At 41.9% G+C, this 144,179-nt stretch overlaps 1 protein-coding gene across 4 annotated transcripts; it reads left to right on the forward strand.

Moving 5' to 3' along the window:
• Positions 1–21,356: 21,356 nt before the first annotated feature.
• PDE4B (phosphodiesterase 4B) lies at positions 21,357–83,663 on the forward strand. 4 transcript variants are annotated; one of them, XM_087865977.1, is made up of 11 exons: positions 21,357–21,375; positions 43,838–43,981; positions 64,996–65,089; positions 71,191–71,369; positions 72,618–72,716; positions 72,862–73,026; positions 75,097–75,196; positions 77,096–77,250; positions 77,358–77,480; positions 78,192–78,374; positions 81,358–83,663. In XM_087865977.1, the coding sequence occupies exons 1-11, from the start codon at positions 21,367–21,369 to the stop codon at positions 81,721–81,723; spliced, it is 1,617 nt and encodes a 538-aa protein (XP_087722103.1). In that variant the 5' UTR covers positions 21,357–21,366; the 3' UTR covers positions 81,724–83,663. The 4 variants fall into 4 exon arrangements, with proteins under 4 accessions (XP_087722103.1, XP_087722101.1, XP_087722102.1 ...); XM_087865975.1 differs by lacking the exon at positions 21,357–21,375 and adding an exon at positions 41,987–42,228 and having other exon boundaries at positions 43,869–43,981; XM_087865976.1 differs by lacking the exon at positions 21,357–21,375 and adding an exon at positions 43,453–43,605 and having other exon boundaries at positions 43,869–43,981.
• Positions 83,664–144,179: the final 60,516 nt, after the last annotated feature.

Here is a 144,179-nt window from a genome sequence, read left to right on the forward strand (position 1 = left end):
GACGTTAAACGTAAGTGTACCATATGGCCCACCACTTCCACTCTTTGATGTCTGTACAAGAAAACTAAAGGCATATATCCAACACAAAGTCTTGAATGCAGGTCTCCTTAGCAACATTATTTATAATAACCAAGAAGTGAAACAACCTAATTAGGTCCATCACCTGGAGAATGGATAGACAAAAGAAACTCTATCCATACAACGAAATACTATTCAGCAGTGAAAAGGAACAAACTGAGATGACATGCTACATATGATACGGACAAACCTCAAACTATTCTTCTCAGTGAAAGAAGTCAGACATGAGATACCAGACATGGTATGATACCATCAGTTGCATTTTATTTACATGAAATATCCAGGAAAAACAAAGAGGTAAAGACAAAAAGTGGGGAAGGAGCAGGAGACAGGATTAATTGTAAAGATGCATGAGGGCTGAGAAAAACATTTTTAAGCTGATCTATGGTAATGGTTGCACAACTTAGTAAATCTACTAAAAATTACTGAATTCTACACTTGAAAAGGTAAAGTGTATTTATGTAAAATAAGCCTCAATAAAGTTATTTTAAAAACAAAAACAACTCTATGAAGTAGGGTCTGTTCTTATTCACACTTTACAAAGATACTGACTTTCCCAAAGCCTCCATTAAAAAGTGGTGGAGGGGCGCCTGGGTGGTTCGGTCAGTTAAGCGTCTGACTCTTGACTTCAGCTGAGATCATGATCTTAGGGTTGTGAGATTGAGCCACATGTCAGGCTCTGTGTTAGGCATGGAGCCTGCTTGGGATTCTCTCTCTCGCTCTCCCTCTACCCCTCCCCACAGCATGCGTGCTCTCTCTTCCTCCCTTCCTCTTTCTCTCTCTCAAAAAAAAAAAGTGGAGTGATAGATGTGTTAACTAACCTTACTGTGGTAATCATTTCACAATATATCCATGTATCAAATCATCACGTTGTATACCTTAAACTTACACAATGTTATATGTCAATTATAGCTCAATAAAGCTGGGTGGGGGAAGATAGTAGAGCTAGGACTGAAAACTCTTTCTGCCTGATTTTGAGCCCATGCCCTTGGCTACTGTCCATACTGTCCCCTTCCTTATGTTACAAAGTGGTTGTGACAAATAAGCAAAGGATACATATTTGATCACAGTATGCACAGAGCAGGCGTGTGACTGACTCTCAGTAAATCTTAGCTGATGCTGATTTTGGCAGCTGTTGGCCAGATGGTTTGAGTTGGAGTAAAAGCTATACAGCAATCCAGGCAGGAGGCACCAGGATCGTCAGGAGGAAAGAACAGAAGATGTAGAAAAGGAAGCCCAGCTAGGGTTATGCTCTTACTCTTGACATATTTTAACTTCTCCAAACAACCCATGTGGGACGCTTGGCTCTATTATGAGAGAAGACAAAGAACAGAAGTCTTTCTTTCCTTCAGCAAACAGCTGACACACGTTCCCATCATAAATTTTGTAATTCAGGATGTAAAACCAAATCCAACAACCCAACCCAGCCAGAAGGTTAAATAAATAAGTGTTAAATAAATAAGTGTAGGGGTTTTTTCTCCTCTGCCCATGAGTCTCCATGGAAGATGCCACGTGCTTCTGTGAATTGAAGTCTGCTCCTCAGTTTTCTCTCTGTGTCAATTTGGGGCAACAGCCTACTCAGGGTTATGAATCAAACTTTGAGGAGTTGAGATTTTTTGTGTGTTTTATTTTCCATTTTCCCATCATAAGCACCATCGTTGATGGTAATTTGGAATCACAGGTGAGACATCGCTCTTAACATCTCATCTTTTCTGAAATGCTGGGAAAGCTCAAAAGGCAGAAACAGAGCCTACAGCCTTGGCAAATGCAGGACTAGGTGACTTAATGGGGTTTTTCCTGAGTTACTCTCTATGACTGATACTTTGTAACCCAGATGTGCCTGCCACATGGCGAAACTTTATTATTAATAAATCCACTCTCCTCCAAAACAAACAAGACAGCGTGGCAAACAGCAGTGTTTGCTCTGTATACATCTGGGTTGGGTTTTCATCATTTCCTAGGACCAAGGCCCTGGTGCTTCCCATTGCACTAGTGAAAAAAATGTGGGAATTCAGTTTGCCTATTTTGGCAACATAAACACAAGACAATTTGTGGTCACAAGGTAGGACTCCCCGTTCCAGAGGGCTTGGTGGCAGCGGATGGGGCTGTGAGGTTCCCTAGGGAGGACAATATTGAATCTGGAAGTGCAGAAGACCTAGGCCATGTGGTGAGGAGAAAATTCAGAACACCTCCTGGTTTTATGGCATTCACTCTTTGAGTCACAGTCCCCAGAGAGCCAGGAAAAGCTAGTGTATGTCTGACATGGTAATTAAGTGTTCAAGTTTGAAGAAGCTTGAAGAAATCTTACACATAGAAAAACTTAGGACTTCCAGCTTTGTTCCTGTACTGTAAGAACTCAACCAGTCACAACTCACTCAAGATGCCTTTATTGGATGCTATGTGTATAGCACCATGGCAAACACTGTGAGCAGTATTAAGTTAATATTAAGTCCTCAAAGAGATTGCAGTGAGCGAGGATGGAGATGATACTTATATGTGAAACATTTAAGCAGTTAAATAACACTAAGTGATGAGTGGTGCCCTCCTCCTCAGGGAAGCCTTTCAGAGCTGCCCCAACTCTACCACCTGTTCTTTGAGGAGTCATCTTGGGACCCAAGAATTTGATTGAATTCTATGAGAATAGGAGCATGGAAATGTCACAAGTCTTGGATTTAAGGGTTAAGAAACCGTTAAATCTAAATCCCACGCTGTCCACATATCAGCTGAATTGTAAACTTGCTGAGGACAAGTCTGTTCAGACATCGTGATTGTGTATCTCAGAACTTTGCATAGTGCCTGTCATGTAGAAAGCACACTGTAAGTATTTGGTGTCAAATACCTGAATTAACTGTATGCCCTAGCAAGGTTAACCTGAGTCCCGAGTTCTTCGTGGAAAGGAGTAGTTGTACCTACCTGATACAGAGTTGAGAGGTAGCCTAGAATGATGATTGAGAATGGAGACTCTGGAGCTTCATGCCTGGGCCCAAATTCTGGCCTGCCATTTATTAGTTCTATGGTTTCAGGTAAATAACTTGTCTTTGCCTCAGTTTCCCAAAGTATCATAATATTATCTATCCATTAGGTTTGTTATGAGGATTAAATGAATGAATATTTGTATAGTTCTAAAACTAGGGCCTGGTACATAGTATGTGTTATGAAAACATTTGCTAAATAAAAATAAATAGAAAATGGGTTTGTAGTGAGAACAAGTGAGTGCTAATGATATTATAATTATAATACAATGAGTCCTAAATAATATAAAATACTTAACTTACCAAAGATGCCAAATAAATGTTAATGTCATAGAACTTTATGTTTGATCCTCATTTCCTGAGCCAGTGCTTGGTTCATAAAAAATGCACAAAATGGAATATAAAGTGAGTACTGTAGGTTTTCCAGAGGATCATGAAGACCTGTGGGCTAGAAATATGGGGAGGGGGTTCATCAAGGACAGAGAGTTAAAGTTGGATCTTGGTTAAGAATTAAATAAGGGTAAGGAGTTCACAGAGGAGGCATATAATTTGCATAAGCCGGAGGAAGGAAAGATCCAGTCACAGTCACAAGATGCTCCATTATCAACAGGACTTGGCACCACTCTCTGGGGGAATAATTTGTCATGGTCCAGCTCTTTGAGTGAGTTGGCCGAAGCTCTGTTTCAGTTCTATGGTTTCAACTGCTTAGATTAATATTTGAATGACTGCTTATTTATTCACTCATTTATTGAGCAAGTATTATGTAGATTCCACTATGTATCAGGCATTTTGTTAGGTCATGGTGAGTAAAATAGAAATGGACCTTTTTTCTTTTGGGTCAGGAGGGAGATACCAACTATAAACATGAAGATAAGCAAGTTTGGATAAGGCTTTGAAGAATATTTAGAGGGTGCAGCGGTAGAAAATAATGGGAGGGAAAGGAAGTTGTTGAGATGGGAAAATGAGAAAATGTCTCTCCAGGGAGGTGACATTTCACCTGAAGCCAGAAAGCTGAGAAGGAAAAAGGGGGTTATTCCAGGCAGAGAAGCAGAATGTTTAAAACAGAATGTATTGAACTTGGTGTATTTGAGGAAGGCCAGTGTGGCTAAAGTGAGATGAACTGCGGGGGGAGAACAGTACCAAATGGGGTCGGAGAGGGGCAGGGGCCAGATCCTGTAGGGCCTTGTAGGCTCTAGGAAAGAGTTAAGGTGATATTAAAGCAAATTAGGAACCCCCCCAAAAATGGGAAAAATGGAGGCGGAAATGTTACATACTTTTTAAGGCTCACTCAGACATCAATGTGGATAATAAATTGGATTGAAAAAATGGAAATGAAGGGAACATTGAAGCAGACCAGGTAAGAAATGATGCTTGTTTCGTTTATGATGGTAGAGAAGCAGGGATGGAGAGAAGTGGACATCAGATATATATGTTGGATATGGAATAGACAAAACTTGCTAATGGATTAAATGGCAAGGGGTGAAGGTAGAAACATTCAGAGAAAGAAGAGTTAAGAATGAAATCCAGGCTTCTGGCTTGAGCCACTGCATGGTTCCGGGTGCCACTGACTAAGATGGATAAGATTAGAAGAGGAAATTTTGGCAGGTGGGGGGGGGGAAGAAATCAAGGGTTTGGTCTGAGCTATTAATTTTGAGTGCTATTTTGAATCCTAGAGGAGGTATGATGTAGGCATAAAACAGGTTAGGCTAGAGATCTGAACTTGGAGTTTTGAGCACATACATTTTGAGTAAACCTATAGGCATGAATGGTAATGTAGAGGGAGAATACAAGCCTAGGCCCATGTCCAAAGTGACAGCATTTAAATATTCAATAGAGAAGGACAGGATTGGGGAAAAGATTGAAATGGAATAGCTAGAGAGTTAAGAGGAAACCCTGGAGTGTGGAACCTGAGAGAGGGCACTGGGTTGAGAAGAATGGCCATCAGCTGTGTTGGAGTAAGTTGAGGATTCAAAGTGACTACCAGTTTTGACAACAGAATTCACTAATGATCTTGAGAAGAGCAGATTTATAGGACTTACAAGGATAGAAGCCAGATTCAGAGTAGGTTGAACACTTGAGGATAGTAAAGCATACTTCTATGTTGATGAAAAAAATCCAGAAAGAAGGAGAAGTTACTGATAAAGAGAGAGGGGAAATAATCAAAGGAATAATTCTAGAGGAAGTAAAGGACACTAGGATCCAGAAAGCAGATTGAGGGCTTGGCGTTTGTCAGGAGCAGGGACACCTTTTTAGGTGAAAGAGGGAAGAAGAAGGAAATGGATTTAGGCACAGGTTATAATAATCATTATCATAGGTAGTATTTACTGAGAGCTTACTATGTGCCAAGTAATGCTCTAAGTAATTTTCATTTATTAACTCATTTAATCCTTATAACAATCTTATAAGATAGGTTTGTACACATAATCAATCAAAACTGAGAGAGTTCTTTCTCATCTGATGATTTAAATTGTGGACGGGGAGGGATATTTGACAATGGAGAAGATAAAACAGAGTGTCACAGAAAGTTCTCAGTGGGACTTCCAGGCAGTATTGAGACTTTCTTTGAGATTTGAAATCATGAATAAAAAGGGAATCTAACACAAAATCCAAATGGGTCTTCTACAGCATTCAGCAATCATACTCTAGTAGCCTGCCTTGATACTTAATTTGGAAGCAGGAGTAATTTCCAATGCCAAGGGTAATAAAATATACTAGTATCCCCTCCTAGCATCCTAGCCCTTGATAAATGTTTCTGAAGTTTCTTTGGAGGCGTGGCCACAAGGAGTCTTCCTCCTACCCTGCTACCCCCTAACCCCCAGCTCAGAGGGAGAAATCATGGCCTCCACAAAAGAATGATATATAGAATGAACTACCATCGCCCATCAGAATGATGACAGAAATTGACTGGCCAAGTTTGAGCTTTATATGTATCAGAGGTCCAGGCTCAATTCTCTGTCCTGATATATCTCACAGCTTGCCAGGTTTCTGTCAAAGGCATCTCCTCTGTCCAAGAAATCACCATTAGCTTTTCCCATTGCCGAGATCTCATGAATGGACGAGGGGTTCAAAACATTTACTGGACACGGAAAGCTTTAGATTGACAACAAGCAGCAATAGCTAACATTTTATTAAGCTCTTATTCTTTGACCAGGCTCTGGGCTAAGTGCCTTATTTATTCAATATCTCCCTTAATCCTTAAAACAACACAGTGAGGTAGATACTCTTATAAGGTTTATATTACACATAAGAAAACTGAACTTTAAGAAGATTAAATAATTTTTCTAAGATTGGGAAGTTAACAAGTGGAGAAGCCAAGAGTTGATTCCAGAAGTCTAACTCCAGAATCCAGGCTCTTTTAACAAGCACATTACAGGGGTGCCTGGGTAGCGCAGTCGTTAGGTGTCTGCCTTCGGCTCACAGCGTGATCCCGGCGTTCCAGGATCGAGTCCCACATCGGGCTTCTCCACTGGGAGCCTGCTTCTTCCTCTCCCACTCCCCTGCTGTGTTCCCTCTCTTGCTGGCTGTCTCGCACATAAATAAATTTAAAAATCTTAAAAAAAAAAAAAACAAGCACATTACAATACCAAATCAGTAAGCATCCATGCCTGATCAAACTATTGCCCATATCAGTAAGTTATATTGTATGTTGCTACCGTCCTATAAATTTTACTCAGAAAACACACAAGCTTTGTTCTCAACTAGATTGAGACTGGTTTCTACTCCCCCATATTCTCAAAGGACTAATTCACTGGAAGTGACTACAGAACTTATGGATTTTATTCAGATTTCCTCTTTTCAGAGCAACAAGCCTGTTAAAGAGATGAGCTTGCGGTTGTTGGTTTTTGCAAGTCTGTTGACCTACGTTAAGACAATTTTCCCTGAAGTCAAACGTGTTGACACATGTGACACAGCATAAGCTGAGCTCCTTGGACCCTAAGCCCTGGCGATGACCTGATCTTTTCCCACCATGTAATTATGAATTGAGATTTGATCTTTACCACAAATTCCCAGATAATTGAGGTCAGTAAGAAAAGTTTAGTCTCAGTATCTGGGCATCTCAACTGTCCAGGTTATTTGTGGATCTACTGATAATAAGCTATCATTACAATAATGACAAAAGCCAGAAGCTGGTTAAATGCTTAATCTATGCCAACTAAGTGCTTCATGGACCTATTTCACATATAACGAATTCTTAGGCAGACACTATCATTAACCCTATTTTGAAGATAAAGAAAATGAGATGGAAAGAGATTAAGCAACTAGCCCAAAGTCACATAGCTACTAAAAGGCAAAATGAGGATTTAGAGGGATACTAGAGTCCTTGAAAACCAAGTCATCATCTGGAGGTAGATAACCATGGATACGAATCATAGCTTTACCACTTACCAGTTTGAAAAATGAAGTGAATGGTCTTGCATGGTTATTGCAGGAATGACAGAAAAATGCACATAAAGCACCAAGTGCATGCCTGCCAGGATTCAGACACTCAGTAAATAATAGCTATGGTTAGTAAATAGAATGAGTTGGAAATTTAACAAGTATCCCATAATTTTGATCCCTGTAATCAGTGAACATTTATAATTCAAACATCTGCCCTATATAAAATACACTCTTCTCTCCTTATTAAGTGACTAAATTACTCAGCTAATCAACTCTACATCCCCCTTCCTCCTGCTTTCTTAGAGGTGATCTGTGCCTGAGACTCTCTCAGATACTTTAATGCTACATAATTTAAAAAGTGAAATAAGTATTTCTTTTGTCCTTTTGTCCTTTCTAATGAATTCAAGATATTTTTCCAGTGGCTTTAGCTATACATGTTAGCAATGGTCCAGAACTCCCCCGGGGGTAAGATGAAAAACAAGGCCAGCCAGAGTATCCTGGTGACCCAGCAGCCCTGCCATAATAACCTATTTGGGGATGACATGGTAATCTGGTTCATGGCATTTGGCTTCGTGGTTCTGATTATGACATATGATGATTCAAGTTTACTCATATACACACCAGAACTTCATAAAATGACCTTTTCCAAGGTCCTTGAGGTTCAGCAGGGAGGGAGGGAAGACACTGAGTTGCTCTAAACAAAGCAATATTTGTTTTCACACCACTTGCTTAGACAAGTGTCCCCTCACGTGCAGCAGCTATTTGCTATGGGGCTCTTGGCAGAGTGACTAAAATGTGACCAAAATTAAGGACAAATTCTGCAGTCCCCTGGAAAATCACACTCCCCAGGAAATGTTAGCCACGAGATTGTAGCACAGCGAATTATTTCTTGTCCTTCACTTCCTTGCTCACTCTTTTCCTGTATGGCCATTTTAAAAATGGTTGAATAGACTATTTATCAGGACTTGCTATGTGCTTTGTACATATGGTACCAGGTCTATGGAGAACAGAGCCCGGGGTAAAATTATTTACCATCTTTGGGATTCCTTCTCCTGGTCTGTAAAATGAAGAGTTGGACTGCATTAGTAAGTCCCAAGTTTTATACATAGCTTAATAAAGCAAATTCAATGTTACATTTCATTTAAAAAATATATAAGAAAAATACTTTCAGGAACCACAGAAAATAGAGATTGACAAACATTTCTTAGCCAGTAGAGATATAAGAAGCATAGACTCCCAACCAAAGGGCCATTTGAATCTGCATGAGGACCAGGCATGTGATATTTTTTATGTTCTCAACCTCATAAAATTGATTGAGAAACTCTGGACCAGATAATCTCTAAGGTTGTTTTCAAGTTCAAGAAGTCTATGATTCTACAAGAGTTTGTCCCACTAAGAATTGGTGCTTTTATAGCTCAGAGAAGAGAGATGTAGTCTTAGAGAAGTGTAAATAATTAGGTGTTAAGAGGTGATCTGTCATTTCCAACGTTGACTTCTGATTGTTGGTTTGTAGACAAATATGTGATTAATTCTACTGATATTGACCAATAGTCTAATTAATTTAGGCCCAAAGTCAATTTTTGCCTTGTTTTTATCAACTCCACTATCTTAATGGCCTAAATTAACCAGATAACTTAGTTAAGAGATATTTATTAAACTATTTCTGTTAAACTTTGACTCTTGTGCTTTGCAATCAGTTAAGTAATAAATTTAAAGGAAACAGCAATATCTTAAGTTCTTTCCTTTTAAAGCCATGTTTTATATGGATTTTCTTTATATATGAGCTTTGTCTATGAATTCAGAATGATCAGACAAAAGAGAAGAGAAATAAGATTAAACACCATAAAGGAAAACATCAAAGAGCAGAGAAACTGGCAAGAAATTGGGAGACATTGACTGGACTTAGGGGGAAAAAAAGTGAGGAATAAAATCCAAAAAGAATTTTTAGGGAAAATCCCTGTGTAAAGGAAAAGAAGAGAGAGATACTACATAGGGTGTGTTTCATGACTCATATGCATTGGCTCTGTACCTGGATGATTCATTTGGTGGAAAACATAGCTGGGAAAGAGAATTTTTCACTGGCCCCAAACTTTTTTAGTCATTTGAAGCTTCATTTTGTGTGCATATTTTGTCTCACTTCTGCAAAATGGAAATACTAATTGCTTTTCAGAAATAGCCCTGGTCATTGGAGTTTATCTGTATAGCCACTTGAAATTTAGAATTAGATCATGGACTTTGGAATATGGAAAGTCTTTAAGAAACTGGGACAGGTTTGTTCCAAGTGACCTCTCTTTTCTCCTGACAGGAATAGATAGATAGTAGGTCCCCCAAGGGAGCCCTGTTAAGTCCGAAGGGGACAATCTGCCCGTTGGAAGGTACAGACTAGATCAGTGCTTTTCAGACTTTTTGGATCATGACTCATAGTAAGACATACATTAAACATCAAGACTCAGTCCCAACACACGTATATGTTTTATGAAACAATACCTTACTACATATGTTATACTTGATATTTTCTATTCTATTCTATTCTTTCGTGGTTAAGTAAATACTGGCCAAGATCCATTAAATAGATTCTGTAACTCACTATTAGATTTCTAGGTGTGCTCCCCAATTTCTATCCTGTCTGCAACCTTCCCTAAACACACACATCGCTAAAATACACTATAGCCAGTTTTTAGGAGCCTCTCCCTCACACTCCACCCTCATGCTGAAATGCTCGCATTTTCTTGAACACCATGCTGTCTCTCACATCCTTGCACATGTCATTCTCCTTCTCTACTCAAAGCACTTTACCATTTTCTCACTCCACCTCCCCTTTCTTCATCAAGCTCACTCCTGCTAAGACTCAATGCAGAGGTCAACATTCCTTCCCTTCAGGCTATACTGACCTGTTTTCTGTATTCTCCTGAGCATCCTGGGCTTATCTTTATCTCAGCCTTATCATGCTGTGTTATGGTGATCCAGTTATATGTTCTTCTTCCCCACTAGACTTGCCTTATTTATATCCCTAAGAAGTGGTCTAAGGTTTGACACCATATCCGATGAATACATTTTGGTTGAATGAGAGCCTGCCTATTGTTAGGCAGTTCGTACTCAGTAGCCACATCCTTGTAAGTTATAGTCTGTTTACTGCAAATAAGAAACTATTGTTTTTTATTGAAAATACTCACCTTAGTTGCAGTAGATGTGTTGATGCTCATTAGAACCCAATTTCTTTTTTTTTTTAAGATTTTATTTATTTATTTGACAGAGAGAGAGAGAACAAGCAGGGGGAGCAGCAGGCAAAGGGAGAGGGAGAAGCAGGCTCCCCGCTGAGCAGGGAGCCTGACGTGGGACTCGATCCCAGGACCCTGGGATCATGACCTGAGCTGAAGGCAGACGTTTAACTGACTGAGCCACCCAGGCACCCCTAGAACCCAATTTCTGTTGCTTACGGAAGATAGTATAGCAAAGTAGGTAAAAGTTTGGGCTTTGAAGCTGCACAGAGCTGAATTTGAATTCTGGCACATGAGTTACTAGCTCTGTAACTGTAGGGAAGTTACTCAATTCTTTAAAATCTCAGTTTCCTCATCTGCAAAATAGGAATAATAACATCTATGGCCATTGTTAGGATTGTGTAGATGTTAAATAATGGAATGTAAGCTCCATGACGGTAGGAATACTTGTCACTTTGGTTCATTGTCATGAATTTATGAGTGCCTGGCACATACTTGTATCAATGAATATTTTGTTGATAATAGGTCCTCAATACTTTATAGCAGCTCTAATTCATGTGAATTTCTCATCAAGTTTTGTACAGGATTCCTTAGAATACACATGATGTGCATAATAATTTCTTATAAATTCTTTAATCAGAAGTTAGGCTCCTACCCATGAGGTGATACTTCCAAGACCCTGACATTCAATGACTCAAGATGCGCGTAGAAACATTGGTCTTCCTAAAGAAGGTTGTATTTCATGCTGTTAGGATAGAATTTTTAGCCTTTTCAAAGTTGATTTCATGGAGGTTCTTTAGTTCTCTTTTTGAGTTGCCACGTATATGGCTGTTTGATTCTTGCTTTGTTCCTTATCTCTCTCTTCTAGTTCCATGAGCCATATCATCATTCACTACGTGTTCAGTAGACTCATGCAGATTCTGATTCAGGGTCTTGAGGAAAATGACTGCATTTCTCAGTGTTCCTAGACTTGTTTCCCTCCCTTCCTCTACAGAGATTTTGTGTGAGATCCATAAAGATGGAAAATCCATTATTACCTAATGTCCTTCACTGTTTCCCATATCATGAATGGATGTTTGTATTCCAAGGTCTCATCTTAGGCCTTTCCCATTTTCAGTACTTTTATAAGTCACTTCTTGTGCCACATAATAAAGGTATTGTTTTAAGTTTTTCCGAATGTCATCAGCTTACAGACATCTCTCATTTCTACCAGGAAGAAAAACAAAGAAACAAATTTTAAAAAGCAATTCTCAAACTCTTCCACAAACCAGGACAAATAAAGTGATGGCATTGCTTATTTTTATAATCCATCCAAATGAAAAGAATGAAAAGAATTCTCATGAGCACATACTCACCTAGCCTTCACTTCTTCATGCATTTATTCAAAATCCACTTGATTATAATATTTGCCACAGAATCTTTTAAGTAGTTGTGTTAAATGATCCAGATTATAGCTGTTGTGTTTGCTTGCCTTATATTTCACATGGTAAGAACAGGGTTGTCCTATTATTCCCTACTCTATATAAAGGTCTTCCAAAAGCTGTTTTACTCATTTGTGAATGAATTTAGGTATCATTTCAAAGTGTATTCCTTATCATAAATTCCTCAGATATATACTAAGAAACCATGTATTAAAAAGAATGGTACATCCTGTGATATTATGCTAATTTAATATCTTACTAAATTCATCAACAGAATGATACATTAAAACATTTTTGTTCTCACATTGATTTTTGTTCTCAAACTTATGATTACGCCTATCACTATAGTCATATCAGGCTGGTGAGGCTCTTCATTAAAATTTTGGAAATAGGAGGACAACTATATTTTGGGGGAAAGAGAATACACTTTGGTAAGTGGAATTAAAAGAAGGAGAAGCTGGGGCGCCTGGGTGGCACAACGGTTAAGCATCTGCCTTCGGCTCAGGGCGTGATCCCGGCGTTATGGGATCGAGCCCCACATCGAGCCCCACATCGTGCTCCTCCGCTATGAGCCTGCTTCTTCCTCTCCCACTCCCCCTGCTTGTGTTCCCTCTCTCGCTGGCTGTCTCTATCTCTGTCGAATAAATAAAATCTTAAAAAAAAAAAAAGAAAGAAAGAGAAGCTTGCCTGACTAGGCAATAGGTCTCACTTAGTGGGTTCAGCGACGAGGGACAAAGGAGACCACAGAAGGGCAGAGCTTTCAGGAGAAACAAAGATGGTTAACATTTACGGGGCACCTACTATGTGCTAAGTGCTTCCCAGTCTTTTACATCCACACTGAAACTATGGGGAAGCTTATTGCATATGTTTGAAAGATAAGTAAACTACTGCCCATAGAAACAAAATTTTTTTAGTCACCTGTCCAAAGTCACTCAGCTCTAGGAGGCAGAGTTCAGACATGAACCCATGTCTTTAAAAACTCGTGCTCTCTCAGTTGACTACACAGTCCCAGGATACTCCAACCTCTATGCAGCCATTCAGGTGCATGTTGCACTTGACATCATCTAGATTTCCACCTTAAAAGCATTCCCAGACAAACTGAGGAGAGGTTCCACGCAGTGGAATTGAGACATCATTTTCTCCATCTTGTACCCTGAGGCCATCGCTATAGCCTGAAATGTCTTTTATATGGATCTGAAAACATACAGTGAAGCAGAAAGCACTGTGTTCATGGTAGCCATTCCTATAGTACTTCTAAATAATAATAAATTTGATTGCAGAATGAAAATATTACAAGGAAAATAGCATACTATGATATAAACTCATAAAGGCGTGAATATTAAAATCCAACTGAATGCATCTTGGGGCCATTTGCTCTATTGCACAAACACAGGCATCCAGAGGGATGTTTCTCTACAGGGTTCTTGCTTCTATCTCCATGTGAAAAGACTTTCAAGGGTCCTGTTTCATTCTCAGAGTTGAAAGGTTTATCCTGCAGTTAGCAGAGTGGCTGGTTGAAGCCAATATTTTTCTTGAGTAAATTTATTTTCTGGTGATTTTAGTTCCCCTCATGATGAGACTTCCTGAGATACGGAATATTATCAGTTTAGTTCTGGGAGCCTGGTCAGCACTCAGATTGCATTACTGGCTGCAGCCTGGGACATCGCTTCTGGCTGGACTCACTTTTCCTTCCCGCCCAGCTGCCTGAAAACTTTAGTATGGTGGAGAGGAGACTGTAGCACCATCTCCCAGCTAAGAGATCAGCTAAGTCACTGCATTTTATTGATTGTGAGCTACTTATTTATTCTACCCTCTCATTTCATAGGTGAGGGGCAGATTTGGAATGACTTCCTTATGCTCACAGTGCTGATGATAGAGTATGGGCTCAAATCACATCCCCTGGTTTGAGTCCAGAACTCCTTCCATTCCCCAGCCACTCACTTATTAATACATTCATCAAACATTTATTGGATGCCTACAGCGTGTGAGTAGCTGTGAGTTCAAAGGTGAATTATGACTTGGACCCTGCATTCAAGGCCTTTTACCCTGCTTGGTGTTTTTTATTTCCCAGAGGGTCTGAGTTCTACTCAGAAAGTGACTCATTGCCAGGGCAATCTCTCTACCTTGGATGGATTGGACAATCACATTTGGTCATGTACAACTCCATTTCTAGTATCCAAATATATTCTTCATAAATGGCCTATTCTTTGGTCTTCTAACTTTCTGACAGGGGTGCCTCAACCAAACATGGCATTATTGATAAACAGTATTTAAATGGGTGAACTCTGAAGATCAAGCTAGTAATACTACCAGTAGGCTCCATCTTCTCCCTAGTAAAAGAGAGTCAGTACAGACACATATGCTTGAGTGTATATGTGTGCATATGTGTGCATATATGTGCATGGGGTATGGTTCTCTGAAACAGAAGAAGAGTGTTTGTTTGCTCATGAATGGACCACAGTAGAAACTACGAATATATTCTTGCCCTTACACAGCTGCAACACTCATCAGTCTACCACTATTGATTGAATAAGCAGAATTTTTGTCAATTGGTAATTTTTAAGAATTTAAGAACACTCTCTTCCCTTTATTTTAAGAACCTATCGTAGAACTTCTCCATTTGACTGGCCAGTATTTCCTGAGGGCTTGCTGCGTTCCCAGCCCCGTAAGCCCTTTGGGCTATGGGAGACTGAGTCAGAGGTCCTGATCCTCAAGCCACTTTCACATTCTTCTTGGGGCTGTCATTCTTTATCCAGTTGATCCTGAGGTAGAACTCATAATGTTATCTCTGTGTCACAGAGAAGGAAGCTGAATCCCAGAGAGGTTTAGTGATGTGCCAAGACCCTCAACACTAGTGACTAATAAAACTGGGACTGGATCCCCATTCTTCTTGCCACTAGGACAGTGCTCTTTTTGGTTTTTGTCCTGTTTTGTTTTGTTTTGTGTTGTTTTCATCTATACCAGTTTGCCCGCCCTTTTTAAAAAAAGCAAAAACCAAAGCAGAGATTAGAGAAATTCTTGCAAACTTGTGTGACCTCATGATACAAGTATGAAATAAAAATGGTAAACTTCATTTTAAATACTACCTGAAACTTGGTCACAAATCTCTTCTGTAATTCTTTCTTCCCCTGGGCATAACCAAGTTCCTTTCCCAAATGACAGGTTTGGTTTTTCCGTGCATGTGAGTTGTTACAAGGACCTTTTCCTTGCAGGAATTGCTGCTGAACTTCTCCTAATGACTTTGTGATGGGAGAAATACAAGAAACATGTTCACTAGACTTTTACAACTGTGGAGAAAGCTCCTGCTGAAGCTTGGAGCTTGCTGTTCACGCAGCTGATCAACTTTGCTGGAAGGTGGCCATTAGCCTCCTGAACCACAGAGGCTTGCACTAGTCAGTTACAGTAAGCCTAGAAGCAGAGAGGGATTAGAACACAGCTTCACCCAGTGAAAATGGGGAAAACTACACTGCTTGCAGATCCTACTGCGCTGTTTCTATACTGGTTGCTAGAGGATTTAAGAAGGACCAGAAAAGAAGGGACCCAGGGGCTTTGGAGAAAGGAGGTGATAGAAACAAAACAGACCCTGTGTAGCACCACTCCCTAGTTGGGTGACATTCATGAGACCTTCCCCTGCACCAGTTTCCACATTTGTCAAATGAGCAAGAAAAACAAAAAGAATTACAGCTTGCTCAGTTTGCTAAGTTTCCCTGATGGTCATCCTCCTGTTATCTGTGACCACAGCGTGGGCCCTCATGTTGTGTGGTGTGGGAGAATCTAAAAACTGTTTTTTGGCTGCTGATCACCTTATTTGATTTATTGTCAGCAGATGACATTCAAATGAGCTTGCATTTGCTGAGCAAATCTGGATGGGCAGTGGAAGGTGGAAACAGGGAGTGGCCTGGGTGGCGGCAGGAATTAGAATAATAATCCCTTGCATTTTAGAGATTGCAGAGCACTTTCCCACACATTGTGCCATTGGATCCCTGCAAAGTCCTGAGAGGGCAGGTGGTATTTTTAGCCCCATTTGACAAATCAGAAAATTGATATGCTAAAAGGTGAAGTAATGGCCAGAATTCACAAAAAAAATGCTAGTGGTAATATAAAAAGTAGAATAAAAGCCAAGCCCTTGCTTCCTTTTGCAACACACCAGAGAGTGATTAGAATCTACCATAAGGCATTTTAGCTATACTCAGATAATCGGCAACTGATTGTAGCATACTGTTAACACAGGACTCCGACATCATTTTCCTTCTGGGCCTTTAGAACTTCTTTGCCTTCACCTCCCCTCCCCAGCCTCCTCTTCACCCAGTAATTCCTTCATTTTATCAGTCAGATGCCACATTCTTCAAGAAGTCCCCAAGACTGTGTTAGGTGACCAAGACTGTGTTAGGTGACCTCCCAACGATCACCATTCTCTCCTTACCACTGTGATTTAATTGCCTGTATCGAAATATAACTCTACCTAGACACTAAGATTAGTTATTCATAAATCATTCAGTAGTGGTTATTTCTTCACCATTATAACCCCAACCCCTAGCACGATAAACTGTCTAGATAAATATTTCTTGAATAAATGCTGCATGATCTGCTGTAGCCAAGAGGGCATTTTGCTTCCACATTACCGTCAGCACTAGTCAGAGGAGATTGAAAGCTCTTTTAAAACCATCTAGGACAGTACTGTTTCCAGAAGAAGGCTCTTAGGAAATGAAACTCCAGCCATTTGCCTAAAATGTTAGGTCATTCCCAGAAGAGGTAGAGTTGAAAGAGGACAAGAAGTGTGATAAGGATGGAGGTTAGTGTTCGTGTAGCTATATGGGGAAAGAGGTAAGAGCAGATATTTTTGGAGTTACTGGAAAACTTAGCCATGACACCCGGACTGCTCATGTGTCTGGTGCTATTGCTGGGAACCAAGCTTCACGCCATTCCTCTATCAGATACCAGTTTCCAGAAAGAGACTTGAACTTGCTATGGGGTTATTTATAACTGTATCTTACTAGTTTGTGCCAGGTTAAAATACCCTACTATACCACTGATGTATATTATCAGAACCACATATACATAGAATATGATAAATATGGTAGATGAAGAGCAAGGCTTAGGACTCACAAGTCGTCCATGAAACCCAGCACTTAACCTAGTACCTAAATATACAAAATCCGTTGAAGTATTCAGGAATTAACGAATATATGAATGTAATCATCATAAAAAATCAATTAGTCCAACCTTGGCAGTGAGGCCATTTCTGCAGTGGCAGAATCTTAAAGAACATGCAGAGCTTGACAAGGGAGTAGCATTACAGGCACTGGACTGAACTTTTAGCAAAAGCAGTCATAGGCAGTAGTAAACAGATGGGCAGCATTCTAGTAAAACATTATTTGCAAAAATAGGCAGCCGATTGTGTTTGGTACACCATAGTTTCCTGACCCAGGTGTAAATTAATAGCTACTCAGTCTCATTTTTACGATTTCATTTCCTTCTGAAAAATCTCTCCTTTGTTCTCTGTTGCCTACAGACTGAAGCACAAACTCCTGATCTGGGTGGTGCTTTCATACCCCCCTGATACTTTTTCTTCTTTGTGCTCAACTCACATTGTTCTGTACCAGTGACACCACTCCTAATGCTTTCTACTTAACCAAATTCTACCCATTCTTCATAGTAGATATTCCCAAATGGGGATAGAGGGGACATATCAGAGTCATCTGGGAAGCCTTTGACATTAACAGTGCTCATCTCCCACCCTAAATTCTGATAATGGGTGGTAGGGAGGTGGGGGTAGGGACAGGTATAGCTTGAAAATGTTGCTAAGCTTATTCAGACAATTCACAATTCCCACTCTCCCCTCAAACCACTGCTTTATAGCACTACTAAAATCCCACTTCCTCCAAGAAGACTTCCCATACTCCACTCTCTTTCTTTGGACTCCCTTAGCCCCTCATTGGTCAAAAAATTCATTTTTAGCACTTATGATATTTTTTGGCTATTTAAGTGTTTCACGTGCCCCGGCATTGCTCTAGGTTCTGGGGATACAGTAATGAACAGGACAGTAAAGGGCCTTCCCTCTGCAGATTACATTCTAGTGACAAGAGAGACAGAAAATAAACACGTGCCCATGAGAGTGAAGAAGATCATTTCAGATAATGAAAACAAAACAAGCTAATGGGATAAGGAGTGACTGGAGAGGGTAGATGGAAGGATACAAAGGTGCTACTTTATTTAGGAGAGTCAGGAAGGGCTTAGGGAATCTATCACTGAGCTAAAATCTGAGTGCAGAGACCCAGGGGAAGATAATTATAAGCCAAGGGGATAACACATTTACCTTTCTTTTCTCTGAAAATGTCATTGAACATAGCATGCTGTAGTAGAAAGCCTAGGAGATGATTAAGAACAGTTCTCTCATTTAGGATTGCCAGATAAAATATGGATGTTCTTTTCAAATGTGAATTTCAGATAAATAACAACTATTTCTACTTTTAGGGCTAATTATAGTATAAGAACTAAAAATATATATGTTATTTATCCGAAATTTAAATTTAACTGGATTCTTTGTTTGTTTCTTGCCAAATCTGACAACTCTACATTTTACTCATAGGAAAAAGTGACCCAGGGCGATTTGTGTCTAACATCATCCAACTTCTTGGAGCTGAGCTAGAATAAAATCTGAATCTAAAGCAGAAGCAATTCAATTTCGTGTTGATATTTTAGAAAATTTTATATTGCTTTCTAATTGTTTCACTGGGTAGTAATTTGTCTCCTTGACAACTCCTCAAAGGCATGTTCTCCGTGAATATTTATTTATTTATTTATTTATTTATTTATTTATTTATTGTCATACACTAAGTACATTAATATTTAATTCATTCTTGTGTCCCCCTACAATTGCAGGACTGCAATAGAAGTACTATTCTGGGTACAAAAGGGACATGGCCTCTGTCATCCAGATAATAGGGAAAATGTGAATCCCTAAGTCATTTTAAGTCAGCTTAGAACATGACAATGGGTCCCTGCAGCAGAATGCGATGGCACTGGTATTTCTAGCAGGGAGAGATGGCCTCCACTGTGGGAATCAAGGAAGCCTTCAAGTGGAAGTTAACATCTGACTTGGGTTTTGATTGTGGTAAGGATTTCAGCGAAGGGGATAGGGCATCATCCAGGCACAGAAAACAGCACATGCTAGGATTGGGTGGTGAAAATAATAGGACTTGTCTGGGGAGCGAGTCCATCTCTGTGGTCGCAGCACAGAAGAAGAGGAGAAGAGTGTGTGACGTTGGACCTGGGTTATGTAGAACTGTGAATACCGAATGACGGTATTCAGATGCATTTGATAGGTCATGGAAGTCATGACCAAAAACTTAAAGAAGTTTTTGAGTTGGCACTCAATGTAAGAAGAGGTACAGATGAAGAAACTCAGTCGTTCAGTGGTGCAAAACATGGAGAACCATGAGAAAGTGACTGTAAATGCCCTGGCTAGTTAAGTGAGGGCCGGACTCTAATGGACAATGAGAAAAAAGAGGAACTGGATGCAATGGATATTTCTGCAGTAGAACCCACTGAGCCTGCTAACTGGTGGATTATAGAAATTGAGAAAAGATGGAGGCATGAAGAGAAAGCTGGGATTTGAAGTTTAGATGAGTAAGAGAATGGTGGTACCATTCATAAAAATATGGAGGTCTGGGTAAAGGGTGGATGGTAGGTCAGAAGAAGATAATGGCTTTATCTTTTTAAACACAGCATTATGGAATTTCATAGCTACAAAAAGTCATGATTATGCCCAATCCCTTTGCATGAAGGGGTGCAGGTGATGGAGTTCAACTTGGCCTTTATCTTGTCAGTGAGGTAGGAAATTGTATCTAGGGTAAAAGTGAGAAGACAGAAGTGGGAATGTTCACCTGTGGGGAATCTGTATCGAGATGATAAAACTGCACTTAGGGCCCTGCTGGGGTTAGAGTCAGGCATGTGGGGTGGATGTAATGAACTTCGCCTTGGTGCTTTCAACTATGGCAGCAGAAGAGAAAATATGGGCAGTGGGGTTTCCTAGGAGTTCCCAGGTGGTGGTTGAGTGTCGCCGTTTTATGTATCACTGTTGATGGGATTTGTGTTGGATAGAGTCAAGCAGACTAGGGGATATGGGGAGGAATTAAGGGCAAAAGTCACGTTTACATTTATGAGATTCATCCCTCTTGTCCGTGGCGATTGAATGATTGATTTGACCACCACACAACCTTGCAAATACATAGCTACCCCCTTCTCTAGTGGAAAGAGAGTCTGATTATGGGAGGTGGTTAAACAAAGGGTTATTGACATTTCTTTTCTATATGCTTCCCTTGGGTAGAGAATGGGGGGGCTTGATGGATATGTTTCTGATATATACAAAACTCTGTTAAAATTGCATTTAGACACAGTTTGTAGAAGATTTGCTAACAAGGTCTTCATGATCTACTCTATAGCACTACATACACCCTGTGTGTAGAAAAGAGGTTGCAACATGTTCTATGTAGTTTTCGTATACCCTGTCAACTCAGTCAAGAGGGTGAGGTTCAATGAACATACTGGTATTTTGAAAGAAGAAAATTGTAACATTATGAGGGTTTGAAACTTTAGCATTCACTGAACTATTCTTAGTTATTTGGAAATGATACACACTTAGTCCTGGAAAAAGATGTAAGGGAATACTAACTGCCATTTGGTCATATCTCTCCGGAAGGCCCCCTGTTAACCACTGTGCAATCCAAATATAAATAACTGGGTACACTTTAAGACGTAAGACATAATGTTCTGAAAAATGATGTACCAGAATGGTCAGAAATGTAGACAAGTATGTGATTGGTATGGCAAGTGGGTTTAAGAAACCTCCAAATTACTCAACCTCCCTTGAGACTCAGTTTCTTCTTCTATAAAATAGAGATAATGCTCCTTCTAACTCTCCAGCATCTATGAGAATCAGATGACGGGACATATGAAAGCGCACTTTGCAAATCGTAAGGTAAGTATGATATGATGCTTAGTGGGTGTATGTCCTTTTCAGTCGCTCATTGCAGGTGAAAGTGAAGGAAGACTACCCAGACTGGAAGCCTCAGAAGTGTACAAAGTGTAGCAGGAGGATGAAGAGCTGTGCCTTTGAAGTCGGACCATGAGGGTAGAACATACTAGGGCTATATGGCTTCAGGCAAGGTATTTAACCCTCTTGAGACACAGATTCATCTGTAGAGTAGAGATAAGAACACTCCGTACATTTACCAAGAGAAATAGATAGTTGTAAGAAAGCGCTCCTCGTGGCACCTTGTGCATAGAAGACTCCCCATGAATGGTGTTTGTTACTGGAATTCTGTAACGACAACAGCAGTTGTAATAGTATCAAAGCCTCCAGCAGCCACTTAGTGCTGCTGATGTGCAAGCTATCTGACAAACATGGACCTCTTGGGTACCTGTTTTATGGTTTCGTTGTTTAGGGGAACCCTTGCCAGGCTGAGAACAGAGAGCAGGCCTGGGACCCTGGCAGCTCGAGTCAGGCGGCCACTGGGCACTTATAAGACTCCGTGCCAAAGGCATCTCAGGTAGGAGGGCTTCTGAGGAGGTGAACTATTCTCTCCCTTCCCACCCCACTCTCCCAGCTAAGCCCTTTCCCTGTACTTCTTGATGAGTCTTAGAATAATAGAACATCAGAGCTAAAAGAGACCCCAGGACATCATCTCTTCCAACACTTGCTTTTCACAGCTGAAGACATGGAGCTCAGAGAAGCTGAGGAGCTTGTCTAGGGTGAAGTGATGATAAACCTGGAATGAGAACCCAAATCTTTTACTCTCAGTTCAGAACTTGCCCTTGGGAGGTGGTTTCACCCTCATTGTCTCAGTGCGAGTGCAGGATTATCTCCTTGAGAGTTGGGCTTGAATCTGCACGGAATTCCCTGGACAATGCTTTGCACCTAATAATTACCCTGAAAAATATTTTTAAATGGAATCAAATTTCTGGAATACTTAATTTCTCATATTCAGTTTTTAGAACTGGAGATCAACTTGGAGATCATCTTTAAATGACCTGGTTCGTTTCTCTATGCTTCAGTACATTCAAATGCACACTTCCGGCGGCAAGCTTCCTTCTCGAATTCTGCCGGACAGCCGATCCGTCTGTCCCCGGCTCTCTCGCTATCCCAGTGCAGAGCTCTGTGCCAGTGCTTTTGTTGACATAACACAGGATAGTGACTAAGAGTGAGATCTGGAATCAGCAGAGAATGAAGATCCTGGCTGCAACTTACAAGATACTCAGTGACTCTAACCCTACGTTTCCTTGTCTGTAAAACGGGGAAGATGATACGTACGTCCTAAGGTGTTCAACATTAACAGTGTGCAAAGTCCTTAGTACGGGGCCTGGCGCATGGAGCACTGAGTCAGTGCCTTAGATTGTATCTGCATTTGCGCCTTGGTGTGTCTGCTTGCCCCCGCTAAACCCCGATCTTTTTCAGGTGCAGAAACTTGTCTTGGTTAGTTTTGTTTCTGTGGGGCCTTGGATGGTGTTGTCTGGTACATGATAGATACTCAGTGTTTCCAGAAGGGAGGAAGAAAGAGAAAGGAAGGAAGAAGGGAGGGAGGAACCCTTGTGGGATGTGGCTGAGCTCCAACCGAAGAAACCAAAAACCTGGCTTCAGGCCCCACTTCCCAGTTGCTAGCTGTGGAGTGTTCAACTAGTCACTCAACGTGTGTGAAACTCATCCGCTTTATCAGCAAAGCGGGTTTCCTAGCATCTTCACCGCATCCTTAGGAGGATAATTTGAGGCAATGTACGTGAGAATGTTTTGTAAATTAAAATGGACTTGCTGAATTTGTTACGAGAATCATCATCGTTATGACAAGATCCACCTTCTCTGTCTTCTTGAATTTACTTAATAATTAGTTAGCCACTGTGCAGCGATGCCTGTCTGTGGAGTAGAAGGCACTGTGTCAGCCGCTGTGACAAGGTCCCTGCCTTCAAGATGTTTACAGCATGGAAGGGAGGTTAGGACCCGTGGCTTCGACCTGCCTCCGTGAGTGCCCAGCGGCTGTGGCTTCCGAAGTGACCCCTAACAGCACACACATGCCAGGCTTGCCCAAGCTCGTCTTTGGAATGCTGCCTCCTTTGTGAAATGTCACCAGCGTCATGTTCTCATTTCCCTCATAACACACATTTTAAAGCAGCAAGCTGTATTCCCCATGACGTAAATGGTACAGTGGCACAGCAGCAGGGCAGAGGGGGGCATGATGCCAACGGAACAGAAAGTCAGGGGCTGATTCCCGGCAGCCACTTCCCCACTCTGAGCACCGCATACGGGACGCTCTGGGACTTCCGTCTTCACTCCCACGCCCAGACCATCTCTTTCCTTAGGTATAAATCCCCAAGTGTGTAGGTCTGAGAGCCCCTGGAGAAACACAAATAAAGAGAAATTTTGTTTCAGTGCCTCTTATACTCCATCAGGGAGCCATAAAGCCTTTTCAGTGTAAAAGTAGCTCCTTATTATAGACACTCCCTGAAAGCATTGCCTCATTTCCCCAAATCCAAATGCAGATTTTTTTTTTCACCTACTCCTTTCATCTAAATGAAGCATTTAAGTGGATAGGAAACCTGCCTTCTTAACTCTGGAGGCTCTGCTTTCTCCAGAGTGTTTAGAAGGTTTAGCTCACGTGGGTATTGTATTAGTTTTCTATTGCTCTTGTAACAAATTGCACAAACTTTGTGGCTTGAAGCAACACAAATCAGGGTCTTGGCAAGGCCGTTCCTTTCTGGAGATTCTAAAGGAAAATCCATTTTCTTGCCTTTTCCAGCTTCTAGAGGCTGCCTGCATTCCTTGGCTCTTGGCCCTAGTCCATATTCAAAGCCAGCAATGGCTGGTTGAATCTTTCTCACATTCCATCACTCTGACACTGACACATCTGCTTCCCTCTTCCACAAAGACTTTTATACACTGGGTCTTCGGTGATAATCCAAAGCAATCTCCTTATTTTAAGGTTAGCTCATAAGCAACCTTATTCTCATCTGCTACCTTAATTCTCCTTTGCCATGTGAGATAATATATTCACAGGTTGCAAGGATTAGCACAGACTTCTCTTTGAGAGACCATTGCTCTGTGTACCACAAGTATTGAGAGTGACGTCAAGATCTCTGGATGTCTCTGTAGCAGTGTTTGGCAAACAGGGTCCGTGGCCAGCCACTTGTTTTTGCAAATAAAGTTTTATTGGAACCCAGCCATGTGCATTTGTTTATGTATTGTCTGTGGCTGCTTTCATGCTTAAATGACAGAGCCAAATATTCACACAGAGACCATATGGGCCACAAACTTGAAAGGATTTCTGTCTGGCCTTTTTAAAAAGTTCACTGACTATTCTCTGTAGCACCGCATCTATCTCTGATTGTGAGCATACCTCCACAGAACATCGCTCGGGGAACTTCTGGATAGCTTCTTCATGTTCCACTCCCTACCCCACCCCCAACACTTGTACTTTGTAAAGTTCTAGCAGTGCTTTGCCTGCCTCTCCTGCTCTTCCCCTCAATGCCAGAAAACTACTGAATCTTCATAGTAACTCCAAGCACTGTACTGTATTCTCTCTTTACTTTGATACATGCTGGTCCCTTTGCTTAGAGTGCATTTACCTTCTTTCTCTGTCTCCTGCCAGGCAAGCTCCTACTCATCCTTTAAAATCCTCCCAAGGCATAATTTCCTCCAAGAAGCCTTCCCCAGCACCCCTACCCAAGGAGAAGTAATTACTCCTATTCTCAAAACAGTCTCTCAGACTATAAGTACCTTGGTGGCAATGACGGCTGTATTTACCCTTCTTGGTATCCTAGCATAGGGGCTGATGTATTATGTATTCAATAAATATTAGTCTAATTGAATAGTACTTTAAATATTGCCGGTCAGAGATGAGGCACAATATAGTGGCAATAACAACAAGTTCTATAAAAATTCAGAATTGGTGTCTGCTGTTACATGGAGGCTGTATGATCTTGCAGATGTCAATTCTCTTCTCCTGGCCTTGGTCTCAATGCCTATGAACCAAGGAGTCGGGTCTCTGAGACCCCTCCAGCTCTAATGGTTCTCTCCATTATGGAAAATTTGGCCTGGTTCCTTGCTGATGCTGAGGATAGAGAAATCTCCTGCATTAGGTTTGTGCCCTGCAGAGCTGGAAATCACCCAAGGTATATATCACTCATGGCATTGCTTTGACTGTGTGGCAACTGGGAACTGAGGAAATGGGGGAGGAGGCAGTGGAGGAAAATAAGGAGTTGGTGAGCTAATCTGGGGGAATTATGAATTTGTTATTGACCTTTCTCCTGGAACCAATTAGAAGATAGACACATGCCTTCAAGAGCCATGTCCAAGTAGTATGTGCTCACAATCCCTAGCCTATGATCCTTGTGGCAATCCATGCCCGGAGCTCTGACCACTCACTAGAGACCCACCCCAAATCCTTGTAACCGTATGGGAATCACACCAAACTCAATGTGGTCCATGTTTCTCCCTCCCTCTCCTCCAAATCCCTCACATCTGTCCGTGGTTCTCTTCTTATGTCCCACTATAGGACTAGAAACCTTGGTGACAGTTTTGGACACCTTCCTCTCCCTAGTCCTCTATATACCATCTCTTACGAAGAGACATCTTTTTTTTCTTCCAGGCATTACTTAGTATTTAACTCTTTTCTTCTATCCTATTGTCACCCTCTATTCTAGCCTGCATTGTTTTTAACTTAAGTCCCTGCCCTAGGGTCTTCCTGGGGTCCCTAACTCTAGCTACTTCCCATTGAGAACCATCTGACATAGTCCTGCTGGCCTACTTGTCCTCAATCGCAACTTCCCTCATGTGTATCCTCTGTTTAAGAGTCTTCAGTAGTCCAGATTCTTCTGCTTCGCTTCATAATTAGACCCATTCTGACTCTCTAACCATTTTTCTTCAACACCCTCTGCTCAGTAAGACTTGTCTCCCCACTGCTTTGCATTTCAGTATGGATTCCATGTCTTTCCTTCTTTGGTTACCTTTACCTGGCTCTTAATTAAGTTCAGTGCTCTTCCACAAACATTTATTAAGCACCTGTTCTGTTCATAGCACAGCACACCTTTGCGGCTCCCAGTTCTTTTCCAGTGGTCTGATGCTCAGTCCAGGGCACCCTTGCCATTTTCATTCTGTGTCCGTGCATCCCTGCCCCCCTCCCAGACTACACATTCCTTGAGGATGGCAATGACTGTGTCTTGTACTTCTGTGTACTCCCCACCGGGGCCCGCCATTAAGTCCAGATGCCCAGGCCACCTTTCCAGCCTCATTTCCCATCTCCCTTCCCACCTGTTCTGTCTTCTATACATTAATGATAATGCAGTCCACCTCACAAGGTTCTTTTGCAGATTAGAGATATTTTTTTCACGCCGACTCTCAGTTAATTATTGCTGTGATTAACAAGCTCTGTCTTATCCATCCTTCCCATAGTTCTCCGGGTTTTGGTGTGCAGGCTCTTGAGCATTTGGAGTTAGAGAAAGTAACAAAAGAGATTTTATCACTACTAGACATAGAATTGCTTTTGCCTCCACATCCTGATTGGGACATTCCACACTCGACCCCATCGATGATGGAGGTTATTGCATTTTATTTTGCCTGTATATAAGGCAAGCATTTATTAAGTGCCTGCTGTTTGCTGGGTACTGTTCAGGGCTTGCCATTAGCAAATTTCAGTGGCCTTTTTTGTAGATGAGTCATTTTGGCTTCCTCATCTCAGACCCAGCCCTCCCTCCCTAAGAGGAAGTGCGGTATGGAAACTGCAATTCAAAGTTTTCACTGAGGGCTTGGTCCGGAGCCTTGGCCATGTAAAACTCACTCGCTCTCCACCCTCTCCAGTTCTCCTGAGGCCGCCAGGTGCCAGCTGGGGCCTTCTGTCTGCTGGCTGCCTGGGTTATTCAGTTTCAGAAAAATAATTTCTAATCCAAACTACAACCATTTGAAATTCATTCAAAGTGTAGCAGTAATTCATTCATTCAGTAAATTCAGTCAGTGAATAAATTCAATTCAGTAAGCATTCGCTAAATTAAAGCAATCGCTCACCTGGACTGACTTAATCTCAAAATGCCTACATTGTATGGTTCCACAGTGAGCTTTGTGGTATAAGCTGTGTTTTAAAAGATCACGATTCCCTTGTTTACTCCTATTTCAAATAATACAAAGTCTCATAATTCAAGGACACTTTTTAAACTAGATGACATGGCAGTGTGTGGTGAGTGCTAGAACCGCCGCCATACAAAAACAAAACAAAACAAATTAAATAACAACACACCTTGGCTAGAGAAACAACTTTTTGAAAAATCACTATGGGAACCTATTATCTAGATTACGCCAGTTTTAAGGCTGCTCTGAGTCTGTGTTAAATTGATAGATGTGCGAAGCTGAAGCAAAGAGGCCAGAACGTCAGAAGTGACACATAAAACATTTACAGCCCTTCTCTGTATGTGTGTGTTCAGGGGGAGATTGATTTAGGCCAATATTTTTTACCTCGCCTGCACATTTTTGTTGGCGGGATTTCCCTGGTAAATATTGGTTTAAACCAAACACTGAAATCTTGAATCACGGTTAAACAGACACTGCATTATACTGCGTTAGACACTGCATGCGAAAGGGAGAAGCAGAGAAAGAGTGAGCACAGCTTATAGCTACCATCTTTCAAAGACAGAAAGGGAAAGTTAGAATTAACTGAAATTCTTCAGAGCTCGAGATGCCAAGAAAACCATTGCTGAAATACAAAATTCTGTTTTTCTACTGTCTGGAGTTGAGTTCAGTTAAGTGACGTAGTTTACAAACCAGGGGAAATGAGGGCAAGAGCGGAAGTACTGCTAAATCAGGAGAGATTGGCCAAAGGAAGCCAAGCTGTCTGTGCCATACGGGCTTGACTTCTTCTATATCCTCAATTTTTGTTCGCTGCTGTGTCAAGTTGGGTTGCCATGAAACTTGGGACCTGATTTTATATTTCGATGCTTTCTAGTTAGAAGTTCTGAATCTGTCACAGAAAACGACCGCTTGTCTACCTGCAAACAAGGCTGCAAAAATCATACTATTAACCTTTCTTACCACACACACACATGCACAAACCCCACCCCAAGGGAGTTGCTTGACTTTATTCATTCTGTGTCTACATTCACATCCAGAACTCCATAAATCGCCTGGAGAGCCTCTAAGTCTTGGTCTATGTTCCTTCCTTCCACCCCCACCACACCTGCACTCCCTACATTCCCACCCATCTCATTTTGGACACAGCCCAGGGCTGCTCAGGTGTTTCTAAGAATGTCTTCAGGAGGACCAGCTGTTCTATCTCTGAAATCTATGATTATCTCTGTTGAATTAAGTCATTGCAGCCCGCATTTGGGGGTAGATGATGATCAGATTTGAAAGAAGCAGGGACCCTGCTGAAATGAATGGTCAGCTCTACTGGAGACTGCCTGAGGGGAATACTGTTTTTATGTGGTTCCTTTGGTTTTGTTTGATTTTGTTCGGTCTCTCTTCTCTTTCTTTTCTTCCTTTTCTTTTCTTTCTTGTCTTTCTTTTCTGTCTTGTCTTTCTCTTTCTTTCTTTCTTTCTTTCTTTCTTTCTTTCTTTCTTTCTTTCTTCCTCCTTTCCTCCCTTCCTCCCTACCTCCCCTCCTTCCTCCCTTTTCTAAAAAATGTTTTTCATCAAATCCCAGGAGAGTTTGAGGTGGCAGAACTTGTAGGAAAAAAAAATTACTGAAAATGAAATACTCATCACACCTGGCTGAGGATGGGGGTCATCTGGACCAATTTTTTTTTTCTTATGTTCAGTTAGCCACCGTATAGTACATCATTAGTTTTTGATGTACTGTTCAAAGAATTCTAAATAGGACAAACTTCCAGAGGCCACCCTCGAGAGAGACTGTGTCAGTTCTAAAAGGTTTAGCCTGGGAATCACCCCCAGGAGACCAACATAATGATCGAGTATCAACTTTAGATTCAGACTTGGTTAAAAACTGAGTTCCAGCATGTATGTAGTATAACTTTGGGCAGACCTCAGTTTGCTCACCTATAAAATAGGAATAATAACTACTTAACGGGGTTGTTGCAAAAATTAAATGAGATAATATATAAAGTCTCTCGGATTAAAATAAAATGAAGCCCATCCGAATGTCTCCTTGGGATTTAGTAAACAGAGGCAGCCACGGAGGCATTCCTAATGGCACTGGAAGTAGACTGCCTAACTTTGAATTCTGGCTCTACTAAATCTGTGACCCTGGGAAAGTTACTGAATTTCTATGTTTCTCGTCTGTAAAATAAAATGATCTATTATATATAAAATAATACTCAGGTCACAAAATTCTGATGAAGATAAAATTAGTTCATGAATGTAAAGTGCCTAGAAAGTGTGACTGGTACTCAATGAATATTAACTATGATCATTATCGTTATTACTATGCCTTTTAAGACAAGCATCTGTGGGGTTATGAATGTTGGGGTGTTCAAGTCCTGGCTACAGGCTATGACCTAAAACAGTGCTGTCCAACAAAAATAAAATGCAAGCCCCATAGATAGTTCTAAATTTTATACTAAACATATAAAAAGAAACAGATGCAATTAGATTTAATAATGTACTTTACTTAATATCTAAAATATTGTAATTTCAACATTAACCAAATATGAAAATTTATTGAGCTATTTTGCATCATTTTTTTCCACCCAAAGTCCATGAACTCCAGTGTGTATATTACCCATGCACACTGACTAGCCACATCATATCACATCAGACTAGCCAAGTCTTAGTGCTCGGTAGCCACACATGACTGGTAACTTCCATGTTGGACAAGGCAGAAATTCCAGATTCTAAAGCAAGTCCCTTTGCCTTGATGAGCCTCAGTGATTTCATTTGTAAACGTGGAGATGACTTTCATGGCTTTGTTTGCAGAAGAAAATGAGCAAACTTGAAAGTGCTTTGTCAACTAGAAAAGGCTATATGGAGTAGGCTTTCTGCTCTCTGCAACTCTTGACTGTCAAATGCAATACCGTTCTCACATGGTGAAGTTCCCAAAGTCCTGTGATCTGAGACGTCACCCAGGAGAGCACCAGGTGAGTGGAGCTTTTCTACAGGTAGTTGAAAGAGATTTGGCTAATAATATCTTGAGAGGCAGGAAAATTTCTAGCCCTCTTTTATTCCCCACCTACCATGTTTATTCCTAATGGCAAAAACCTTTGCTTCTACTCTTCTACTCTCTATTCTTGAAATTCCTTTGACAACTTTCATTCTACAGGCAAAAATAAAGTTAAGGTATAAATGACCCTTCCACTCCCTCTGATAACACCCTAGTTTGGGACCCCATTTCTTCTTAAGTCCTAACTTTTCCTGCAAGTAATAATCCCTGATATTAATAATTTATCTAGTGCTTATTCTTTACTCCATCCTATAATCCTTACAATTTACTGCTATCAGATCAATAATTCATTTTCATATAAGCATCATTGTAATAGCAAGAACATTGAACTTGGAGTCAGAAAGCCTTGATTCAATCTCTAGGTTCTACTTTTACCACTTATGGGATTTGGAATGAGACACTAAAACTCCCTGGACATCGGTCTCTTCCTCCATAAAATAGAGACAATAATACATCTCTCATAAAGTATGGTGAAGATTGAAAGAGAGTATACATATGAAAGAAATCTATAACTGCAAAGCATTGCACAACTCTAAAACAGTGTAAAGTATTTATAAACCACTTCTGTGTGCCATTCTTCTGTTGAACAATTTTCAATAACTCTTCATTGCCTGATAAGTCAAGTCAGTTACCTTAGTCTAGCATAAAAAGTTCTTCAAAATTGCCCTGATCACCCTACTTTTGCAAATTTATTCCGCTCTACTCCCTTACTAAGACCCAGTGTTCTAACCAAATAGAACTGTTGTGTTCGATCGCCCCAAACAGAACAAAATGGTGTGGCATGTTTCTACTTTTATACCTTTATTCATGCTGTTCATTGCCTCACCTCATTTTTTTCATCTCTCAAAATTCCATCCATTCTTCTTTACCTGGCCTCCAAATCTCTCTTGATCTCCCTTTCCCCTATGTCTTTAAGATATATCTCTGCTGCTTCTGAACTTTCTTGTATCTTTCTTATGACAGTTGTCAAAATATTTGGGATTCTAGTATTGCTTGATGTACAGAGACCTTCAGTAAGGGGCCTGAATATAGCTCTTCAGTGAGAGTCAAATAACAAGTTCTACGTGTGATTTTGCCGAAGTCTCCTTAAATGTCCCTCATATTAAAATTAGCCAGCCTAGCGGCACCTAGCTGATTCAGTTTGTAGAGCATGTGACTCTTGGTCTCGGGGTCATGAGTTCAAGCACCATGTTGGGCTTGGAGCCTACTTAAAAAAAAAAAAAAACAACTTAACCAACCTAGAAATGTAATCAAGATATGAATGCAAAAGAAACATAGAGCCCACTAATTATGGTAACTTTGAATAAATCAGCAAAAAAGAAGGTAGTTTATTTGATAACTAATAAAAAAGAGTACCAAGAACGAGAATTCCTGACATTGTTTCTCCAATACTGTTCAGTAGCAGCGGCCCCATTCCTCTTGGTTAATTGAGATTCCATCTATTGATATGTTGGGCAAGTCAGCAGGGCAAACAATATTTTTTCAGCTTCTACTAGACAATAGATGCTGTGCTGCATAAATGATCAGGCAAAAAGTTATGTTCCCTTCTCTCAAGAGGGTTATCTAATGGGTGTGATAAACCAAGAGAAAGAATTTAAATGAAATGTGGTCAGTCGGACGTAAAGGGAAGGGAGCTTAATCCAACCTTAAAAAACTTAGAAAACTTTGTAAAGAGACAACGCTAGACTGAATCCTAAAAGAGATGTAAAAATTAGCCAGGTGAATAAAGCTGGGAAGGGTACTTCAGATAGAGCAGAAAAAACTACAATCTGCTTCAGCGGTGGAGTTGAGTATATCAGGCTTGAGGAAAGCGGCGTAATCATCCCACTAACCCCTCCGCTCTGATTTCATGCTTGCCCAGCAATCTTATGAATAGAAATTGGTCTCCCATGTCAAGGAATGTGGAATGACTAGATGACATGAAAAACTCCCCATAAATTATTACTGTCTGTAAATTGATTGTTTGGTCTCTTCTCAGTGTGTTCTTGTGAATTGGACTAATATAAACAGAATGAAGTCAAATCACACTGACAAAAATCACATTCTGGACCTGAAAAGCCAAAGTGACTGGGAGTTTTGGTCACCAGCCAAATACCACCCTCCTAGGGGCCATTTGATTTCGACTCCTGAGCATCTCAAGCCCATTTACCTGTCTCCATCTCCATTGCTCTGTAATTCTAGCCACACCAGCTCCTGCACAGGTTACTGCAATAAAATACATAATAATGCTACTAGCAACTGGCATGCAGACTTTACTAGGTGCTGGGTACTATGCTACGTGTTTTGATGTGGATACTTCTTTTACTCTGCATACAACCTGGTGGGAAAGATATACAATGCTGTGGGAAAGATGAGGAAATTAAGACTTAAAAGAAATGAAGTAACTTGTCCAGGTTCACACTGCTAATAAAACAAATGGTAGAGCCAGAAATCAAACTCCTATTTGTCTTCCGCCAGACCCTAGGCTTTTAAATGCAATTTAGCTGGCCTCCTTCCTACCTTCAGATTTATTCTCCAAATTGCAGGTAGAGTGATCTTTTTAAAATGCAAATTTGACTAGGCCACTCATTGAATAAAGCTCCATAGAAGGTTTCCCATTACTTTCAGAACAAGGTCCAAAGTCCTCTCCATGGCCTTCCTTGGCTCTGTATGACCTGATCTAAACTTCTCGTACTAGTCTTTTCTGTCTGTGTTCCTGCCACAGGTACTGCTCTCTGTTCCATGAGCATACCCTGCTATTATCCCTGCCTAGAATGCTGCCTTTTCTCTTTGCACCCAAGTCTTGTGGATTTGTTTTGTTTTGTTTTTTTAAGATTTTATTTATTTATTTATTTATTTATTTATTTATTTATTTATTATTTATTTATGAGAGAGAGAGTGGGAGAGCACACTCGTGAGAGAGAGAGACCGCGCTAGGGAAATGGGCAGAGGAAGGGACTCTCAAGCAGACTCCTTGCCTACGCAGGGCTCAGTCCCACGACCCCGAGATCACAACCTGAGCCAAAACCAAGAGTCGAACATTCAACCCCAATTCTTATTCCTTTGAATCTCATAACCTCTCCTGAACTCTCTCTGTCACATCCCTGCTCCTCAAAGTTTTGGGTCCCTTGTTATCCCTGTGGCAAATTCCTAAGACAACTGCACTTGTTACTGGCTCCTTTCCCAATTTTAATTAAATAAGTTCTTGTTTAAGCGTTTATTTCTGCTAGAATATAGCCTTCAAATAAGCAAAAACAATGTCTATAAAATTTACCACTGTATCCTTAGAGTTTCCTGCTGAGCCTAAGACATAATAGGCTCAAAAAATATATTAATTAATATGGTGTGTATATATGTTGGTGTGTGTGTATATGTATGTATATATATAGGTATACATATATAATAGTGTATATATAGTGTATATGTGTGTGTATATATATTACATATACATATATGTCTATTACACAGTCATAAAAAAGGATGAAATGCCGTTTGCTGTGGCATCAATGGACCTAGAGGGGATTATGTTAAGTGAAATAAGTCAGACTGAGAAAAGCAAATACCATATGATTTCACTCATATGTGGGATCTAAAAGAACAAATGAATAAGCAAACAAAAAAAACCCAGAATCACACCTGTAAATTTAGGGAATAAAATGATGGTTGCAGGAGGTGGCAAGGAGGAGGGGCAAAATGAGTGAAGGGGAGTGGGAGACACAGGCCTCCAGTTACGGAATGAATAAGTCACAGGAATAAAAGACACAGCATAGGGAATGTGGTTGATGACATGGTAACCGTGTTGTGTGCTGACAGCTGATAGCTGCACGTGTCGTGAGCATAGCATAACTTTTGGGAAGTTGAACCACTATGTTGTGCACCTGAAACTAATTGTGTGTCAAATATACTCAAAACATTTTTTAAAAATCGGCTCATTATTTATTGGGTCATATTCAACAAACAACAAATAATCAGTATTTCTCTGGTATTTATAATACACCAGGTACTGCCCTAAGCATTTTACATGTATTTACTAATTAAATACTCCAATCTATTATATAGTTACTGTTTTTTTCTCATTACATGGGTGAGGAAACGGAGACATAGAGAAGTTAAGTTAACTTCTTTAGTGTTAGTTAACTGTAAGTGGTGGTATTGGAATGTGAGCCCAGGAGTCTGGTTCTAGAGACTAAGCTTTTAACCACTATTGCGTATTCTTCATAAATATTTCTTGCATAGAGTTAACGTATTAGAAAAATATTTGGATAGCAGCTTACCTCCATCTCTGATCCCCTTCTTGGGTCGCTGCGCTTTAACGCTAACGCAGGTGGACAATGAAGTTCCTTGAGTTAATGCTTAGATGAGTACAGATGCCCCTCAGTAAGTAAAGACCTTCTGAAGAGCTGGTTTCTGTAAGGCGAAGGACATTGGAAGAGGGGTAGGTGGGACAGAAGGGAATAGAGCTTGAAGCTGGCACATCAAAACCATAGTTTTACCCTGTCTAAGCCCACCTGGGTGAAAGAAAAAGTTGGACCATGTGTTTATAACAGGCCCCATTGTTTAGTAAAAATTACCATGGAATTTAGAATCAGAGAAGTTAGGTTCTCTCCCTCAGTGCTGGCAGTCCCCTTTCCCTCTCCCTCCCTCCTTCCTCTCAATCATCTCTCTCTCTCTCTCTCTCTCTCTCTCATTGGATGACTTTGACCAAATTATTAAACACCAACAAGCCCCAATTTCTCACATGCATAGTGGAAAATGTTTAATAATAATGCATAGTAATGGTTTCTTTTTCATGAGATTTTTTTTTCAGGGAAAAAAACTAAGATTTGCAAGTGAAGGTACTTGGTAAACTGTCAAGTTGTAGGTACAAAAGCTAGTTCTGATTGGAGGTTTTTTTAACTTGCAGTCTTAGAGGAGTTTGCTAAAGAAATCTGCATCAAAATGACCTACTTTTCACTGTTATTTCTCTGGAGGGCAGTGAACCTCTTCTTCCGTGAATCCCCCCACAGTGAAATCCCTGTCATATGCAATTGCAGAGTTCCATATTTGTAAAGACACATTGGCAAAGTCCTGCCTAGAGAAAAGACCACATAGGGCTTACAGACTGCCTTTGGAAGAACTGTGTTACGGAATGTGTAAATGTCCTCCAGTTTCTGTGATTTATTCTAAGAATGTTTTACTCAAGGTTAAACAAGGCGCCTTCTTGAAATGTTGCACTCTAACACAGGTACATTTCATTTACCAGATATTCATCAGAAGAAAAGAAGTACCTTTGGACATAAGAACTTACAATGAAAAGAAAACTGCTAATGTAAGGGGAAAAATCATAACCAAGACCACTAAATAAATAGGCCAATAGCTGCAACTTAACACCTTGAAATAAAGAGAGGCTGATTTCCATATGTATGAAACTGTTTTGCATTTTAACAAATACTTATTGCACTGTGAGGAGCAACAGAGGAATGAAATAAGCCTGCTAACTTCAAGGCACAAAGAACCTAGAGAGGACATCTACAGGGTGAGAAGCTTGTGGCTAAAGCTAGAGTCATAAGCTGAATACAGAGAATCCAATTAATACACACTTCTCACTTCCAAGGATCAGAAGAGTGGTTTCTTAGTTTTCCTGATGAAGGACTTCTTTAATATTTTTCTTCCTCCTGTGGAGCCCTTGCTTTAGAAGTTTTGTCTACAAAAACAAAAACTGTATTTAAGGGGAATAATTAGTCTATCAAATTAAATTTTTAAGCTGTTTTATAGAGGCCTATTTAATGCTATTTCGGTTATTATGATATTCACAAATTAGGAGCTAGGGAAGGTCTTGGGATACTTTCCTTTCAATGTCAAGGGTTTGCTTTATTTTGAGGTTAAAAGTGTGGATTTTGCTGTGACTCTGTGTTCTGTGCTCTGCTCTCACAGAGCACTCCCGGTCATGTGAGGGAAGGCTCCATGCTGGTTTGCCCCCGTATCCATGTGCCACTGGGCCATTGCGTAAGGTCATGGTGTAGTTTGGATACTGATCAAAGGTACTCAGCCAGGTGATGGGGAGAGCTGAAATTCAGCCCATGCATCACTTCCCAAGCTTTCTGCCCAAGGGCTATGTCTGCCAAGAGAGGGCACATTTTTTTAATTTTCACCAAGGCAATGTATACATTTGGGACAGGGGGCAGTGGTGTGGAGGAAGCTGCTAAGGCCCCCAGTTTCACAGACAGACCATTTTGGAGAATGGGAAAGGCGTTTCTTATTTAATCATTCAGTGCAATGGACCATGCCTTGTTCGTTGCTGTAACACCCAGCCCCTAGCATGAGGCGTGGCATATACCAAATACTCAATGTATTTTTGTGGAATGAATAAATGAACAAACAGCTGTCTTGAATAGTTTTCTACATCTGAAGGTCCACTGATCTGGTGTATCAGTCAGGATTTGGTGAAAGCAGAATGATCTCTCAGGCCAGGTCTGTATTTTAGAAGTGAACACCAACAAACTCTAACCTAACCAAGAGGCGGGTCTGTCTGAGGTCAGACAGTGGGAGGGACACTTTGGGATTTCATGGCCACTTACACATACTCCTCTCCCTAGGACCAGACCAAAACTCCACCCAAATATGTGGCAATCTCCCTTCAGGAGAGTGACCAGGAATGAGGAGAGGGGTGGGGATTGGGGGAGGGGGGGCAACAAAATTTCCTGACATGTGCCAGCGCTGGACCAAACCCTTGGCATAGGTTGCTTCCCTTCATTCTCACAGCTGTTTATGCCATCTTCCTGTTTTACAGGTAGAGAAACAGAGGTATAGTCAGGAGACTCACCTCGTCTGAGGTTACACAGCTAGTAAATGAAAGGGCACCATCAGGATTTATAAACGTCTGGGTCAGACTCCCATGTGTGCCACTGAATTTTGAGTTAGTAGAAGCACCCTGGTCTGTGTGATATAAACTTAACATATTTGGGGGAGCTGTTTTTCAGCTGTGTTAGGTTTATTCAAATTCTGTTCATACCCATTGCTGTAGTTCAACAAAAGGAAAGGAAATGTGTGTTTTTTTAGAAATCCTGTTCTTTGTTTTTTAAAGTGGGCTTCCCTAGATGGGACTATCTGTTGAAAGCATGCATGGAAAATCAGAAAGATGGAGAACAGTGCACAAATCACAAGAGTTAGGAGTCAGTGAATTTTCATAGAATGAACACACTCATGTAACCAGTAGTCAGAGCAAAGAATGGACCCTTACCAGCCCTGTAGAAGCCCCCCCTTAAGTCCCTTCCAGTCACTAGCCCTCCACAGTAACTAGCATCTTGACTTCTGATTTCATAGATCCGTTTTTTCCCTCTTTTGAACTTTATTTAAATGAATCCCATTTTTGTGTCCTTTGCAATATCTGGTTTCTTTTGCTGGGCATTTACATTTATTAGATTCAGCCCTGTTGTTGCATGTGGCAGTTGTTCTGATTGATTTAACGACTACATAACCTTGCAAATTACTACCACCTTTGCTACTGGGAAGAGTTTGATTATGTGAGGCAGCTAAGTAAGAGGTTCTTTACATTTCTTTTCTGTGTGCTATCTTTGGGTAGAAAGTGGAATGACTTGATGGCTATGTTTCTGATACATATGGAGCTATCTTAAAATTGCAGTTAGAATGATCCGATCCCTTCTATCAGGAATCTAGAATAGTAAAACAGATAAAAACTGAGAGTGGAATGGTACTTAGCAAGTCTTGGGGGAAAGGAGATGGGGAAGGTGTTGGTCAAAAGGTACATAGTTTCAGATATGAAAGTGAGTAAGTCCTAAAGATTATAGCATGGTGCATATAGTTAGCAATCATGTATCATATACTTAAAAATTGGTTAAGAGGGTAGATCCTATGTTAAATATTCTCATAATACACACATGCACACCCACATACACACACACAGAGGGAGGGAGAAAGCTTTTAGAGGTGATGGTTAAGTTTATGACATTGTTTATAGTGATGGCCTCACAGGTGTATGCTTATCTTCAAACTCATCAAGATGTACACATTAAATATGCACAGCTCTTTTGTATGTCAATCATGCCTCAGTAAAAAATTGCATTGAGATATCATTTGTAGAAAATTTATATTGGGGCTATAATGTGATGCTCTCACTTGCTAAATTCTCATCTGTATTAAGAGTTATGATACTTAAGGTTTCAAAGTTTAAATGATATCGGTGTGTAAATGGCCTCTGTCTCCACTTTTCCCAGAGATCAGGGGGATAATAACACTTCCCTGCACTGAGTGTGGGACCAACTCTTAGCGTACCTGAGGTCTGTCGCTACCTGGGCCACTAACTTCATTCCTGCTAAAATCTATTTCCATGTTTTCCAGCCATGAGAAGCTAGCTCTTTGTGGTGGGCTGAGATTTCTTATTACACTTTCCTTTCCCATCTCTGGGTCTGTCCTTTCCCACACCTCTCTCTCTCTCCACATACACACACACACACACACACACATACACACACATACACACACATACACTTCTACCTGATTTGTGTGGAAAAAAACCTGGGGAAATTGGAATGTGGGCTATTAGCTGAATTGGAAAATTATTAAAACAGAAAAGGGGACATCATTGACTGAAAAGAAAGAGTGTAACTCAATAGTTTATGGTAGTATGATCTCCACGCACATACAGGACCAGATATGCACATTCACGAACAGATATGCACGTTAATAATGGTGACCTTAGTAGAAAGGTGACATTTTTGCTATTTCAAATTTTTGCTTCTCTGTAATGTTCTCTAATGTACCTATATCCCATCTGTACTAATGCATGTGATATTTACAAAATGTGCACAGTACTTGAAAGTTGACAGTCTGGTTTTGTGTGCATTCTCTTATTTTACCTTCCCTGTGAGAACATGGTACGTCTTCTTCTTAACCCTCATTCTCCAGATAAAGAAATTTAGTCTCAGCACACTTAGGTAACTTGCCTTAGGTCAGCCACTGAAGCAAGATGAAGGGTCAGAACCACACCAGGTCTTCTGAGTAAATACTGCACAGCTTCCCTGCGCTACTGACTGCGTTAGATACAGGAGAAAAGGGAAGAGACTCAAGAAGGTGACAACATTTAAGAAAGCAGTTACACAATTTTAAGTAGAAAATACCCAAGGGTAAGACGCCACTTTAAATCAGCATTTTCAGGGATTCGTGCATTTTTAGTGTGAAGCTGAATCCTTTAGTTCATGGACCAAGATATGGTCTTGCCGGGAATCTTGCTCTAGTAATTTAACCTCTGACTTCTTGGCTTGTGCCTTAAGGTGAATTGGAGATAATCATACCTCTTCAGTGGCTATCACAGAGATGTTGCAAGGATAAATGCGTAGCATGCTTGGAGCTCCTTTGAGAAGAGGGCTTGATGAATGTCACATATTATTACCAGATGAATATTAACTATAATTATTTATCCATTCTCTCTTCCTGTTTCTCAGGGTCAAATACAATACCTGCCAGTCCTACAAGAGGAAGTAAATCTCCCTTTGCCACTCTTATTAGAGGGAAGGACAGATAGGAGGTTGGTTCTCCTTTTCCCTCTGGAAATTTGTGACAAATAGGGTCAACCCCATGACCATACATGGTCCCTTCATCTGCTCTTATCCCCTTGAGGCTTGCTCCTGGTGGTATTAAGCATTGTTCCTTCTCAGAGCCATTTTGGCAAGACAGGACATGACCAGCTTCGTGGGCATGTGACCCGCACAGGATGCATAGAGCCCCACATCCAGCAAGGCCCCATCGCTGCTGTCTTGAAACATGTAATAATTTTATCTTTGATCTTGTGTTTGGAAGTGAAGTCTGAGGGGAAAATAGAGTATGCTCCAGTGGCTTGGAGCCTTGGCTCATATGCTGTCCCACCTTTTTTTGGCTACTTGCCTGCCCCCCGGACATGTTCTCGGGCACCCATTTCCCTGATCCCTGGCACCCCAAAACTCATCCAGTGTCCCTTATCCTTGCCATCCGTTCCCAGAGGGGCCCTGGGTGCAGGTGCAGAGAGGGCCTGAGTTGGGCATGTGTGCCTTGCAAAGTCTCAGGTGGGGCATGGTAGCAGCCATCCCTGGCCTGGGCTGGCCTGGCTGTACCATGGTAGACGAGGCTATGTCTTGGTGGGAGTGAGCCTCTTGTCCAGCCCTGACCTAGGTATCTAGTATGTCCCAATGCAGAGCTTGTGGCCTCCTTAGGAGCCAGCTATCTGCTGTGGAGTGAGGCATCAGTACTGTGGGGAAGGGATATGTCCGACTTCCCCAGAGCCTGCCCCTGGCTGGGGCACAGCACATCAGTCTGGCAGCTGGTGGATAGGGGTACCCCAGTAGCTTGTGAACTGTGTATTATCCTAAGTCACCTGTAGATACAGGGCTTGGGGTCCTCTGAGGGTCTTCCCTCTCCTCATGGTATCCTTATGCCTGAGGGAGCACAATACCAGAGAGTAAATAAAACACACCATGCCATTCATTAACTGTGCTAAACGTGCCATGATCATGTAAGATGTCAACAATAGGGAAACCTAAATGTGGGTTATCTGCGAACTCTCTATATTAGCTTTGCAGCTTTTCTGTAAATCTGGAGTTACTCTAAAATAAAAAATTTAAACAAAAAACAAAAAAACACCACTATGACAGGTTGAGAGAGACTCCAGAAGAAAGAAAAAAAGCTTCATATTTTACTACCTTCCACAGCACTTTTCCTGCTGTTCGAATAAGGCCCCCCCCTTTTCATTTTGCACTGAACCCTGCAAATTATGTAGCTGATTGTGCCTGTAAAGCCCTTCATGAAGAACACAAGTCCTCTATCCTCCCTACTCCCACAGGCCAGGCCCCTGGGGTACTTTGATTACCACCAATAGTTATGCTCCTATGTATTGATCATCTACTGAGAACTGGCTACCATACCAGAAGCTTTGTATACTTTATCTCTAATCCCTTTATAACTTTATGAGGTAAGTATTCTTACCCTTATTTTAAGATGTAGGAAATTGAGATCCGGGATCACACAGTAAACAGTAGAAGAGAAACTCAAAATGCGTGAGTCTCACTCCAAAGCTCGTGCTCTCTCCGTAGTAAGACAGATGGCCATTCAGCCTCTAGATAGCCAAGTATTTGCAGGCTGCTTGGGCAGGCCCTTTGGTCACCATTCCTCTGCGTATTTACTGAGCATCCGGTAGGCACCCAATGTGGCTCTGGTGCTGGAGCCAGGAAGGTAGAGTGTGGAGGCCAGTCCTGAGCAGCACCGGTCCTTTGACTGTACCCAGAAGTAGCAGGGGTATGATTTCCATACACTCAGCCCACTGACATTGTGCCTCCAGCCTTAGTTACTGGGATAAGAAGGATCTAAAATGGGACACGAAGTGTTGACTATAAAAATCTGAAAAGGAGCAAATCCTCAATAACTTCAACGCTAAGTTCAAAAAACTTTCACTTAAAAAATGTAGCTGACCACAATGAGAAAGGGCAGTAGCATAAGGGTCTGTCACATCCACTGGCCGGCCACTGGTATGTCACTACTATTCCAATTCTAGGAGTTCACCTGGGCTTATTCTGGGTCATAGACCGTGAATGAGCTATGCAGGTAACCCTTCATCGGTGGATCTTTGAAAAGTCCTCCTTCTTCCTAGTACTTCTGCTGCTATAATTATTATATTTCCATTGTCAACCCTGAGTGGAAATTGGATCCCTTTTTTCCCCTCTCCATGAAGGAGAAATGGGATAGATCATCTTACAGTCCTTTTGCATATTGTCCCATTCAAAAGGCTCAGAGCATCCTAGGTACCGAGAACCATAGGTTGCGATGCAGAAGAAACCAAGGTCGTAAAGCCCAAGTCATTGGGAAGTGGCTGGACTTTTCCTTTGATGAGAGGCTGGGAATGGGACGGGGAGTTCTGGCACTTCAGGAAAAGCTGCTTCCTTGGCAGAAGTGCTCCTCTGGAAGGAACTAGAGGAGACAAAGGGGTGCTTTGGACACACTAGAGAGTAAGTGCCGAGATCCTGCATGTTGAAGCAGCCCAGCAAGACTGAGGAGGAAAGGAGAGAAGGTATGTGTAAGTCTGGCTTGAAATGAGTTTTACTGAAAACACCTCAATTCTTGTCTGCATATTTTTGAGGAGTGTGAAAAAATGGAGGAAGTCACCTCCAGTGGTTTTGTGGCTTTTTAAGTATGACATACAGGATATTGAGTTTTAACCCCACATTATCCTGAGGTGTATGCATATTTGAGGGGTAAATAAAACATCTATTCTTTGAAATGTGCATCTGTGGACAAGCGATCCCCGTCCCTTGGGGGTCTCTACTTTTCTGCTTCAAGTGTGAGTGTCACACAAAATGTCAAATAATAATAAAAGGGTATGTGGTCTCCCTCGGATTTCTGTATGAACATAGGAAAAATGTATTCTAAATTTGACAGGAATGTATGTGGCCTTCTCTATAATAGAATTCCATGCAAGACTTTTGGTTGTATTAGTGCCTATTGTGAGTTGTATTCCAGAAAGCTTGAGAGAATTAATGAACGTTGTTCCCCTCAAAATCAGGCACGGATGCAGGAGAGTCTGACTGGCTTTTATCACTGTCTATAGAATCATTCATTCATCCAGCATTTATAAAGCTAATTCAGTGTTTATTAGCATAGAGTTCTTAAGTCAATACTCTTGAGTATTCGACTCACAAACGTTTGGGTACGGAATGACATGCTGTGACCATTCAGAAAGAGCTTTATTAACCAGCAAAAAACATGATCTTAAAAACAGTGTTTTTTGAATGGACCACTAAGAAATATTTCCAGAAAGTCTTGAGAGCCCCTGGCTTTAATCGAAGTGAAAATCTGTGGTGTTCACATCTGGCTCCACCTGAAAGTCCGGTTCAGCATTTCCCTGTGATCCTGGCAGTTGCAGAAGAGAAGTTTTAGCTTTGTTTAGTATAACAAGAGCTGCGACTGGGGGCCAATAAATGTGTTCCTATAAAACTCCAGTTTCTCTTAGACCTACGTCTTATCAGGGAAACCTCATTTTGCCTTTACTTAAAGGAGGGATTCAGAAGAGGGGAGGAGTAGTCTACTCCTCTTGCTTGTGTGGGTCAGTGTTTGCTGAGTTAAAAGTTACTCCGACATGTACACGTTCCCCGGAATGAATGACTGCCTAGCCTTCCAACGTAACCGTCCCTCCCCCCGCCGCCCCTCCAAGCTTTTGACTGTGTGTTTCATTTAGAAGAAAAGCAAACTGAGAAAATGCTTTCCTCATTTCTCCTCCAGACTGCAAACACTCAGAAATGACATCACGCACCCTAAAGAGCCCCAGGATGACTAAGGCAGAGAGAGCCTGAGAAAACTCACTGCTTCTGCCTTTAGTTTTAGGACACATGTATGCAGATGAGCTTCTAAGAGATGGTTCCCCGCCTCCTTGCTCAGAGGAAGTTTCTTGGTAGATCGCGGACACCTCATCGCCGCGGGGGGGTGGGTAGGAGGGGTGGTGGTGAAAACTTGGCACCAACCGTCCCAGGCAGAGCACCGCGGTGATTTGTTCTCCTGGTGGAGAGAGCTGGAAGGAAGGAGTCGGCGCGCAAATAATGAAGGAGCACGGGGCCACCTTCAGTAGCTCCGGAATCAGCGGCGGCAGCGGGGGCTCGGCTATGGACAGCCTGCAGCCGCTCCAGCCTAACTACATGCCTGTGTGTTTGTTTGCAGAAGAATCTTATCAAAAATTAGCAATGGAGACGCTGGAGGAATTGGACTGGTGCTTAGACCAGCTAGAGACCATCCAGACCTACCGCTCTGTCAGTGAGATGGCTTCGAACAAGGTAAGAGATGACCGTGTTCATTAAAGCTCCCCCGCTCCCCTGGGCTCCCCTGGGCTCTGGCTGCGGCGGAGGGGCACCCGAGGACGCCGGCGGTCGGAATGAGTTTGCTGACCTGCCTCAGAAGATTCTGTCCCCAAGTGCCACACTTTGCTTGTATCTGGATGCTACAGCAAAAGTTAAATAACCCTCAGTACGGTTTAATTCTCAGAAACCAAACTTCGTTGTTATTGATGTAGTTTGGGAATATGTTTAAGGGGAGAGGTGCTTATAAATCTTATTCATGTACAAATGAAAATCCTTTTTTAAAAAACAATTATCAGGAAGATAAAATCTGAATGAATTCATAGGGTAAAATGGATAACCCCCGTTGCACTGCATTCAGGTGTTAGACATGTTTTTTTGAACAAGAAAATAACAGTGATCTCCACATATCAGTGGAGAGAATGGGCTGCTCTGAAGTTTTATGAATTCTGAAATTCTTTGCAGAGGGACATTCTGGGATTTTCTAACATTTCTTTTGTGATGCTGGCATGACCTAAAAGAAAGAAAGAAAGAAAGAAAGAAAGAAAGAAAGAAAGAAAGAAAGAAAGAATATACTTTATCTCCAAAAAAGAAAGTTATTTTCTAAAAGTTCACTGCTTTTCAAAGTAGAATAATTTGAAATTAAGTTCCACCCGTACTGCAAAGAAATAGTTTTGTTTACAATCCCCAGACAAAACTTAGTGTGGAACAGTTTTAATTGTCTATCATTATATCATTTGTTTAATTAACGCCTGGATTTAGAGTGCTAATTTATGTAGTGAGAGTTGTTGCTTTTCGTTTGTTTTCCCCCCCTTGGAGAATGTTAACTTTATAAATATATATAGGATGTGCGTGCATATATGTATATACGTACTGCTTTGTTTTTAATGGAAAACCTTACCACTGTACCTTTTTAAGTACACATTTTAAGAATCCTCAGTCATCCTAGCCTGAGGTATTGTCTTACTGTCTTATGGTTCTGAGGCCAGGAAAAGATTTTGCTCCACACCTGCCAACATGCCCTTTCCAGCCCTCTTTCCTGGGGTTAAAAGTATCACCTTCCTATCAAGGCTTACTGGCTCTTGCTGAAAGGATCCGAGCAGAGGGAGCATTGTGTCCTTAGGTCTTGAAGGGGGCTAGAGGTGGGGGGATAGACTCTTCTTACTCTACTTATTGGTTAATGAAAGGGCAAAAAATGATTTAAGTCTCTTTCTCACATTTTAGCTTAGATTCAAGTTGGAAAAAAGAAGAAGAGTTTTGAGATTTAACTCTTTGCTGATTTTTTTCTGAAGTTCTTAATTGAAAGCCAAATTCTGGGATTTTCCAGGCTGTTGTAAATCTCAACCAACTGCTTCCCCATGAGGAGGGCTTAAGTGCGTAACTTCTCCAAACCACGCTGGGTTCCGAGTAGAAAGATTTTCACACATGCTTTAGCCTACAGAGGAGCATTCACAGATCCTCTATTTCCTGCGTGTTGTGAGCACTGATACCCATATGAGATGTGGATCCAATATTTAAGGGTAGTTTTTCATCAGGTTTCGCCATAAAAGACATGCTGAACTTCCTTCTTGAGTTGCTAAAATAAAGGAGCCAACTAACTCCAGGGGAGAAAAAGAATACTCACCGAGAAACTGCAAATTGTCATGATTTTTCATTTTGAGTGTTGATGCCCTACAGATTCTAACCAGGTCTGTGGCTGGAGTACTGAAATTATACATCGTCTGTTTTGCAAATTTGCTTTAAAAACTTCTCGTGTTCAGTGTAATGGTCAATCAGGCTCTGAGACCGAGGACTGTGTAGGTCCTGGTGAGAATTCCAATCACTTCAGGCTTCCGCTCCTCCTTTATGGTGTCCTGTGCAGGAAGCAATGAAAGTTGAATAGAGCTAACCCTAAAGAAAGGGTAAACTTAATGCTGACACAGTTAGCTTTAGTAGAAGGCATGCACCTATTTTCTACATCTACAGTGGAAAGGTTGTAGGGCGAAGCAATTATCCAGTGCTCAACTAACAGCGAAAGTCAATTTCATTTGTAAAAAGATCTTTTTCTTTTTTTACTTAGCAACCATGTCCCCCCCATCTTGATTATGCAGATAATTGTCTCAGGTAACGCTTAATCTGTGGCACATATGACATAATAAGAATATTCTGGTGGCCACCAAAAAGAAATGGATCTATATCAGCTACATTTGATGTGTGGTAAAAATAAAGTCCCACATTTAATTTCAAATGTTGTTGAAATTATTTGAACATTCCATCCAAGTCACTGTTCAAAAATGTCATCATCATCGTCATCATCGTCATCATCGTCATCATCATCACTGTGTATTTAGTTGTATCTAAGCTTTTGCTTCCCCTCACTGAACAAAACAGCCATGGCAAATCTCTGAGTTACAGACTCGGAAGTGAGTCTGAAGACGTTCTATACAGGAAGTATGTGAAAAGCATGGGCTCTGGAGTCAAAAGATCATGCTTCAAATCCTATCTCTAGCATTTACTAGCTATTTGACCTCGGCTAACTTACATGACTGTTCTAAGACTTAATTTACTTATCTGGAATACAGGGATAAAAATGGTACCTACCTTACTGGGTCACCGTGAAGATTAAATGAGATAATGCATCTGAAACACTCCACAAGGCACCTGCTGGGTAGTAAAGATTCAATAAATGATGGCTTTGTAATAGCATCCGCTACATCTTTGCAAAAATATATGCCCTTAGGTTTGATCAGCTAAGTGATTTACTGAGTTTTTACCTACTCAGCAGTGGTGATGGGAAAGCCAGTGCTTTACGTGGGGGGTGTTTGGGAACTTGTGAGTGGTAGAGAGTTGACTGTGCCCAGTGGAGGACAAGCAAGCAGTCTTTCATATTTACCTCACCTGGGTAGGGTTGTGTGTTTGTTGTTTTTCTCAGTCCTTTTATATTTTGAAGAAAATTATGACTCAAAGATTATGACTGGTTTTCCCAAGTATGTTTCAGAGCCTGAGAGATAAGGAACTGTTTCTGTGACCTATAGAAACGTAGTCTCCTCCTTGGCCCCAATTTCCCTCATCTCTGAATGCTGGCCACAGGCCAGGTGGAATTCCAGGATTATAGAGAAAGACGTAGCCGGGTGGGTGAATATAGTAGGTTATTTTTCCCCAAGAATTACAAGACGAAATAAGCAGTTTTACGAGGCAATGACACTGTTTTGCAAGATGAAAAGGATGTCGAGTGAACCTTCTGCCAGCAGTCCAAGTTCAGTTAGACGTGTTAGAACTGTTTTCTGTAACGACAGATTGGCTTCTTAGACTTGTTCATTAATTTTTGTTTCGACTTTTATCGCCTCCTGAATTAGAAGAATTGTCTTACACTTCAGCGAAGTGCATCAGAGCATGAGTTCCTCGGTGGCAAAACAGTCAGATGTTTTCAAAACAGGATGCTTTGGCTCTGCGTTATAAAAAGAGGAACGGAAAGAGAAACAGTATAGCAAGGAAGAAAGCGAATAGCCTCAGCAGGGTCCCCAGCCCAACAACGGCATAAACACTGACCTATCTTCCTGACCTTCACTGTGGCTCAGTTCCTGACCTCGTGTCACCAAAGCCAACCGACGTCATTGGAGGAGGATAGGAGGAATGGCGCAGCTGCTGTGCGGGTGACTAGAATTTCCTGTCTCCTTCCTGACAGACTCAGTCAGAAAAGTACAGAGTTGCAACAACAGTGACTGAGGAAGGACCAGCACAGGCTACAAAACAATCCTAGTGAGGCGTAGTTGTGACTGACAAGGACAGGGAGCTTTTACTGAGAAACAGAGTCTCTCGCCTCAACTTTTCAGGAGAAAGTGTCAAAGGGGTCATTTGTGCCCAGCATGTGGAAGGTTTTCAAAAGAAGAACAGCCTGTGGTATGCAGCAAGGAGCTATCTTCACGCAACTTGTCACTATCCTGACTTCCCCACCAACACTCTCCATTCTCCTGTTCTTTCTTGACTGGCTTTGCCCTGGGGCTGTTTTATGTGGAGGACAAAGGTTTGGGGCTCTGTCTGTGAAAATGGATGTTTCATTGTTGAAAAGAGCAGTCCTGCATAATATCAGTAGTCTCTTTAGAATGAAGCCTCAGGACCTAGCACTTCAGTCCATGTTTGCGAAGGAAATCTGTAAGATAAGAACGGGAGATAGAAGGTCCTTTTGCTTTGAAGGTACCATGGAGTCAGCTGCAGATACCATCACAGGGGAAGTGAGTCCTTCTGGCTACACAGGTTTATTTTTCCGGTTCTTCTGGTGTGTCTGTACCGGTGTATTGAAAGTAAAGTCAAATAATTGCCTGTGCTCGTGGGTGGGAAGGAATAAACGCATGTAATTCTACCAGCCTGGAGCCACTTGGGACTCAAGCTGCTTGATACTGGAATGTGACCGTGACAGGCTGTTTGCCCTGCACTTGGGCGAGTCATTTTCTACCTAACTGAATAATCAATAAGTATGGGAAATGTCAGATTCAGCAGAACCAAAAAAGAAATAGATCTTCTTGGCCAACACATTCATCTCAGAGCTATGCCGGGAAGATGATAGGCAGGTGACCAATCACTGGAGGGGATCACTTCTACTTTTGCCCCAAATTATATGATACGACTAGAGCATTCCCACCCTGAGGGCAAGACGGTCCTTTTCCAGGACCCTTTGCTTTAAGAGAGGCCTAGCCTGGTCTTCCTCCAGCTGCTCTTTGCTCCAGGAGGTGGGGAGCCGGTGGGGCCGAGGAGCAGCTCTGGTGCCTGCTCCAGACAAGACTGCATCCACTGGACCCCCTACATTCTCTGCCCAGTGGTTCTGAACCCTGTTCCAGGGCCTGTACAGGCCGCTTTCCTGGATGTGCTGCAGGAATTTACACCCTTAGGCCCCCAAAGCAGCCAAGAGGCAGAAGTTGGGCTTGGAAGAAGTGTGTGAGAGGAGCTTGGACAGGCAGCTGGTGGCAGAGGATGTACGAAGGCCTGCCCATGAGTTCCTTGAGGAAGAAATGGGAGAGGGCACGGTCCCAGCTAGGTCCCCATGCACTGCCATAATCAAGGAATTCAAGAATTCGTATTTCATGCTGGCCTTCCAGCTGCTAGGCAGGGACGTCTGTTGAGGCAGGAGTATTGGAGGTAGCTCGATTCAGATCTTTATTCAGACGTATGTATGTGGCCCCACATGTGTTAGAGGTGAGCTGGATTCAAGGGAAGAATAGGAAGAAAATCAGTTCTGACAGCCTGGTGGGGCACTTGAACATTTTCGATCCAACTTTTCTCTCTTCGCCCTCAGATTTATATAGAACTGGAGGCAGCAAAGGGAAAAGAGCCTAGGTAGAAGACATGAGTTTGAAGTCTAGCTCTGCTTCCATTTAGAAATATTATCTTAAACAGTTAATTCATTTGGAATCTTTGCCTTTCTTTATCCACAAAACAAAATAGTTGGAGAAGACTGTGTCCATGGTCTCCTGCAGCTCTTGCATTTATTGTTGGGACAGTAAGAGTCGGCAGCCAAACTACTTTTACAGGTGTCTGGTATCTGTGCAGACAGGGTGCTAAGCCCCTGACCTACATTCTGTCACTATTACTCCAGCAACCCTTGGAAATACATACTGTTATTATCTCCATTTTACAGTAAAATGAGGTTTAAAGAGTTGAATTACATTGCCTAAGGTAAAGAAGAGAACAGGATTCACACCCAGGGCCATCTGACTCACCGTCAGTGATCCCAGTGGGACAGATAAATCCAGAGAGGTATTTAATAACTCTTACAAGGGAATTTTTCATTTCTGGGAGGTCTTATTCTTCTAACTCTGGCCGTCATTGCTTGTTTAGGTCTGGTTCAGAATCGTAATCTGCAATTACCATATTCTGGACCTCTAGGCCAGCCATTAATAACCTTAAACTCAGTTGTCCCAGCTGGGAAGCAGTGTCCGTTAACAGATAAGAGGGAGGAGAATAACCATAGCTATAGAAGATGGTTGTAAAGCACTCATCAAAATGTAAATAACTATTAAACTAATCTGCTGCTTCCAGTGGACCCCTTTGCTAAATTCAAGATCTATTTGTTCCCCTAAATTCTCTAACATGGCCTAAGAGAAGACAGTGAAGTTTTGTTTAAAAGACAACCAACCCCCCCCCAATTCCCTTTTTACCTCCCTCCCCAACATAAAAAGAAAATGGAGAGAGGCTATTCTTTTTCTGAAAATTATCATCCAAAAAGTTGGAGTAATTTCGTCATATATTACATCCTTTCTAATACATGCCCCAAGACCATGAAACAGAGGAGCGATGCTTCAGTAGCAATAATTAATACAGGGAAATTTCCTAGAGGTAAGATACTGACTGTCTGCATTAGACTTTGTCTTCCAACAAAGAAGAAAGAGAGGATTAAGCTGTTTGTTTATCTGGCATTATTTCAGTTACTCTTTCTATGATAAAATAAGTTGTATGATTGAGAGTGTAATTGCATGTTCTAAGTTCTGCTCTTTGAAAACTTAACAAATCAAAGATTTTGAAAGTTTAGTGCTTTGTAATAAGTTTGATTTTTAATTTATTTTGCTTAAGTTAAATATTTCTTCATTGGTATTTTCAGAACCATTTCCTTCATTGAGTTCTAATCCATTCACCCCAGTCTTTCTGCCAGTTCACTTGGAAGTCCCCGAGTGATCAATAGGAGTGAAGTCAGGGCACGTTACCTTTGATCATTGCACCCCTGACTAGCTGGGAAGACAAGATTGTATTATCAAAATCTGATAAATAAATCATTTTAAGGGGAGCCTTTCTCTCCATATGGAAAAAAAAAAAAATCAGACAACTAAGTTTGGAGTATCAAATAGAAATCCGGAACACTAGTTGTAAAAAATAGAGTTACAGTATTTTCATGGAGTAAACGTCTGTTTCACATTTTTTTATACTTCTTTCTTGTCTTTTATTTTTCTTTTTGAATGTGTCCTAATCTAAAAGGCTTCCAAAATCGATGCCATTCCTATCTATGAAAGAAAACCTAAGGGCGGAGCTTAGCCTTGTGCTCTTCTTCCCAAAATTTGACTCCTGAGTGACAGTGTGCTCAGCAAGGGTAGATACATCAGCTTTCTGGAAGCCAGGACTGACCAAACCAAAGCTCCGAGGGCAGACTTGTGCCACAGTCAATAGATTTCACACTCCAGAAGGCAGCGTGCCAACAGTGGATGTGCGTCTCAGCACATCCCTCCACTTTAGCATTTTTCAGGGACCTGCCAGCCCTCTCTGTCTTGCCCATTTGTACGTGATGTTTCCCTCAACTGGTGCCAAACTGTTTAGTCTCCTGGATATTTTACTGTAACTTCCTTTGTTTGATTTACTTTAAAGTAGCCAAGTGTTTCCACAAAGAAAGGACTGTTAAGTTATTTAGAAATGAAGAAGACAGTAAAACTTCTGTTTCTTTTGTTTCTGTTTGGGGAAGTGCCTGATAATCTTCTTCTCTTTAAGAAGTACCTGATAGTCTTTTTCTCTTTATGAAGCCGCGTTTAAAGGCTGCAAATCAGGCGTTTCTGCTCATAAGTCCTGTGTTTCCTTCTGCTAATTACGTGCAGTTTAAAAATGTACCACCTTTGAAACCTAAAGCCTTCGGAAATGGAAGTTTAGTGAATTTATTGAAAATAAATTTCATCTTCGTGGCTCAGTTTCACTTCTTTATATTTTGTAGCTGTTCAAAATATGGCAGTCTTGAAAATGTTCCTTAAAAACTTTAAAGTTCCTTTCAGCCTTTGTTAGCAGCACAGTGCACGATGTTATAACCTTCAGCAACTGTGAAAATGAAATTTGAGTACAGATACCGGTCATAAAAGTGATTAAGTGATTAAAAAATGTAGATTCAGGACAAGAGTTTTTGTCACTTGCTATCTGAAAAGGTAAATTTTAGTAACTTATTTTGGAAAAGAAAACAGTAAGAAGTTATCGTTAAATAAAAATACCTTTCCAACTCAGCCATCTATAAAGCTCATCAGACAGGGCAGAGTGCAGTGGTAATTTGGAGACTATGTAATGTCTTTGGTCAGTAAGGATGGCGAAAATTGATAAATCAAGCCAGAAAAAGATTGAAATATATTCTTTCCAGTTATAGTCTCACATGGCTGCATTAAACAAAATCCTAGAACTTTAAACCCAATAGGGAACCGTAGATATCCTTGATTTGAAGACCTTGTTTTATAGATGAGGATGATAAAAACTGAGGATTAAATATCTCATGTATTCCAAAGATCTCTGTAAAATATAAAACACCATCTAAATGAAATATAATTTCATTATGACATGACTTCTGCAGATTTGCAAGGTTAATCAGTGGAAGATGAAGGTAGTAAAATACAGGTCTGATTACAAATCTAGTTTGCTGTTCATCCTCAGCAAAAGCCTGATTACACTTAAGAAAGACATAGGACAGTCCCTCTGTCAGTTGCATTGATTTTTAACCTTCTTTCTCATTGTCCTTCTCATTACTTTTCTTGAGTAAAAGCTATACATGTCTTAGCCACTTCAAGTAAAGAGAACTAATTTAGGAAACTTGTGTGCTCAAAATCCAGAAGGAAATCATTGGAATGGATTACTTTAAATGCCTTTGGCATTGCTGGGTTTTTCTTTTTTTTCCCACTTTTTACTGTTTTATTTCTAAATTAAAATATTTGTATATATCATCAAACTATATATATGTATACTATCAGGAAAGAAAATCTCATTTTACAAAAGTAGCCAGGATTAATATTTTTATCCTTGAGTATTTGAAATGATACTCAAGGTGTAGTAGGTCCTATTGACCAAATGGTGGACTTCCAACTTCCTCTCTTCCCTTGATGTCAGAAGACCTATTGAAAACCTGGCTTAGGAATATAAGTAAGAGTTTTATGATAACTTGAGAATGAAGAAATACAGACCTTTACCCTCTCTTGCCATACCATTGCCTTAAGACTTCCCTCGGCTCAAAACATCATCAGGCCTATACTATGAACCTACTCCCGGTATGCCACACTTTTTGGCTTTCTTTTTTTGAAACCTTGACTTAGGTACTCTGACTTTGATCAGATTTTCATAATTCATTTTCTTACCTAGCTTATTGGTTAATATCATAGCTAATATTTTAGTTCTCTGAGGTTTTATTTATGTCTACTCCAGATGGAAAGCTCTTGAGGCCTGCAGTCGTGTCTTGGATTTTTTGAGACTCCATGTATGTTCATAGTAGTAGGACTAAAAAGTGTCAGAGTCATAGCTCTATTTCTGTCTAATGGTCAGGAGAATAGCAAAAAACAAATGAAGGTTTTTGTCTGTTGCTGGTAGTTGATTTGGGGTTTATCTATTCTAAAAAGGTCTCTGAAATTCTTCTTGAGTTGGTCGTTTAAGAAATGTGTTGACATGAGGAATTTTGATGGATACTAGGACAGGTAATGACCTCACTACTGGGCACAGCATGATATTAAAGATGGAAATATTTTTTAGTGTTTTCAAAAAATTTAAATTCATGGCACGTGCTTAGACTATCCAGTGGTAATATGAATTTCTGGTATACTCTTGCACACCCATTTGATTGTGAGAACCTAGGGACTCTGATAGATCACTAATGAATAGTCTCCAACCTCTGCTCTAGATGGTCCACTCATAGCCCAGACAGGTCAGGTTAGCCAGCCAGAGGCTACCCAGCTACCCAGCTGAGAGGCCACAGTGCCCTCCCTGCCTGAGCCCCTGTCCGTTTGATTGCTATTGCCAGCTCCACTCTGTAACTGAGTCAGAATGATTTAAATATATCTACATTTACCTGGCCAAGTCCAGTACATCATTTATGTTTATGACAGCGTGAGCTGTCACTGAATTTTTCCCTGCTGTATTTTAACACATTCAGGATCTAGTTGCACAAAATTCATTTGCATCTTTCTTACCCATTGCATGGAAGATTCCCTGATAATATCTCATAGGGTTTACCAGTATGATTTTTAAAATATTTTTAAATCAGTATAATTTAATTTCAAAGAATTTATCTAATTTTGATTACAATAATTAAAAATACTATTTTGTTAATACTCTCCTTCTGTATGAAGATAAGGTCATTGTCCAATGCTGCATTGTAGATGGGGCATAGAACAATTTTCAAACTAAGAAAGGCCATACGTTGCTTTTCAAGAAACACGCTTCAGAGCCCTTAGTAAATCCTAAAATAAGAGAGCTTTACCAAAAATAAATAAAAACATCTACCCCTGGACAGGAATGGGTTCTTTTTCTTTAAAGCGAGAGAATGTATTGGGTTAAAATGAGTAAAATACGATCCTTTTTCATAAAGGTAATAAAAGACGAGGAGACATCAGTGAGGAAGAACTCAGGAAAGATTTTTCTGTTTTGATCACTGCTTTTCAGATCTAGCCCTGTGATCCAGGACTGCATTGCCCAGAGAACTCTGATTCTGCCTGAGGGAACATTAGTTTTTTAAGGTCCTTTTCTTCACTGTAAAGCTTATTTGCTCTCAAAGTTCCCTATGGTCCTGGGATAGGGCATTAAATAAAGGACCACTTTCTTTAAGTGTATAGCTGTTTGTTAGTTTTGTGTTGCCAGATCCAAGGTAGCAAGGTAAGGAAACATACCTGAAGAGGGCTTTCCTGCTTACACAGAGCTCTCCCTTCGTGATCTCATTCTGATGCTCACCAGGAGGAAAGTATTACTACATCCCCCTTTTCAGTGTGAAGCAGGAGGCAAGGGATAGCACTGATTTGGCCAAGCCCGTCCGCTACTCACTGCTGATGCCCTAGAATCAGACCTTGCTCTTTTTGCTCCAAAGTCAAATGATTTAAGAATCAAAATTAAAGGGAAATCCACAAGGTTATTTAGTATATTCTTATATGATTTGGTAACAAATCATATAATCACAGACTTTGAAAGCTGGAGCTCAATCAAAGTCCCTTCTTTTTTTCAGGCCTCAGTTTAGATGTTATCTCTTCGGAGAGAACTTCTCTAATTATCCTAACCCAGTACCTTGCTGGTTTTACAATCGGCTATCACAATTTATGATTTTGATTTTCTGTTGTGGAACTTGGTTTTTACTCATCTCCTCCCTTAGACTGTAAAGTTACTGGAGACATGAATTGTGTCTACCTTGTTCGTTATAGTAGTCCCCAGCGTTTAAAAGAGCTCTAGACACATGGTAGTCATTCAAATAAATATCCCTTGCGTAAGGCTCCGAAATATAATCTAATTCGTCCAGAACCAATGATGTCGTTAGCCGCAAACTCATTAGAACCCAGGAATCCTGTTCCCTGTTGCACTACACCGTGCCACGTGCAGGTGTGTGCCATGCCCAGTTCATTTTTCTAATTGTCCAGCTGAATGAGAAACTCCCGTCTGGTTTACAGTGAATCTTCAAGTACCCTCAGAAGCTGCAAATGCTTGCTCCTGAGCCTTCTCCCAAATTCAAAGTCAGATAATAAAGAAAAAAGTCATCAGGGTCAAATGCTCTTTCCTTGTGAACAGAAATGTGAAGCACATTGTGGGTGTTGTTTGGTTCAGCATTGGGGCATTTGATTTACCTTTCTCTTGGAGAGTCCGCATCCTGTGGCCAAGGATCTAAGCCCTTCGGAGACTGGCCACTCTACATGTCTGCTGTGTCTGGAGTGTAGCCGTTGAGTCCTTCTGTCATTGTCTGGTTATATTTTTTGTTCCTGACATATTGCTGATACTCCTCTCACTGTTCTCCCATTCAGTTAATTCAGATGTGTTACTGGACTGACCTCAACTGTGGCAATCTGAGCAAAATGAATACTTGGTGCAGTTATCCTTACGCCAGGCAACTCGTGGCCACTCATGGCTTTGGTTAGTACATGAACAGTTCCAAGGTCTTTTAGTCTCTTAATTTGAGGAAATTGGCTAAGTCATGGAATCATGAGAGGATAGAGTTAGCAACAGCAAGACATGTCAGAATAGGCTTTTTTTTTTTTTTTTTTTTTAATGATACAGTTTTAACACCAGGCCGTTTTGCGTTATGGCTTCATTTGACGGGCTTCATCTATCTTCCTGGCAATTCTGGTTTACACTCCTTAGACTAGTGAATAATTTAAATGTCAACCAGAGAGCCAGAACTTCTGTGAGTAACTCATGTGTCATGTAATCAGAATGACATAGGACTGCGTCACACCTGCAGTAGCTTATTGTGGGAATTCTGTAGTTAATTATACCAGCTACTGTCAACTACAAGAAGAGTTTAGATGCCAAAGAGCCAGCTGAAAGCTCCACCCAAATGCAAACCCACCTGAAAACTGTACCTTTTAAAAATCAGAGACAAAACTGGGACCCCTGGGTGGCTCAGTCAGTTGAGCATCTGACCCTTGATTTCTGCTCAGGTCATGATCTCAGGGTCATGAGATCGAGCCCTGCAATGGCTCCTCACTGGGAGTGAAACCTGCTTGAGATTCTGTCTCTCTCTCTGCTCCCCCCCACTAAATTAAATTAAATTCAGAGACAAAACTGAGAAATAAAACATCAGCTTCAAGTATAAATCCTGTGGCATGAAGGACAGGTGCTACAGACACTTTGCCAGTTCCTTTACATATATTATTTCTAACCTTCCCATTTTAAAGTTGGAAAAACAGTCTCTGAGAGGCTCAATGACTTGCCAAGTTTCTCAGACTAGTAGTTTATTTCCAGACTGAACTGGATGCTCACCTGATCTGATGGCATGTTCGTATGATGGTGAGTTTGCTGTTAGAGTCCTCTTTATGCTGTTAGATCTCCCCGGGCAGGCCAACTATAACCAGAACCCCCTCTGCTTCATGTATGACCTCTACCTCCAACTCTGAAACTACTCTTATAAGCCTTCCATGAACCAACAAACTATACGTCTCGAGGTGCACTGTTGTACAGAGCACTCATCCATCTAGTTTAAATTGTGGTAGCTAACAATAAGAAAATGAGATACACAATGCAATTTTTTAATAGAATAAAATTAGATAAGACCACTATTTTCATCCTTTATAGTTTAAAAATATATTCTAGCCTCCACCATGTGGCAGATTCTTCTCAGTTTGCAAGTGCATAGTCTAGTGTAGGGATTATCAAAATGCCAAAAGAGAGAACACGTAATTTTTCAGGGAATCAAATGATACGTCTATGTAGCCCGTGGGTTTCCTTTATTTATTAGATGGTTCCTGGGGTTGATCTTATAAATTTCCAGCCCTGGGAAACTGTTAATCCAGAAATAGTGATTTCCACAACAGGCTTTGAAGCACCACAATATCTTTTATCTCAAAGGGAATGTGAACATAGTTAGTAGAAATCAATATAATTAATATTAAACACAATACATGTCACATGCTGTATTTAAAGGGGTAGAGTAGTAATCTCAAAAACAAGCTATGGTAGATTTCTGTGGCTGCAAAAATATTGAGAATTCTAATAAGGTAATACTGAGTGCAGAATTGTAAACAACCCAGGAGATGTTACAGAATAAAATTGAAAATCGGTTTTAAAGAGAATCATGACCAAAGCTTATGGGGTTATGAAAAGAAAGCACATGTTTGGGGGGTGATTTTTCTGTTCTGCGTCAGTGGCTTTCAAGTCAGATATGAAGGTCTTGAGGCAAAGGTCTTGTTTTCTGCTAGTTAGTAGAGGGTACTAGACTGGATGGTCTATGGGTCTGATGCATGGTAAGATTTCTAATTTTAAAATTATAATAAGTTGTAGACCTTCTGGCCGTGAAGTGGTTCAACAGAAACCTTTGTCATCTGGTTTGGAATCACATTAACACCCCATGGCCCTAGAACTGGCTTTAGAAGCTTAAGATTAAATATTAGCCGTTATGCACAGAAAAAAATTATAGATCGCTTAAATGCAAAAACAATAGGGTAACTAAATAGTGTGCCTCGATCCCTTGCTTTTTCTCAGTTGCTGCAACGATTTATGTCATCTGCTGAAGAAAGGCCTTGCTGGCTTTGTCAGGCCAGCACCCCAGATTTGCCAACATACCTCTTTTTTTTTTTTTTTTTGGTCCATTTCTATTAACAGCCAGATTAAAAGAAAAGGCTCAAATACGTAAAATGATATTGTGAAGCTCTGGTAACAGATGCAGTGTTGCTGTGTTTCTCACCAGAAGGGAAGACCTCTGTGAAAAAGTACAAGTTTGAACATTTTCAATTATCTGAAAATATATAATACTTCTAAACCTGACACGATATGAGTATAGCATTTTGAAATCCAGTCTCTTTAGGGAGTATTTGGGACGTGAAATATCTAGAACACATTTATACTAAAAAAAAAAACTGTTGTTTGTCTAAAATTTAAATATGTCTTTGGGTATAAATATACTACTGCCTTTTGTCTATTTAATTGTGTCACTGCAGCAACTTTCGGAATTAAGGGAATGTTAAGTCATGAGAAGTGTCTCTAAACATTCTTAAGGGAATTCGTTAGGGTGTAGGAGAGGTCAATTTTTTAGTGTCCCCGTAATGTGTGCCATATCTCCTCTTGAAAAGTTTCAGAAATTCCAAGAAAAATGGACCGCAGATCGGTAGGAAGAAACAGCTAATAATTTTGAGGGCTGTTGGAGACCTACTATCAAGTTGTAGAGTGTTGTGTTTCGATTCTTTTGAGGTTGTTTTGTTTTGTTTTGTTTTGTTTTTCAGTTCTGTGTATGAAAGCCGTAATGGTCTGTCCGTCTTTTGACTTTTAAAATGTCACCGGAGCAGATACTTGTCCTTTAAGCAGCAAGGGGAGTTTATTCAATTTTAGCTTCATCATAAATACCAATGTTTTGTTGCAGAATATGCCAGAGACGTTCGTGCTTGTTTTCATTCTCTGTTTGTTGTGCATTTCTGCATCACTGGGCAGTTAAGAAGAGAATCATTCCATTCTGGTGTGCTTAGATGAATTTTGTTCTGATGTGGCACATGGACAGTTAGAATGAGCTAACTTTATTCCCTGGTGTATCAACGGTATGCTCCTGATAGGCGCAAAGCAGACCTTCTTTTCTGGGATGGCGCACCATGGAACTCTGGTTTCTAGTGGAGTAGATGTTAATGGATAACGAGTTCTTCTATCCTGAATCCTGTTACCAACTCACTCAGTTCAATTTCATCTTCCTCTCAAATAAGAGAAAAAGGTCATTAACGCAACTGTGACATCAAGTTTCAAACAGATGGTAGATAAGGAAAGATCAAAAGGAGACAAGAGATGGGACGCTCACTGTCAGATGATCTGAAATGCTAAGAGTTGTGGAAATCGTGAGTTTGATAAAGGGTTCTAGAGAAAGCACAGTATATCCCTGGTGTTTTTGTTTACATCAGGTTCTGCAAAGGTGCTTAGCAATTAGAGGTCTTCACGTCTGCGGGTCTTCTTTCCATGTGAAAATAAGGGTATGAAAGAAGCAATGTTTTGGAATCAGAAAGAACCTTCGAAATTAGCCATTTTATAGCTAAAGAAACTGTGCCCATCACTAAAAACAACCTGAGCCCCCCAAAGTCAGTTTATCTTACCCAAGATCATACACGGAGTTCGTGCCAAACCTGAGACAGAGACGAGCCTTCCTGACGTGCACGTTGCCCTGAGCCCTTGTAACTCCCTCTACCACCACTAGCATTCCGAGGAAGAATTTTCAGTCCCTTTGCTTTCCTGATGCCCAGGAATTCTGATTAAGTTGTGACTAACAAAGTGTAAAATATGAGTCAAAATGCAGTCCCTAATAAAGTCATTGTGACTTTAATGACTTGGGCAGTTGTTTCATACTGCGAAAACAGGAAGGTCCCACACAATAAGGCGCCTGTCTCACAGATGGGCTCCTGCGTAGACGGCCACCCACAAGGGTAACTGCTGGAGCGCTCTTCCTCTCTTTGGCTCCTTTTTTTTTTTTTTCCTTTCTTTCTTTTTTTTTTTTTCTCCACACGGTTTTCACCTACTGACTTCAGCATGAGGTTATCAATGAGAAGAAGGTGTCTGTTTATCTAGCTTTGATCAGCTAAAGATTCATTGGTCACTAAAGATTCACTCCTCGGTGACATGCAGGTCACCCCCTCCCAAGCCCAGATGAGTCTTAAAAGTAGCTCTTCTACGTGCTTGATACTAGCCCCTCATATGATTACTCTTTTATTTTATTGTTTTATTCTTAGAAACATAAAACCCCCAAGTTTTAGAACTGGGATGAATCTCTGAGATCCTTCTACTCTGCCTCCTGTGCGGTTAGTGTAGCTAAGACCTTTTTACCAAGAGAGCTCCTAAGTGCCTTGTGAATCTTTGCACAAAGCTCAAACCAGTCCTCTCGTGAGAAAGCTAGAAAAATGATGAAGTGTTCCGTCCTGTCACAAAAACAAAAAACAAACAAAAAAAAACTGGCTCCGAAGAAAATAATCTCTGTATGTAGCACTGAAGGTAAAGAAAAATCGAAGCCATAAAACCACATGTTCGTATCAAGTGTAATTGAATTTCAGGTTTGCTACTATATATTTTAAATAACTTCCCACTATTAAAGGTAGCCTATCCAGAGACATTCACGTGTGATTTTATAGAAAGATGTGTTCGAGGCAAGCAAGATTACAACATTTATAGAGAATGATATCTTTTTCCATTTTCAGAAAGGAGCTGCAATTTCTAACAGTGTTCGCAAGTCTAGTGGCAGGCATAAGCTTAAGGAAGCAGTGGAGGAATTTGTGTTACTAAGGGTCCATTCACAAACTTTGCTCGTCTGTACTCAAAAAGGGCTTTGGCCATTTCCTCTGGGGACATTATTTCTAGGTAGGCTCTAACAGGATCTTCTTGTGAAGGCAGATTCTTAACAGAAAAATAGGATCTGTGTACGTTAGGTAGTAAAGACAACATTTATCTTTGAAATAGTGTGCTTCTCTTTGTGGATTTCTCTACTGCATTTGACAAAATAAATAATGTCCATTCCCTTTCAGTCCTGTAACTGCTTGGGACATGGTGTCACGGTTTCACTTAGGAGCTATTTTACTTTCCTATTTAGACTGAACACCCAACCTGATAAGTAGACAGGGAGATTGCAAGAGTCTTGGAATATCACACTCTGGAGGCATTAATAAATGCTTCTTTTCCATTGTTGGTGACTTATTCTTACAGGCTGAAGCGTTTCCAATTTGGGTTGTTTTTCTCAGTAGTATTGAGAGAGTTTTGTTTTCTGGGAAATATCAGTTGCTGGTGTACTGTGTCCAGTCTACAGGAGACAGCCGCGGAACTTGTCATAGAATCATGACAGGTTCAGACTGAAAGGTTGAGAGCTGAAAACCATGCATCATTTTCATGTTATGTATGAGAGGTGAAGTGACTTCACGGGGCTGTTGGTGAGAGCTGACAGTGACAGTCAGGATTTGTCAACTACATTGTGGCTAACTCTGGCTCAACAGAAACAGCTCTCATATGGGGTCTGGCCCTGAAAACCCAACTAAACCAAATTTCCCAGGTGTCCCCTTTGCCTTAACCTCAAGCACAGTTCCTGTCTGCTCCATCCCTTGGTGTGTCTCATCACACAGGCCAGCACTAATCATACTGATGGTCCTCTACATTTACTAGAATGCAAACGATGCTCCTGTCTGCTGCCTTTCTTGGTTTATACTGAGCCCAACATAAGTGGGCCCTTCATAAATGCCTTTTGATGAGAGCAGTGATGGCCTTAGTCAGTGTGGTTGGGCCCTCCCTTATGGAGGAAGAAAACCAACGTTGTTGCTAAGCAGCATTTTAGGATTGGGTCAGTTTCTGACCCTGAGTGACCTCCCTATGCCTACCTCATCATGTTAAATGCTTTATGGTTACCTTAGGATGACCTGGCTTTTTGGTGGCATTGCCGTGCCCGTAGCGAAAGACCCATAGAGCAATTTTAAGCGTGAGAAGGAGGGAGGTGGTATTCATCTGTCACTACTTACATAGCTTTCTCCTCCTGTAATCAATGCAGGAAAGGTGAGGAATTTGGCTCCTTCTCAGCGCTGTAGCTGAGAGCCACTTCCCCTGCTCCCACGTTGGGACTGAATGACAGTGTTCCCCAACAGGATTTTTGTGGCCATGGGAAGTCATAGAAGGAAAGGAAAGAGACAAGTCTTCTCCTCCCTAGCCTTTAATTATTGAATTTCTACCCGCTCCTATATTCTAAGCAGAAGAGCCAATATGACTAGTAAACAACTGGCCCCCTCTTTCCAGACTAATATCTGTTATGGTCAACTAACGTGCCCTAATGTATCTGACTAGTCCTACTAGGATGAAAACGGATTAAAACAGTGGTTTTTTGTTTCGTTTTGCTCTTTGTTTTTGTTTTACTTCTCTGTCTTTAATGCTTTGCCTGGCATATTTTAGATGCTCAAAAAATATTTATCAAATACGTGATAAAATGGTTGTATTTGAACTAGTACACACCTGACTGACTCCAAAATCTTCCTGAATACTTTACCGACCAAAGGAACCAAAATGAGAGTGGAGCGTTTGAATGTTACATTTGGCTAAGTCTTATGCAGAGACATAATTAAAGAAATCATCTGTCTCTGCTTTTTTTTCAAGATATGTTTGCAGTGCTCCAAGTACAGGTTCCCTCTTTGCCCAAAATGAGCTGATCAGTCGGAGCATACAAACCTGTCTTTTCCAGCTTCTAAGTCTTTAGCGAAAGTGCCTGACTTTTGAGAAGTAAAAATGAGAGGCCACTATGACCAAGCAGGTTTGTCTTCAAAAATAAAGAATTTGGAACTTACGCGATTGACTCGGAGTTCAAAACTGCATAGAGGTTCAATCAGTACAACACACTAGCTGAGACAATCGATCCCGACATCCCTGGTCACTGTTACTCACATATTGTATCATGGGAAAACACACAGACGCAAGCAGGGTTCCCCCAGAACCTCTCTGAGGACAATGCATGGTGCAGTGAGCCAGCAGGCAACAATGCTAAGTTGCGTTGCTCCTTGCTCGCAGCTAGAAAGTCCAGGTCTCCTGGGCACAGGCAGTGGCCTGACGGGGGCTCGGATGCTTGAAGGGGAGCCATTGTTGGTGCAGGATGCTCATTTGAAAGGAGAAAGCCTCACAGGAAAGAGAGCCAATTGCGTGTGGGGGCTGTTGCCATGGTGCTTTGCTCTTGCTTTAACATGCTGTACTTGAACTTCTGGGAGTCCAAGGGTGGGGTAACAGAGAGGAGGGAGATGGAGGGGAGTGGGATGGGCCTGGGAAGCTCACTGCGGTAGGACTCTCCTCTCCGCCTTTCCTCTTGCCTGTGCTGAGGCTGACAAGGAAAGGGGGCGGGTGGGGGCGGGAGGGCAGGAGGGAGGGGGAGATGGAGTCTAGAGGAAGGGAATGACTTTCTCAACATGCCCTAGATTGCTAAAATGAAATAAAATTTAGTTTAACTCCTAAATATTTCTAACATGAATTAGAAGATGTTTAACACTAAAATACCAAAACACTGTAGTCCTTCATAACCCAAATATGCAGCAAATGATAGCTTATATTTCCTAACACATTGTAGATCCCAGATTGAACGTGTTAAATTCATTTGTCGGATGCAATCTAATATGCATATTAATGAGCTGATGGAGTGGAGAAAACTGCATTCTGCAAATGAAGTACTGTTTTAAAAGAAGTAAGTTAATTCTATTCCCACTTGTTTCATTGTGAAGGAAGTCTGAACGTACTGTCACACACCATCAGTGTGCAAAAAATCCTCCCAAAAGCTAGCTTTAAAAAAAAAAAATCTTTGTATTCTGAAAGCCTAGTCTGACGACAGGCGCAGTTCTAACCTGTTCTCAATTTTCTAAAAATGTTGAGAAAGTAAAGGACTCAAATGCACCAACACTCTGAAACCATTAGGACGGTCTGTGCAGTGGAGAGAGGGTTAAGAGCACCTAGCTGAAATGGGGGAGGGTACTGACTTCAGATTTACTTAAATATTCATGGGGCTTCCTCCATTTTAATCTTCTCCTTTTTAAAAGATGGCTGTGTTTCCCAGTCTGGCAACCCCTCAGGAAAGAAGAATCGCTCCTTCCTTGCAGAGTTGAGCTGAGCAGGACTAATCTAGAGTGGAAGCCCCTTCGGCCACCAGGACTATTCATAATTCATAAGTGCTGCAAGCCAGGCAGCTGAGTACATTTAGACAGGCTCTTGTTTCTTCGTGCAATTCCTGATTGCATTGCTCTCTCTGCCAGGAAAGAAGCAGGGAGCATAGGCTTCTTGTAAGAATGGAGTGCGAAGATGGGCTTTGTTTGGATTAGGAAATGCCCTAAATTTTGGAGACTTTGTCTTTTCTAAGTTTTGATTATTTTACCACTGAATCTGCTCCTGCTCGGCTTTCCCGGTCCTTTCGGGGGTGCTCTCTCAGAACAGTGAATTCTTTCGAAGGGATTTGTGGATTGTGGCAAGGAGAGCATTCCAAAATGCCTGAGGCAAACTATTTGTTATCTGTATCTTGGGGTTACATCAAGGTGGGTTAACTTGATTCTGTTATGTGTCTTTGATAGAATGTGAAACACGTACCTCTGTATGCTTTCTGCGGAGTAGAAAAACATCTGTAATGATTTAATTTGTGTTATCCCTTAGCCCATGGAGGCCGCTTACCGTATAATAAGGGCATGTTATTTTACATCGTATTTGAGTAGACTGTGCTGTATTTTAATCCTATTCTTTTTATGCAGCTCGATTTTTAAAGGATGCTTCTTTTTCCCCTTAGTGTTCTCTTCAACTTTTCACATATGATCTCCTCTCAAGGAGTATTTTTGAGTTAATTTCCAATAAATGTGTTTTAAGAGTTGTCACATTTTCAAGTGGAATGACCTTGACTCTATTAAAATTCCTTTCCCTATGTTTGCATCTTCAGAAGAAATCAGATGTTAATTCTAAGAAATCTTAAGAAAACCTCTTTTTTCCCTAAGGTGACGCTGGAATGATTTCGCGTTAAGGGGGTGTTTTGTAGAAGCAGTATCATTTATTTAATGGTATCTGCTCCTCTGATCTCTTGGTTCTTAGTGAAGTTGAAAACATCTTAAGTGATCGTTTGCTAATTTTTAGGTGATTAATACATTTTTCTTCTTTATATACAGTTCAAAAGAATGCTGAACCGGGAGCTGACACACCTCTCAGAGATGAGCCGATCAGGGAACCAGGTTTCTGAATACATTTCAAATACTTTCTTAGGTAAGATATTAACTGGGAAACCTGGCCCATAATTGAGATTTTTCAGTATTAATCTCTGCAACCCATCAGCGACATCCCTATGTGAGTTTGGAATGGGGTCAAGTCACAGAAAAAGCCATTTCAAGTAAGAACTAAGGAGATAACATTTAAAGTAAAAAAAAAAAAAGGCAGGAAGACGTTAAAAAAAAGAGAGAGAAAAGAATGACATCAAAGACAGAAGGTTATTATAGGATGATTATATTTCTGTGTACCTCAGGTCACCCCTTATCCACCCACCCACTTCCATCTTGGCCAAGACCTCTGAAAGGGGTGGGGGTGGGGCCCGGCCAGTCATCCAAACCTGAGGGACCAGTCTGATGGCTCTTCTGACATAGTATTCTTTACATTCTTCCAATAACTGGACTTGGAGCAAAAGATTTCCTCTTAGGTGGTTTGTAAAAGATATGGTTGGAAAATAACGGTGTGGTGATTTGACCCATGGGAATAAGCTTTGGAAGTAATTTGACTATTGCTTTGCTAAGTTATTGCTTAAAGATCAATGGGAAGAAAAGAATCTTCCCATCTCTGAAAGATTTGGCTTTCTGCAAGCTGTATCATTATCTTCCCGATCTGATGCTTTTTATCTGTTGTGCTCTGTTGTCACATTGCTGGTATGTAACACCTGACACTGTCAGAAAAGGTTTGCATCAAAGAGCCTCAGCTACTGTCAGGCATCCTGTTGGATTACTCGGGATTTCTGATCTCAGGTCTAAAGTCATTCTACTGTATTGTGAACCTATTTGGATTATATTTTTCTTTAATAAGACCTGCAAAATATGCAAATCTGTACTTTAATCTAAAGGTAGCCTTTAAATTCTGATTCTGTTGACTTTCAAATACTGCTGAATTATGCCCCTTTCTAGAACTCCACTATGCAGGGAACCAACCCGTTCTTACAGCTGGACTTCACACCTCCCTTCTTTTTGGCATCGAGACACATTCATTAAATCCATGACCGTTTGCCTTGGGGCCTTATGGAAACACACACCTCTCTCTTCTGGTTTTATTTTTAAAAATCAGTCCTATTTCTCGAATTCCAAAGCGGTTTCTGCTGTCAGCCGATCAGTCTTTGATCAGCCCAGTGCAGAGCGCATGGCATTACCAGGCAGCAGGCGGGCAGGGGCACGATGAAGTGCCTTCCCCGCTGTTTCCTTGGGGCGGCGGGGGGGGGGGGGCTTCCACACCTGGTTTTCTGCAGCGCAGTTACAACACCTTTGTCAGGGAACAAAGGAGAAGAATTTTCATATAGCCTAGCTCCGAGAGGCAGCTAGAATCTAATTGAACAGCAAGTGTTACACACGGATCCCTTTTTCTTCATCATACCCCCTTCACTCCTTTGAAGACAGACATCTTCCACTGTCCCTGTCAGACCTACTCTGTTCTGTGCAACACCCGGTCAGTTTTCATACACTGGAAGTCTTACATTTTCTAGGTTAATGACTGTGGGAGAGAAGAACAAAGTCGAGTATTGCAAGAACTCATTTTTGTTCTCACAAACATTGCGTTTTAAAATGCCGGGGCTTGTCTGTCGTCTCGGGAGAGACTCTCAAGACTGGAGTAAAGCTGCAGGGGCCCTTTGTCGTCCAAGACAGCACGGAGGCAGCTCTGTGCACCTGCGGTAGCTTTCACCAGCGCCTTGCCGAGGATGGCAAGGGCAGTTTAGCACGCTGATCTCTTTTTTATCATCATAAGCTATTAAGTGAGAAAGCTGATAAGATAATAAAGTTGAGCTCTCAGGGTCAACACTGTGTGTCTCAAGAACAGGCAGTTGTCAACGCTTTCTTGAATATTTCATTTGCAATTTGGCACATCTCTCGAGGAATACCAATTTTTTGGCTTCTTCTTATTCCAAAAATTAAATTATCAAGAACAGGTTGTGGGGGAAGGTGTTAGAATCTCAATTCTTAGAGACTCAGCCTTAGGAGGGCGTGTATGTGTGTGTGTGTGTGTGTGTGTGTGTGTGTGTGAGTGTGAACGCGTGCACGCACAAGGTGGTCCTGATCAAACAGACTAGACAGATTAAAATTTTAAATATTCTTGGGAAAATATAGGGAGAAAAAAAATCCCTTGTATCAACAAAAGATACATCAGTTGCCTCATCTGTACAATGGGAGCACTGGAATAGGCGACATTTCAGATCCCTTCCAGCTCTAACATTCTATGACTCTGATATGGACTGAGTTGATCAGTTTTGCTAAGACATACCTGGCAGTCTGAATTCTCTATAATGGACTGTAGGCTTGCAATTGGATAGTCCTAAAAAGCAAACAAACCAAACAACCAACCTTGCTTCCAAACTGCAAATGTGGGACATGGAACTCTTTTTTTTTTTTTTTTTTTTTAAGATTTTTATTTATTTATTTGACAGAGATAGAGACAGCCAGCGAGAGAGGGAACACAAGCAGGGGGAGTGGGAGAGGAAGAAGCAGGCTCATAGCGGAGGAGCCTGATGTGGGGCTCGATCCCATAATGCCGGGATCACGCCCTGAGCCGAAGGCAGACGCTTAACCGCTGTGCCACCCAGGCGCCCCAGGGACATGGAACTCTTAATCCTATCTTGTGGGGTGAATATTCCTGGAGGAATATTCCTGGAGAAGCATGAATGAAGCCTTCTTTATAAACTGTCAGATCCACAAGGGATCTTATTGGCCTTGTAGTCTAATTTCCTCATTTTATGGGAGAGAAAACAGGCCCCGAAAGGCGAAGTGACCTAATCAAGATTACTTGGCTACCATATCCCTGAGCCAGAACTAAGGCTTTGCTATCTCGACTCCCAGACCTAAATACCCTGTCACTTTAACTAGGAAAGAAGGAATTGTTAGGAATTGAGACCATATAGAAGAAAATCACATCAAAGGGCGTTTAAGTGATAGCTATATTCTTTTGGAGAAAAGTCTTTAGGAATCATGATTGTTGGACCTGAACATAAAATATGTTTTTAACCTTTCCCAGCAATATAAAAGAATCTTGTCAGAGCACGGCAGCCATCTCAGTGAGCAAAAAATGGGAAGACCTTCGAGCTTTAAGTTAAAATTAAAGAGCATTTTTGCAATAAGAGCCATTGAATGTTAAAATGTGTCATCCGGGAAGGAGGGAATCCCTACTCCAAGGATCTGTGAAACTTGTGCTGTTTCCATCGAAGAGGATGGTGTCTAGCTGGACAAGTTGAAAGGCAGGCAAGAGTCCCTTTGCGAAAGCAGGCACTTACTGATACTTTTACATGACAATGAGCTCCAGGTTGCCAGCCTGAGGAAGTAAGGCAGGATCTGCAGGAAGGGAGCATAGGCAAAGCAAGATATTTAGATATGATATTATAATTTAGTATGTATTTTTACCGGCAGAGAAAGCTCATTCTTGTAAATCCCCGACTACGTCTCAAAAGCAAAAACATAGAATTTCAAAGATGCAAGGAAAAGAACTTAGAAAATTTGCATGATCAAATGCCGTGCTCTAGTAAGAAAAGCACTTCAAATTATGCCCTTAACAAGGGGAAATGAACCATGAGAGACTATGGACTCTGGGAAACAAACTGAGGGCTTCAGAGGGGAGGGGGGTGGGGGAATGGGATAGGCCGGTGATGGGTATTAAGGAGGGCACATATTGCATGGTGCACTGGGTGTTATATGCAAATAATGAATCCTGGAACATTGCATCAAAAACTGGGGATGTACTATATGGTGACTAATATAACAAAATAAAAATTATTTAAAAAAATTATGCCCTTAACAGTGTTTTGACATGACCATATTTTACATTCGTTTTGTTTGTTTGTTTGTTTCTTTGTTTTATGCTGGCCCACGATTTCCCCACTGTATTCTAACCATTCTGTGAATATAAATCCACTAAGTGTTTATGGTGATCCTTTGAGTCTGTGTTTCAGGTTATTTCCACAATGCCCCGGCTAAGCTTTTAAGAGAGGAAATTCAGAATAGGGAAACCCATCAGTTCTTCCAGTGCCTGCCTGTATAGGGAGACACCCATTAATGTCGAACTGGCGCTGTCTGTGAATAATGGCTCTCTTCTTTACTGCGATGTTCCGGATGCGGTAGCGGTTCCGCTCGATTACTGGCTGTTGCAAGGGAACTTTAGTTAACACGGGGGAAAGCTGCTAGGCCCACTAGAGGTTTCTCTATCTGCTGTGGCCTAGGGGAATTGGACAGTCTCTTAGATAACCAGACGTGAGGAATGGTGAGGAACGGGGTCGGGAAAGACAGGGGCTACTGTGACCTTTCATTTTAGCAAAAAGTTATGATTATTAGGAGTGAAGTGACAGAGAGAAAAGTAATGTCAGAAATAACATAATAGGTAGTGTGTTTTGCCAGAGATTGTGAGACCAGAAAGAAATGTTTAACAGGAACTTCAAGGCCTGGGTTCTCTGCTATGAAGTCACTGTGTCTGGAACTGAGTAATTGCAAAATAAATATCTGTTGAATAAATTGCCCTTTGAGTTTGGACAAATTGCTGACTTCATCCGAAAAGTGAGAGTGTGGGATTATTTTTGGTTCCCAAACCTGGCTCTGATCGTCAGCGTCATTTAGGAAGCTTTTTGAAACATACTGGTTCAGTAGGCCCGGGTAGGGCTCATGAATCTGTGATTTTCTAAAGTTCCCTGGGTGCTTCTGATGCTGATGCAGGTTGGAAACCCCTAAACAAATTGAAATGACCAGTAAAATTCCTCTCCAGGCAAAAGCCATGGACTGACAAGGCTCGGTGCTTGCGGGCCCCTAAAGAGAACACGGGGGATGCTAGGGAGAGAGACTAGCCTTGCTAGAGGTGCTGACATGTCCAGGGCCCTGCTTCTGTGTCCCTGTGCTGGCTCGGCTTTGCTACATTGTCCACAGGGCCCTGGGAGCAGGCAGAGGTCTCTGGGGGAAACATGTGACCTATGCCATCATCTTGCAAGAGTTGGAAACCAATAGTCTAGGTCCCAGCATGCCATCTGGAAATACGTCATTTTCTAATGGAGAAGTCGTCTTTGTCCTAATTTTTACTGTAACAAGCAGAGATACACGTAAGAACTTCTGAGAGCTGCATTAACTCTTTCAGCCACAGGGTGTCATTCAGTTCAGTGAAGTAGCTGTTAAAGCAGTTTAATGAATGATTGCCTCCGGGCACCCACGGGCATCCCTGCGGCCTGAAAGAGTTAATGCATTTTTTCAGAAGCACTCAGGATAAAGCCCCCTGTGAAGTGAAATGGGATATTTGGTTGCTGATACTTTTAATAGCATGATATAAAGGGAAGAACCTCTGTGAGAAGGTAGATACTTTCGTCCCTAATCGTAGCTCTGCTATTACCTTGTAGCAGAATTTTTTAAACGAGTAAATGAGATCAGCATACATATTTAATAAGCATAAATAGTTTAATAAATTTAATGCCTGTGACAAACGAGAGGCATCGTTTATTATTAATTAGCAGAATGAATAAAAATAAAGCGTGAAGTAAAACTGATGTACTTTTCCTCTGAACTTCAAATGATGGTAATAAGCCAAGGTTTCAAGTCATTATTTGTAGATTATAAACCATTTATTTCTCTAACTTACAGACTGCTCGTCTAAACCGAAATGATAAGTTTTATCCAGTTAAAGTTGTTTGGATTTTTTAAATTAGAAAAATGAATACAAACATGACAAAAAGAGCAGAACATAAAGCCTGTTCTTATTAACCTGGACCTGGCTACATGAACCTTTTCTATTTTACAGCCATATAAGTTATTTAATTAAAAAAATTTACATGTACATATTGATGCCCTGCCTTGAAAATATAGAAGCGTAATTCTAAATTATGCTACAGATAGAAGGTGGAGGATTGAGTCCTACCTGTCCTGCTTGGACAACTTATTTCACTCCTTTGGGCCTCAGTTTATTTCGCAATAAAATGAAACAAAAAAAGTTTCCTATTTCTCCCATCGGGCTCCCAGGATTGTCCTGGAGATCAAGTGGGATAAGGTAGGACCGTCCTTTATAAGATGTAAAATCCATTACAGGACATTAGAAGTTGTTTTGGATGTTGCAGTGGGTTCTTACTGGCACGCAGGGGCTGAAAAATGTTTCCCTTGTTGCAGACAAGCAGAATGATGTGGAGATTCCGTCTCCCACCCAGAAAGACCGAGAGAAGAAGAAAAAGCAACAGCTCATGACACAGATAAGTGGTGTGAAAAAACTGATGCATAGTTCAAGCTTGAACAATACAAGCATCTCACGCTTTGGCGTCAACACGGAAAACGAAGATCATCTGGCCAAGGTGTGTCTGAGCTGGGGGCGCACGCATGCAGCTCTCTGCTCTACGGCAGGCAGCTGCCCAAAACGACCTACTAGAAAATAGCAGGGATCATTGTTGCTTTATGATTAAATTATAGAAGGCGGCTGGTGTGGCCTCTTTGTCCATTGCTGGGCACCGAATTTGAGACCCTTTTCCGACAACAAAGGACCAATTTTTTTAATTCAGAGTTGGATTTGTAAATGGAAGTTCCTCATGAATGAGAATCCTACAGAAGGCATACTGGGAGAATCCACAGGGTGGCCAGGAGACAGGACTGAATTGTCCCAGAGGACAGATCTGGGACTATATGCCAAGGACTATTTGGAAAATCTGCACTGATTGGCAGAGCTAAAGAAGAAATGAGAGAGGTCGACAGCACTGACTCAGAGCCCAAACCCCACCAGTGGAGGAAGGCACAGAATTCACACGTCCCCTAGGGGGTCGTCTAAGGTGACCACTGAGGTCCTTGAAGCCTTGTGACAGTAGGAAATGAGCTCCTTGTGAGCAAACAGACATTCAGGGAGGCTTTCTGAGAGATGCCATTAGAGCAAGGGGCAGGCCTCTGGAGAGAGCCTAGATCCCTTGTTCTGGGCAAGAATTCAGAATGGAATAAATTACGCCTTTAATCAGATAATCTTGGAATAATCCCACAACACAGGACCAAATAATGTTTCTCCCAGGTCAATCTGTGGCCCAAGAGCTCTAAGATAGAATAATCCATGGTTGGCATTCTTCATGACCTTTTACATTAAGTTAGGGTTGACTTCTGCACATTCTAGCAACTGAGTTTCCCCAACCTGGCCCTTTGTGATAATAACCAAAGGGTAAAGGAGTTCCCCTAAGATGGTTTTCTAGCTGTTACTAATGGGGCAGTGCTCAGTGAAGAGGAGAGACAGGGAAATGGAGCTAGAGGGACCCTAGGCACTTGCAGCTACCTCTGAATGCAACTTAGTTGAAGACTGATGTGTGGCAAATACAGGTCAGCAACTAAATCTGTATATTAGGCACACACTCTCCCTTTTCTGAAAAAAATATACAGAAATTTGTAACTAAAATAAAGAGGATACCCAACCTCCTAGGCCATTCCATTTTCAAATTTTCCTGCAACTAGAACACTCGAAATAGACACTCTAAAGACTTAGCCAGCCATTGTCCAAAAACTAAATAAAAATAATGAAGCATGCTAACAAAACTGGCCTTATTCCTAAATTCCTCTAATTTTGATTACAGGAGCTGGAAGACCTGAACAAATGGGGCCTTAACATCTTCAATGTGGCTGGCTATTCACACAATAGGCCCCTCACCTGCATCATGTATGCCATCTTCCAGGTGAGTAAAAAGGAGAGAGTATTGCTTATTGAATTCGATGGCTCTTTATGATTTTTTTTTCCATCCCAGTTTACTTTCCTGATTTGACTTTTTCCTCATTTTTGGACATCCACTTATTTATTTTCTAATCCATTTTACTACATAGGAAAGAGACCTCCTAAAGACATTCAAAATCTCATCTGATACATTTGTAACCTACATGATGACTTTAGAAGACCATTACCATTCTGACGTGGCATATCATAACAGCCTACATGCTGCTGACGTAGCCCAGTCAACCCATGTTCTTCTTTCTACGCCAGCATTAGATGTGAGTAGTTATGATCTGGTTTGCATACCTGCCCATCCTCTTTTAAAAGGTGCTACACAACATGTAACATATTTACGGAAATAATTGCACGTGTTCGAGCTGGTTCCTTATTAATGTGTAGCATCCATCAATTGGGTCGCTAGTAAAAACAAATGGCACTTCTACTTACGCTGCTTTCGAATATCAGAGTAACTCTCTCTTATGTCTCTTACGATTGAAATTGTTTAATTATCAAGCAATTAACAGGGCGCTTTATTTTTTTAAGATTTATTTATTTATTTGAGAGAGAGTGCACATAAGTGGGGGGAGGGTCAGGGGAGAGGGAAAGAGAGAATCTCAAGCAGACTCCCCACTGAATGCAGAGCCTGACGTGGGGCTCAATCTCATGATCCTGAGATCATGACCTGAGCGGAAATCTAGAGTCAGACGCTTAACAGAATAAGCCACCCAGGTGCCCCCAGGGTGCTGTATTTTTCATTCATCTCCAGTATCTAGTAAGTGGCCAGTTCAGCATCTAGTATGTAGTTTATGCTTAATATGCATATCCTGATCTGAAAGGCCCACATCATCCCAAACACTGTGAGGGATAGCACAGAAATATACTCTAAAATGTCTTATATAGTTCCTGTTGGGAGTAAGCATCCTATAGGCTTATTCTCCTGAGAATTCATAAAACTGATTCTATGGGTTGAAGAAAAAGTAAGTGAATATCTAGAACTGAATATCTAGAATTAATAATGCTGAAGCAAAGGGGAACAGTGTTCCATTTTGCTAGACATCTTGCTGAAGGTGGCTGTGACTCCTTCCTTAGTAGATTAATGCATTTCCACGCACCAGTATTAGCAGCAATGTGCCCAGCAGGCCATATTCTTCTTTGACATACAGCAATGGTAGTCAGGTCCTTCCAAAATGTGTAGGCTCACTACAGAAGGGGACTTGTCAACCCCTATGCAGCCCCACCAGATTCACAGGTTCAGTTTGGAAGGTGAAGAAAGATTCAACTGGCCCCAGCTCTATTGTTTGGATTCCATATTTCCTGAGAAAAGAAATCCAAGAAGATAGGAAAGTGAGTTGGAGCTGAGGCTGTTTTATGCCCTGAAGGAGACAGTATTATTTGTATGTTCTGTATAAGGATTATAGAGTGGGTCAACACTGTTTGTCAACTACCCGCTGTTATTGATAGGATACCTATTGTGTAGCCAGAAATTGACCACTGGGGGCCACACGTGTTTAGAGAAGGGAAAGCTCAACGTGTCCTTAAGCAGTTAGCCTTCACAGGAGAGGTGGACACTGAGCTGGCATTTAAGGAATCACAGAGGATGAAGAAAGACATTACAGCCAAAGAAAGACCTTTTAGTCAGAAGAAATATATACCTATACAAATACTAGGTTTAAGTTATCGTGTACAAGTGGGGCAGAAGAGGCTTCACAACATGGCATGAAGGAGTAGAGCAGTGGGGCATTAGGTTTCCCTTCTTAGGAATGTTCTCAGATCTTGACCATAGTAAACATTTAGTGGATAGGAATTGAAGGAATGGATGAATGATTGAATGAATGAATGAATGAATGAATGAATGAATATATGAAAGCTTCTGACCACACTACAAATTTAGCTTTGGGAAATAATTTATTGCCAGTCTTATGAGTTTAGAATTTAGCCTTTCTTCTTTAAGTTACTTAGCCTGAAAACATGAATGTTGTTATATCTCAGAGCAGAGCCAGTCTGACTTGCTTTTTTTGACTTGTATGTGCTTGTGTTATGTAAGCACCATTCTGCTGTACCGCTTACCCAACAAACAAACATCAGGCCCCACCTGATCACTCACCATGAGCATGGTGCTACTGCCTTCCTGTAAGCTCCATGTGGGCGTGGGCTTCCGCCATCATCCCTCTCACACTAGACCTTATGATGATGGATAGAATCTATGTTTAATTGTGCATTGAGACAATATGTACATCAGCAAACAATCCTTCTCTCAAAAGAATGAAACAGGATACTTTAATATGAAACTGAATAAGCAGGATAGGCCAGTGGGACATGGAGTTAAATGTTTTCGTTTTGCTCTGCAGGCCGTCTTCACCGATTTGGAAATTCTGGCCGCCATTTTCGCAGCTGCTATCCATGACGTTGATCACCCTGGAGTCTCCAACCAGTTTCTCATCAACACAAGTGAGTTCACTACTAGAGCAGTCATTTGAGATAATTGTATGATTCATTGCTTCATTTCCCCCTCTAATGTTTTCATTATGGATGATAATAAGGGTAATAATGAGGTAATCCTTCCATTCCACTCAGGCTGGTCAGACCTTTCCTGGATACTGTGTCCAGTCTGGCAACATAATTTTTGAGCTGCATAGAGAACTTGGGAAGGGTCAGAGGAGAGCCATAAAAAGTACTCAACATTTGGAAAATACAATACATGAGGAAAGAGTAACAGATGTGGAATTATCCAGTAAGGACAAGGAAAGGCTTGGGGATAACGTGATAATGATTTTCAGTGTTATGCAGGGCTCTCACATAGAATGATGCGACTCACTAGTGTCCCTCTCTACTGAGGAGGCCCAAAATGAGCATGGGAACCTCCAAAAAGAAATAAGACTCCAAAGAAAGCACTGGAATGCTTGGTCTATAGTAGGGAAGATGACCCCGGTGACATTTAGTGCTGGTCCAGCCTTATGATCGATCGCAAGCTATACTCAGTGATTTTGTCTTGCTGAAAATGTTCAGTATCCATGCCAATGAAAATCCACGAATTTCTGCTAGTGCACTATTTCTAAATGCTAAAAATCTCAGTACTTTTTCTTCTGAGAATATTAGCTATCCAGTTGTGGTCATGATTAACATCGAGTCCTGATGGTTTTATAGAAATGTTTGAGCTACTTGGCTATAAGAGTCCCTGTCCTACTTCATCACCAGAACATCTGCATGATCTGGATGTGGGGTAGATTCATTTCTAACCTCGTTCTTCTACTGAAAGAATATTAACTTTGGGCAACTACTTGGCTATTGGGTTGTATCAGCTGGCAGAGTGTGTGTCACAAATCAATCTATATACTGGCCAGTTAGCTTCACACAGAACAAATGGCTTTTCTGCTACAGCCACAGAAAGCACTAGAACATATACAGCCAGTTTGCCGAGCTGGGATTGATCACAGGGTGAACAGGGCCACGTATTCGGAGGATGTAACACAAAGAACACAGTTACAGCAGTGGTATATGAGTGACAACATGTGCAATGAGTAACCTGTCACCACACCACCATCATCACCATCACCAAAGGCTATTATTCTTTATTAAGAGAAAATGTTCCTTCCAGAATTTGTTGGCCGTATTCTCCAGTGCAGACCAGGGCTCTGCCTAACAAAAGATGTCTGATTCTTCTGTGTGAACGGCAGGCTGGAAGCTATCATTTAGGTATCCAGATGTTGCTATTTCTGACATATAGGGCCAGAGGACAGAAACTCTGACATCAAGATTGTTCTGAAAAACTATTAATGTTTTGTTGCCATATTTGTAGAAAGCTCCAAAGAGCTAAATTATGTGGATAAAAGAAAATTTCACACTCACACTATTATCATCTTTGAAAAATCAAAAAGTCACAATGGACAAGACTGGGGCATCTATAAAAAAGTGAAACAGTTTGAAAATCCTAATACATAGGATAAAGTTTAGTGGCATTTTCAGTTTCTTCCTTTCCAAAGCACAAAATGTGTGAAGACATAAAGGAAATTACAAACTGAGATAAAAATAGGGTTTAGTTGCTTGGAAATGCACTGACCTAATGTTAAATTCTTCATCTGAAATGAAGAAGGAGAAAAAGGATTTTAAAATACCGTGAATTTTAGTCAGAGAGAAAGCTTAGGCACCCACATCTATGACAAGCGTGTTTTGCTTGGAAACGGACTACTTCCCTTAAAGAGGGAAACGGTTTCTCTGATGAGAAATGACATGTGGATCTTGGTTCCTGACATCATTTGGAGAGAACTGGTTCTGATTTCACACTGAGGTCATCCAACGTTGGAATTCTGTCCCTTTCTTACTAAGTCATCATTTCCCCTTGTTTACTAGATTCAGAACTCGCTTTGATGTATAATGACGAATCTGTGTTGGAAAACCATCACCTTGCCGTGGGCTTCAAACTGCTGCAGGAAGAACACTGTGACATCTTCCAGAATCTTACCAAGAGGCAGCGCCAGACGCTCAGGAAAATGGTTATCGATATGGTAAGACTTCCTTTTGAACCCTTCACTCACTTTCCCTTCCCAGAAGGAGAAACGCCATTCTCTCTGATAAACTGAGTTTCCTGAGACTCATGTTCCTTTTACCCTAGGTGTTAGCAACTGATATGTCCAAACACATGAGCCTGCTGGCAGACCTGAAGACCATGGTAGAAACAAAGAAAGTTACAAGTTCAGGTGTTCTTCTCCTGGACAACTACACAGATCGCATACAGGTATTTGACGAAAGCCTTTGATTTAACACAGAGCCAAACCAAACTAAACCAAACAACAGTTAAGAAATGAAAACAAACATCGGTTCAGTTAGTCGCATATCTGGTTATTATTACGACTTGGGCTTATTTTAAGAACAAGCTAAGGAAAATGGACATTCAAGTTTATCCTCGAATTTATGAAGAAAAACATAACCCTATTTATTGAATTGCTGAGTTCTAAAAATAAATGGCAAAATTCATTTGTAATAGGGGATACGTGACTGCTGGTCCCAAAAGCTCGAGTTTGGATATAAATCCCATCAACTTGAAGATTGTTAGGTCTGTTTTGATTATACAAACTGCCATCAGCTGGTCTCTTTCCACAAGTGGAAAATATGAAGACATCTACTTTGAGTAATTCTTTGCATTTTTTCCAAATTGGGGAAGGGAAACGATGGCAGGATTTGACCTCTAATGTCCCTTTCAATTTTTACATTCAGTGACTGTCAGTCCGAGAAGACACACATTTTCCCTTTCAGGACTTCTATAATGGTAAATAACCAAGTCTGGCCAGCGTCACTGTAATACTATTTTTTGGTCAACACACCACAATTATAATGCAACTAAAATGTTCTTGGGGTTGGTACCAAATGTACTAGTACAAGAGGCAGGAGATGTTCTGGTGGTATTTACGCTGTATTTTATGGGATTTTCAAAACTTGATGATTCCAGGTCCTTCGCAACATGGTACACTGTGCAGACCTGAGCAACCCCACCAAGTCCTTGGAATTGTATCGGCAATGGACGGACCGCATCATGGAGGAATTTTTCCAGCAGGGAGACAAAGAGCGGGAGAGGGGAATGGAGATTAGCCCAATGTGCGACAAGCACACGGCTTCTGTGGAAAAATCCCAGGTATCTAATATGAAATTTTCAAAGTTTCTGTGAGCTCTGCTGATTGTAGAACTGGAGGGGTCTATCTAATTCTGAAGTTATAAGGAAGCAGCAACCCATTTAGTTCCATTCTGTTTGTGACTCATTTGTCTTCTCCATTACACTCAATTTCACAGGGCGGAGGCAAAGCCGTCCTCAGAAACTCATCGAAGTTTGGTCTGTGTATTCTCAAGCGGTTTAGAGAGTTGTCTATGACCTTAGCAAATCCAGCTGACTGAACTCAGAGCTGCTGCCTCCCCCCATCCCTCCAGATTTCTCTTATCCCTGTCCTTATCCAGGAGCTCAACTCTTCATCCTTGCTTCCTCCCCCCGTCTGTTGTCTCTCCGTAATCAAGTGCACTGCCAAGGGTAATCTCATTCCGCATACCTCTCCTACCTCACAGCCGACGCCCTGTCCTGTGTCCCCTTCCAAGGTTGCTTCTCTACCTCTGAGAACACGCTGACATCTTTGGGTTGTGTCCAAAGCTACAAATCCCCTGTGCGCGGAGGACTGGGGACGATATGCTGACGGCCGGGGGACGCAGAAATGCCTCAGCTACCTCTAGCTGATACTAGAAAGTATCAGTGTCCTTACAGAGGCTTCAGGGCATGCTGAAATGTTATTTTTTTTTTCAGGGCACCAAATGGCCTGAGCCAAGTAGTCCTGAGTAAGAATGGGTCTATAGGCTATGCCAGGTCTTTATCACAAAACCATGAAGGATGCTTTTTGTTAGTGTTTATCCTATTTCCCCATTACCTCCTACCCCCAAACTTACGTATACTTGTAATATTGATGCAGAGTTCCCTTGCAGTTGTTTTTTTTTGTTGTTTTTTAAAGAAACCCAGTCAAATGAGTTTGAAATCTGTGAAAGTGCTCTAAAATTCTAATAAGCTATAAAAATGTATCCTAACATTCAGTTGTCAGGGCCAATTCAAATTCCCTAAAACCTTAATTCGAACAATTAGTTATTAGTTAATTAGTCAATTAGAATAATGCCCATTTATTATCAACAGTGATGTTTTATATTTATATGGCATTCTGTGGGGTTTTCCACACACTTTCCCAGACCTTGTCCTATTTGAACCCCCACACAGCTTTGTGAAATAGACACAGTGGCTACTTTCCCAGTGCATCAGGTGGAGACGCTGTCCCCTTGGCTCATTTCACCAGTTCCTGAGTGACCCAGCTGCCCTCCGCCCAGAGCTCTTCAGTCTCCATCACCGTAGGCAGGTCTCCCTGTTGCCATGACATCATTGTCCACTCTGGTGTCTCCCGCAGATGGGCTCTGGCAAGCATTGTCTGAGTCCCCTGGCAATATAGCCCTTGACAATGTGCTCTTAGGATTTGTAGAGCTCTCTCCTCCCGGAGCCCAGCAAATAAGCAACTAGAGGCTACCTTTCAAAAAAGTGCTGAGCATTTAGCAGAAGCAAAACAAATAAAGAAAGGAAACGACTGCACGGTGTTCAGTTGATTCCATTTTCTCCATTGCCTTGGGCTTGTTTTTTCGGGTCCCTGGAAAACACCTTGAAAGTAATCTCTAAAATCGATTAAATACACATAAAGAAGGAAAAGGGAGGAAAAGGGATTGGGTGGAAGCAAGAGAAATATCTGAATCATTTGCAGTCAAGTTCACGTAACCAATGCAGATCAGAGATGTCCCTGACTTTGGTGTGAGTTATGTTAAGACTAGGGAAGCACCAGGGAGGAGAAGATAAATGATACATAGGTCAACAGATAGGTGATAGGCAATGAGATAGATAGATAGATGATAGATAGATAGATAGATAGATAGATAGATAGATAGATAGATGATGGAAAGAAATATATAGCTATAGGTAGATATAGATAAAAAAGAGTCACATATGAACTTTGATATATTGAATGATTTGCCGAAAACCAGAATGTTGTTACAGGAAAGGTTTCCAGTAGTGTGGAAAGAACAGCTGAACCATGTCCCATGGATGCATATACGTTGCTCTTGCTCATTTACCTCCAGATCCGGACCCAGCATCTCTCCAGTCCCCCAGACCAGGACAGGGGAATTCCATTCCCTCATTCAACTACTGCCTATTCTTTTTCACAACCTGCTCCCACCCCCAGTGTTTCCTGTTTGTCCGACAATGGGGAGGTCAGCATAAGGCCACGGAGCCAGCTCATGCAGGATGCATAGCCCCTGTGTAAACCATAACAGAGCCATAAGCCTCGTATTTATTCACAGGAACACTAGCAAAGGAACTGCTTGATTGTTTTTATTTTCCCTCCTTTCTCCTGATGGAAGTGACTGTACCCTGTGGATCTAGGACAATTGCAGACATGTCCACAGAGAGGTTGTTTGTTTGTTTAGGCACTGGAAGTATCTTCAGATGTTTTACCAAAGTCATCTACAAACAAAAGCATTCCACGGAACTTGAGAGATTTCAGAGTCATCAGGGGCTGTCTCCTCTTCATTTTGGAACAGCGGCATATTTTAAATTTATCAGGGAAAGAATCTTGAGTCAGAACTCATTAGACCTGGAGCTTCCTTCTTCGGAGAATGACTCACAGAATCCAAGTAGTGACAAAGTCATTCCCAGCCAGGGTTGCATCCAGACTTCTTATCTGGCACACAGAAGAGGAAAAGTAGTCAGTTATAGTGAGACAAACCCAGGCTTCAACACTGGGTTGAAGTCCCAGCTCTACCACTTACTGGCTCTGTGATCTCTGACAAGATATTTCATCTCAGTGAGTCTTAGTTTCCTCCTTTGTAAAGTACAGGTAATAATACTTCGCGGACATAAGAGCAATAATGTATGTATTACATCCAGTGCAGGGTGTACTGTGTAGTGTATGCTCAAATTGGGGAATCCATCATTATTGATCTCTCTTGGCTTCTTGTGGCTCTTTCTTTGTCTAGAAAGCAGGACAGCTTGTTTGGTTTTCAAGAGCTCATCATAATAATCGATGTGTAACCTTCTTTTTTTCCAGGTTGGTTTCATTGACTACATCGTGCATCCACTGTGGGAGACCTGGGCAGATCTGGTGCAGCCTGACGCCCAGGACATTCTGGACACATTAGAAGATAACAGGAACTGGTATCAAAGCATGATACCCCAGAGTCCCTCACCCCCACTGGACGAGCAGAACAGAGACTGTCAGGGTCTGATGGAGAAGTTTCAGTTTGAACTCACCCTTGAAGAGGAGGATTCCGAAGGCCCTGACAAAGAGGGAGAGGGTCACAATTATTTCAGCAGCACAAAGACACTTTGTGTGATCGACCCCGACCATCGGGATTCGCTAGGAGAGACTGATGGAGACACTGGGGCAGAAGACAAGTCCCCAATCGACACATAATCGCCTTCTCCGTGTGGAGATGAACATTCCACCTTTGACAAGCATGCCAGCTGGATGGTAGGGCCAGCCCGTCACGGGGGCGTAGGCCTGCACGGGACAAGGGCCATGTGGCCTTTCCAGTTACTTGAGTTTGGAGCCAGAATGCGAGACCGTGAAGCAAACAGCAGTTCAGAAAATCCCACGGTTGACTTGCCTTGTTTGCAAGCTTAGTGGAGAGCTGAAGCTTTATCTGGTACTGGAGGCCAAGATCAGATCCTGAGTAAATGGCTTGAAAATGGAAGACACAAAACTGAGAGATTTTTCTGCACTAAGTTTTGGGAATCTGTCCCCTCTAGTGACTGAACTGACTGATTAATAACTTCATTTATAAATCTGTTCACCTGTCCCCTTGTCTGCCAACCTGTGTGCCTTTTTTGTAAAACATTTTCACGTCTTTAAAAGGCCTGTTGAATACCTAGAGTTTAGTATCAACTTCTACACAGATAAGCGTTCAAAGGTGACATAATCTTTTTTGAGTCTTTCTGGGGAAAAAAAAAGGAAAGAAAATGGTCTTCCTTCTTTCTTGGGCAATATCTTTCACTTTACTACAGTTACTTTTGCAAATAGGATAACCACATTCTACTTCCTTCCGCTCCCATCCCATCCAGCTTCACAGTGCCTGTATAACTTATCTCTGTCTGCCCGCTTATAGCAGTATTTTTTTCTCCTCTTAGAACTTCACTTATTGTGCTGCAAACAGAATAAAAGTGAACAAATGAAGAGGTAGGAAGGGATAGTCATGTCGTTCCCAGTAACAGTCTGTGTAAAATTCAGCTCTGTGAGGCAGTGCGCCATGTTGTGTCCCGAAGCCCTGAGCCACTGGGCGCTGCACGCCCCCCGCCATCATGTCCCCTCCCCCACATCGCTCTCTACCCAGTGACACACCGTTTTCAATTTGATGCTGCCGTCTTTCTCTTGCACTGCCTTCTGCGCTAACACCTCCATTTCTGTTTATAACAGTATATTTATTACTTCATGTATATAATGTAATGTTTTATAAGTTATTAATTTATATATCTAACATTGCCTGCCAATGGTGGTGTTATATTTGTGTAGAAAACTCTGCCTAAGAGTTGCGACTTTTCTTGTAACGTTTTGTATTGTGTATTATATAACCTGGACATCGCTTAAGAGAGACATACGACCCCCTCCCTGGTGAGGACATTTGTGGGCTTTTATTGAGATGGTCTGCCCTCTTCCCTGAGTTGCTCATACCGCACAACCCCTTTGTGAACCAGTTTTGGAAATAGGATTCTCACATTCGATACTAAATGGTTTATACTGAGCTTTTACTTTTGTATAGTTTGATAGGGGGAGGGGGCAAGGGGATGTGGTTTTCACCCATGTTCGATCCAAATCTGTGTACGCATGAGCTGGGTTGTAACTGGGTCCTGGTGTCATCGTGGCTTTGGTTTAAACAGCAACACTACACTTGCTCACAGATGGTTCTTCGGAGTGTTCCCAAACTACTGACTTTGAAGCGAAAGCCTCCTGCCTGCCATTAAGCAGGAATGTCATGTTCCAATTAATTACAAAAACAAACACAATAAAACAATGTGAATTTTATAATAAAATGTGAACTGATGTAGTAAATTATGCAAATGTGAAGCTTCTGATAACACTTGTTAGCCCTCTTATTGGCTTCAGTCTCCATTTGTAAAATATATTCCACGCTTTCAGTTCAGCATTGTAACTCACTAGTTAAAGAAATGGCACAAATGTGCATGACCAATGGGTGTGTATGTCTATGAACACTGCATTATTTCAGGTGGACACTTTCTTGTTTTCAAACGTTGCTCACAATGTATGTTATAGTATTATTATTATTATATATTGTGCTCAGACGCATTCGTAAGAGACTTTTATATGAAGTGAATAAACAAAAGCATGATTAGATTAGACTGTAGGCCCAATTATTTTGCGGTTAGTTCTGACCTATTAAAAGCAGATCTTTCTTTCTCTTCTCTCCTACCCTACCCCACAAAGAAAACCAACCACTTTGCCTGGCCAACCTCTCAACTGAAGTTTCAGAATCTGTGTCCAAAAAGTCCCCTAGCTTGGAACGTTTCACATGCTCTTAGCAAATACCCGCACAGCTCCGTGGTGCGGGAGGCGGTTAAAGGAAAGCAAACAAACCACTTTAAGAATCTGAAACGTTTAATCCACTAGATAAACCAAGGGAATCCCCAGCTTGGCTGGGTCCTCCCGAAAAATGAATCACAGAATCACAGAACACGAGCTTATGTAGTCAGATGGTCCCACTGATTCATTCGACACATGAAGAATCTGAGGTCCGAAGAGTCATCTTCAAGCGCCATTGACAGAGCCGTGGTTGACTCTCATGGTCTTTTCGGTGATTCCTGGGGTCTCCTATTGATCATATGCTTATGCTTTTCTTTTTGGAAAGAGCTGTAGAAATATCATAGGCAGAATACTTCAATGCTTTGTTGAAATTTTAAAATCAGCTTTAAAAAATGTTATCCTAAGAAGTGTGTGTGTGTGTGTGTGTGTGTGTGTGTGTGTGTGTGTGTGTGAGGAGGGCCACAAACAAGAATCAGAATATTTTAACCATAGGGAACAGTGAACTAGTAAGTGGGTCTGCTCTAGAAGAATTCCCCTCAAGAAACTAAAGTTACTGAATTTCTTTACAAAGACAAGTTGAGCCAACATTGCAGAACCAGTCTGTCTGCCGGATGCAGAGCTAATGTTTGCGGCACTTAGCTACCATCCCTGATTTCTGACTCCACCCCCACCATCCCTGAGCTCTTACAGACTAAGTAACAAAATGAATTGGTTAGCATAGTCACAGGTGTGACTTTTATAATGTCTACAGCTATAAATATTTACAAATATGTGCAGGTATGTTTTCTATAGAGAAAGGGTTTTTAATCCTTGCTACAAATGAGAGTCACCTGGAGAATATTTTTTTAAAATTATTAATGGCTGAGTCCCACCCACCCTCCTAGATTCTATTTGAATTGGTCTTGGGCACCAAGAGCTTTGGGAACCAGATTTTTTTAAAATTCTCCCCCAGGTAATTCTACGTGCAGTCGGAGTGGAGAGCTACTGCTCCTGAAGAGAGAGCCATGCTTGGAGCTATGGCTTTTTTTTTTTTTTTTACAATCTTATTTATTTATTTGTCAGAGAGAGACAGAGACAAAGAGAGCACAAGCAGGAGGCGCAGCAGGCTGAGGGAGAAGCAGGCTCCCTGCTGAGCAAGGATCCCAATGCGGGGGTTCGATCCTAGGGCGCCGGGGTCATGACCTGAGCCAAAGGCAAGAGGCCGAGCAGACTGAGCCGCCCAGGCGTCCCTGGAGCTAAGGGTTTTGTCAGTCCATTTCCGCTGCTGTGATAAAGTACCACAGACGGGGCAGCTTACAAACAACAGGAGTTTATTCCTCACAATTCCAGAGGCTCGGAAGCCCAAGACTAAGTGCCAGCATAGTCACTAAGGGCCCACTTTCTGGATCATAGCTGGTGGAAATAGGCTCCCCACTTGGTGGAAAGGGCTGGAGATCTCTCAGGACCCTGTCATGGTAAGGCACTAACGCCATTCATGAAGGCCCCACCGTCATGCCTTAAGTACTTCCCCCAAGGCCTCACTTCCTAATACCATCATCTTTGGGAGTTGGAATTTCAACAGCTGGATTTGGGAGGGGAACCAAACATTCAGGCCACAGCAACTTCTTTTCACTACGACTGTCTTCAGATACTGTGCACCCACCATGGCCAGGTGCTGGTTCAGGTACAGAGATGAGACCAGGCACCGGAGCTGGGTAAGACAGGCTCCACAGTCCAGGAGCTTGCAGTCTGCTGCGTTGCTCACCATCAGCCCTGCGGACCACAAAATCATAATTATATTCTCAGGAAAACCACAATGAAGATAAATCTAAAAGAAAGTTAATCATCCGGTTCTAGAACATAGGCCATAAGAGTAACCGTTCTCTTATCTATGACGGCATATCAGCGTTCCTAATGGCAGGGAGCTACTGCAGAAGCAGAAATTACGACGGCATCTTTGCCAAGGCTGAGGGTGATAGCTTAGTACTTAACAAAATGTGTAGGAGCCTCAGGCTGACCTAGAGTCAGGAGCTGTCGGAGTTCCACAGGATGGCCTTCCCTCGACCTTTTCCCACAGGCTTATTTTGACATGAGTTGGAAGTCATGGAAGTTCTCCGTCCACTGAACAAAGCCTAATGGAGTTCAAGTGAAGGAGGGTGGTTTTTTGCATGGGTTCTGGAGTTAAGTGGCCTGAGTTTACATCCTATCTCCTCCATTTACTAACCATACGACTTTAGACAAGTCACCTACTCTCTGGGCTTTAGCAAAATGGGGATTATTAATTTGTTAGGTGGAGGTAATAATTCCAGGCCTTTTCCAACCCTTCCATTGCTACTTCTCAGAGCCTTCGTCTTAGTGATTGATCAAATCAATGATCATGAGCTTTAAAACCTGTGAAATCAGGTGAGGCAGGAAAGCTGACAAATTCCCTTTATAAACCCACACTTCATGCATCCTGTAGCCCTTGTGAAGAATTCTGCAAGCTGGTTCTCACCCACATTCCTCAAGATTCAGATCAGGTGTCCTCCTACAGGAAGCTTCCCTGATCCCTAAGTTGGGATAAGGACTCTTACTTGAGCTCCTAGGACATCCTGTGCTTTACCTGTGTAATTAGCTACGTGACCTTGGGCAAGTCACTTAACTCTCCTGTGCCTCAGCTTTATCATCTGTAGAACAAAGAATTATAATAATACCTAGATTATAGCAAATTATGCAAGAATTGCATGAGTTGATATACATAAAATTCTGAAAAATATTCTAATTATTAACACCTACTGCTGTATGTTGAAGTAGGGTTTCTGTCTTTTCTAAAAGACTAACTCATTGAAGTCTGAAGCTGGATCTTATTCCCTGTTGAACTTCCATGTCCAATCCAATATCTGGAACAAATACACATTCGTCAAACTGAACTGGATCAAGTGGTTTTATGCTAAAGTAAAACGCAACCCCGTGCCTAAAACTTTTCAAACCAAAAGAAGGTGTTGGAAGGGGCACCTGGGTGGCTCAGTCAGTTAAGTGTCTGACTCTTGATTTCAGCTCAGGTCATGATCTCAGGATCATGAGATTGAGCCCTGCATCAGGCTCTGTGCCCAGCTGGAGTCTATTTGAGATTCCCTCTCTCTCTCTCTCAAATAAATAAATAAATAAATAAACACATAAATACATACATACATACATAAATAAAAAGGTGTTGGTCTCTGAGTCCTGAAATGAGGAACCATGTAATTTTAGAACCAAAGGGTCCTCAGAGATCATCTGGTCTACCCCTTTACTTTTATAAATAAAGGAACTGAGGCTCAGAGATGGCCAGGGACCCGCCTGAGGTCACACAGTGTATTAGTGCCACAGAGCCACCATAAACAAGCATTGTAAACCACAGTGGGGGTTGGTGAGTGGGTTGTGGGGGGTTAAACAGTGGAAATTTACTGCCTCACAGTTCTGGAGGCTAGAAGTACAAGGTTATGGTGGTGTCAGGGACAGTTCCTTCCGAGAGCTATGAGAATCTGTCCAGGCCTCTCCCCTAACTTCTGATCATTTGGGGCAATCTTTGACATTCTTGGCATATAGATGCAACACCCTAATCTCTGCCTTCATGCTTATGTGGTGTTCTCTGTGTTTGCATGCCTGCATCCAAATTTCCCCGTTTTGTAAGGACACCAGTCATATTGGGTTAAGGGCCCACCCTACTCCTGTATGACTTCATTTTAACAAATTACATCTAATTAACTAATTACATCTGTTTCCAAATAAAGTCACATTCTGAGGTACTGGTGGTTAGGACTTCAACATACAAATCGGAGGGAGGTTATAATTCAACCCGTAATACACAGTTACCAGAAGAGTTCCCAATTCCTTACTCAGGTGTCTTTTGTTCACATCATGGATTTTGGGGGCCTTAGACACCTGTTCAGCTTCTCTGCACCTCAAACTTCTCTCTAAAATAGAGGAAGAGGCTATATGTCTGAACAGGTACTACCCAGTTATAAAAAGTTTAATGCTTTATACCGAAGCATTTTTGTTTTCTTAAGGTCTTTCTGAGTTCTTCAAACTTATTAATTATTTAATTATTAATTATTTCCTTGGTGTAGCTAGGTGCCACATGGAGAAGAGAAAGAAGAACCTTAGAGTAGTAGGAAAAACATAGCCCAGGGGTTAAGAGCTTAGGCTCTGAAGGCGAACAGATCCCAGGACAAATCCCTGCTCTTCCACATCCTAGTTGTGTCACATGGGGCAAACAGTTAACCTCCTCAAGACACGGTTCCCTCCTCACTAAAATGAGGAACATAATAGCAACCTTTGATGAGGTTGCTGTAAAGACTAGTGAACAATGCCTAAAAAGTGCCTCACTGTCAGCCATTATGTATGGATAGCAACTAAGGCTTCATTCCTTCCACAAATATTTCTAGAATGCCAATGATGTGCCAGGCACTGTGTGATGAGCAAAACACACAAAGTCCCTGCCCTTATGAAATTTATATTTTTTGGTGAGGGAGAAAGACCCCGAGGAAACAAGAAGATAAATACTACATTATCTGGTAATGTGATATGTGCTATGCGGTTGGCAAGTGACAGTAGTCTAAGAGCAATGGCTCTGGAGCTCCACAGCCCATGGAATCCCAGCCTCACCCTTTGCTAATGGTGCAGACCGGGGTACAGCAAACACAAAGTGCGTCTGTCAACTTCAAAGAACAGCAGGAACGCCAGCTAAGGGAGAGGAGCAGGAAATGAAGTTGGCAGCCAGGTCACAGAGAATTGTTAGGCTTTTGTAAGGACTTCGCAAAGTCATTGGATGGTTTTGAGCGCAGGATTGACATGAGCAGACCTGCATTTCTTTAAGATTACTCTGTGAGGAGAATAAACTATACTGAGGCAAACACAGAATTGGTGAAAACAGTTAGGAGGCTGCTGCTGTCATCCTCCGAAGTGACAGGAACTTGACAAGATTAGCAGTGGTAGAGGCGGTTGAGAGTTGGAAGATTTGGGATATATTTTCAAGGTGGGGCCAACAGGACTTGCTGTTGGATTTGAAAATGGAAGCACAGGAAAAGGAATGAGAAAGATCCCAAGAGTGTGGCCTGGGCAGCCCGTTGAATGGTAGAAATGTTTCCCCTGATGGGTAGCATTTGGAGGGGAACAGATTTTGGTGTGTCGGAGGTGCGTTTTGGTCATCCAAGTGGACATATTGCGGAGGCAATAAGGTACGAGGCTGAAGCTCAGGGCAGAGGGCATGAAAGTCCTAAACTTATCAATGAGTAGGTTCCCCATCTACTTGTCCATGTGGACAAAATCTGTTTTACCCCAAATCATCCCTGACCCAAAATGTGGCCTCTTCAGGAGGTTCCTCAAGAAATCTGTGCACACCAAGCCTTTTGTGATTTTATAGAAATTTATAGAAGCAGCCGTTGGGGCTGGGGAGGTCGCTTTCCACAACATGCTGCTCTCTGGACTGCACAGCTGCCTCATTCCCTCTTCTCGCTTCACTCTGTCCTTGAACCCACTGGACCGCCCTCTCAGGAGCAAAACCAATTATTTTTCGTGGCTTTTGCACCATATTTAGCATTCATCTATTGTTCATGGGGTATGATTTGGGGAAATCTGACTTCAAAACTACAGAGCTTCTTGATATGTTCTTTGTGCAATTATAATCGTTGCTCTCCCAAGAGAAATTCAGATATAAGAACCTTTCTCCATCTTATTCTCTCTTCCCCCAATAAAAATGGGAGGTCTCTCTCACAAACTTCCTGAGGTAGGTGAGGAGAAGGCAAAGCTCAAGGGTTTCCTTACGGCTCTCAAGCCTTCCCTACCTCATGGTCCAACGCTGCCCGTGCCCTTTGTCAGATCTGCACTGATGCCTTGAGCATTGCCCTCCAGCTCTGCTCAGTGGTGAGGACTTGGGCTCTCAGGTTATGATCTTATCTCCTGTTCTTTTTGCCTTCCCCTCAAATTTCACGCCATCACTTCAAGGGCATGAACTGCTCTCCATGTCTTTGATAGAACAATTCTACCAGGCCCTTTTGTTGCTTGAGAATGCTCTTTGCATCTCCTGCTTTACCCTAAGCAGCTCTCACATCTCTCTGTAGCTCAGTGTCCTGAGGGCAGGCTCTAGTGTGAGCGTTGAGTGGAGATGCACAAGTAAAAACAAATAAAAAGTGGTTTGTTATGGGGCGCCTGGGTGGCTCAGTCGTTGAGCGTCTGCCTTCGGCTGAGGGCGTGATCCTGGAGTTCTGGGATCGAGCCCCACATCAGGCTCTTCCACTGGGAGCCTGCTTCTTCCTCTCCCACTCCCCCTGCTTGTGTGTTCCCTCTCTCGCTGGCTGTCTCTCTATGTCAAATGAATAAATAAAATCTTTAAAAAAAAAGTGGTGTGTTACAATACAGGGGGAAAGAACAAAAGTGGCCAGTCTGGATGCTTTGAGATACAGTATGTCATGTCCAGTATATCTATGTTCAATACTAATTTTGTTTGCATTCTATTTTTGTCTTTTTCATAGACTTCTAACCTAGCTCTCAAGTAAGATGTGTCTCCACGCTCTCTAGCGTCCTACATGGAAATCTCAAGAAGAGCCCAGCCGGAGTGCCTGAAACCAAGCAACTGTAACCTCTGGGAGGGCAGAGACCAGGTCTGGTGCTTTGTTCTCTGTTTCCAGAATGCCTAGCACCATACCTGGCACAGAATTGATGCTCAAACATTTATTGAATAAACCTGGATGTTGATTACAGAAAGAGCCCAGTTTATAGGAAGTTAATAGGAAGAGGAGAAGAATGTCCATTCCAGGCAAGTTGACTCTTAGCTTCTCTCACTGGATTGCAATGATCTATTTCCAGATCCATCTCCCTACTCAACACTGAGCCCCTCCAAGCTAAGATGATGTTTTTCATTTTGTTTCTTTTTTAATCTTTGTGTTCCTCATCACCAACGACACTATGCTGGCCTCAAGTGAAAGGAGTGTCCAGTGAGGTTTGTTGAGAGAGTGACTGAAGAAACCAGAAAGAAAACCTTGCTATTGAAATTATTTGTGAACTGTATCCATCTACTTGATTTTCTTTTCTTTTTTTTTTAAAGATTTTATTTATTTATTCGACAGAGATAGAGACAGCCAGCGAGAGAGGGAACACAAGCAGGGGGAGTGGGAGAGGAAGAAGCAGGCTCGTAGCGGAGGAGCCTGATGTGGGGCTCGATCCCAGAACGCCGGGATCACGCCCTGAGCCGAAGGCAGGCGCTTAACCGCTGTGCCACCCAGGCGCCCCCCATCTACTTGATTTTCTTGGGGAAGGAATAGAGTGCGCTGGGGAAAGCAAGTTATGCTCAATCCGTGTTACGGGCCTTGTTCTGCCCCTTCCTAGTTGTGGGAATTTGGGCATCACTTAAATTTTCTGAGCCTAAATTTTCTCATAATTAATTGGAATGAGCAATAGACAACTAAAGTTGGGATCAGATATAACATTACATACAGGAGGTACTCAACTGTCTGGATGTATGTTCTTATGGACGGAAGGATAAATGAATATTAAAATACTTTTTAAAAAATCACCTCTGTCTTTGAAAAGCATAATGCAGCAATATCTTTCGATCGACTTAGGGTTCTATAACTAAGCTCCAGTTAATCTAGATTTTTCTAAACATACCTCAAGGTTCCAGGGGGATAAATGCTCACATTCCACTCCACCAATATGGGGCCATGCTGACACTGATGAGCTCAAGGAAACACAAAGAAACACGTAGATCATATTAGCTTACGCTGCTCCAATGCAGCAAATCCCTCAAAAATACGCCTGACTGAAAGCTTCTACTAATAGAAAACTCAGCAAAATTCCTTTGAGATATTGTAAAGCAATATTGTTTTTGAGATGGAATTCAATTGTCCTCTTCTAGAACATTCTCTCTGGTTTATTTTTTTTTCTTCTGTAGCCAAGTAATGTATATAATTCCTCTTCTAATTTCTTCTTCCAATTGAAGACAGGAGCCAAACTTTCAGAGTTTGTGACTGTGACCCTGGGAAGCGTGCTATAACCACTCTGAGTCTCAGTTTCTTTATCTGTAAAACAGAAGTGATCATAACAAAAGCTATGTCAAAAATAATTATTGTGAGGATTAAATGAATTATGGCCGAAAACTTTTAGATTAGTGTCTGGACCACAGGATACATTAGCCGATGTTAACTATATATAGCTAGAAGTAGCATGCTTGCTACGGTGTAGTTCCTTCAACCATATTTCATCTGACTTAGATTTATCATTCTGGTCAAATTATCCTGGACTTGCTCACATTAACAGTACTTTCTTAGGATGAGTGTCCCAGAAGCAAGCACCATATTTCAGTCATGGTAGAGCACAGGATGACTCTTGCCCTTCTTTGTTCTGAGCACTGTTCCATAGCCCAAGATTGTATTCATTTGGGGAGAAGTCGACTAGTGACTCACCCTGATGATTCATAAGGTGCTTACAGGCAAACAAACCCTTCACACCTTTTCACATGAACCACAGTGAAACCACATCTCCTCCTTTCTGTGCTCACAGTGTTGGGTTTCTTCAACCAAGTGTAGCATTTACACTTTACTGATACATTTCATCTGAAAAACCAGTGGAGTATAGGGAAAAGCATTTTCAGTCGGGGTGTCAGACGGACCTGTGTGTAAATACCAGCTACAGCACTAGTTTTGAGACCTTTAGAGAAAGCACTTAACTTGTTTGATTTTTAGTTTTCTTTTCTGTAAAATGGACGAATGATACCCATATCAAAAGATTATTTAGAAAGACGAAGTGACATAATTTATGCAAAGAGTCTAGCACCTTCCTGCCTGCAATAAAAGACTAGTAATATCAATGCCCTACTATATATAATAATTGAGATAATATATGTATGGGAAAAATCTTTATATTTTTCATTTTAATTCTAAAACATACATTGTTTTTAGCCTAAAAATAATTTAAAATTATGATTCCAATAATCCATTAGCTTTGACCCCCCCCCCCAGGATCTGTTAGCTAAATCTTTGGTTATCATGTATTCTATATTTTCATTTACATTGTTAATAAAATGTTAACCAAGACAAGACAAGGAATGGAAATGTATTAAGTTACCAGCAGCCTTCCAGATCAGCATTCGTCCATTAGGCAGTGTTCCATGCGCAATGACAGTGAGTCTACTATAAATTCACTTGTGTGCACCAACTATAAAGTCACCTATGTGCACCAGCATATCAGGAAAAACGTGATCAAAAGGTTTTGTGAAATTGAGACATACCATGTCTAAAGCACTTGCCTCCTTGGTACAATCTACTAACCCTAACTGGGAGGAGAATCCTTTATAGCATGACTTGATCTTAGGGAATTCCTCTGCCAAATGACCTACAAACCATATCTTAATAATTGTTTTAGAATTTCTCAGACAATTGATGTCATGCCTGACAATCTGTACTAGATTCTTTCTTTCTAATGAATGGGATAATATTTGTCTATCACACACACTCAGATTTATGACATATTTTGTGTTCTCTCTGATTTCTCAAAGATCAGCAATTATGAGTCAAAAACACATTGACAAGTCCTTTCAATAGACTGGCAAATAATGTGCCTAGAAACATGAAACCGGTTAAAGAACAGAGATGCTCTCCTGACACCTCTTTGCTTTATTTGGCAAGTCTAGCAGAAGAGCATGGTACTTGTGTACTCTTGGCTAAGGGCTTATGTCCTTCTAGCTGAAGAAAACTGCCCTTTTCCACCAAATATACGATTTCAGAAAGGATGTCAATAGAGCAGTGAAGGAGGAAAGGGGATCCTATCTACTATTTCGAGTAATGGTTCTTTAGCACCTACCATTGTTTAATTCAATAAACATATATTGAGTCCTAATATTTTGCAGACAGTTTAAGACATAGTTCTTGCTCCTTATGTACTGGAGGATATAGGAAAACAGATATGCACATAAAGTATTCAAGCACTGTCAGAAGTGTTAAAGTAGAGATACGTGTAGAGAACGCAAAGGCCAGAGCACCTCACTCTTTTTTTGGAAGGGAATAAGAGACTCACTTCTCTTAGAAAGACTAGGTTAAGTATTCAAGGTTGAGTCTTCAGGGATGTAAGAGCAGTCAACAGACCAAAAGGATCAGGAGAAGAAGGGGAGGAAGGGCTATATTCCAGGAGGAAGGAAGAACACATGAAAAGAATACATAGGCCTATGAAAGGGTATCGTTGAGGCCCACCCATACATTCATGTTTTCCACAAGTATTTATTGAGTGCATACTGTGGGCCAGGTACTCTACAAGATGGGGCTACAGAAATATGCAAACAGAGGAAAGCTCTACTATCATTGAATAAAGTTGGTTAGAGACAGATATTAACTAAACTTTTAAAAAGTGAATGTGTTATTCAGGACTGATAGAACTTCTACAAAGTTTGGAAATACAGTTATATGAGAATAATTAGCAGAAATCACCTTAGACGATTTATAAGGAAAGAGAGAAGGAAGCATTTTACGACTATAAAAACGATGTTTGCCACAGTGCTGTAGCAGGAAGGAGCAGAGTGCCTCGGAGGGGCTGAGAGAGGGCCGGCTTGACTGCAGGTTGTGGAATAATAGGACATGAGCCTGGTGAAGCAGGCACAGGCTATATCTCACAAGAAATTTTAAGAATCTTGCTCTTACTTACACAATGAGAATCCCCCAAACATTTTAAGCAGGGAAGTTAAGATCAAACTTGAATATCAGAGAGATCATTCTAATTATGGTGTGGAGGGCAGATCCTGAGAGGATGATAAAAATTGTGGAAGACAAGTTAGCAGGTGATTGCAATAGTCCAGCCAAAATGATAGGAACTAAGGTGGGGCTGTGGAGATGGAGAGAAATGCATGGATGTGAAATTAGTTAGGTGTTACATTTACAGATCTTGGTGATGGATGATTTAGAGAAGAAAAAAGGAAAAAAGACAAAAGAATAAATTCCAAGTTTTTGGCTCACACAAGTGGAAAGTGATGAAGTCAGTTTCTGAAAAAAGGGAATACCAGGGAACACTACTTGGGGAAGGGGGAGGGAACATGATTCCAGTTTGGGGTATGTTGATTTTTAGACATCTTTGTGACTTCCAAGCAGATGTGAAAGAGACAACTGAATATGATAGTCTGGAATGCAAAGAAGCCTGGGCTGGGAGGTATCCACAGATCATACACGTGGTACTTAACGCCATGGGATGTCTAACTATATAGTAAGAAAAGAGGGTTGGGGGTAGGACTAACCCTTGAGGATATCTGTTATTTAATGGGAGAATAAAAAAGATTAGGCCTATAAAGGAGATTAAGAAAGACAAATAAAGGAACTAGGAGTGTACCAAGAGAATCTGGTGTCTAAGAAGACTAAAGGAAGAAAATATTTTAAGAAAGAAGTGTTCCATAAAATTGAATCCTGCTGAGAGTTGAAGTAAAATAAAAAAGGAAAAATACTTTAGTTAGAAATATGGATATTACTGGTGAACTCAGATCATTTCCAGTAAAATGATGGCCCAATAGCCAGTTTTCAGTGAATAAAGAGTAAGGGGAGGTGAAAAATGGAGGCAGTAAGAACAGACAAGAAGCTCAGTTATGAAAGGAAAGGTGTGAGAGACTGAGGGAAGAAAGACTGAGGGATTACTGATAATGTCTGCCTGGGAAGGCGGAAGTGGTGTGGTGGAAAGGACTGGTAGAGAATTCTTCTTTTTTTTTTTAAATATATCTTTTCTTTTTTTAAAGATTTTATTTATTTATTCGACAGAGATAGAGACAGCCAGCGAGAGAGGGAACACAAGCAGGGGGAGTGGGAGAGGAAGAAGCAGGCTCATAGCGGAGGAGCCTGATGTGGGGCTAGATCCCATAACCCCGCCGGGATCACGCCCTGAGCTGAAGGCAGACGCTTAACCACTGTGCCACCCAGGCGCCCCGAGAATTCTTCTTAGAAGAAAGGTTACTTTCTCTAGTATACCAGAAAAAGAGGGGAACGGGTTTAAGTGGATTTGGTGGAGGGAAGCTCAAAGAATTCCTTCTGATATCTTATTTTCTTTTTAGCAAAAGAACATTGGTCCTTTCTCACTCACTGTTTCTTTTAACCAGGAAGAACATTTGGTTAAAATCAAGTGAAAACACTTCCAGAGGATTCTAAAGAAATTCAACTATCCAACTGTTATAGGAAAATAAGAGTGCTAAGCCTGAAGAAGTGACAGCTCTCCTTGGAGAGCGGAAATGGTAGCAATCTCTGAGTATGTAATAAAGTCAGTTTTACATAAAAAGAAAATTAGTTTACTCTTAATTACACTAAGGGTGAGACCCAGGACAATGGAAGGTATGGGAAGATTTGTTTGGACTCAGCATTTACACAAACTAGATTTTCTAACTGTTCTTGTTGTGCAAAGATGAACTGATCTGATTAAAGATGTGGTGAATCCTTAGATACTAGAGTTTGTTTAAAACTTTTACTTGTTGGGCTCATGTCAAGGGGGAAATTCAAGATGAGATCGGAGGCTCTATGTTGGGAGTTCTATTTGACTGTTTCTCTCCCCTTTATAGCTTGAAGGCCATTTGTTCTCCTTCTCTTCATCTTGAACTTTATTCTCCCTGAAAAGAGAGAAAGATGGGAAGATAGGAAAGAAGAGATGATAAGAAGTGAGAATGACGGGTAGGGTTTCCTGTGGGCTGTTGCTTCTACACTATTGGTTCTACACTATTGGCTATAAGACTTTCCTGTCCTTCCCTGATGGGTTGGTTTGTTTGTTTTTCTCATGTGTGTGCATGTGCGTGTGCATGTGTGTGTGTGTTGTTTGACTTGATTTCCATCAGAGCTTTGAATACTCCCTCTATTGTCCTCAGCAGTTTTTCACCTAGCGTATTTTTATTGTTTGCTTACTAAACGCATACTCACGTTCATCAAGTGGCCTTCCTGCCTCTTTTTTTTAATGATCCCAATCTTTTGTATTCACTCTGGGAAGTTGTTCCTCTTCCTACCATTTTTATACCTATTATTTTACTACCTGAGCTTTTCAGAGCACATCCTTGTGTAGTTACATGGGTAACTAGGATCCAGGATCCAGGAGTCATGGTCATTTGTATAATACTTTATAAATGTTGTGGCATCCTTTCTGGTCATCGTTGCATTTGATTATCACAAAGACTCCTCGAGATGCAAATTCTGTGCCACCGGCTCCAACAGCAGCACTACTGCCCATAACCACCATCCTAATCATCTCCACCTTTGTTTTAAAGATAGAGGTCCAAAGAAGACTAGGAAAGTGCCTCAAGTCATTCCACTGCACAGTCTAAAAGCAGAGACTCAAACTGAGATCTGTGCAATCCGAACAGCCAGGCTCTTTTTATATGTAAAGCTGCTTCCCCAGGACTTGTTTCCTCAGCTATTGTAAATTTGGAGTTGGCATAATCACTTTCTCCAAAATCACCTGTTATTTCCTCAACATGCTCTTCCTCTTTGGTTGTAATTATGTGGAATTGCAGTTCCTTTAGTCACTTCCTCAATTATAAAGAATTTTTATGAATTATTGACTGAATTTTCTGAGACCCTGCTTTTCTAAATTCTCATGAATTCTAATGTTTCTTAGGTAGTCTGAGCCATCTCATCTGAGTCAAATTATTCTTCCCCTTTTGAGCTCTCTGTGTCTAAATTGTCTTCAGAGGCATATAAATACCCACTTGGACCGTGCATCTAACCTTTCGGTCTATTGGTCAGTCAGTCAATCAAAAACTAAGAATTGCAGGACATATGCCAAGCACTGTCTAGGCTCTTAGTATAGATTAGTGAAAGAGAAATATATAAACCATATAGAGAGAAATTAATCAAGTAATTGCAAAAATAAATGTAAGTCGAGTATTTGTTTGTTCTTTTTTGCCCTTTGTTAAGACTTTCATTTTTCCCTTTGTTAGATTTCTTGCAGTTAATACGACAAACCTACCCTATAAACTTATACCTTTAACATACTACAACTTTTCCACAATGTACCTTGTTCTCTTAGAACTTTAGAGTGAAAAGGCAACTTTGAAATTAGTCAGTCTGGCACTTCTCAAACTTTAATGTACGTACAAATCAACTGGGGATCTTATTAAATGTAGCTTCTGAATTAGTCGGTCTTGAATGAGATCTGACTCTGCGATCTTAGCAAGGTCCCAGATGGTGTAGGTGCTGCTAATACCTGGACTACGCTTTGAATAACAAAGATCTAGTCCTCTGGTTTATAACTAGGAGTGTTCATCAGAACATCTTGCTTTTCCAAAATACAGATTCTGAATCAGATTTTAGCAGGGGCTGGGGCATATGAAAATTGAAAACGCAGCCTCAGACTTCCAGTTAATATGAAAAAATAGGAACTGGGTTTACCATTCTGCCTAAAACAACCAAAAGAAAAAAAAATAATAAAACCTGACTAAATAGGATACAATGGTTTTTAAGATACTAGACATGAGTCAACAAAGGAAAGTGATCTCTGAGAAACAGGAAACAAGTGAGGTGAGCCCAACAAACTTCCCTGAGAGAATTTCCAAGCTATGGCATAGAGAGCAGCAACCCAAGCAAAGCCCAGCTGACTCCCTGAGTTGAAGAGAAAGAGCTGAGAGTCAGAGGAGAACAAGGTAACTAGAGTTCTCAGGGAGGAGCCCCAGAAAGGAGGGAGCAGCACAAAGAGAAAACTCGAGAGGTCTGCAGAAAGCCCCCCTCAAGTATGGCAGAGTATTGATCAGCACATATCTAGGAGAAAATGACCCAAGGCAAAGGTAGTAAGTACTAGAACAGATGAGATGACAGTTGTCTTGTGCTCACAGAGAGCTAGAAAGAGTGCCTGTAGCTACCATCCAGACTAGAAAACCTTACGATTCATGCGGTACTAGAGTACTCAGGAAGCAATGCCTCAGCTAGGGAATAATTAGCCCAGACTGAGCACTGCTGTGTCTCATCTAATAAATCTGAAAAGCAAGACCAAAAGGGTCAAACTGTTTCCAAGTAACTTAACTGCAGCACAGAATAAAGCTTGGGTATGTTTCTAGGAACACAAATTATTCGGCACCAAACAAGGTAAAATTCAAAATGTATGGCATCTAACTTATCAGGTGTGGAAATAAGTAAGAGAACATCACCCATAATTAGGAGAAAAATCAGTCAAGTAAAATTGACTCTGACCTGACAGAAATGTTAGAATTAGGTGGTAGGAATACTTTTGGAGTTATATTCCAAATGTTAGAACTGGAAGGAAAAATAAGAAAGATATAAAAATACGAGTAGGATTAATAACAGATTAGCTATTGTAAAATAAAAGATTAGTGAACTTAAAGGTATAGCGATGGGAAGTATTCAAAATGAAACACAGGGGCGCCTGGGTGGCGCAGTCGTTAAAGCGTCTGCCTTCGGCTCAGGGCGTGATCCCGGCGTACCGGGATCGAGTCCCACATCGGGCTCCTCTGCTATGAGCCTGCTTCTTCCTCTCCCACTCCCCCTGCTGTGTTCCCTCTCTCGCTGGCTGTCTCTCTGTCACATAAATAAATAAAATCTTTAAAAAAAAAAAAATGAAACACAAAGAGAGAAGAATAAAAAAGAAGAAGAAATGAACCAGTCATCATTGTCTTTTGAGACAAACTCAAGGGAGATAATAATGTGTAATGAGAGTCCCCGAGGGAGGGGAGGGGTTTATTAAAATCTTTTAAAAAAAATAAATGCTGGAAAATTTCCAAATTTGATGAAAACTATAAACCCACAAAAAAAACCTTCTAAAATTTAAGAAACTCAGTGAAGCCCAAGAACAAGAAACTTGAGGAAAACTGTATCACAGCACATCACAATCAAGTGGCTTAAAGACAGTGATTAAAAAAAAAAATCTTAAACGCAACCAAGGGAGTGACGGGCAGGACAAGGGATCATGTTATGCACAGAAGAACCAAGATTAAACATGGCAACAGATTTATTGTCAGAAATAATGGAAGCAAGAAGGACAATGGAACAGCATCGTTGAAGTACTAAAAGAAAAAACTTAACCAAGATTTCTGTAGCAAGTGAAAATACTTTTCAAAAATGAAGGAGAAACCAAAGCTTTTTCAGACATACAAAACGTGACAGTCCAATAGACTCCCAGTACAAGAAATGTTAAAGGAGGCCCTCCAGCAAAAGAGAAAGGAAACCAGACGGAAACTTGGGTCTATAGCAAGAAATGAGGAACACAGGAAATGGAAACTATAACGTTAAATACATAATTCTTTCTTATGAAAAAAATCGTTTTAAAAGATAACATACTCTTTAAGCAAACTGAAAATATTGTAGCATGGAGCTTATAAGATATGTAAAAGTAAAATGAATGACAACTATAGTATAAATATTGAAAGTGAAGAAACGGAAGTCTGTTATACGGCTTTTTGTTATATGTATGTATAAAAAATCTTCAGATCAATTCATATAAAATCAATGTCATCATTTTGGGTAGCAAACCTTTAACATTTGTCTAGCTTAAAGCTAACAACTTTTTATATCATTTCAATGCCTTTTTCCAGAAGTACATTTTGTTACCAATGCATTTTGGAGAAAATACTACATTTCTCAAAGTTTTATATTCAATGAATAATAATAATAACTAAAATGTATTGAAGCTTTATATATAATAACCCACCTAATAACCCATCTAAGCCTTGCCATAGCCCATTGAGGCAGGTCTTCTATGAGACTGATTGTATAGAAGAAAGAGCAAAGGGACAAGTTAATACGGAATAGAGACAGGACACAAACCCAGGAGCTCAGTCCTTTTAACAATAGAACATTGAGAGTCTGAAAGCTTAGCCACTGTACACACTGCCCTCCCTTTTTGTTTACTTGGTTTCATTGTTGTTTTCTGAGAATTTCTGCTTGTTAAAATCTTCCAAGTTAAAATTTTTGTGGCCTCACTGGGCATATCCAAGAATGGGTACCTTGATTATTTTCCTCAAAAAATCTAAAAAACAGCTATATATATATATTATATAGATTATATATCTATACAGAGAGGGAGGAAGGGGGAGGGAGGGAGAGGAGAGGGAGAGAGAGAGAGACCAAGAGAGAGTAAGAGAGAAAGTCTTGGAGAAATAGAGATCTGTAAAGACCATCTTTGACTTTACGGAGCCCACAGTTAATGGGGGGAGGAGGCAGGTAAGAATGTAATGACCAGGGCACTTGGTGGCACAGTCGGTTAAGCATTCCATTCTTGGTTTCAGCTCAGGTCGTGATCTGAGGGTCGTGAGACTGAGCCCCGTGTCAGGCTCTGCACCCAGCCCAGAGCCTGCTTCAGACTCCCTCTCCCTTTCCCTCTGCCCCTCTCCCCCATTACCCCGCCCCATGCTCTCCCTCTCTAAAATAAATAAATAAATAAATAAATAAATAAATAAATAAATAAATCTTTAAGAAGAAGAAGAAGAAGAAGAAGAAGAAGAAGAAGAAGAAGAAGAAGAAGAAGAAGAAGAATGTGTCATTACCACCCAGTGGAGAAAGTGCCATGCTGGCAGAAAACAGAGGGTATTATGAAATCACAGAGAGCTTTTGCTAGGTTTCTTTGAGAGATGGGAGAAATATGGCAAGAATGCTGGGAAAAGCTGATTAGAATTCTGCAGTTGCTTCACAATTTAGTTCTGTCTCTTAATATTTGATTTAAATCATCACGTCTGTGCTTGGCAAGCATGGGCCCATGTGTGTGCGAGCCCCACACTGCCTAACACAAGGGGTTGGCAAATAGAGAGTACTCAAATATTCGATAAATCAACAACAATTTACACACACACACACACACACACACACACACACATTTAACCCACCAGAAACTGTCTTTAACTTTTTATTTTGTGCCGTATTTCTCTCTCCACACTTCGGAACACCTGCAGCTTCTCCAGCTGGGACCCGAGGCTGGAGGTTTCCCCTCAGTCTGGCTTACAAACCTGCCACCAACACATGTGCCTCTGGGGCTGTAGGGATTCCAAGGGCTGCCAGAACAAGGTATCATGGACTTGGTGGCTTATAACAACAGAAACTTATTCTTTCACAGTCTGGATGCCAGAATGCTCAAATCAAGTGGTTGGCAGGGCTGTGCTCCCTCCAAAGGCTCTAAGGAAGGATCTTGCTTGCTTCTTCCAGCTTCTGGTCATTACTTGGCCTGTGGTTGCCTGACTTCATCTCTACTGCTGTCCTCACGAGCCTGTCTCCTCTGTGCATCCATGCCACCTCCTCTTCTGTCTAAGGATATCTGTCAGTGGATTTAGGGCCCACCCAGATAGACCCTCTCTCCGAGCTCCTTAATGATGTCTGTAAAGACTCTTCTTCCAAGTAAGGGCACACCCACCTATTCTGAGTGCGAGGAGGTGGGCCTATCTTTCCGGGACCGCAATTCGATTCACGACAGAGGCATCTCCAGCAGGGTCAGGACTAGGGTGAGGAAGTGAGGCACTCAACTCCGGTGCAAAGTTTAAGGGAGTGCCAAAAAATCCCCAGGAATATAAAAAAATAACAAATTAATAATACGAAATAAATATTAAAAGTAAATACTGTAACCAAATATTTCAAAAAGTCAAAATTAATGCAGAAAGTGAACGCTTTAAAAATATGAAATTTCAAATACAAACGGGATCCGTATTATGGATTTTTTTTCCTTGTAGGTCTCCAATATGGCTTAGCACGTCACTCTGTTCCAGAAGAACCCACACCTCTGATCCATCGTAAGGAGGAGCTGAGCCAAATCCACCATTTCCCCGGTCACAATTTCAATCACCCTTCCCAGAAACATTGCTCCGGGGAGCTTTACTCAGGAGACGAGGCTCGCTAGGCATTGGGCTTCCCGCTTCCAAAGCAGGCTTGTTTGTCTTAGGAATTGTGCAAACACCTCCTGAGAAGCTAATTAAAATGGAAACCCATGCTGCCAATTCTGGGAAGCCTCCAAATAAGCATCATGAGACTGCCAGAAAGTGTTATTAATACACACACCCAACCTCTCACTGTGGCGGAAGGGGGGCAGAGGACTGTGAAGGACAAACTCTGAAAGGTAAGTGCGAGGTGAAAGTTTCTGAGCCCCGCTGCCAAGCACAGCACGGAGCGAACGGGTGTATTCAGTGCGTGTAGGAATGAATAGTGTTGCATGCTGAGTGGATGCGGTTGAGGAGCAAGAAAAAAAGTGTATTTCCTGCTTCCCAGCACCACTCAGAAAGAAACACTAGATATACTTGATTGGTCTGCCAACGCCAAACGCTAAATCAATACTATTGATTGATTATTTAATGCTAAGTAATCAGTATGAAATAATAACCAGTGAGAAAGTGTAATAAAAAATATGATCACATTGCAAAATATTTTAAAATACATAGCAAAAAAAATTTTTTTTAAACATAGAAACAGACAAGAGAAAACAGGCGGGAACTATAAGAAAAACAGAGACTTAAGGGCATAAAGACAGACTTTCCGCAGTGGCAGCACACACTACACTCCTGGGTGGAAAGACTCAATACCCAAATGATATAAATTAACCTCACCTTGGCATATGAACTTCATGTAATTTCAAAAAAAAATCAATGGTAGTTTGGGGGAGGAAATTTAACAAACTGATTTTAAAATTCATCTAAAAGATCAAAGCAGGGACACCTGGGTGGCTCAGTCAGTTGAGTGTCTGACTCTCGGTTTCAGTTCAGGTCCTGGGACTGAGCCCTGCATCAGACTCTACAGTTAGGTCAGAGTCTGCTCGTTCCTCTCCCTCTGCTCCTCACCCTGGCTCTCTCTCTCTGAAATAAATAAACCGCATCTTTAAAAGATAAATAATAAATAAATAAATAAATAAATAAATAAATAAATAAATAAAATTATCAAAGTGAGAACAGCTGAAGATCTTTTGAAAGAACAAATTATGAATAATGTGAACTTCCAGGTAATTAAAATTGATTATAAAACTATAATAAGTAAGGCACAGGACAGTGTTATGGGATAAGAAGATGGACAGAGGTAATAGAAAACCTAGAAACTGAACTTTCTATATACAGGTCTTTAATATGTGGTGTCAAAATATCATATCAAATCACTTTTAAAAAGAAGGCTTGATTAATATTGTTTAAACCTAGAGGTATTTATTATAAGAGAAAAATAGATTCCCATTTTATATTATATACAAATTAAATTTAAATTGGCTATAGAGTGAAAGGTAGAAATGAATTATAAGGAATTATGGGAGACTACCTTATCTCTAGGTGGAGATAGGTTTTCTAAGCATAAATACAAAGAAGGAAACTTCGAAGAAAAGACTGATCAGTTTTTCTCCATAAATATTAAAATATGTGTGTTAAAACTCACCATAAACCAAGTAAAGGAAGCAATAAAGGTAGAAAATATAGGCCACATATATGAAAAGTGAGGACTAGAATACCTTGTATGACAGGCTTCCCAAAAATCAATAAGGGCTCTCAAAAATCAGTAAGAGAAAGAAGAGATGGGTATTCAAAAAAAAAATGCATGAAGCTCATAAATACATAGTTCATTTAAAAAGAAATTACATGGCCAATTATTATTATGTGACAAATATTAGCCTAAGAAAAGAAATGCAAGGTAAAGTAAGTGAGAAACCATTTCTCAAGTGGACAAAATTATTTTAAAAGATCAAACCTAATACTCCAGTGAAATTCACATTCACACATACTCATTTCTTTTTATTTATTTATTTAATTTTTAAAAAATATTTTATTTATTTATTTGACAGAGAGAGAGGCAGTGAGAGAGGGAACACAAGCAGGGGGAGTGGGAGAGGGAGAAGGAGGCTTCCCACTGAGCAGGGACCCCAATGCAGGGCTCGATCCCAGGATCCTGGGATCCTGACCTGAGCCGAGGAAGGCAGACGCTTAACGACTGAGCCACCCAGGTGCCCCACACATACTCATTTCTGGAAGAAGTATCAACTAATACAAGTCTTCTGAAAGGAATTTGGGTACTATACAGCAAAAGCCTAAAAATAATTCTAGTTCTTTAATTTAGTAATTCTATTTTTAAGTGAAATTGAAGAAGGAAATGATTTAAGTATACACATAGGTTTATGGATAAGATATTCATATAGTATTATCTATATTGCCAAAAGCTTAAAACAGTCTCAATGTCCAACAGCATAAAGAAAAATGATGGGATTTTATGATGCCATTAAAATATTTTTATAATATTTAATTATATATGCTAGTATATTTTGGTTTATATTTATTAAAAACTACGCAATAAACATGTAAAACAAGCTAGCACATAAACACATAAATGCATACTACAAGAAAAAGAGTACTTAACACCAATATATTATTGTTAGGTTTCTCTGAGGCCCAAGTTCTTGACTGGCTTCTGTTTTGCAGTTTCCCACATACTCCACCATGAGAATACATCATTTTATAATCAGAAAAGAAAAAAGAATAAAAACTATGCTTAAGAGACTTCATCCCCAGCTCACAGGACGTCAACACTTGAAAGAGCAGTAGGGAGAACCTAACCCAGTTCCTTTGTTTTTCAGATAAAGAAAACGAAACCCCAGAAAGCTAGCCGATTGGAAAGGCCGAGTGTTATCTGGAAGCCTAGTAGAGGTGTCTCCAAACCCCAGACTAGCTCAGAGGACCCCTGTGCAGTCATGAAAAGGAGGACCCACCTGCCTGTGGTGCTCCTGGGGACTTGGAAGGCCAGTGGCAATTCTCCCACTCATCTTAAGCTCTGGCCATTTCTGCTTAAGACTAGAGAGCGGAGGCTATGCTGCCTAAGACGGCAACCCTCACCTGCCCAGATCCTGAAGCAGAGTCTGAGTTCCCTGCCCAGAACCTGGAAGGCTTCCTACATATTGGAGAATTGAAGGAACTGAGGGAACCTGGGAATCCTACCCACCTCACGTCCAAATATACCATGGCTCTCCACTCCTGCCCTGATACCGAAAGTATGTGCTGTGGGTGGAGGTGGTGGTGTCATTTCCGTAGACTACTATAGGGTTGGCAGCGTCGTGCCATGTGGTGGCTGTGGTCTTGATGGACGTGGAGTGTGCCATTTAGAGCGGGCAGAAATGGGAAGGCTTGACAGAGAAGCGCGTGTGGGGAGGCGCCGAGTTCTGACGTGCGCGATGAGACGTCCAGCAGCATGGGATGCCTGGGGGCGGGAGGCGATGGCACCCAGCATGGCTGGCCTGCAGAATGCCCTGCAGACTGTGCAGAGGACGGCTGTGCGACGGTAAGAGCGGAGTGGGCAATGGGAAGGAAGAACTGAGCAAAGCAGGGCCTAGCCCCTGACAGAGGATGAGCAATGACCAAGAGTGGGGCAAACTGGCCGAGCAGAGAATCAGAAGCACGCCCTGGAGGGGACCACAGCCACGGTCCTCCGGTGCCCCCAGGCCCAGGCCCAGGCCAGCCTGGACGTCCTCAGTGGGAGCGTCTGGATTGCCAGGACCACATTCCTGCCCTGGCTGTATACTTGCTCTCATGTGCCTGGGAGCGGACAGCCAACAGGAGATCTGTGGTTTCAAACGAAAAGGGTAAGGCTGAGGCCGAGCTGAAGCTAACCCTAGAGAGGAAGTGGCCGAACTTAGCTGAGATGAGACTTCAGCTGTGAGAAAAGTCCTCCAGAAATGCTGAAGGGAGGCCCGGTCCACAGCTGCTGGGCTGAGGGCTGCCAGCTCAGTTCACGGATGATGGACCTGCCTGGGTGGAGGAGAGCTTAGGAGACCAGGCCTGCGCTCACGTCCCGCCCCACCACCTCCTAGCAGTCACGGACAAGTTCCTTACCCTCTCCAAGACTCCGCTTTCTCACATGTAAAATGGGATGAGCCATGCCTACCTCACAGGGTTATGGAGAAGATAAAAGGAGGTATGGCCTAGAGCGCAAATACCACTGAATTATTATTAACTCTTCCTTCTCTATTCATCTACCTGGGACCCCGATGCATTATTTGCATTGATATTAAAAGAGTGAGGACAAGGGTAAGTAAATAGCTACTTAGTGAATCTCTGCTTCATGCTTTACGCTAATGACCCTCTTAGTCTTCCCAGGTCCCCCAGGACGGCATTACGATCTCTCACTAGCAGAGAAGTTGCAACTCAGGGAAGTTAAGTCACTTATGTAAGATGCTAAACTAATTCAAGGCAGGAAAAAAAAAAAGAATTCTGCTGGCCTCCAAAATTCCTGGCTATCCCACCAGCCTGAGCTGCCTCCCCAGCCCCGATCTCCCCAAGCTTAGTGCCTCCCGCCCCTGCACACGTGCCGCCATGGGAAGAGGGCTCCTCACCCCTCCATCAGTGCAGCCCTGGAACGTGGCCCATGTTTTCCTGGCCGTGGTGACCCAGGCCAGGGCACAGCCAGACGCACCATCCCTGGGCTCAGCACTGCTGTGGGTCATGGGCACCCTTTTGCCAGATGCCACGCCCGGAGCCCACTGCCCGGCAAAACATGGCAACGCAGGGGAAAACACTGACCAGAGAAATCTGTGGGTAAGTCCGTAGGGATTTTCCGGGGCTGGAGGAAGCCTGTCAGGGTACAAAGAACCCAGAAGGATGAGGGGCTGGGGCTGACTTTAATAGGGTCAGATCACATGGGGTGGAGTGAGTGGTGGGGTGGAACCGGGGGAGGCTTCTTCATGCGACGCATCACTCTGACATGGCTCAGCCCTTTTCCTCGACAGAGTGGGAAACCGAGGCTCACACATGCCAGATGTGACCAAAGAGCTGGGTTTGCGACGCTCTGCGATGTTAGTTCCAATTCCGGTTGATGTACTTAGGTTGCCAGGGATCTAGGGCGAATGGCTTCGCGGCTGGAGGGACACAGCTGAGCTCACACCCGGTGCCGACGAAGGACCGGCCCTGTCCTGAGCTCCCAACAGTCACTGTCCCACCGCGTGCTCAGAACACTGCAGGAGATGGGAGCCGTTCTTTCCCTTCTCTCGTGGGTGAGACCGAGGCCGTCTGCAGACTCGAAGCCCTTCTGTTAGGGCTCCGAGGGCTCAGTCTCTGCCCTGAGGCCCCCCGGGGCAGATGCTTCTGCTTCACGGAGCAAGGTGACTCTGACACTCAAAGGGCCAATGTCAGAATTTTTTTTTCCTTTGAAAGCCGTCACTGGGGATGATGCTGTTTGAGGAGGTTCCTAGAGACACATTCATGATGGTTCGGAAGGGCAGGGGCAACATGGCTGAAGTCTATTCGCTCAACTCAATCACCAGGACTCCCTCCCATTCAGAGGAACAGAGCTCCCCTCCCCTGGGCTGGGCTCTGCATTTCCGGAACCTTGAGCTTAGCTCTCGAAGAGCCTCAGCTGTGTTGAAACTCTGTAGAATTCAGGGGAAATCTGTGCCAGGTCAGAGCCTGTGCACTTATCCCTCTGGGAGTTTCCAGCTTTGTGTGGGTTCAATGTCAACAAGTTTTGTCCGAGAAACTGAGAGCTCAAGCGCCAAAGTTCTCTTTACTGTGTCCAGGTGACTGGCGAGAAAACTCAAAAGGTTTCACTTTTATAAAAGAAAGGGAAATTGCCCAGCCTGATTGTCATGAGAGGAAAGAGCCAACACTGGTCTTATGCTCAGTGTGTGCAGGGGTTTTTACATGCGTTATCTGTCTTGGCTCTCACCCCGGAGGCAGGGAGGGTTATCCCCGGTTCAGACAAGAAAGAATTGAGTTGGCCAAGGTCACCCAACAAATAGTGAAACTGGGAGACTTTTTCCTTCTCAAAGCCCAAGATCTTCTCACTGCCTATGATTTCTTGCTAATTCTCTGGCCAAGAGATGGTATCATGTATGGTCTAAGAGCTTAAAGAAACTATTTGGGTTTAACTCCTGGCCCGGGAAAGATGAGCTGTGTGACTCTGGGGAAGTTACTTATCTCTCTGAAACTCCATTTCCTCATCTGTAAAATGAGGCTGACAGTCCTAGAACTTGCTTGATAGGGCTCTTGCAAGTTTAAATGGGTTCAGATGGGAGGAATGTTTAGAATCATGTGCCATGACATAATGTCAGCTATTTTAATTATACAACTTGCTTGAAGAAACGCACTGTTGCTTTACCAAGTGTGTATTGTACTCTGGGAGAAGGAAGAATTCCTGTACAAGTCAGCATCCATGCTAGACAGGCGCTTCAGATTCGTTTATCCTCCTGTATCTCCACAGCAATCCTACGAGCGAGGGATTTGACAGATGAGGACATTGAGGAACAGAGAAGTTAAGCCACATGACAAACGTTGCACAGTGACAGAGTATTGGAGCTGGGATTCAAACCCCAGCCTGACTCCAGCACTTCTACCTTCTCTTTTACCGCTCTGCCTACCGCCTTCGGGTGGAAATGGAGCAGCCCCGCAAGAGAGCATGTGTGTGCACGCATGAGACATGGGGCAAGTCAGGGAAGGGGGAGTTGCCATCTGACTCGTGTTGCCTCATTTCACAAATGCATTATTTCCTGACAGGCCCTCTGCACAAATTTATTATTATTAATATTTTAAATTTTATAAACACACAAACCACAAAGGAAGCTTTCAGGGGACTCCTGTACTGATTTGAAACTTCAAGACATTGGTCTGTATTTATTTGGTTGTTTATCTGTCTGCCCACGCTGTGCCACATGCTGGGGCTATGGAAGTAAATGGAGACATGATAGAATCGATTACATATTGACACAATGAATGCACATTCCCAAACCATGATAAGCTCCATGAAAGAAAGCTCTATAACGCCAAAAGGGATAGATGAGGGTTTGGCCTGATCTAATTGGGGCTCAAGAGACAGCATGCAGAGGTCTAAAGGAAGAAGAGAAGTTAACCAGGTAAGGAAGGAGGGGATAAATATTACTGAGAGAAGGAACGGCACGTGCAAAGGCCCTGAGGAAGAAGGGAGAATCAACTATTTAAGGAACTAAAAGGTTCCCACGTGTCCAGAGGACAGAAAAAGGGGGAGAAAGAGATTCACATTGAAGTTGTGAAGAAAGGAAGGAACCAGAGTATATAAAACACTGAAGAGCACATACATTTTTTGTTCTAAGAGAATGGAAAGGGATTTAGTTTTAAAAATTAAGAGTTTTGGTAGATGTTGTAAAAAGTCTGTTTAGGATATGGTTACTACAACAGTATCCATCGTATCATGAAGGGATGACACATGGTCTTCAACTTGCCTGCCAACTCTGAAGGGTAATTAGTGGCCATGGGAATAAGGTGCTGAGGGCTTTGTGGGTGTATCTAGATCCAGTGGGAATAAGTATCATTATCCACTAATGACGTAGGCCGAGGGTGGGCTGCAGCTAGCTGTTCGACAGAGGCTGCAGAAAGCACAGACTCACCCGGGTTTGGATCACAAGCTGCTCTCTGTCAGAACTGAGGCAGTTTATTTAATAACTCAGAATCTCAGCTTCCCAAACTGTAAAATAGACGCAACAGTATCTTTCCTTCGAGGGGTTTGCGAGGATTCTAGGAATGGAGATGGTAAACAATCCAGCACATGAGGGCCTCCATGATAATGAACTTCCTTAGTCTGTAAAGGAGATTTGGAAGCATAATTGTGGAATGACAAACATTGAAATAACCTTAAAGTGCATGGAAAGGAAACGCTAGGAAGGCCAATTTACCTCACCTCTTCACAACAGATTTGTGGTCTGCGTCCTCTGTGCGGCTCAGATGAAGCACGGGGAGCTGACAGCCCACACGTAGGCTCTGTTGAGTCACGCTTCCAGGGCACAGAGCAACGCTTTGGAGAAGACAACTTGGCCTCAGGAATGAATGCTGCGCCTTTTATGGAAATGACCAAGTGGGCTGGTTCGTGCTCCGCATTCATTGACCATGTTTGATAAATGGGCTAGCGGCCTGTTCACCTCAGTAGTGTAAGAGGACGTAAACTGAGGCAAGAGCGACCGGACCGGACGGACGTTAGACCCTGCAGGGTCCACCCAGGAGGCCTGTGAAAAGGCAGAAATCAGGAACCGATAGGATGACTCAAATACACGGAGAGGGTAAGAGAGTTGGGATGTTGAAGAGGAAGAGAGGATTTGCGAAGAGGATTTCTTCAGAGAGAGTTCCCCCGAGGTTAGTGTACATTATGGCACTTCTGGCACAGTGCCAGGCCCAGAATTGATATTCAACAAGCATTTAGGGAACAGATAACTTATGAGGCATGAAATAACCTGGAATAGATGCGGAATAGGAAAGGAGCATAAAGATTCTTTCATGAACCTTGAGCCCCCAAATACACATTAATTGTAACCCACGGGGTTGAGAAAGCTCACAGGTATGATGAAGGAGTCGCTTTTTTTTTTTTTTTAAGTAATCTCTAACAAGTAGGGATGTTCTAGAAAACTTAAAAAGAGGCAACATTTCTCATTTTCCAAAAGCTGAATTTCAGAAATGATAAAACTGTGCTATCAATATGGGCAAAGCCCTAGAGCATATTTCTAAACATTTTGGCATGAAAACAGTCCTCACTAGCAACCAGAAGTTGTCTGAGAGGGTTATTGGAGTAGCTTGATCAGGAACATGCTAGAAGTAATGTTTACTGAATTTAGAGGGAGATTTAACATCTAGGTTAATTGAAGGAGGGTGGGTCAACAATGATAAGACAGGGTCATAGCTGATAACCACCTTACTCACTGTCATTCTGGGCTTATTAGTCTAGACAAGTATCCCTAGACTTATGACGTAGGGCTGTGGTTCTCAGTCCTGGCCAACTGTTAGAATAAACAGGGGAGGGGCGCCTGGGTGGCACAGTGGTTAAGCGTCTGCCTTTGGCTCAGGGCGTGATCCTGGCGTTATGGGATCGAGCCCCACATCAGGCTCCTCCGCTATGAGCCTGCTTCTTCCTCTCCCACTCCCCCTGCTTGTGTTCCCTCTCTCGCTGGCTATCTCTATCTCTGTCGAATAAATAAATAAAATCTTAAAAAAAAAAAAGAATAAACAGGGGAACTTTTAAAACACATCAGTATGCGGCCCTACCCTCAGATATTCCGATTTCATTTGTCTGGAGTGGACATCAGTCATATGTATATTTCAAAGACTCCCTCATGTTCTAATGTACAAAGACTTAGCACTATTAGTGTTCTATTTTTGACCATAGCCTTTACAAAATATCTTTAAGGAATATATTGAATGACGATGAAGAAGCCACCTGTGTTGCAGCTGTCAATAAGTCAAAAATAGGAAATGACAGACTTAAGCTTGAAATAAGCAAATAAAGACCTTCCGTAAGTTAAAAAAAAAAAATGAGCAAAGACACGAAGAAAATGCAATGCCTTGTTACAGAGATACTGTGTGAATTCAATGAGTTAACACCTGTAAAGAGCTTATAGCAGAATCAGGCACATGGTCCCTGTGCTCAGGGCAGCTTTCACACCCAATCCTCTCACCCTATGAAGTCAATACGATCTCCACGTTGGAAAAACTGAGGCCCAAAGAAAGTGCACCTTTCCAGCCCAAGGTCATGAAGTCAGAGGCAAGAGGTATTCTAACTCCAGTGCTCAAGCTCTTGCTAGTGTTCAATTTGATTTTAGGGCGTCAAGGGGTGCTAGAAATCACTCCACACGTTTGAGAAAGGAAAACTGAGGTTCAGAGAATTTAACCTGCCCACGGGCGCATAGAAAGTGGTAGAGCCAGGACTTGGAGGTAAGTGTGTTAGAAGAAGGAGGAAGGGGGAGGGGAAAAAGAAAGAAGGAAATGAATGAAGGAAGACAGACAGGCAGGTAATTCCTATATTTAGGGCCCTCTCCAGAGGGAGAGAAATCTGAGAAGGTCCTGGCTTATCCCACAGAACTGGAATGCATTCGTAGGGAGTTCGGGCTCTGGAAACCCTCCAGGGATTGCCTGAGAAATGCTCACAAAGAGGTCCTTCTGGATTCTCACGGGTCAGTGCTGGATTTTTCACTCTCATCGTGAGACCACTCTAAGGGGCGGATTTCCTTCTCTTCACAGTCTTGTACCTGGACCGAGCGGTTTAATTAAAGAAGTGAGCTCCCACATCAAGAGAATGTCAAGCGGCAGGCGTTGAAGTTTGTTTTCATTGGCATGGGAAAATCCTGGCCCAGAGAAATGGAGAAGGAATCGAGGGTGTTTTATAACAAAGCACAAAACTTTTGACAAGGGGATAGTTCAGAAGGATCTCTAATGTCTATCATGGCGAGCCCTTGCCTCCACTTGCTCACGAAGGACCTCTAGGTCCCGGAGAGCGTGCTCCAGTGTTTGGGAGCCCCCAGGTCGGGACCCCGCATGTACTCATGAATAAGTTTTATTTGCCCCCACATTGCTTCTACCCCAGTTTTCTTCTGCTCCCAAATGCCCATCCCCCGGGATTTCAGTCCATGTGAGGAAGTGAGCACGGGGATTAACTGAGACGGTGTAACACCGACACACAGTAATGGCCGAAGAGCTGGTATTGCTGCTTCTTTTTTCTCCTTCACTTCTTACCCATAAAATGAGTGTATTGTGACAAATAAGTATCTGCTATAACATTTTAGGAATACATCAAGATTGTACTTAAAAAATGAGATGGGGGCGCCTGGCTGGCTCAGTTGGTAGAACGTGTGACTCTTGCTCTCAGGGTCCTGAGTTCAAGCCCTACCTTGAGCACAGAGCTTACTTAAAAAGAAGACTCAAAACCATGAGATGATACATAGCAAGCACTCAACAAATAAAAGTTTGTTGTAAAAAATAGCATCAACATTGGAGAAAAGCAGCTCTGCCGGTCCCTTCGGCCGACTTAACCTAAATGCCCACAGGAATCAAGAGGGACCAGTAGAAGCTAGTTTGGAATATTCTGTCAACGATGCTAATTCGGACTTTAAATGTAGGAGGATGGCCCAGTCGGGGGGCCACAGCAACCCCAGGCGTGAGTCGCTGCATGCTACAGGGGCTCCGCAGCGGACTCCTGGTGGACATTTGACCCGAAGTCCCGAGAGCCCAGACTCCGCCACCCGCGCCTCTCAGTCCCAGCCAGCTGGGAGAATGGGGATGAAGACTGCGGCTGCAGTCAGAGGGTGCAGGCTGAGGGTCAGGGCCTGAGCTAAATCCTCTAGATATGTGACCTCGCTTAGGCCGCACAGCAACCTGTGAAGCCAAAACTCTTACTATCGTCCCAATTTTACAGAAAGGGAAAGAAACAGTCAAAGGAGTTAAAGAACATGCCCAGGGAAGAGTCGGTTTTCTGATTCCAAGACGTGCCCTTCACTGCTTGGGCACCTCAGGAATCTCTGCCGATACTCCGTCCAGTCCTGCAGGAAGGGCCTCCTGCTCTGCTCGTTTGCTCTGACTCTAAAACCATCCCCAGCCCCTGGCCTCCCAGCGCTTGAGTCGGGGTGTTTTCCCTCTCCTGGGAGTCTTTGTGAAGGACGGATTTAGCTTCCTGGCTCAACACCTTGGCTTCGGCTCCACACAGAGGACTCGTGACTCTGAGCACTGGGTCCCTAGGGACAGTATGTGTAGATACCAGACGCAGCTGTGGCTCCTTTCGCACACACTGTTCTTGGAGGGGCTGAGCACGCTTTCCCCTTTTGGGTACTAAAATGACATCTGCGGGTCATCCTGTATGGGTCAAGATGCCTGATCCTCTGCAGAAAAAACCAGGCTCCCCCCACCATTCCTGGTGTAGAAATGCCTGACATTAGGGAGAAAACTGAGAGCGAGCGGTAATGTGGCTGGACTGGCTCTCCCATTCCAGATGATTCTCATCTTCTCCTCTCTCTGGAATGGAGACAGCTGCAAAGCGTGTCCCTCCTGCTGGCAAGATGGCACAGTCTTCGCAGAATCTACACATAGCATTTTGGGGAAGAAACCTTGATCCATCCTCTAGGCTCAAAGCAGGAACTTTCTTCCTTTTTCTATGTAGACTTTTGAGAGGCATATCTGATAGAGACATATCTGTACTCTGTGCGCCTCAAGTTTCAAAATCCCACATCAGCTGCACAAGATAAGGTCTGCCACTTACTTGAATCCCCGCGTCCTTCTAGAAAATATTTGCCTTACTCCCACATTATTTTTAAGGTCTTCATAGAGAATTCTCTAAAGTCTATATTGAAGATTTCCTACGAAGGTAATCCTGATGGTTGTCTGTAAGATATCCCAGTTTCTTGTCATCTAACCCATATACGGCAAGCCCAAAAATGTTCAGCTCAGAGACACTGACTGAGATTGCCCAAACTGCCATTGGTCAGGTCGCCTGGCAGCAGCCTCTATGAGGCAGATTTGTACCCAGATGTTTCTTGGAGAGTGCTCATGGAACAACATCTATAAGGGGCTAAGGGAAATGGAACTCAGCAGAGGCAGAGGCAGAATTATAGTGAAACAGAGGATCCAGTTGATCCCACGTGAGAGCTCTGAAACTGGGCTGGTCTCTGAGAGGTCCTAACTTAGCTTCTCTGTACTTCGTACCTCTGCTCAGCCCTGCCCCCCAGGAGGGCGGATGTAAGTGTGGAGGAGGCAGTTACCCCTGGCTGAGAGTAATTCTCCCAGAGGAAGTCAGTTGTGAGCTGTCCACGTGTGGCCAACAGTCCCAGCCATTGGGGGTACTGAGAGCCTTTCTTCCGGAGGGGGCTTTGGGGGGTACTCCAGGGCATTTCACTACACAGGCTAACTCTCTCACGCTGCAGGAAACAGGGTCCTAGAGAGGGGAGGTAGACGGCACTGGGTCACACAGTAAGGCGATGGAATAAATACAGTACCCAGGACTGTAAGCACCAAAGTGTTCTCCCTCTCCTACTGATAAATATATCACTTGCTGAGCATCTCCTGTGTGCCAGCCAATTGTTACTCATGTTTTATGGAGTCTTAACAATAACTAATCAGATCGAACAGGGGGTATTATTACCTTCATTTTCTAATGGAGGAAACTGAGGTCTCAAACATATGCAGTAGCCTAGCCAAGCACCTGGCACGTATGACACACCTGTTGGTCTCCAAAGCCTATACTGACAAGCCCCACCTCCATCCCTACAATTCACCTAGCAGCTTCCTCTCTATGGCTGCCAATGACCCTGCTGATCTGATCATCAACAATGAAATGAGGAACACGTTATCTTTCCTGCACAACAACCCCTCACCCCATGGAAACTGCTATTTTGGTTATCGTTTGAGATTCTTGCCCATTGCAATTCCCATGCATGCTTAATGAAATGAATTTCTACTTTATCCAACAAAGGAGGCCCATGGGTCAAACCTTGTGACTAAACATTGCTTCAGCCATTAAGCAAATATTTAGTGGGTGTTTACCATGTGCTGGCATCAGGCTAAGCATTTCACATTTTCTCTCGGACTGCCCAATGGGGTCAGTGTTTTTATCCTTAATTTATAAATGAGGAAAATAGATGCTCAGAAAGTTCAATCACTCACCCAAGACCACACAGCCTGGATTTCAACGCAGATCTGCTTTGCTTCCACAGGGTTTTATTCATTCACGGTTAGTAAATAAATATGTATCAAATTTGTGTGCATCGCCCAGCATTCTGCAGGCATGTGCTGGGGACAGAGCTCTAATAGGGACAAATGCTCCCATTCCTTACCTTGGCTGATGTTGCATTCTAGAGCAGAAGTCACAAATACCAATGTCTGCAGGGGCTTGGAGGGAAGTGAATATGTGGAGACTATGTGGGACTGGAGGGTGACTCCCTGGCTTCTGTGGCTGGGGGCTACACAACTATATTGCTATGTGAAATATTGCTATGTGAAAATATGGGCCCAGGGCTGCCAGATTTCCCATTCCCCAAGAGCAGCCAGCAATCTGCATCTTATATAAAATACCTTGATATTTGAGAGCTGGGAACTAATCCATTCTGTAATCATTACCGTGGGTCAAACAAAAGGCATATGCAGGCCTTGAAACCTGGCTTACCACAAATGCCATCTTACATTGAGGTTCCCAATCAGCCTGACTGAGTCCAGATCAGTCTCACACTGCAAGGTCAAGGGCACCCTACACTCTCCCCAGGTCTGGAGACCTGGCCCATGCTACAGGAAGCTTTGAGTACTGTCTCTAAGTTTTCTTGCTAGAGGAATCCTACAGTCTCTGCAGAGCTGCTCTCTTATTCCTTGAAGCTCCATTCTTTCCTGAGCCAAGGCTATTAGCTGACCCACTTCTGTCAGGAAATAGCTTGATTGTGGGCGTCTGTAAGCAGTAAGACATGGCTACGTGACGATTGCTCAGAGCCTTCTTCCCCCTTCTCGTTCCTGCTGCCACCAGATGGTTCTGAGATAATGCCACGTCTTTCCTGCAAGAAATAACATTCCCAAGCCATTCAGCTAATCCTCTCTGATCATCCTGGGAATACAATTTCTCAGCCTCTCCCCTCTTGTCATCACTTCCCCTGTCTTATCTTCAGAGGGCTAGGGGACCTGAGCTGGTCACTTTCCAAGGAGAGTCAATCATTCCATGCTGGGAGGTCGGGGCTCACTTAGATGGTACAAACCGGCAGATTCAAAGCTCCGGCTCACCCACGGATGCTTACAATGTGATTGTGACCATACTGTCATTCCCCCAAATAATTTGTGATCCCAATCTCACTCATTCTCTCTACTGTTAAGATTTCATGTTCTCTGATCAAACAAGAGAAGTTCTTACCTCTCACAAATTCCCCTGGAGACAAAAACAAGATGATCTTTTTTCACAAACCTGGCATCCAGCCAAGCTTTGATATCTTATCCCAGCTCTTCCTTTGGTCCTCGACACGATTACAACTACATTTAGACATCCCTTTTTAGCTCTGCAGATGACAACAAACGCAAGGAGTGGGGACGGAATCATGGTTACCACCTGCTCCTGAATAGTAATTAGTAGGTGGGGGGATTTGGCTCCTGAGATGAGGTCATTATTAGCTGGAAGAAAAAGCTGGCAGGAAGAAAACCGCACCATTATTCTGGCTCATTCATCTTTTTAAGTGTGAAACTGATGGCTGACGCGCCAAGACCTGAGGGTTTAAAACCCAGGGAATATGGAAGATACTTGGAATAAGTTGCTTGACACAGGTGAATCTTGGCACTAGAAATGTTCATATGCGACGCTTCAGTTATTTTCAAGCTACTCTCCAAAGACCATGTTATGCCACCATTTTTAAATTTCGCCGAGGCACAAATCTGGATAACTATGAAAAGCAAGTTATCAGATTCTCTATGGAGTTTTAATACGTGATTTCACATAATCCTCACGAAGAGCCCTGTTGAGGGGATATTGTTATGCTCACTTCACAGATCATTATATAAGAGATCATGAGCTATGGTAATATTCATGAAGATGAGGACTTGAGAACGTCTCAAAAAGTATCTCCTTTGCAAGTCAGGAGTCTACTGAACTAATTTGCCTCTTCTCTACTTGGAACAATCCAGCCGAAAGAAAAATCATGAATGCAATGGTCTGGAAAAGTCTTCTAACTGTGACACAAGTATCAGTTGAGGCCTCCCTGGATTCTGAGATCTAACTAGAGCTTGCACAACTTCCCATTCGACCATCGAGGAGACCCTGACTCCCAGAGTCATTTGCCAGTTCTGTGGGCATTACACTCATATGGGCAGCTCCCCTGAGTACGAAAACTATCTCTATTCCTTTGGGAGAACCCCAGGCCAACCTTTTCAAAGGTTTCCATAAAAATCCAAACACATGTTTTAGGGTTTATAGACTTTGCAGAATTTTGGTTGGGGGGGGGGGAGGTGTGTATAAAGCAGATAAAGAGGAGATACTACGAAGAAACACACAGCATGCCACCATTTTACTCACCCTTCCTTCCTCCTTTCCCCCCTTTTGATACTCTCATTCTCCTGGCAGAGAGTAACAACTCATCCCCTCTTATTCAATCCCCTGGTCCTTTTCACTAAAGCGGCACCAGCCAACTCCCAGAACTTGAGAGGCTTAGATTGGCCTCAGGTGAGGCTATCAATGCGTTTTCCTGTGCAAATGTTCTTGTATCTGCTGCTGAAAGAATACAAATCTCTCCCTTGATGATATAACCATGAGAACTACCCTAAAATGGAGCAGGCTGCCCATGAAAATAGGGTGATTGATTTCTTTTTGTAAACCAAACACATAGAGAGCCATTTAGGGGCACATGGGAGAAGGATTAAACAGATAGTTATGCCAAACTACTTTTAAGATCCTTCCAACCCAGAGAGTCTTTAGCGCAAGAATTCCGAGCACGGCCAGACGGACAGCAGACAGATCGGGACTGGAGTCCATATTCCATCTCTGCAGGAGTGTGGGCACATTATTTACCTCCTCCACCTCCACCACCCCTTCCCCACATCTGTAGAATACAAGTGATAACAAGGGACATTTATTTATGTGTTATTTAGCACAATGCCACAGTATTATTTAGTGACGATGCTCTTACTGCGTGGGGCGAGTATCACACAAGCAGACGGCCGGCATGATCTCTATTTCATTCTCACTGTGTTGTTTGGCAGGGTGTCCAAGTCTGAGAGGCAGCAGAGTCTAATAAATAGAGTACCCAGTTAGGAGTCAAAGGAAATAATCTCTAACCCCACTCTTGGTACATGAGATCGAAGTGCTGGTCAAGAGACCAGCTGACTGCTCTGGGCCTCACTTTTCTTCGCTTGAAACTGTGACGTGATGACCACGATCCTCTTTGACAACCTCAGTTGCCGTGAGAGGCACATGAGAAAATTCAGGTAACCGTGCTTTAAAATTTTTAATGACCTTAAAGATATTTGCCATATGTGCCCTAGATGCCTATTGCACCCATTCGTTGGTTCTCTTTTTTAAACTGAAGTATCATCAACATACCATATGCTATTAATTTCAGGTTTACAACGTACTGATTCAACAATTCTATACATTATTCAGTGTTCACCATGATAAGTGTAGTCAACATCTGTCACCATACAATGATATTATAATATCGTTGACTATATTTCTTAGGCTCTAGTTTTCATCTCCATGACTTATTCATTTTATAACCGGAAATGTGGATCTCTTAATCCCCTTTATCTATTTTTGTTCATGCTCCATCCCACACTTTCTGAGTCCTCCTCTCCCCAGTGCTTTTGTGTTGTCTCCAATTTGTCTGGGGCTCACCAGCTTATTCATGCCCCTAGAGAAATAACCCCAAATCTACTCCACCCTCAATGCCTCTCCCTCCCACCCCTGAAAGCCCACTGTTCAGTCCTTACTGCCTGCCCATTTCAGAATTTATCAATGACTTTGTAAGCTACCATTCTTTGAAAACATATTTCTATTGTCAGTAGAAGTCTTCTGGAGACATTGCCCCATAAACCAACAGTAAGATAAAGGTAGTGGAATTACTTGAGAGGAGATGGACATTACGGTGTCTATGCAGTTTCAAACAGCCTGCTTGATTGACAGGTGGACCGACTCTGCTCTAGTTTGTTTCCTACTGGAGCACCTAACCCAAGCCCTGTTCATCAGGGGTAAGGTCCACAGACACCCATATCCTTGGAACAGCTTTCATTCTGTACCAGACTGCCTCTCCTGTATGGCCAGAGGCAGAGGCACGGACCAGATGACCTTAAACCTTCCCTTCCAATTCTTGGAATCAAATATCAAAGAGATTCCAAGCAAAGCAATTGCAACCTTTTCTCATTTCTTCAACAACAAACATTTACTAAATCCCTACAGTAAACCAGGCGCTATGCCAGAATCTGAGCACACGAAACTCTAAAAATGCAACATAGCCCCGAACTGGATACTTACCTCTTTCCATGAAACTAAGTAAAGGTACCATTAATTCCTAATATTCGAAAGAAAAAAAACAAAAACCTTTCACATGCAGTTTCTCATTTGTTCTTCAAATAACTCTGTGATATAATAACTGATATCCCCATTTAGCATAGGAGGCATCTGAGGCTCTGAAGGCTTGAGGGATTTGCATAATGTCAAAGAATCTCTAAGTAGTGGTGCTGGAATTTGAGATGGCAGGAACTTTAGGGGAAAGGCAAGCCCATTTTCCTTAGTCTGTGCCATCCGTCTTTGAGATTCTGGACCTGGTTAAATGACTAGGGCAAACCAAACAGAGAGGGATTAGACGATCAACTCACCTTAGTCCATCTGCTGTATCAGATGCCCTCTCCCCTTATATCCTTGCTCGCTCTATTGTAGATGCTGGGCTAAGGCAAATGCAAAGACAAGAGTGGATTTGCATGCTCCAAAAGGGCAGCATAGACCTTGAAGCCTGTGTCACCTGTTTGAGTCATTATCTTCCTCTTTATCAGAAGGGCCTGATTTCACAGCACATTTCAGAACTAGAGTGGGAGTGTTATGCACAAAACCAGAAGTCTAGTATTAGAATAGTCTTGAAGTCTCTAGGCTTTTTGGCTAGAGACAAAAATTTGGTCAGAGGGCTTTAACTCTTCATTCAGGTCCAAAGGGGACCGTAGCTATCTGCAGTTTCCATGACAACGGACTTTTTCTCTGTGAGTAGATCTGCCCCAAGCGCAGTGGAAGCTTGTAATCAGTTCTTAATAAATGTTCACAAATGACTGATCAATGACTGGAAATAGCATCTCCCTTCTCCCATATACACTTAATCATTCCCAACAGTGAGTTCATAAGAGCTTTTTTTGCATTATAAGGAAATTTATCCTAGTATTCACTGAAGCTAACAGAAGTAGATTTAGATAAATATTCTCTAAGCCATTAATAGTTCAACACTTTCTAAAAATAGCTTTTAACTAGAATTTCTCCAGGCTAAATCAACTTGGGTCTCAACAACTCAGTATCAAAATAGCATTTCTTGGGCTCCTCTCCCACCTGCTACCACTATAATTCTGGCCACCTCCAACTCCTCCCTTGCTCATTCTGGGAATCCCCAGGAAGTGGCCATCTTTGGTAGCACTCCTGGCTACCATTGTCCTCTTTTCTCATTAAGTCTTGTAGCAGTGATGTCTTCTGTCATGGCCAATGCCAAAGACTCCATGACATGATTTTGCTTCTGGAGCGTGGTGACCTCTCCATTCCAGATGTGAGCTGACTTTGGCTCAGGTGGTATTCCTTCCTGTGGACATGCCATTTTGAAGCCAAACCATCTGCTTTCCATATGTGTTCGGAACTGTATCCTAGGACAAGTATAACTTAAACAATCAAGCTGGGATCCCCACTAAAGCAAGCAACTGCATTGGTCTTTTTTCCAGATAGAGTGGAATTTGCCGAGGTTTGACGATCTGGTGATGATAAGTGTGTTGGCAACATTTGGTTTTCTTTTATTTCTGGTATAAATAGTTAAGCTAATCCTACCGTTCATTCATTGGGTGCCTGGAGGGAGGAGAACTGAGCTCATTTTCTCCCTCTTCTGGGAAAAGAAAGAAAAAGCAGAAACTTGGGGCACAGTCCCTTGATGGATCTGAGTGACATAATTTCTTCTACCAGAAGTTGAGACACATGTCTGACAAGTGAGTTTATAAGGGTAATGGAACAGATGATTTGAAATGAAGTTTCTTTAAGATGCTGAATTTGTTCGTTATTTCTGCCTTGCTCCATATAGCAGGTAATATAGCTGTCGGGGATATTTAAAGACAACAAAGAAACTTAAACAAGAAGCTCATATAAATAAAAAAGACAAACATGACTGGGGCATAAAATAGCGTTGGAATGAGGGTCATACAAAAATACTACTCACGAGGCTCTAAGCTTCCCAGTACCGACGCATAAAAAGAAGCCTGATCAGTTATGGGATTCCTAGATTTCTCAGGATTTGTTTTAAATTTCTCAAGAAAAGTTAGCTATTTTTGATACCAAATAAAAATAAATTGCTCCCAAGAGGATGTATAAAGTGAGCTCCATGAATAATTTTAGAAAATGCAGTCCACAAAACCAAAGAAAGCCTTCAATGGACAGAGGGTGATTCTAAGTACAGAAATGGAGGGTGAGAGGAGTCCCAGCCAGAGCTGTAGGCTCTTGCCCTCTTTCCCCCCCCTCCTGCTGGCCTCTCCCTTTTCTGTGTTTTGCTCTGTCTGGCACTCCTCTTTCTACTCCTTTTTTCTCAGTGGCTCGATCCCTTAACTCTCTCTCTCCTTCAGTAAAGTTGTTTCCTCTTCCTGTCCTAAAGCTCAGAAAAAGCATTGTCCAAGGTCTTTGAATCAGATCTATGTTTCAGCCTGATCTCTATCCCTAAATATCCATTCAATACTTAGCAAGAGTTTCTGGAGCTCTGACTTCGGTGATCCCATGCAGTCTCAAGACTTGAAACATCACCTGTATACTCACATCTCCCAGGTTCACACATCTGGTCATGACCTCTCCCCTGGCATCCCAACTTGTATATCCAGTGCTTCCGAACAGCCATCCCCACTTAAATGTCTGAGAAGCCTCTCAAAGTGTCCATGTCCAAAGTACCATAAAATGTAGGTTTTTCTTCCAAAGCTTCGTCTGACCCAACCTACTACATTACAGGAAATGGATCTCCATTTACCCACCTACTCAAGTCAGTTTTCTTTTCCTGCCCCAATTAAAGAGATTAGGAAAGCTTTCTGCTCTAGCTTTGAAACAGACCCCCAAACCCAGACACTTCTTTCCATCCCCTATACCACCAGCCTCGTTTAAGTTCTCTCTCTCCTGTTCTACTGCTAAAATAACCTACACAATCTCCCTGTTTTGAATCTAGCTCCCTTCCCAGGCTGATCTCCACACAGCCTCTGCAGTAATCTAGTTAAAACTAAATCAGGTCGTGGCACTTTTTTGCTCAAAACCCTCCAATGCTGCCCTTGTCTTGAATAAAACCTAAATTCCCTATCAGGGACTGGCTTCAAGGTTATACGTGACCTGGCCCTGACTCACTGAACTCATCATTAAGCACTTTCCCCTTTATTCATTGTGCTCTAGACTTACTGGCCTTATTGTTCCCAGACAGGCCAAGTTCATTCCCACCTAGGGACTTTGCACACACTATTCCCAGCACCTGAGCGTGGTTCCCCAGATCTTCATGAGGGCTATCCTCTCCTTCATTCTGGTGTGTCAAGTGCCATCCCTTCAAAGAGGCCTTCCTCATCACCCTACCCCATTGCTCTCTATCCCCTCCTTTGCTTTTCCCCCTCGTGGCACTTACTGTGTTGGTTGTTGCATACCCTTGTTTATTTGTTGATGGTCTGTCTCCCTCAGGCAGAATGTGAATTCCCTGAGGCAGTCTTGCCTGCCTTGTTCCCACAGTGCCAAGTGATGGCAGTCGGCATGTTAGACAAATTCAAAGCATTGTTGTTCACTGAATGCTTAAATGTGCCAGACACGTAGTGGACCCTGAGTATCTGTAATTGAATGAATAAATATAACAGGTGCTGGGGAGACAACAGTGAACAAGACAGGCAGGTCTGTATGCTCATGGCACTTAGCCGAAAAGGTAGTCATGAAAATATTTAAGAATAAAATAAGAAGAATGTTATGATAGAGAAAGTTCAGGGAAGTAGCAGAGACCTCTAATATAATTTGGTATGAATTTAACACCTTCGATGTATGGCCTTAAAAGCTAATCTCTCCAGGAACTAGAATCTGCCTGTGTGCAAAGGTATTCTCAGTTTTAGTATTATCAGTTGCGTGGTTTTTGCAAGGAAGAAAGGATATATGTTAAATGCCTGGCACATAGTAAATACTCAGTAAGTTTCAGCTACTATTGCTGTTATAATATATTAACATTCTTTTTAGTTCATGAAACCCCTCAACATCTTTTGAACTACCTTCCTACATTTGGGAGAATGGTTTACATTTTGAAATCTGCTGTGCCGAGTTAGAAGCCCAAAGTCTCTTTCCTAGCCTTCTGTGAAGCCCAGATGTCAGTACTTAAAGCTATGCTTCCCCCAGCAACTTCATGCTCTTTGATTAGGGAGAGAGCAAGGTGTTGGCGCAGGCACCCCATCGACACCATCTTTTAATGAAAAGGTGGCTGGAGTGTCCAGCTTTGAGGTACAGTATTGGCTGAGATTCAGACATTCTCAGTCTGGCATCATCAATGGGAGCCAAGGTATTTGTTTCCATTAGTGACAGTGGTGTGACTCCCTTATCCACAAAGGGTCTGGGGTGTTGTTTCGAGTTAAATCCCCTAACCCTGATTCTCTGGCTCTCCTTGGAGATTCTGTGAGTTCCCTAAGATCCTTAATAAATTCCTTTCTGCTTAGATTAGTTAGGGTGAGCTCTGTGTTTGCAACTAAGAACCCAAGTGACATACAGATCATCTGAATTAAGTGGTTGAGGACCCTGTGCTGTGCACACCATATTGATTATTGATCAAGGGCTTGTTCAGGTCAAAGGTACCAAGGGAGGGACCCTAGGTAAGGGATCATTACTATCTCAAAGGCCACCTCTCCACACAGCCTTTCCTGATGGCAGCTGGAGGGGCTCCCTCCCTCCTCTGCCTCCCACACGGTTGACGCTGTTTATTAACACTTGCGTGATCACCTGGCCTGGGACGTGTGGAGGGCTATGTCTCATTCTTATCTTCCCTTCCAGTCTGCATTCATTCAGCTTTCACCGAGCGCCTGTTATGCGTCAGACATTAAAGACACAGCTCACTTCCAAAGAATTTACTGTCTCCGCAGATGACTAGCCTGCAAGAGACAACCGAGAGGCTCTGTGATGTTGGGTCAGCAGGATGTTAGGTTTGCAGGATAATGTAATGACTGCATGCCGAAGCTTTGGGAGCAGACTGACCCAGGTGCAATTTCCAGTTCTGACATGAGCTGGTGATTTTTGCTAAATTATTTCATCTATTATGCTTCAATTTCCTCACCCATAAAAAAAAACATTAATCATTACTAATAGGGTGGTTGCGAAAATTACATAAAATCCCATATATGAAGTACTAAAGCCTGTCTGATTCTTTGAAACGTTCAATACATGCCACTATTACAAACAATAGCAAGCATGTCTGAGGATGTCAGGAAATCCTTCACGGAGGGAACAAGGCTTCTTACTGAAAGGAAGCGTTCTCAATCTGAGCAGGCAGGTGCACCTATTCATTCTGTTTCTTAGTCAACAATTTTTCATTTTTAAGAATGGTTTCTTATAACATCCTGGGATGAGGAGTATCCTGTTTTGTTTCTTCTATTTTGCAAACAGAGAAAAATGTCAGAAGTTAATGAACTCATTCAAGCATGTATTCGTTCTGTTGCTCAACTAGTCAAGGCTTTCTGTGAGAGGAGACTGTGCCGTAAATCTGATTGGATACCTACTCTGTGCAAAGGCTTTCAGGAAACAAAGAAACGCGTAACCACTAACAGACCCCACGGTGCTCGCGGTGAAGCTACTGGGATAAACAAACACGCAGTGTAGCCAGAAAAGCCAGAGTGGCCATTCTGTGGTGTGGGGCTAGAGTTACAGGAATAAAGAAGAGCTCACAGTCCAGAGGACTGGTCTGAGAAGACATCATAAAGGAGGTAAACTTTAAAGCTGGGCTTCGAAAAATGAATAGAATTTAGACAGTGGGTGTCTAGAAGGGTCAAGGGAAGAGGATCAGAAAGCAGACAAGCTATCAACAAAGGGCACAGGAGTAAAGACACAGGCTCATTCTGGAGACCTCAGACAGCCAAACTGTGTCCAGCGAGTTCTTACAAGGGATGCAGAGAAGATCAGAATTTGGAGACAATTGCTAGATCAAGGAGTTTGGATTTCATCCTACAGACAGCAGCCGCTGCATGGTTTTGATGAGAAGATTTTAGGAATATAAGCAGACTGTAATGGGAGAGCATGAAGCAAGAATTCAAATCAGAAGTCATTGCCAGAATCCTCACCTAAGATTGGCATTGCCTAGGGATTGAAAGGGAGGGGCGAATGAAGCAGATATTTTGCCTGAATAATCACCAGCACTTAGTGATTAGCTAGCTACGATGGGAGATGGATAATCTACACAGCACGAGCTAGAGGGACCCTGAGCCCTGCAGTTATTTCTGAAAATGTTGTCGACAGACCAACTCTAGCAGAATCACTTAGGGTGCTTGTTAAAAAGTCAGATTCCTGTGTCCTATTTCAACCTACGAAATAAGAATCATGGGGACCAGGAGCCCGACAAGCATGCATTTTCATAAGATCCCCCAAGGGATTCTTAATGCTTGTTACAAGTTTGAGGATACCTGCCTTAGAGATTATTTGACCAACTATATTTGTTTTCAAGATGGGAAACCAGGGTTCAAAGAGGTCACATAACTTTCCCAAGGTCGCAAGCTATCTGGAACTAGGATGAGAGCTTCTAACTCAGAGGCTTGACTTGTTCTGCCATGCCCTGCAAGACTGATATCTGACAATTGGGTGTTGCAAGGAAGGCACTGTTTGCTCACTTTCAAAGTAGTGAGGCAGAAAAACTGGAACTAAAACCTAGCGGATGCAGATGTGGCTGGTTTGAAATTCCAGAAAGCTCATGTTGACCTGCTATGGCCCAGAGGACCATCCCCCAGGGAAGCTCTCACCGTGGCTTGACTCTCAAACTCTGAGCATGTGGGTTCAAGGGAATACCCAGATGACCTCCTCAGAGTGGCCCTAACACATGATCGTATGCGGGAGATTGGTCCACACAGCCAATCTTGCTCTCAGAGGGACAGCAGTGTAGGAGTATTCCTTGACTTATTACCCCAGACAGAGCAAGATTTGTAGGACTTTGGTTACCTGGTCTGAGTGTCATCCTCTTTGATAAGCCATGTTATTTAGAAGACTTATACTGAATTTAGAGAAAGAAGATCTCGGTTTAAGTCCTTTCCTAGCTGTGTAATTTGGGCCAATTATGATATATTGTTACCATGAGATTGACCATGCCAATCCCCCTATTTTATAGGTTAAAAAAAAAAAAACCCAGAGGCTCAGAAGAGAAAAATAATTTATTCAAAGTTACACAATATATTCACTCTCTAAATCTGCATTTCCTTAAAATTTCTTTCAATAGATGAACGGATAAGGAAGATGTGGTATATATGTGTGTGCGTACGCACACACACACACACACACACACACACAACGGAATATTATGCAGTCATAAAAAGGATGAACTCCTGCCGTTTGAAACAACATGGATGGACCTAAGGATATTATGCTAAGTGAAATAAGTAATACTGAGAAAGACAAATACCATATGATTCCATTCATAAGTGGAATCTAAAAAAAATTGAATAAATAAAAAAAAGGCAGAAGTATATGTAAATGCAGAGAACAAATTAATAGTTTCCAGACTGGAGGTAGGGGGTGGGGATGAGCAAAATGGGTGAAAGGCAGTGGGAGATACAGGCTTCCAGTTAGGGAATGAATAAGTCATGGGAATAAAAGGCACAGCATAGGAAATACAGTCAATGATATTGTAATAGTGATGTATCAAGATAGTTGGTAGCTACACTTGTGATGAAAATAGCAAAATGTATGCACTTGTTAAATCACCAAGTTGCACACCTAAAACTAATGTAATGTTGTGTCTCAACTATACTCAAATAAAAGTACACAAATGTTTTAAAAAATAATATCAACTCTACCTTCCTCATTAAGCTTTTATGAGGGTCAAATAAGAAAAAATATATATAAATACATCACGGTGTTTGATTTGAATGCCAGTCACTCTTAATCTTTTCTTTCTACATTGGTAAAATGGTAGCAAACATTCACACACACACACACACACGTAACACATGTATAACAATAGAATATGACACATGCATACACACCTAAGACTTCTGTAAGAGTTTTGAGAAGAAAAGGATAAAGCGTTAACTGAAGGTAAAAATGTGTTTATGAGCCCGTTTCTGGGCTGACAGTATAGACTCCATCATGTGGTTTCCTGGGGCAACACTTCTGCTGTAACGGGTGAGAAGTGTTCCAAGCCCTCCACGCCCTACGTTTGGAAGGGCAGCCACCAGCACATTATGTTCACCCACCTCACCTTTTCTGGGGACCGAGAGTAGGGGTCTAGCACAAGTGTGTCTAATCAGGTTGTCCAAAACAAGGGAAGCCTGAGCAGGTATTTGGCCTTTCATCAAATAAACCAATCTGTTATTTTTAACTCTTACCTATTTGTAGCCTTTGGGTCACTATCTCTCCTTAGAGGTCACCGAGATCTAGTGTTTAGCCTACGATTCAACCAAAGAACTTAGACGGAATATAATGAAAATACTTCCTCAGGCTTCCTACTGGGAATCTTTACCCTTCTCTCTTCTTGCCTCAACTTTCTTCACAGAGATACAGCAGTAAAGTACACCATTCGTAAAGTTTTATTCTTATGCACACCAAAGCTTAAGAAACACTGCCCTCCCTCTGGTACAAGCCAGTGTTTATGACTAGTAGGCCAGGCACATGAGGAATTTGTGGTGAATGAGTCAGCGGGAGGAAGGAAGAGAAGGGGAGAAAAAATACGGGCAAGAAATGAAGGATCTGCATGGTTGTGGTGCCAGGAGCCAGTGGAGTAAAGTTCCGGTCCCCACTCTGTCATTAACTTAGTGGGGGACCTAGGATGAGTCACACCTCTTCTCTGAGCCATAGGGTACTCAACCAGGACCAGGCGGAATTCTCCAAGGCAGAGCTTCCCAACCTATGTGCCGTATCACAGCAGTGTGCCACAAATGGATTCCAAGCACGCTCTGAATCAGTGACTCTCTCAACACTCAGAGCACCCTGTGTGATGGGGAATGGCCGAGGTTCTGGGGCTGGGTGCCTCTAACCAAGAGAAGTCTCATCACAGGTTCCTTGGGGAGTGATCTGAGCAGTGCAGGAGTCCAAGGGCCACCCTCATAGTTCCCAGAGAAGACACAATGAGCCGTGTTTACCATGCATCGTTCTACTCTGATGCCCTGAGTGCAGCCAAGAAGGTGCGTAATAACCTGGGCGTCTCAGCCGCCAGCTTCAAAGTACACCACTAACCGTCCTAGACAAAGTCTGAGGACCAGTAGGGAGTTTGTTGCCAGGTGCCCAGGGATTGGAGCCCAGCCCAAGATGCAGACACTTGGGGATCAATCAGTGGGGAGATATGGTGGGGCTTTCTGGTCTGCCGAGCAATAAATGGTAGCCCGGGATCTCTTGTGTTTACATGAATCAGATTCTCCTGCCCACATGCAGCTGATGGACAAGAAACCCATTTGGGAATTTCCACGCTCGCTGCAGGACAACTGTTTTTATAATGCATATGCGATGTATTTAATCAGCCTTTCGTTATTATTTTAAAATACAAGATATGTAGAAGTTAGAATTTGAAATATTTTTGCTTTATCATAAGAAATTTAAACATTGATTTGTCAGTATAAAAAAAGAATAAATTAGTAAGTTTTTTTAAATTTCAAACGTTACAAATCTTTAAGTGACTATAGACGATGGTTTTAAAATGTTTATCATCTACTCGTACAAATGAAGTTTCTTACTGATAGCGATCGCTAAGCACTTGAAGTGATCATGGTTAAAAAGTTCTGGTCAGAGTCACATGTAGCCTTTTGAACATAATCTGTTGGTAAAAAGATAGGTCAGTGAAAGTAAGTTCAAATTTCTCATTTAAATTTTTGAAATAATTTTATTTAGAATTTATATAAGTTTAATGTGTAATATTTTCCTAAAGACTTTGTATTTTATTTTTTCTATAAATATATAGAGCTCAATACATTTTGTCACCAAGCTTTATACAGCTATTTCCAGATCCGGTCTCATTTACTCCTTTCCTATTCAAATATTTTCATTTTCTTTTAAGATTTTATTTTATTTATTTATTTGACAGAGATAGAGACAGCCAGCGAGAGAGGGAACACAAGCAGGGGGAGTGGGAGAGGAAGAAGCAGGCTCATAGCAGAGAGCCTGATGTGGGGCTCGATCCCATAATGCTGGGATCATGCCCTGAGCCGAAGGCAGACGCTTAACCGCTGTGCCACCCAGGCGCCCCAAATATTTTCATTTTCTATGGGTGTTCGAGGTGAGAAAGTTGGGGACAGTTGTCTAGAGGAGGAGTTTTCAGCTGAGGGTGATTTTTGCACCCGGGGGACATCTGACAATGCCTGGGGACATTTTTGCTTGTCACGGCTGTGGAGCTGCTTATTGGCATCTAGCGAAATGCCAGTGATGCTTCTAAAGGTCTTACAGAGCACAGGACGGTCCCCCATGAACAGAGTCACCGGACCCAAAGTGTCAACAGTGCCAAGGATAGAAGCCTGTTCTAGGGTCCCTCTCACCCTGAAGTTCTATGATTCTGAATTATGATTGTTCTTGTTGTTCATTGGATAGTCCGACTGGTAATAATGGGTGTGGCTGGGAATAGCCAGGTTTAACCTCCTAAGTCCATTTAGAATAGTAGGGCCCAGTAGGCAGGTAAAGCAAGCTTCCTGTATGCTTGCTGCAAATCAGACTGTGGGTATTTGCTTGAGATGGTATACATTTCCAAGCAGCAGGTGTGTGACTTCTGTGGGCACAACCTCAGCACCCCTAGGTGAGCATCGTCCCTTCCTCCCCCTTCACTTGTTTTCAAGTTCCATATTCTGGAATTAGCCTTTTTATTCCATTGGGCCATGACCTATCTTATTTGTCAGCCACTCCCCTCTCTGTACTGCAGGCCTCACGGGGACTAACGTGGCTCAGACGGGTCTCTGATAGGCAGAGCTTTGCACTGAACAGTTTTTCAAGCCACCCCAATCCCTTCTGCTCCTCCCTGCAATTTCTTTGGAAGTTGAAGGCCTCCTGTGTTTGGGCGTGAATGCCCTACCTCCAGGACTAAACAAACCTTCCACATCTTCTCTCTTTGATGCACCCTCCCTGTGCAGTTCTCACTACTTTAGGATGATTCAAGTGATGAAGGATTAAACCTATCAGGACAGCCTTCAGTCGATTTTTACAACCCATTCACATCTGCCACCTAGTACCAACAGCAGGTTTAATGGAGCGTTAGGTTCTTTTATTTATCTTGGGATTTAACCGAAGGTGGGCAATTCTATCAATACTTGCTCTTGGGTGGAGGAAAGATCAATAGGCCCGGGGTCTCTGCAGGTAAATGCAAGCAAGCCATTGGTGCCTGGGGGCTTCTGTGTAAAAGAGCCGTAGCAGCTGGAAGGGTGCTCAGATTCCATCCAACTTCAAACAAAAGAAAAAGCACTGACATTTTGACAAATACATCAGTATTAGGACACAGACACTCTATGGTACTGACTCACTGCTCATGGTGTCATTTCTACTGAAATGAGGAAGTTGGTTTTTACGGTTGGAGTCAGGAAATAGTTTACATCCTCTGTAAAGGTTAGCGTCCCTGGAAGATTATGGTCACTGATGTTAGCAGTGATGGCGCTTAAGTTGAAGAAACCAATCCTTTAATTCTCTTAAGGGATATATATTCGGCCCCTATCATGCTCTTTCTTTGAATACAATAATATTTATCTTTATTTTGCAGATGAGAAAATTAAGGACCCTGTGGCTAAAGAGATCATTCAAGGCAACCCCCGCAGTTTTGAGCAAGGAGGAAGGGGAAGGGCAGCAGGGCACGAGGGGCTACGTCCAAAATGCTTAAAAAGTCCCCCTTCTCAGTTCCCTAATTTGAATGCTGAAGATTTGCTCCTCTGACCTACAGCGCACCCGCTGCAGCTGAACACTCGCTGTCCACGGCCTTCAGACGCCGTGTCACGTTGTCGATCAGAAGCAAGAGCATAAGGTGATGTGTTTCTTTGGTCAGACTTCGCTTACTGTCCCGCTTGTTTAGAAAACCTACTAGAGTTTTTTTCCTCACACTGCTAGGTCGCGCTCACCAGATGGACGACGTATGTTGCCACAATGCGATAACCACCACCCCTGCTTTAATTTCCTTCTGATTCTTAGCAGATAGCTGAGTTGCAACATCAATCTTCAGTTCATGATGGCTATTTGAACTGAGGAGACTGACAGCCCGGGGAAGAAGATGTGTCCTGCTCATGCACGTTCCAGTGTACAGGCCTCCCTTTCTACCTTCTTTCACAACGAGGCCTCGGGCTGGTTGCGTTAGTAAACCCCTACTTCCTGGTCCAGGTTTGGAGTCCTTTGGACCTCAGCGTGCTTGACAACTTCCAAGGCTCTCAAATCTTTTAGGGTCCCTAAGTGTTCAATGTTCCCAACATGGGAGGCGGATGACCACATCCTCGGGCCTCATTTTACTGCATTTACCCCAGACTTTGTTTCCCTAATTAGGTATGTGGATATGTAGCCAAAATGCTCAGGTACTGTTGGCGAAGCAAGGCAATTAGAAATGTGTTTAGAGAACTGCCTCCAGGCTCCATACCAGTTAGAGCTCTATAGCCTCACCAACACTTGGTGTTGTCCAGCCTTTCTGTTTTTAGCTAGTATGATAGATTGGAAGAGTATCACACTGCGGTTTTAATTTGCATTTCCCTAACGGTTCTTATTTTCTATATATAAAATCTAGTGTCTTGAGTTGATATGTATACTCATATAAAATCTATCAATCATTATATATAAATAAAATCACATCCTTTATCAGACATATGATCTGCAGGCATCTTCTGTTAGGCTGTAGCTTGGCTTTTCACTCTCTTGACAGAATTTTTAAAAGAGTACTGATTTCAAAATTTGATGAAATCCAAATAGTCAATTTTTAATTTTGTGGACTTTGCTTTTCATGTCATATCTAGAAAATTTTGCTTAATTCAAAGTCTTTAAAAGTTCCCTATATTTTAGAGGTTTAGATAGTGTAGTTTTAGATTTTAAATTCAGATCTATGATCCATTTGTGAGTTATTTTTTATATATTGTTCAAGATATGTATCAAACTTCATTTTTTTTCATACAGACATTTAATTGTCCCGGTGCTATTTGTTGGAAAGATTGTCCTCTCTCTACTGATTTCATTTGTACCTTTGTCAAAAATCAGTTGTTATATATATGTATATATAGTCTCTTTCTGGACCCTCTATTCTGATCTAATGATCTATTTGCCTATCTTGATGCCAACGATACAGTTTGCATTACTGTAACTTTTTCATAAGTATTAAAATCACATGGTACTACTCCTTCATCCTAGTTCTTCTTTTTCAAAGTTGTTTTGGCTGTTCTAAATCATTTGCATTTCCATTTGAACTTCACAATCAAATGACCACTTCTACATAAAGCCTGCTCAAGCTGTCCATCTGGCTTCTCTGTGTTCCTGTGCTGCACCTGAACCCTCTCAAGGAAATAAGCTAGGGTGCGGGGAGGGCACAACTTATCTGATTTTTCCATCTCAGGTGTCACTGTCTTTCATGGCCTGATGTTCAGTGTCTTGAAAAACATCGTTTCACACATTTTGTTTTTTCTTCCTCCCTTCCTTCCTTCCTGCCTTCCTTCCTCCCTCCCTCTTCCCTTCCTTTCCATTTTCTTTCTTTCTTTCCTTTTCTTTCTTTCTTTCTTTCTTTCTTTCTTTCTTTCTTTCTTTCTTTCTTTCTTTCTTTCTTTCTTCTTCCTCTTTCTGTTAAGTCAGGCAAGAGGGTAAATCTAGTCTCTGTTACTTCATCTTAGCTAGAAGCAAACTTGTGGTTACAGTTTTCTGAAGTGTCCTTATCTTTTAGATTAACATACTGAGCTATGTTCAGAAATGACATGATATCTGAAATTTGCTTCATTGTACTCCTGACATCAGAAAATGTGTGGGGTATAGATGAAACACCGCTGGCTAAAAGTTGATAACTGTTCATACTGGATGATGGGTGCAATGGAGCTAACTGTACTTAAAACTAAAACGAAACTGTTCTATGGGCTTGAAATTTTCCACAAAAATTTTCAACATAAGGGTCTTAACGCCTGCCTATGTCACAGGATTGTTGTGAGGATTAAATGTGGAATTATATGTAAAGTGTTTAGCACTATGCTTTGAACTTAATGAAGAGTAGCTATTAATACTATATAATTGTATGAAGGCAACCATCAAAGATATACAGAAGAATGATTAAAAAAAACCTTCCAACAAAAACCTTTTAATTAAGAATAATTTTAACAATCGTGCCCTGGGCAATGGAGAATCAGTTTGGGCATCACCTCCTCTTGGTTTGGTGCCTTTCTCTGAATTGCCCTAGCACCCTGTTCCAGCCACTTTCAAAGCACTTAAATATGGCCTGATAGCTCTATATTTATGTATCTGCCTCCAATCTCCCAACATCTCCTTCCATTCATCTCTGTATCCTTAGAGCCTGGCCCAGTGTAGAAGGACACTTGATGAACTGGTTTACGTTGTCTTCTCACCTGCCCATCCCTGTGTTGCTCCCCCGTCTTGTACAGTCTGCCTTGGGCCAGGCAGCCAGAGCTCAGGGAGACAGTAAGGAGATAGCAGTGACAGGGGACCTCTGGGGGTGAGTTCAGACCTGCAAGGCACTGTTTCAGGCTAATCCAGAGCCCCATACCCTCTTGGTCTTCATGCAGGTGGACCAACGTGAAATATTCAACCAATAAAACTAAAGAACTTAGAACATAGCATGTTAGGATTAGAAGGGCCATTGAGACCATTGAGCCTTGTAATTTGTTCAAATTTTCTTTCAATAGAGTGTAATATTCTTAAAAACAAAACCAACAAAAAATGAAACAAAAGCACATATTTCCTACCCCCATCCCCAACAAGGAGCTATTTTGGTTAATAAGGTTGGAAGAGACGGTCCTGCCCTCATTCCTCTTTTGCACACACTGCAACAACCAAATGTGTCCACACACACACACACACATACCCTTGGCAACTGGAAGCATCTCCGAAGAATCTTTAGGTCATTGAGGAGCAAGAGCACCCTGGGTGCTCAAATTCCTCGTTTCCTTTCTTTCTGTTAACTAATCGGCACTGCCACTCCCGACACAAACCACAAAATATTCCACAGATGTGTCTGTCTTCTGCACGTCTGAGCCAAAGGACCCCATTTTAGTAGAAGCGTTACTGGAACAATCACTGTTCTCAAGAATGAATCCGAGGGAGAGATGAACAGGCAGAACACAGAGGATCTTTCGGGCAGTGAAAATACTCGGTATGATATATCACTGTACATTTAACCAACTCTGTGGAATGTACACCACCAAGAATTAATCCTCGTGTAAACTATGGACTTTGGGTAATAATCACATGCAGATCCATCCGTTATAACAAATGTCCCACTCTGGTGGGTGATATTGATCAGGGGGTGGGGGCGTATGCATGTGTGGGAGCAAAGAGTATATGGGAAATCTGTATCTTCCTCTTAATTTTGCTGTAAAGCTAAACTGCTCTAAAAAAATAAAGTCTTAAAAAAAAAAAAAAAGAATGAATCAGAAATGTTTCTAGCTTTTTTCAGGGAAAAAGAGAAAAGGCTGCATGATGTCCAGATTGAGAGGGTTTGGAAAGCTGGGAAGTGAGAGCGATACCTTCTGCTTGGAAGGCTGGAAAGCATCAAAATGTTTTGCGTGTGTGCATGTGAGAGTGGTTTAATAGCACCATCCAGTGGCACAAAGCAATACAGGCACGAAAGCTCAAAAACAGGGTTCACGGTCTTTTTATTGTTTATTTTTTAAATCAATCCACAAGTTTTAATTGGAAAGCCCGTGATATGTCAAGCTTTGCACTAGACACTGGGAATATAGCAAGCGTTATTTACAAGAATCCAAACACTGATTTCAGAAATACCTGTACATATTGCTCTCTTAGGCATCGCTAATTTGCTATCTTCACTACTAAAAACGGGAGCCAGGCCTCTAAGACAGGTTTCTAAGACAGATAGATCTTCCTCACTCTTTAATCTATGGTCCAAGCTGACGTCAGTCTGCTCAGAGCCTAGAAAATACAGACCTTTTAAACTCCAAGCTCCTGATGTGGGCATTTCTGGGGAAGCAAGACTTTTCCAAATCTCTCCTAGAACACTACACCCAGTTGTTTGTCTGGGAATGAAGACGTATACACTTTTTTGAGTTTTAGAGAGAAAGGCATTTAGATTTGGGTCATTCTCATGGAATCTTGAAAAGAGGCAATCTATAATGTGTCCAGGACTCAGAAAGTGTCCGATCAATCGGCAATTTTTCTTCCTTCCTGGTTCTCATGACTCCACCTATAAGTGCTGATCGGACTCAAGTTGGAAAGAACTATGGTTTGTATGCCCAATGAGCGGAGGTGTCTTTCTTTGCTGGGCATCCAGGATGACTTGTAAAGCCAAGCAGTCTGTTGCTAGCTGACCTCTTACTTTGCCATTTTCTTTTCATTTTTTTTCTGGGTCTAATCCACAGACTGTTAGATAAACCTGAAATGTTTTTTGGTTCCCAGTGATCAGTATTCATCCTTTTTTTGGGGGGGGGGAGGAGGGTTGTTTTTCAGTTGCAGAAGTAACTTGGACAAGTCATTTGCTCCCTCTGACCTTCATTTCCTTTGTTAGAAAAATAAAGTCTGGAATAATCGGACATGGATAATCGGAAAGTGTGTTATCTTCCTGACAAATGTATGAAAAACATTTTTGAGCTACAGACAACCCAAACTCTTAGCCTGACCTGAAAATTAAACTTACCAAAAAAGGCTTGGATTTTAATTTCTGCCAGCTTGGCCAACTAGTTACCCTAAAGCGCCTTTCATATTAAATATAATTTGTTGGTGGATCAAGCAAACACAGTAAATATAATTTTGCTGCACTTACTAGAGTGAAGGGAATTTTTCTGAGGGCCTAAGAATTAATCCAACAGTAACAGTAACAATGAACTAAAGCCTGAGCAGGGAGTAGGAAGGAAGTGAGCAGAGGAAGGAGCTAGAGGATGGGGTTGCCTGGAAGTAAATATTCACATTGTTGCAGTCAACACGTCCGTCTTAGGCTCTTGGGAGTCTCCCAGATTTCATTCAATGAAATATAGGCCACAATTTTTTAAAAAGCCCACAAAAGGCACAAGGAATAAGTGAGACATAGCAGAAACAATAAGTAAAAGACTTAGATCTCCTCCCCAAAGACCTCAGATACTGGCATGGGCTGATGGAAATGTGTGATAATCCCTGTAAAAGGTTAAAGGGAAAAAAGGAGAAATAAAAACAGGAAAGGAAAACTAGGATATTAAAAAAATGATAAGGCAGGTTTTAGAAAGAATTAAATAAAACTTGTAGATTTCAAGTACACACACAGATCCCAGTGACTGAGTGGAACGGACCTGAAGAGACAATGAGTCAGGAAATGTAATTTGAAGGAATTACTTATAATGAGGTCCAGAGAGAGAAAGAGATGATAACATGAATGGAAGATCAAGAGACATAGATCAGGGAAAACAAATTCTAACACGACTAACTGGAGTACAGAAGTAAAAATTGGTGCATGAGTGGGACGAGGCCTTGAAGGGTACTGATTAAGAAGGTGGGCCCTGGACCTCACTGCCTGAACCCACAATCCAGTTCTCCCCTTTCGTAGCTTCGTGATAGGGGGCAAGTCAGGTAAGTTCGTCATGACTGTTAAGTAGGGATAAGAAAAGCCTCTATGGTGTTGTAAGCTTCAAATTAATTATTACCTGTACAACACAAAATGTTTTAAAAAATCCTGCCCAATGACACAATTTTTTTCAGCTAAAGACATGAAGATGTGGTAACTCTATTTGTTCTTCAGATCCTCGTTATAAGTCTTCCTTTGGAACAGTTAGTTACAACTCCTGGAGGGCTCCCTTTTGAACTCATGACCAAGATCAAGCTAATCATTTTCTGCTGAATCTATAACAAATAAAATATAAAAATTTACAAATAACAAACTGATGTCCAGCAATGGAAGTTATAGCATTATAGTAGTGTGGGAAAAAAAATGGCAGCATCTGTTATAAAGAACAGAATAGCCTTAGAGACAAAATATATCTCCATGAGTAGGAGCTCACAGTGTCTTTTACTTTCATCAAAATAAAACGAAAAAAGTATAGCATACGATGTGTTATGTTTTTATCTAAAAGACAAATTATATGGGTAAGAGCTCACTTAGTCTTCAGGGAGAAATGTTTAGTCAAATAACAGTTTTTATCCAAGACGTTGTTTTGCTTCAATCTGTTAGAGGCTTCCCTCAAATGTTGGGTAGTGAGTTTTTAGGGCTGTTGTAACAAATACCACAGAGTGGCGTAAACAACAGAAATGTATTTTCCCATAATTCTGAAAGCTAAAAGTACAGGAACAAGGTGTCGGTGGGGTTGGTTTCCTCTGAGACCTCTCTCCATGGCCTCAGATATCTGTAGACGGCTGTCTTCTCTGTCCGCACACGGCCATTCCCTCTGCGTAGCAAGTGTCTCAACCTCCTCTTATAGTGACACCAGTCATACTGGATTAGGACCCACCCTGAGGATCTCATTTTACCTTCATTAACTCTTTAAGCGCCCTATCTCCAAATACAGGCACATTCAGATGCCAGAAGTTAGGACTTCAATATATGCATTTTGGTTGGCTGCATTCAGCCCGCTGTAGATTGTACTGTGCTCTGAAATGACTAACTTAGCTGGGCCGGACTGCTGGGTCTGCCACAAGACGAAGCTTATGAAACACGTACGTTGTTCTCATCAGGAGAATGGACACACAGGCCACTCAAAAAAGAATGACAGGTTCTTAGATTTAAGGAGAGGATCAGCCACTACGGAGAAGTAGGTGTGCGTGCATTGCTGGGGGGGGGGTGTACATGTGCGTTCTTTGTTTGCTCTTTTTTTTTTTTTTTTAAGATTTTATTTATTTATTTGACAGAGACAGCCAGCGAGAGAGGGAACACAAGCAGGGGGAGTGGGAGAGGAGGAAGCAGGCTCCCAGCGGAGGAGCCTGATGTGGGGCTCGATCCCATAACACCAGGATCACGTCCTGAGCCGAAGGCAGATGCTTAAAGACTGCGCCACCCAGGTGCCCCTGCTTTTTTTTTTTTAATTGGGATAAAATATATATAACATACAATTTACCATTTTGATCATTTCTAAATGTCCAGTTCAGTGGCATTGAGTACATTAACATTGTCGTACGCCATCACCACCATCCATCTCCAGAAATTTTTCATCAGCCCCAGCTGAAACTTTATATTCATTAAACAATACTTCTCCATTCCTCCCTCCCCTCTTCCACCCTCTGATAACCACTGTTCTACTATTTGTCTTTATAAATTTGGTCAAATTCTGGCTACCTCAAGTAAGTGGAATCATATCATATTTGTTCTTTTGTGCCTGGCTTAGCTAACATAAATGTTTAAGGTTCATCCATTTTGTAGCATGTATCAGAATTTCATTCCTTTATAAGGCTGAGTAATATTCTATTGTATGGGGGCACCTGGGTGGCACAGCGGTTAAGCGTCTGCCTTTGGCTCAGGGCGTGATCCCAGCGTTATGGGATCGAGCCCCACGTCAGGCTCCTCCGCTATGAGCCTGCTTCTTCCTCTCCCACTCCCCCTGCTTGTGTTCCCTCTCTCGCTGGCTGTCTCTATCACTGTCTAATAAATAAAAATAAAATCTTTTTAAAAAAATATTCTATTGTATGTGTGTATCAAATTTTACTTATCCATTCATCCATTGATGGGCATTTGGGTTTGTGGTATTCCTGGCACAGGGTTCCTAAATCCCTTGGGATTTCCTGAGTGCTAGGGCTGTCTTTTGTTATTCATAAAGAGCCCCTTTTGAGCGCACCCAAGTTTATGCTAATAAGATGATTTCGGGTGGGGACACTAAATAGCATCAAGATGGGCCTAGTGACCAGAAAAACACATGATGAGAAGTTTGAAACTATCAGCCCTACCCATCCATCACTGGTAAAGTGGCAGGGAGGCTAATACTCTATAAAAACTCTTGAACACTGAGATTTGAAGAGCTGCTAGGTTAGTGAACACATCAAGGTGCTGGGTGTGTTGGGGGGGGTGAGCTCAGAGAGGGCACAGAAGCTCTGCACCCCTCCCTCTGTACTTGTCCTGTGTGCATCTCTTCCAACTGGCTGTTCCTTAGCTGTATACCTTTATAAAGAGTCAGTAAACATAAATAAATGTTTCCCTAAGTTCTGTGAGTCATTCTACCAAATTATTGAACCCAAGGAGGGGGTTGTGGGAAGCCCAATTTAGAGCTGGTAAGTCAGACATACAGGTGACAACCTAGGCTTGTGATTAATGTCTGAAGTAAGGGGAGTCTTACGGGACTGAGTCCTTAAACTGTGGGATCTGATGCTGGCCTCAGGTAGATGGCATCGGAACTAAGTTACATTTCTGGGACCCCCAGTCAGTGTCTTCTGAGTATCTGAAGAAGTCCTTGATGTAGAAAATCTGCAGCCCCCCCAGCACCACCACCAACCACCCTCTGGTGTCAGAAGTTTTGGAGGTAAAGAAAAATAGAGTTTTCTTCTAAAGGTTTTTTCTACTTTTTGGCTATTGTGGATAATGCTGCTGTAAACATTGGTGTGCCACTATTTACTTGGGTCTCTGCTTTCAGTCCTTTTGAACATATACCTAGAAGTGGAATTGCTGGATCACGCCATGATTCGAGGTTTAACTTTTTGAGGAACGAACCACCATACTATCTTCGTCAGCAGCTGTACCATTTTACATTCCCACCAGCAACGCACGAAGGTTCCAATTCAATTTCTCCATGTTCTTTCCAACCTTGGTTATTTTCCATTTTTGTTTGTTTTGTTTTCATAATAGCCGTCCTAATGGGCATGAAGTGATAGCTCGTCTCAGTTATAATTTGCCTTTCCCCAGTGATTAATGATGCTGGCATCTTTTTATGTGTCTATTGACTTTTTGCATATCTTCTTTGGAGAAATGTCTATTCAAGTCTTTTGCCTGTTTTTGAATTGGGCTGTTTTTGTTGTTGAGTATGAGGAGTTCCTTATACACTCTGAACGTTAACCTTTTATCAAATATTTGACTTAAAAGTGTTTTCTCACATTCTGTATGTTGCTCTCACTATTAGTAGTATCTTTTGAGGCACGATAATTTTTCATTTTGATGAAGTGCAATTTATCTATTTTTTTTTCTTTCTTTGCCTGTGCTTTTGGGGTCACATCCAAGAAATCCTTCCCAAATTCATTGTATGATTAAGGGCATTTTGAATGGCCTGATTCCCTAGAATGGCTTTGTTATTGTTTTTCTTTTTGTTTTGCAAACTGAATCATTAGCATAACGATCACAACAAATTACGGTAAATCCCTGTGTCTTGTCACCTGAGTCCATAGATGTGTTGGGCCCTGTTACCAGTCCTGCCCTTCCTCCGAGAGCTGTAGAAATAGACAAAGGAGTACTCTAGCCCTTAGGGATCATGTCACTCACAAAATAAATATGTTAATAAATAATTACCAACACTAAGATATTTTAAAAGAACTTCACAAACCTAGTCTCGTTTTCTCTTGTAAGAGCACAGCAGGCCCAAGACAGTGGTGAGAGTAATAATAGGTGACATCGCTAGCACATTTAAATGTGCTAGATAATGTTGAAAGCATTTTATTTTTTAATTTTAAAAATTTTTTGTTAAAAGCATTTTAAATCTGTTAACTCATTTAATCTTTATACAACCCTGTGAGTTAAATACTATTATTATTGACAATTTAAAGGCTATAAAATTGAAGTGTAGAGACATTCATCAGTAACTTGTCCAGGATCACACAGCTAGTTTGTTCTAGAGCCAGGATTCAAGTCCTGGCAGACTGTTCGAATCCCTGGTTTTCACCACTACGTCATACCACCTCTCTGTGATCAGTGATCCCAGGGGACACCCCTGAACACCAAACACATTCCTGTTTACCATAACATGTATTCCAATATTTAAAAAACCCACTGTATCTTGTAGAAAAGAAAGATGTATGGTTGAGATCTCCTTTAAATATAAAAATAAATTTTTTCAATTTATTCAACACATAATTACTTTATGTCTACTATGTGCCAGGCACTGTTATAGATAGTTGGGATACACCAAGGAGGTTTCCTGCTTGGACGAAGTTTACAATCTAGAGAGGAAGGTCGAGAGTAAACAAACTGGTGACCACCTACTATAATATCTACTCATAATATGTGCTATGGAGAAAGCAGAGTGAGAGGACACAAAGTGATGAGGAAGGATATTTCAGTTCAGCTGGTTAGGAAAGAACTCTCTGGGGAGGACACCCTTGAGCACAGACATAAAGAAGTGAGGGAAGGAACTATGTGGTGAGAAGCTCCAGAGCCAGACTGCTTGGTTCTATGTGACCTTGGGAAAGTTTCTGGAATTTTCTGTATTTTGGGTTTTCTTATGGACTGAATGTTTGTGTCCATCCAAAATTCACATGTTGGAATCCTTACTCCCAATGTGGTGGTATTAGGAGGTGAGACCTGTGAGAGGTAATTAGGTCATAAGGGTGAAGGCCTCGTACACGGGATTAGTGTTCATATAAAGGAGACCACAGGCAGCTTTCTAGCTCTCTTTCCACCATGTGACGACACAAGATGTTGGCAGTCTGCAACGTGGAGGAAGGCTCTCACCAGCACCAGACCATGGTGGCCCCCAGTCTCAGATTTCCAGCCTCCAGAACTGTGAGAAATCAAAGACTGGGTAGTCTTTGGTAATTTGTCGTAGCATTCTGAACTGACTGAGACAGGTTCCTTTATCTGTGAAACAGAGATACTAACAGTAATTGCCTCACAGTGTTGGTGAGGACAAAATGGTTTACCTGTACGTCATTGATTCTAAGACCTTGTTTGTCTTTCTGTTTTAACATCTCAGAATGAAGATGTTCTTACAACGAATGGGGCTTACCCCTGCTGATGTCCATGCAGCAGTCCTGCTAAGGTCATTGACTGGTCATCGGTTAAGACTGTTGCTCTTCCCGGTGGTGCAACAAGATACTCACAATTGCTCCATGTTTCAGGCCACAAGCCATTAAAGACATTTTTAGGATGCAACCTGAATCCTGATTGTTGGAAAACATTCTATGACACCTTATAGCAAGATTCCAAAAAACTCTAGTATCAAAACTGGAGAATGGGTGTCAGTGGCTTGGAACAGGAATCAAAACTTACTGAGAATAGATCATCTCTAAAAGTAAACATGTTTTAGAAATGCATTAAAGAACTTATTTCACTAATATTTTTATTTAAAAAAAGATTTATTTATTTATGACAGATGGGCGGCGGGGGTGGGGGGACACAGAGGCACAGGGAGAAGCAGGCTCCCTGCTCAGCGGGCACTCAATCCCAAGACCCTGGGATCATGATCTGAGCTGAAGGCAGATGCTTAACCAACTGAGTCACCCAGGCATCCCTATACTTTCCTTTTTAGGTGTGAACATTTGTGATCTCTGCTTTTTTTTTTTTTTTAAATGCGTTAAAATAAGTGCCATCTCTGATAGGCATAAAATGAAAATTCAAAGTGCAAGAATGCATTGTTCATGTTTAATTAGCATATTTGTTCATAGTGGCTCATAAAATAATAATGTGTTTTATAAGCAAAGCATCTTAGCATCAGCGAAATGTAGGTGAATCTTTTAGAATAGTGCCTATTACTAAGTAAAAGAAGCCAGTCATAAAAGGCTATATACTGTATGATTCCAACTACACGGCATTCTGGAAGAGGCGAGGCAATGGAGACAGTGAAAAGATCAGTGGTTGCCAGGGGTTGGGAAAAAGGGATGAATGGGTGAAGCACAGAG

The sequence above is a fragment of the Ursus americanus genome, chromosome 12, assembly GCF_024610735.1.
Source record: "Ursus americanus isolate L20-20 chromosome 12, mUrsAme1.1.p, whole genome shotgun sequence".
In the NCBI taxonomy this organism is placed as follows: Eukaryota; Metazoa; Chordata; class Mammalia; order Carnivora; family Ursidae; genus Ursus; species Ursus americanus.

Coding starts and splice junctions, on each gene's coding strand:
- PDE4B (XM_045802110.2), top strand. CDS start 43,751: ATGAAGGAGCACGGGGCCACCTTCAGTAGCTCCGGAATCAGCGGCGGC. Junction 43,982..64,995: donor GTGAGATGGCTTCGAACAAG/GTAAGAGATGAC, acceptor CTTTATATACAG/TTCAAAAGAATGCTGAACCG. Junction 73,027..75,096: donor TTTCTACGCCAGCATTAGAT/GTGAGTAGTTAT, acceptor TTTGCTCTGCAG/GCCGTCTTCACCGATTTGGA.